The sequence below is a fragment of the Ochotona curzoniae genome, unplaced genomic scaffold (assembly GCF_017591425.1).
Source record: "Ochotona curzoniae isolate NIBS_2020 unplaced genomic scaffold, NIBS_Ocur_1.0 patch124, whole genome shotgun sequence".
Lineage (NCBI taxonomy): Eukaryota > Metazoa > Chordata > Mammalia > Lagomorpha > Ochotonidae > Ochotona > Ochotona curzoniae.
Window position 1 is genome coordinate 301,805 of NW_024466667.1, and position 119,550 is coordinate 421,354.

At 45.1% G+C, this 119,550-nt stretch overlaps 2 protein-coding genes and 1 long non-coding RNA gene across 3 annotated transcripts; 2 read left to right on the forward strand and 1 right to left on the reverse strand.

Annotated features, from left to right (window-relative positions):
- Positions 1–49,001: 49,001 nt before the first annotated feature.
- On the forward strand, positions 49,002–70,812 carry LOC121166323. The gene is made up of 3 exons (XR_005885392.1): positions 49,002–49,014; positions 51,925–51,931; positions 70,616–70,812. It is a non-coding gene; the product is annotated as an uncharacterized LOC121166323 (long non-coding RNA).
- On the forward strand, positions 52,941–72,064 carry LOC121166322 (placenta-specific gene 8 protein-like). The gene is made up of 5 exons (XM_040995467.1): positions 52,941–53,038; positions 59,860–60,002; positions 62,181–62,305; positions 66,519–66,633; positions 71,806–72,064. Exons 2-4 carry the CDS (start codon positions 59,891–59,893, stop codon positions 66,621–66,623), a joined length of 342 nt encoding a protein of 113 aa, XP_040851401.1. The 5' UTR covers positions 52,941–53,038; positions 59,860–59,890; the 3' UTR covers positions 66,624–66,633; positions 71,806–72,064.
- Positions 72,065–80,596: 8,532 nt separating this feature from the next.
- Positions 80,597–112,422, reverse strand: LOC121166324 (COP9 signalosome complex subunit 4). The gene is made up of 10 exons (XM_040995468.1): positions 112,236–112,422; positions 99,477–99,556; positions 97,670–97,821; positions 95,662–95,765; positions 93,188–93,341; positions 92,873–93,023; positions 88,221–88,391; positions 86,785–86,900; positions 84,800–84,884; positions 80,597–81,083 (listed from the first exon to the last, which is right to left on the reverse strand). Exons 1-10 carry the CDS (start codon positions 112,307–112,309, stop codon positions 80,950–80,952), a joined length of 1,221 nt encoding a protein of 406 aa, XP_040851402.1. The 5' UTR covers positions 112,310–112,422; the 3' UTR covers positions 80,597–80,949.
- Positions 112,423–119,550: the final 7,128 nt, after the last annotated feature.

A 119,550-nucleotide genomic window follows, 5' to 3' on the forward strand; every position in this document is an offset into this window, starting at 1 on the left:
TGCCATATGGGTGCCGGTTCTAAACCCGGCAGCCCCGCTTCCCATGTAGCTCCCTGCTTGTGGCCTGGGAAAGCAGTCGAGGACGGCCCAAAGCCTTGGGACTCCGCACCTGTGTGGGAGACCTGGAAGGAAGTTCTAGGCTCCTGGCTACAGATCGGCGTAGCACTGGTGGTTGTGGTCACTTGGGGAGTGAATCATCAGACGGAAGATCTTCTCTTTGTCTGCCCTCCTCTCTGTATATCTGACTTTGTAATAAAGAAAAAATAAATAAATCTTTAAAAAACAGAAGAAAAGAAGCCCAGCTGGTATTCAAAGTCATTCACTTCCATAAGGGATATCCACCCACTCTTGCTGCTTCTTAATGTGTTTGTTCAATGTTTGACTTAAACCATTTATCAGTTGGTTTCTGCAAAGCTAATTTTCTCAAATATTGATGAAACAATGTAAGTGACCTGATGCTCTTGTCATCTCAGAAACTACACCTTACTCTGTGTGCTGCTCCTGAATCAGCCTGTCCTGTCCCACCAACCCAACAAATGACGGGCCCAAGACAATATCAAAGGAGCATTCTGCTCCTTTGGGAGGAAGCCAGATGGACTCCAAGATGGACAATAACTTGGTCAGTGAAAAGGTACACTGAGAGGTAGTGTTGTGAAGCAGCCTATTAAGCAACCACTTACAATGCTGGTATTCCACACTGGAGAGTGGATACTTCATTTTTGCCCCAGCTCCCTACTATTGCACCTGTGAAATTAGCAGATGATGATGGCCCAAGGGCTTGTACCCTGCACCCACGTGGGAGATCCGGATGAAGTTCCAACCTCCTAGCTTTATGCTGGTGCATACATCTGGCTGTTGTGACCATTTGAGGTGTGGGTCAACAGATGGAAGATCTCTGTGTCTGTAACTCTGACTTTCAAATAAATAAAGTGAATCTTAAAAGTGGCGGTGGGGCATCATGATGGCTTAATTGGTTAATCCTCCCCTTGCAAGCCTTGGAATCCCATATAGATGCAGGTTCATGTTAGGTTGCTCCACTTCCCATCCAGCTTCCTGCTTGTGGCCTGAAAAAGTGGCAGAGAATGAACCAGGTCCTTGGGATCCTGTACCCATGTGAGAGACCTGGAAGAAACTGCTGACTGCTGCCTTCGGATCCACTAAGCTCCAACTATTGTGGTCACTTAGGTAGTGAACCAGCAGATGGAAGATCTTTCTCTTTGTCTCTCCTTCTCTCCATAAATCTGCCTTTCCAATAAAAATAAATAAATCTTTTTTAAAAGAAGAAGATAAGTTGAAGCATAATAAAATTTGAAAGAAATTATTTGGTAAGTAGCAGTTTATGAAATGGGAAATGACCATCCTAAGGCCGTTTATTTGGCTCCACTGGGCCATCACAAGAGGAAAGAATTTTCATGGGGTAAATGGATGTGGAAGCAAAGATTTGGTGGGGGAATAGTCACCCAATGCTTTATCTGATCTATCTTAATTATGTAACTGCAAGTCAGTTAGTTATTTTTGGTGTGTGTGCTGTACTTGTTTCGTTTTTGCTTGGGCATAAGCATTTACAAGAAATGGCCCAAGTTAAGTTTCATTTATGTTTACAAATGAAGCAAGGTCAAGGTAACCTCCTTGGCTGACCTGGTCTTATCTGCTTAAGGATTTCTCAAGCCTTCTTTTTCTTTCTTTCTTCTTTCTTTTCTTTCTTCCTTCTTTTCTTTCTTCTACATCATGGCTCCAGTCCCAAATAATTTTTTTTCTAACAAGGTTGAATTAAATAGGTTGCTCTGTTTACTTTTGGAGACTATATTTCAGTAGGCATTGGTCCTTAACAGTCTTGCACAAACTCTTGTGCTTCTTGAGAAAAGTCTATGTTTGCCTTATAAAATGAGGAAGAAAAACTGTCATTTCACTTGCAATAATGTATCATTTTGAAATAGCTAAATCTTTGTAATTATCAAGGCAAAAATTAGAATGAGTTGAATGTCTATTGTGACATACATATGGTCTTGCACCAAAATGTAGATGTTAGTGTTGCTATGCAAAAAAATATCAGGTCAACAGATCAGATGATTGCCATTGATAAGATGGGTTAGTTATACTCATAGATCTTGAAAGAGACACATCAGGGGTGAAGGGTGGATGGGAGGGAACAAGCACTTCAGCTGGTCAGAAGGCAGAGAGGACCAGGGGACACCACCAGCAAGAGCCTTTTGGGTTTCCATAAGACAGGAAAAAGAAAGTAGAGTGAACAGATTAGGAAATAGAAATTCTGTATAATTTTAATTTTAGTGGGTAAAGAAATAACCCACCCTCCTTTGTCTGGTTCCTGCATTCTGGAGTGATTAGAACAGGGGGCAGTGGCCTACTTCTGAGCTTGTTCATGAGGTGGCTGGGAGGCTTCAGTTCTCCATCACGTAGAGTGGCCCCAGGACCACTGGCTGGCTTCCTTGAGTGCAAGAAACCAAGAGGAGACAAAAGAAAGTGCTCTCTAAACCACAGCCCTAGGGTCCAACCTCTTTTATGCCCTACAATGTTCTTTCCCATGCCACAGACAGGGAGTTTAATAGGAAGTAGAGCAGCCAGGACATGAACTGGCACCCATATTGGATCCTGGCACTTGAAGGGGGATTAGCCAATTGAGCCATCATGCCAGGCCCCCTAATAAATGGCCGTTCTTATCAGTACAGAAGATATGATAATGTTCCTGAATGTCATACATGCTTAATTTTAATTGCATAAAAGGACAGAGTCCTGGGCACATGTTTGTAAATGGCTGGATTCTATTCCTTCCCCTTTGTTATAAACCTTAGATATCCTAAAGAGTTAGGGGTGAAGCCCATTGGCAGTCCCTGCTCTGTCACCCAAAGAAGGAGAGTGGTGTCTAGACACGTTAACACAGGTAACATTAGCATCAGGACCAAACGCTGGGCCAGACTGTGCACATGGCAGGACGTATGAGCCAGCATAGCTTCTAGGCCAACAGTCTGCATTATCCACCAGGCAGGCAGAATTTGGGGAAACTTCAGGATGAACTGGACTAGAAAAAGATGTGATCCTTTTCTTGCCAGCCACATGTTTCTGACCAGATGTTCCAGGAGGGGACAGGTGCCTTGGGAAAGATGAGGGTCAGCCTGAGCCTGGCAGCACTGGGACCAGCCGATACCCTCCCACTGTTCTAGTATCAGTGAAGCCCCAAATGCCCAGAGAAAATCTTAACCATTTTGTGAAGTATTTATCTATGTATTTATTTAAGAGGCAAAGACAGAGTATGTGTTCACTTCCCAAATGACCCAACAACCATGGCTGGGCCAGTCCAAAGCCATCCTGGTCAATTATGTGGGTGACAGAAGCCCAGGCACTTTGACCATCATCTTCTGTACTCTCAAGCACCTGAGTTGGAAGATGACTCAGAAGCAGAGCAGCTGGGACTGGAACAGGCATTTGGATATGAAATGCTGGCTTAGCAAGTGGTGGCTTCCCTCTCTGTGCCATAGATGCCTGGCCCCATCTTAACCATTTGTAAATGTACAATGTCATGGCATTAAGTACCAACACATTTCTGTGTCACCATCACCACCATCCATCTCCAGAGCCTTTTCATCTTTCCAACCTGAAACCCCATAAGTGTTAAACTCCTCCTCTGTGTCTTCATTAGTCCTGACAACTACATTCCATTTTCTATTTTTATTTATTTATTTAGATGGTAGCAAGACATAAAGAAACAGACACAGACAGAGAGCTTTCATCTGTTAATCTGCTCCCCAGATGCCCACAGTGTTTGGAATTGGGCCAGGCCAACACTGGGAGCTGGGAATTCCATGCAAGAGTCCTACATAAGTGACAGGAACCCAACCATCAAAGCCATGCTGTTGACTCCCAGGGTACAACCACAGGAAACTGAATTCAGAAGTGGAACCAGGGCCCGAAGACAGGTGCTGCGATGTGGGGTGTTGTCCCAGTGCTGTCTTTATCAGCTATGCCAACACCACCATTTTGCTTCCTGTTTCTAAAAGTTTGACTTTAGCTGCTGCGTAGAAGTGAAACTGTGCTAAACTGATACCTTTAGTGCTAATTTGAGGCCCAGCTGCTCCACTTTAGGGTTCCTGTTATTGTACCTGGGGAAGCAGCGAAGAATGGCCCAAGTCTTTGGGCCTCTGCACCCATGTGGGAGTCCCAGAGGAATCTCCTGGCTCCTGGTTTCAGTCTGGCCCAGCCCCAGTCATTGCGGTCATTTGGGAAGTGAATAGCTGAAAAAACATCTCTCTCCCTGTCTCTCTGTCTCTCTCTAACTCTGCCTCTCAAATAAACAACAAATAAATAAATTGTTTAAAGTCTGAGGGGCAGAGGTGGTGGGGAGTGGATTCCTTCCTATGCCACTGTTGACTTCAGCAGTTGTGTCTCGCAAGTACTTTGTTGTCAACTTCCACTCTTGTGTCAATGCAGGGGAAGAGCCATGTGGTGTCATGGCCTCAAGATCTGCATTAAGTCAACAGAACATTTTTCTCTTGAAGATGGCAATGCTTGTCCGTGCTTGAAGCAGTGCTGGCAAGGGGAGGGGTGGTGGTGCAGGTGCCACTTCTCCACCCATGAGTTAATCTGAGCTTTGTTTGAAACCCAATGCCTCTCATCAGAGACTTTATAGAGCGAGAATGTCAATGCCATAACCAGTTTCAGCCGGTCTGGGCGGGTCCCAGGTTTGATATCCACAATTCATTGATATCCACCTGTGTAGTAACCCAATCTGACCATGAAACAAAGTAAACTTGAATGTGGCTACCAGTAACCCACAGCACAAAAAGGGAAGGGTGTAGCAGCTTTATTTTCAACAGAATTCTCTGCCACACCTCTGCCCCAACACTGAAGGTTAGGTGGTGGGTGATTCTGTTAAAGCCTTCCTTTGCCATCTTGAGGCAATTGGCACTCTGGGGGTTTGTTTGTATGGTCCCTTTCCTTACCACAAGGTCAGCTCAGTAAGGGACGGGAACTCTGGGAACACAGAGTTTTGTGTGTGTGTGTGTTTTTAATAGAATGGTTTATAATTATCAGCAGCTACATTTTTGGAGTCTATAACTTTTGGCTTTTAAACTAAAACTATTGTGTGCAGTAAATACTCCATAAACATGTACACTAAAGACCAGTCAGCAACTTTCTACCTGACAATCATGTATGGGAAGTAAAAACAGCCACTGATTTTAACCAAAACGCCTAATTCCCATCCTGAAGCTGTCCCTTTCTGATTTACTTCAACTTCCCTAAGATTCTGTTTCTTCAGCCAAAAAAATAAATAAATAAAAATAAAGATGAGATGATTCTCTTCAGGTAAGCCAGACCAGTGGAGCAGGTACCTTATTCTGTCGGCCATGTGGCTGTCACTGGGAAAACTCATGCCACACCATGCTTCTTGCTGGGGATCCTAGCTCCCCATCTACTGCTGCTAGGCAAGGGGAGAATCCTGTGCTTGTCCAAGCCCAAGATCCAAAAATTTCCTTCATCCACAGCAATCATGCTAGAGATGGATATCAGATGGCTCTGGGCATTAGCAGGACCAGGTGTCCTGCTGCAGATCCTAGATCCCCATCTATTGCTGCTAGGCGGGGGGAAGGTGCTGGATTTGTGGGCAACCAGAATGCCAAACATCGGGCTCTGCCCGCTGGCTGCCCACCAGCCAGAGCTCTAGGGTTTGGGTGGAATTACTGACTAGAGACACTTCGGGATAAGACTACTGTACATGTAGATGATGAACCAATCTTGAAGAACAGCCAATGACAGGGCTAATGTACTTTGAGTTAAGTGAGGGGAATGAGACATGGTAGTTTGGAGGGGAGAGACCTGAAGATCTTTATGGGTCAGACTGATACACCAGCCCATATGGGAGTCCTGGGTTGGGTTTGTTAGCATGGAACATGGCTGACCACCACATGCCAATCCATGCAAAAGCCAGGGCTGGGCACCTGTCTGGCAGGGCTAGATCCAGGAGCTGACAGTGAGTGGCAGATCAGGGAATGGGCCACATTAGACTGAGACATGACAATAACCAGCATGGAAAAGAACCAGGTCCTGGGTGGATTCTGTGAGGGATATGTGGGCTGAACCCTATGGAACTACAAGTCCTGCTGGTTAGCTTGAGAGTTGGGATGGTGATAGGATGAACTAGGTGTGACCATAGAACTTGTTGATACTCACTGATACTGGGGCTGGGAACAAGTGGGGCAGGTTCAGGCTGTAGCACCTGCATGAGCAACCTAAATGAGGGTGTGGGGCAGGCTGAGCTGTACCATCTCATACAAAGTCCTGGATGGATGGGGCAGGCCATATTGGGTAAAGGCCAAGAACCCACTGACATGTAAGAACTGGGTCTGGGAGTGGCCCAAGTGGGGGAACCTGGGAAACTCCCCTATTAAGTCATAGTTCCCGCTGATGAGCAGGCTGAACAGAGTAGGTCCATCTGTTGGCAAGTGTGTGGGTTGGTTTTGGAAGGGAGAGGACTGGATGAGGCCGAGCAAACCATAGCCCACTGGCAAGTGCAGAAACCAGACTAGAGCACAGGTCATGCCAGGATAGGTTGCTAAAACTACTGGTTTGCATGAGCCAGGGATGGGAGTACACTGAGCAGGACCAGGTTCCAGCAGCCACCAGTGAGAGCTAGCACTGGGGACCATCCAGGTCATGTCAGGCTGCAGCATCCCAAAGCAAAGACCAAGAGAGTGGAAAGACTCTGCCAATCTAGGTCAGAGCAAACACTAGCACATATGAGATCTATGGCTGGGATCAGGCCTGGTCAGGGAGCTAAGAGGATGGGATGCCCTGGCTGGGTTGTGGGTACTACTAGTGAGCACATGGGGCCAGAGTAGGAGCTGCGGTCTGGTCAGGCTATGGCTAGTGCCCCTTGGCACAAGTGTGGACTGGATCTGGGGTTTGCCATACTAAATTAGAGTCCAGCATCCACTGGTGCTCATGAGAACCAGGTTAGGTGTAGGACAGACTAGGTCTCTGCCCCTACTGAGCCATATATGAGCTGTGTCTGGGTATGGACTAGGCTTGGCTGGGCTGTAACACCTAACAACAAGAACCAGAATTGGTGAAGGCCAGTCAGGAAAGATCGTTGTTCCCGCCACGACAGGAGGTTGACTAAGTAGACGAGATCGGGCGTGCTCAGGGTGGTATGGCCGTAGACGGGAGGTTGACTAAGTAGAGCTGGCCCAAGGATCCACCAGCGTGTGAGAGATCTGGAATTCGGAGAGGTCCTGATGGAGGAGCTTGGGAAACACCTCTGTCAGGACACAGTCCCTGTGGGTAAGTGCAAGAACCAAGAAAGGGAACAGCCAAGACCACACCAGGTTATGATACTCATGAGTTTACCTTTGGCTCAGTTTTAGGGCAAGCCAGGCTGGGCCAGTTCATATCACCTGATGGCAAATCTGAGAGCCAGAATAGTGAGTAGGTCATGCCAGATCAAGCCACAATACCAGCTAGTTCACGTGAGGCCCAGAACTAGGAGCTGGCTGGGCTGGCTAGGCTGTAGTTCTCACCAATGTGAGCTGGAAATGGGTATGGGCTGGCCAGGCTACAGCACCCAGTGGCAAATGCTGAGGTGAGGTAGGCCATGTCAGACTGAGCTACAGTGCCCAACCAGCACACATGAGACCTAGGGGAGAGTGGATGAACCCAGTAGGGGGACTGTAGGGAGCTCCCCTGCTGGGCCACCATTTCCACTGGTGAGCATAGCTGGAATGGGGGCAGACCAGGCCAGGCAGGGCTACAACACCTGTTGGTCTGCAGGTAAACTGAATCGGTGATAAGGCAGGCTGGGCCGACTCTACCTATTGCTACATGAGTAAGCCAGAAAGGGTGAGGGTTGGTTGGACTTAGTCGCAGCATCAGCTGGCAGCTGTTGGCATGGAAAGCAAACTCTGTCGAGCTAAACTGCAGTACCACCTGGAGAGTGCAAGATCCAGGAGTGGGAGTTAGCCCATTAGGGAAACAATGGGCACCTCCCTCTTGGGTTGCCACTCCCACTGGTGAGCATGAGAACCAGGACTAGGGAAAGCATGGCTAGAAAGAAAATGGCACCTGCCGGCACATATGTGGGCTGGATAGTGGTGCTGGTTGGCCACTAAGCTAGGCTTCAATGCCCACTGATATGTATGAGAGCTAAATGGAATGTGGGCTAGCCAGGACCAGTGTGCTGTACATACTGGCTGGCACAGGAACCAGGCAGGGCAGGGATTGGGCCTGGTAGGGGTTATTGTGGGTCATTCAGGCTAGGTTACAACTCCCACCGGTTTGCATGGGGGCCGAGTGTATGGTAGGCATTATTGGGCTGGACTCCAATATCTATAGGTTCGTGTAGAAGACAGACCTGGAAGCAACTGACCCAGCAATTGCAACTAACAGTGTGTGCAAAGGCCAATTTGGGCGACAGACTGTGCTGGACCCTGTATTGGCATGCACACACAAGAATCAGGTCTGGGATCACCTCAGATGAAGTTTCTTTGGGAATCCCCCCAACTGAACCACTGGACTCAGAACCCCATCCATGAAGAAAATTGCAGGTTCCATGGTCTGACTGTGGAATGCATGTGTCAGAGCTGGGCCTCCTCAGTGGCTCAGATGGAGCAGTGGACAGCATATCCAGAAGCACATGGAGGATATGGCAGTACACTGGAGCCTGTAGAGGACACCTGGTACCATAACAGAGAATGGAGGACAGAACAAATCAATCAACTACCCCAGCCAAGAGTTGGCAGTGAATACCTGGGCAAACAGAGACTCTAAGGTGGACAATGTCAACCAGTGGGTTCTGGAGAGATTTCATCGTGAGTGGAGTGGCAAGATCAGCAGCAGCAATACAGAACTGTTGAACTATTAGAGCATCTTGAGCAGGACCCTCAGAGCATGCCCCACATCGGGGACCCTGGGATGGTTGGGAACCTGGGTGTGGCTTCTCCCCTTATCTTTCCCCTTCCCCTAGATACAGGAAGGAAAAAAGAGAATGTAGAAATAATGGTCTCACCCACTTTCCTCTAGTCCTTGAGTCTTTTCATCCTGATCAAATATGTAAAGATTATCAAAAATAAAATGTATACAATTTTTTAAAAAAACAAGATTATCTTAGAGATAGTTTTGTGTTATTCCATGTTAGGCCACTATGGCTGATGTCATTGTGCCCCATCAGAGAATCAGTTCTAGTCCCACCTGCTTCACATGCAACCCAGCTCCCTGCTAAGGCTCCTGGCAAAGTGGCAGCAGATGGTCCAAGTAACCATCTTGGATTCTTACCACCCACATGGGAGACCCAGATAGAGTTCCAGGCCCCTGGCTTTGGTCTGGCCCAGCTCAGGCAGTTGCTGCCATCTGGAGAGTGAACTAGTATATGGAAAATCTTTCTCTTTTTTTCTCTCTCTCTCTTTGTCTCTCTCTCTATCATCCTGCCTTTCCAATAAATAAATCTTCAAAACAAGAAGATTCTCCTCTGAGGAGTGAATAAGATGATAGCCTACTGAACACTTAGCAGACATTCAATGTGCATAAACCAGGTTTGTTTAATTGGTGAACATTCTAGTGCTATTGCCATAAAGAATTGTCTGGTTGAAAAGAACAAACAGAAGAAATGCTCAGTCCTCTCTTGTCTTGGCTGGGGCCTTTGCATCTCAGAGGAAAAGGATACTTCTAAATGTGCAGGAGATTTAGAAGATGACCCCTTGTTTACCACCCACTTTGTCTTACAAGCACCCTTAAGTGAGGTATCCTGGTTATTCTTCCCAAATCCTAGCCAGAGCCAACCTACATGTTGGCAATACTTACTTTCTGAATGAACAACCACATGACCTAAATCATTGCTGCATTTCCTGCAACAGCTGAACTACTTGCTTCTTGCAGCACACGGCATTTAACTGATGCCTGGCAATCACATTACTTTGCCTATTTGCAACTCTGTCTTTGGCACCGGTGACTCTCACTGATTATTGTTTTTTAGGTTTTTTCCCGTTATATTGAATCATCGATTTTGTGGATTGGCCGATTTCTTTGGGCTCTGACTTCCCAGGAATGTGTTAAGGTGATCATCCCAGCCACAGCTTCTAGGAAACTGTCCAGTTAAAAAAAAAAAAAACACAGCTTATTAAAATGCTTATTTGTGGCCCTCTACTTGAAAGGCAGAGGGGCACACAGAGACAAATTTCCATCTGCTGGCTCACTTGCTCAATGCCTGCAACAGCCAGAGCTGAGCTAGAACAAAATCAAGAGCTCTACCTTTGCCTCCCATGTGGAGGAGCCCCAGACCTCAAGTCATCTTCTGCTGCCTCCCTGGGTGCATTAGTAGGAACCTGGATTGGAAGCAGAGCTGCTGGAGCCCCCAACTGGCACTCTGCTTGGGAATACAGGCATCCCTAACAGTGGCTTAACCTGATGCATCACAGTACCTGCCTGCCATAGGCCTCGGGGTTAGGAAATGGGAGGCTTTTGCATTACAGATACATAATTTCAGTTTTCCAAGTTAAAAAAGTCCTTGATCTTGGTTGTGCAACAACACAAATATCCTTAACATGACTGAGCTAGCCACTTAACAATGGTGAAGAGCTCATTTTTATGTTGTGTAAGTATCATGTGTATATATATTTTTTATTTATTTATTTATTTATTTATTTATTTATTTATTTACTTTAAGGCTCTATCCCTCCAGTGAAGCAGCAAGGTGAAACCACTGTGGGATGAAGCTACCACGTTTTCTCTCATGATGGGTTATATGGAAAGCTCAGGTTGTTCTCACCAAAACCAGGCATTCTTACAACCAGAAGCACACAATCTGGAAGATCAAACAGAACCAAACTAGCTACTCGATGCTTCCTATGCCAAACTAGCAACCCAGGCTTGGAAAATGAGTGCCTCTGTGGACCTGCAGAAGTTACAAATATTCCCACAGAATACCCCAGCCCGGCCTAACCCTGACTTGCCTTTAGAGGCAAAGCCAAGTGATCAAACCAAGATCTCCTGCTGGCCTTGGGTTTTGAACAAATCCCTAACAGTTGTTAAACTTCTCCAACAACAACAGAGCTGGGCAGGATCTAAACACATGCTTCTCAGCACCTACATTCACGGGGCTCTGCTGAAATGACAAGCCAGTTTGTATACTTGTTTCATGGGGTAAGGCCATCCAGGGGCCAAGGCTTAACAGAAAGAGAATGGGTGTTTTAATATTTACACTTCTCTGCTTTAGAAACCCCGAGGCTGGTTTCCTGGCCCTATGCTGCCATTTGTCATGGTTGAAATGGTTGTTTCGGGCAGTTTCCTCATTCTCTGCTGCTTCTGATGTAACTCCACGTGGCTGGCCCCACAGGAACAGTCTACTACAGTTTTGTCTCCAGCTGTTGTTTTCTGGTTTAATTTCTCCTCCTCTGACCTTGCTTCTTTCTCCTCCGTGCGCTCATTGAACAAGCAGGGGCTTGCAGCATGCCAGGCATTGGCTTCTCTATAGGGAGCAACATGTGTTTCCTGGGGATGCACCAGAGAGCAGAGACAGGCATGGATGTAGTCATCTCGGGCACAGGGGGAAAGTTGACATGACAGCATGCCAGGTGCACTGGGCCAGGGGAAGGTCCAGGACAGCTCCTGAGGCTGAGATAGAAGGCTACATAGGTGTGGACTGCAAAGATGTCAATCAAGGCTACAACGCTAGATTCAGACCTCAGGGAGCCTCATCTTACTTGCCTAGCTAGCTGTGTTATGGTTTGCAGCAAGTCATGCTGATAAATGTGGAGGATGGGAGCAGGGTAGGGACAGGCTTTACTGGTCTTCATAACTGAGGACACAAAGTTCATAGCCTTGAATGACATACAGAAAGTCAGTAGGCAACACCAGCAGCTGTCCTGAGTATCACTTTCTTTTCCTGGGAGACACACCCAGCTTTCCCCTCCACAGGAAACTTTCGGATCCACCAATCCTGACTCTGTCTTTGAACATGTCTACTTGGCCACCTGAACAAAAACTTTCAAAGCATCAGCATTTGCTCTTAAAATTTCTTTTCTTCATTCTAACTTCTCTGCCAGCTGGCTGGGATATTCCTTCTCTGTCTCTTCCCATTTCACTGCGGCCTCTGGATGCCCACCAGCTGCCCTGGCATCCTCCACAAAGAGTTGTACACGCACCTCTCAGCTTCCTGTCTGCCACCATTGCTGTGCTGGGGGTAGTGTTTCAGTACACTTGCTATGCACTTAGCCATTGTCACCCTCTACTCTGTGGAAGATAACAGCTCCCCCTCCAGGAGGGTATGGCTCTAATCCAAGATTCAGCACATCCACAAACACACAGAGATCAGGATCTAAAGACAAATGGGTCTTTAGTGGGTTGTAACACGAATGTTTATTAAGAGCTCACACATAAAAAAATTTTCAAACAAAAAAGAGCTCACACGTGCCAGGCGAGGCACAGGCAGGAAAGAAGACATATGTGACATGCCCAGTGGGCCTTTCCAAGCAGGAGTAGAGAAGGACTGGAGAGGAATCCCCATGAAGGCAGGGACGTTTGTGGGTTTGAGTTCCCGGCTCTCTTGCTCCACCCATTAGAACAGCTCTGAGAACACAGTTAATGCTTGGTCAAGGTTTGTTGAATGAATAAATGAATGAATGAGCACATATGAACAGTTTCTGTGGCTCTACTTGATTTTTTTAAGATTCTTTTTTTCAAAAATATTGATTTTTATTCACAAGGCAGATTTACAAAGAAGAGAAACAGAGAGAGAGCTTCCAACTTGTGACCAAAGTGTCACAATGGCCAGAGATAAACTTATCTGAAGCCAGGAGCTCCTTCCTGGTCTCCCATATGGGGACAGAGGCCCAAGGACTTGAGCCATCCTCTGCTGCTTTCCCAGGCTTTAAGCAGGGAGCTAGATCAGAAATTGAGCAACTGGAACATGGCATTGCAGGCTAAGGATTAACCTGCTACATCAACACGCCAGCCTTTTTAAAAGATGCCCTCCTCGGACTGCAAGGGTGGATAGAGGTTGGACATTAACTTCTACAACAGGCACTGCGTCCTCAGAACTTTTCCTCTCACATTGAACAAGTGTGACGCTTGATCAACGTATAATCCTTGATTCTTTTTTCACATGGGAAGTTCTTTCCCCAGGAGATCCATGGGTCCTAACAGTATTTATAGACTCCTTCAGGACCTCCCATGAAGCCGCCTAAGTGAGTGTGGACTGAACACAGCCAGCACTTTCAGATTGCCTTCTTTCCCACTGTACAAAAGAAACCTCCATGACATCATTTCTTAAAAAGATTTATTTGTTTATTTGAAAGGCAGAGTTACACAGAGAGAGGGAGAAACAAAGAAAAAGAGAGAGATCTTTCATCTGCTGGTTCACTCCCCCAATAGTCAGCAAATGAAACAACCACATTTGCACCATATGAACATCTTACGGGGCCCTATCCCTTGTCCACACGGTGTTGATAACTGCAGCTTTCATTTCTGATTGGCCAAATGTCCTCTTATTAATTTTAATAGTTTTCTTAACTAATATTGGACAATCATTTTTCCCATCAAGTTGTACAATCATTCTGTTGAATCTCCAATGAAAACTTAGTCTTCATTCTAATAAAAACTGTTTTAGCAGAATTGACATTTTCACCTATGAGATTTTTCCCATCAAAAAACATGAATTTAGAGCTGCTTTTTTTTTGTCTCTTTTTTTCCTTATCACTAACTCCAACTTTTATTATTATTCATTATAAACTAGTTTGTTTTTCTAAGAGGTTGAGATAAATCTTTATTTCTTAATCTGATTTTAATTCCTACTGTCTGGGCCCAGCGCGGTGGTTAAGGTCCTCGCCTTGCACGCCTGGGATCCCATATGGGTGTTGGTTCTAATCCCGGCAGCCCCGCTTCCCTTCCAGCTCCCTGCCTGTGGCCTGGGAAAGCAGTCGAGGACAGCCCAAAGCTTTGGGAACCTGCACCCTGTGGGAGACCCAGAAGAGGCTCCTGGCTTCGGATCGGCATAGTATCGGCCGTTGCGGCTCACTTGGGGAGTGAATCATCAGACGGAAGATCTTCCTCTCTGTCTCTCCTCTCTGTATATCCGCCTTTCCAACAAAAAAAAAAATAAAAATAAAATCTTAAAATAATAATAATAATTCCTAATGTCTACTTAGATATAAAACATTGTTAAGGAATGTTCTCCCAGTCCCACCCCAGTATTGTCCTGTGCGTTCAATCAGCCCAGTAGGATGTGGTTCCCTTTCATTGATTTCTACACATGGTGAAAAGTCTCCTTCCTTTTTTTTTTTTTTTTTTGCATAAGTTTTTAAATCTTTTTTTAGGAGAATCATTGAATGGAAGATCTTCCTCTCTGTCTTTCCCTCTGTATTGGCATGCACACACAAGAATCAGGTCTGGGATCACCTCATGTGAAGTTTCTTTGGGAATCCCCCCAACTGAACCACTGGACTCAGAACCCCATCCATGAAGAAAATTGCAGGTTCCATGGTCTGACTGTGGAATGCATGTGTCAGAGCTGGGCCTCCTCAGTGGCTCAGATGGAGCAGTGGACAACATATCCAGAAGCACATGGAGGATATGGCAGTACATTGGAGCCTGTAGAGGACACCTGGTACCATAACAGAGGATGGAGGACAGAACAAATCAATCAACTACCCCAGCCAAGAGTTGGCAGTGAATACCTGGGCAAACAGAGACTCTAAGGTGGACTATGTCAACCAGTGGATTCTGGAGAGATTTCATCGTGATTGGAGTGGCAAGATCAGCAGCAGTCCAGCCCGGTAATGTCTACCACACACTCAGCTCCCAAGCAAACCAGTGGGAGCTGTAACCTAGCCTGAATGACCCACAATAACCCCTACCAGGCCCAACCCCTGCCCTGCCTGGTTCCTATGCCGGCCAGTATGTACAGCACACTGGTCCTGGCTAGCCCACATTCCATTTAGCTCTCATACATATCAGTGGGCATTGCAGCCTGGCTTAACCCAATCAGCACCACTATCCAGCCCACATATGTGCCGGCAGGTGCCATTTTCTTTCTAGCCATGCTTTCCCTAGTCCTGGTTCTCATGCTCACCAGTGGGAGTGGCAACCCAAGAGGGAGGTGCCCATTGTTTCCCTAATGGGCTAACTCCCACTCCTGGATCTTGCACTCTCCAGGTGGTACTGCAGTTTAGCTCGACAGAGTTTGCTCTGCATGCCAACAGCTGCCAGCTGATGCTTCGACTAAGTCCAACCAACCCCTCATCGGGGACCCTGGGATGGTTGGGAGCCTGGGTGTGGCTTCTCCCCTTATCTCTCCCCTTCCCCCAGATACAGGAAGGAAAAAAGAGAATGTGGAATTAATGGTCTCACCCACTTTCCTCTAGTCCTTGAGTCTTTTTATCCTGATCAAATATGTAAAAAATATCAAAAATAAAATATATACAATTAAAATTTTTAATTTTAAAATAGTAAATAAATATATTTTTGAAGGTTTCTTTTGACCAAACATGAAAAACTTTCACACAACTTTGTAGTTTTGTGTAGTTTTCTGGGGTGGATGGGTGGAAAGTAGATTATAAGAATTCTGCTGTTTGTGGAATATAAGAAGTCCTATGCATACTACATTAAGTTGTTTTAATATATTCTCTCTTTCTGTCCTTCTCTTTCTGTCAACTTGATGTTCAAATAAACATAAATAAATCTTTTTCAAAGATTTGATTGTATTTGTTTCAGAGAATCCCAGTTAATGAGAAATGCATTTCAAAGCAGAAAGTGTCACAAGGCCAAAGAAAGAGGACAATTCCAAGATTGCACAAAGTGTCATTAATGGTGGGGACATAAGGTCGGAAGTATGGATTTAGGCTGTCATGAGACAATGAGCCTGTGCCAAAAAAAAGAAGGGGAAATGGCTTCACAGGCCAAATGGACCCATGACTAGCTGAACTTTACCTGTAGTGGCTCAGGACATGTTAACATGCATAAAAGACATTCTAAACATCAGAAGTCTCAGGTAAAAGCAGTCTACTTATCTAGTAGGACTTGGGGTGTCCTCAAGGGTGAGCTAGAGGGCAAGATGGAGGGTAAGGTGGCAGTAATATCCAAGATGGCTATGGTCATGCATTACTGTGAAAATTACACACCGAGATCTGTAAAGACTTAGAACAGGGTCAATGACAGGCGAAGCAACTCTGAGTGTTAACTGCCAAGACTATTTTCTTTGCCAAGGATCAGAGAGGACGAGTCTGGAGCTATTTGATACTACAGAGAACATGGAGCTTAGAAGGAATGAAGTCGGCAGAGCCAAAGGAAAGAGGGCTGAGCCCCTGGGACCAGGGTATCCCTTGACTGGCAATCCCCAGGCCTTAGATGAGCCAACAAGTCCCTGTTTTCCTTTATACTCTGTGACTGGCATCAGAGAAAGTCCTGATAGAGGTGTGGACAAACCCCAGGTAACAAATGCAGGAACTGGTTTCAATTCTTCTGTCTCCTTCACTGTCCACATCTTGTGTGGCAAGTATGTAAATCCTACTTCCCTAGTTTATTTTCACTCTGATTCTGTTTCGCAATGGCGAAATGACCACTCGTTGACTACTTCCTATGTTCTTCCAGGTTATACTAAGCCATGTGGACATGATAGCAACCCCCTGAGGACCCTGAAGCACAGAGATGGTGATTAACTCATCCAAAGCCACACACTGAGCCATCAGCATGGCACTCCCTGAGCCACATGGAGCACCACTCTGCCTTCTGACCAGATGAGCTCCCCCTAAATGACTGACCCCAAGGGTGACCCCTGCAGAACTTGATCCAGTCAGTACCCCTATGAGGTATTGATTCACCTGGCCACTCAGTTCTTTCTGAAAATGGCAATGACCCTGAAGCGGTCTAGCCAGTGTCGGGAGCTAGATACATTCATCCTATTGATTCTTTTTAGGCAATCAGTCATCAACTACTCAATCCCTGGTATTTTCAGCCCACAAACTTGTTTAAGCTTATTCACAAAGAAAGGAGCAACACCTTCTAGGCTTGGTCAGGTCATATTTCCTGGTTACAAAGAGGAAAGTAAATGGCCTGGTGATTTCCCAGCAGGAACACACATCTATGTGCACTCACACATGCAGGCATGATTACTTTAGTGTGCCAACTTGTGGGCTCAAAACTGCACCTCTTCATGGAGTCTTTACCCAACTGCCCTGTGACATGTTTCCACCACCTTTCCTGCCCCTACTCTAACATTATCCCACAGATACTTACTGCCCATCCTATGATATACCCCTTTTTCCTCCAAACTAATGAGCTCGTACTGCGACACAAGCATTCTCCCTTGGTACTGCCAGCGGCCTCCACACGCCAGCACTTGCTCATGCTCTGGGTCTCTGTTTCAGGAAGACCTCTCCTGCTCACCCTACCATGACCCCCACTTTCCTTATTCAGAATCCCAGCCCCTTGGCTGGAATTTCCTCCAAGCTCTTTGAACACTGTTCCACTGCTTCTTCACTTGCTTGCACATTTACTTGGGGGTTGGGTCCAAATAATGCTTTTCTTTTGCTTTTCTACTTTCTTAGAATAACGGCAGTTGGATACTTTGCAAATCAGAAACCTGCAGTAGTCTGTATGCCTGATGCCTTCCCCCCCACACACAGGCACGTCAAGAAGTTCCTAGAAACACTCAGGCCCTTTTACCTGGGACTGCAGTGGGACTGAGAAATCCCAATAGTCTAACCATGCCTTGTTCTTACCTACCACTAGACTCTAGTTTGAAGCTTCGAGCTTCTAGTCAACCCCTTATCAACTCCGAGTATTTCAAGGATTTTACAACTGGCATAGTAGCAACCCAGAACTGGGACAAACACCATAATGTGTGTCTGTGTATTTCACAGTGCAGTGTCTTCTCAGGGCTCAATGTGCTAATCACAGGAATAAGAATGATAACTAGGGTGCTATATCAAATGGTAAAGCTATCTATGAACACGTGCCTCAAAATGAAATTACTACACACATGGCCCCTGCTAAGTGCTCGGTAGGTCATAGGCTGTTTCAACTGAGAAGTCCATGTGGCCTAGCATGTGATGGCCTCCATTTGTCAGACCCTAAGTGGATTTTCCACACATGCTGTCTGGTTTGTCCCAGGCCATGGGCTCTTCCAGGGCAGAGACAATGTCTCCTACCGTTTCTGATTTGATGGGCTATGTGGAGAAGAGTTGTTACCAAGTGGTTACTGCACTAGTCCCAGGAAAGAAGATAGTACTGATTCTACTGATTCTGAGCTCTCCACTCAGTGGCACGTATGAAGGTTTACAGACCAGGCTAACGAGTCTCAGAAGTCAAGTAGCAATGTGTCCATCTCCCATGCATCTGCCAAGATTAGGAGCTTGCACTTTGAAGCAAAGCATGGTTTTTGTGTTGCAAGTTGTTGCGGTTTCATGTCCAGTTCTCATGAAAGGAAAAGACAACCTGTTTGGTTCACACCAGTAGAAGGGAAAGATTCTGTAATCTGTGAAACTCTCAGATTCATAGTCAGAAGCTCAGGGAAGACTGACATTTTCACATATGGTATTATGTATTCTGAATTGCTAGTGATTCAGGAAGTGACTCATTTCTTCTGTTGTTTGTGCTACCAGGCGTGAGAATTATCAGTCTCCCTACCCCCACCCCACCTTCTCTCTGAAGGTGTCCTTGTTTCCTGGGCCTGCCCAGCTGATCTACAATTGCTCCTGCCATCCTTTCGCTATCAGTTTTGCCTTCTGGAACACAGGCTCCACACGGGATCCCATATGGACGCCGGTTCTATCCCGGCAGTCCCGCTTCCCTTCCAGCTCCCTGCCTGTGGCCCGGGAAAGCAGCTGAGGACAGCCCAAAGCTTTGGGACCCTGCACCCGTGTGGGAGACCCGGAAGAGGCTCCTGGCTTCGGATCGGCATAGCATCGGCTGTTGCGCTTACTTGAGGAGTGAATCACCGGACGGAAGATCTTCCTCTCTGTCTCTCCTCTCTGTATATCCGCCTTTCCAACAAAAAAAAATAATAAAAATGAATCTTAAAAAAAAATGTCAACGACAATAGCCCTGCTCTGCCCCAACAACAACCCATTCTTCCACATGTCTGCCCCAGGCCTTCACTCCCTGAGCCTAGAATGCCAGGCCTAATAACCTGATATAGGACACCAAATGCCCAAGTGTGGTACTTTGGCATCCTAGGGGCTTGGAACCAAAGTGATTGGAAGGTCATAGTGAGCAATGTTATTCTATCCTCCTCCTGTCTTCCTCTCCTACACAACTCCTCTTCCCTGACCCAGAAGTAGGTTAGAAACCAGAACCCTAACCCAAGGTCACAGAAGCTGGTAGCTCTCTCCCCAAAAGCCAATCATAAACTTAGAAAGATCCTTCTCTCCTAATTAGGGAGAGAAGAATCCTGGTTCTTTCACATGGGTGCAGGGTCCCAAGACTTTGGGCCATCCTCTACTGCTTTCCCAGGACACAAACAGGGAACTGGATGGGAAACAGAGTAGCTGGGATACAAACCAGCACCCATTTGAGATCCTGGTGCGTTCAAAGAGAGGACTTTTGCCACTAGGATGTCATGCCAGACCCAGAAAATATTTTTAAAAGATGAATTATCTCAAGTTCCGGTAGAGGAGAGGATACCTGAAAACATACCCAGGACCAGAGAGATAGTCTTCTGAGGCTCAAAACAAAATGGAACAGGTAGAGAATGCTACCTTTCCCCACCCTTTTCTTTGGTTACTTTTGCGATTTTGAAATTTTCTTCCTTGAATATAATATTTTCACTTAGTTATTTAAATTATATGTGTTTGTGTCAAATTTTAAATGGTAGGGGAAATTCAATACTGGAAAGAAATATGTTTGTTTTTTATTGTGCAAAAAAAAAAAAACCACTTTGAAATCAGTATCTTCAGTTCTCAAATCATCACTTCATGTAGACTTCGGTTAAAATGGTGATTCTTTTTTTTAAAGATTTATTTTTTATTATTTTTTCATTGGAAAGGCGGATATACAGAGAGGAGAGACAGAGAGGAAGATCTTCCATCCGATGATTCACTCCCCAAGTGAGCACAACGGGCCGATACTATGCCGATCCGAAGCCAGGAGCCTCTTCCGGGTCTCCCACAGGCTGCAGCTTCCCAAAGCTTTGGGCTGTCCTCGACTGCTTTCCCAGGCCACAGGCAGGGAGCTGGAAGGGAAGCGGGGCTGCCGGGATTAGAACCAACACCCATATGGGATCCCGGGCGTGCAAGGCAAGGACCTTAACCACTTGCGCCACCACGCCGGGCCCTAAAATGGTGATTCTTAACCTGGCTGCACATTGGGAAACCTTAAAAACAAAAGTACTGATTCCAGCCATAACTCTCCCATTTCTACCAGCTGGATCAATATCAGATGAGGGCCACGTCACTGGTATCTTTGAAGGCCAGCTCTTTACATTGTCTAAGGTCCCAAAATGCAATTCTCTTGTCTCTATATCAAGGGAAGTAAATTAGTTAAAATTTTACTTCGTGGTGCCTTCCTGGATTCTTTTATTGCCACAAGGAGGGAGTTGGCATCATCAATATCAAAGTTTACCAAGTTGTAAGAAACAGACTGTTGGGACAGTCATCCACCACGTGATCGCCTGCTGAAACTGTCCAGGTTGCTTTCTGAGTTTAACCAGGCTTTCCCACAAGCATGATGCCTTTAGCTCACCAACTTGGTACACCAGGGGGTTGCTATGATTTGAATAGTTTTCACTTTGAAGTTGTACAGGATTTTGGTCCTCAAAGTCATCCATGGTATTAAGATGTGGAAACTGAAACTGAATCAAGCCATGGTGTATAGGGGTGGGGAGGTCTTTAGAAAGTGATTTGATTAAATAAAGCCGAGTGGGGGTACATACAGAGACAGAGAAAGAGAGAGAGAGGAACACTTCCCATTTCTGGCTGTGTAATAATCGATGCCAAGCCCAGACTCTGCCAGCAAGAAGGCCACTGCCAAAGCAGGCTTTTAGACCTGGCCCCTCGGAAGCATAAGCCAAAATAAACCTCTTTTCTTGAGAGTGTTAATCCACCTACTCAGGTATTTCATTACAGTGATGACAAAGCTGACTCACATTAGTAGTCTTCCCTGCACGTACCTCTGCCTGATACACACGCCTGTCTGTCTCCTTGGAGAACTGAATTAGCATTCTTGTTAAAGACTTGCAATTCAGAGCCCCGTGCTGTTCCAAGTCCTCACCTTGCATGTGCTGGGATCCCATATAGGCAGCAGTTCATGTCCCAGCAGCCCTTCTTCCCATCCAGCTTTGCCATCCAGCTCCCTAATTGTGACCTGGAAAAGCAGTCGAGGATAGCCTAAAACCTTGGGACCCTGCACCCACATGGGAAACCAAGAGGAGGTTCCAGGCTCCTGGTTCTTGGCTTCGGATCAGCTCACCTCTGGCTGTTGCCACTTGGGAGTGAATCAGCAGACAGAAGATCTTCCTCACTGTCTCTCCTCCTCTCTGAATATCTGACTTTCCAATAAAAATACATAATTAAAAAAAAAGTGAGACTTGCAACTCAGTCTCACTATGGCCCAACTTTTATCAAAGATGTAACTCATGAGGATTGTCAAAGCATGTGTATTTATATGTTCATAAAAAAAAAGATGGTTTTCTATTTTATTCCAGAAAGGTAAGTATTTAGATAGAATCATTCAAGCTTCTCCATTACCTTCAGTGATTATACTCTGTGAGCCTGCCATGGGGACTCTCTCTTCTATTTATTGTAGACCTACCATTGAAGACTTCAATTTTTCTTTAAGAAATTTCCTTGCGTCTACATTTGCTTTTACATATAGGCATGGCCAACCTATGAAATATCTGTTTTTCCCCTTTGCTTTATCTGATAAGAAGCATAGACTCTAGTTTGCAGCTCATGCCAGCACCACGTGCATGCACTAAATTTGTGTACGCCTTATTTTCTCTACTCCTGATTTCTTCATTTTCATGTTGTGTCCTGTTACAAATGTAAGGATTTTTTTCCAAAATCTTAAGAACACAGTGGGAGCCAGCATTGTGGCATTAGCAGGTTAAGCCACTGCTTGCAGCACCATCAGTTCAAGTCCCAATTGCTCTCCTTCCAATCCAACTCCCTGCTAATGCACCTGAAAAAGCAATGGAAGGTGGCCCAAGTACTTGAGACTCTATTAGCCATGTTGGAGCCTTAGAAGAAGCTCCTGGCTCTCAGCCTGGTTCAATTCCAGCCATTAGGGCCGTGTTGGGCGTGAACCAGGGATAGAAGATCTCTCCCTTCCTCTTCTCTCTTTCTCTCTATCTCTCTCACTCTGCCTTTTAGATAAATAAATCTTTCGTTTGTTTTTCACCAAAAACACAGGATGAAGGTATACATTACAATTTCTAAACCTCGATACTTTGGGGATGAGTAATTTCTGGTGGTCCTTGGGGAAGGCAGGGCTGTCCTCTGCATCCTTGGCCCCTACTCACTCATTGCTCATAGCCAACTGCCAGCTGTACTCAAGTTGTGGCAAATCAGACTGCCACCAGCCATTGCTAAATGTCTCCTGGTGGGACCAAAATCATCCCTGATTGAAGATCCCTGGCAAGGAGGAATAAATAGACTAGTAGTGAGCACTAGCAATTTTTTTTAGTGAGTGTGGGCCACTCTCCTTAGAGGACACCTACTTTTGTTTTTACTGGAGGCTCAGGTGGCACATGACAGTTCATAAAATGGCTTCTGAGGTGAGGGTGGGGTGGAGGGCAGCAAAAAATAAACTGGGGTGGGAAAGAAAAGCAACCCAGAGAGAGGGAAGATCTGGCTGGATCCTTCTCTACCTGACTTAAGGAACAGGGTGTGTGCCTCTGAAGATGGAGATGAACCCCTTCTGCCCGCCCTCACAGGGGGGCTGGAGGCAGGGGGGTATGCACAAGACTGGAGCTTGGCTCCCCTGAGTCTCCAGCAAAAGGGGGAAAAGCCAATGTTTCCATGTCATGAAGTCTGGGGAAGAGGGAGGGGTGCTGGGGAGGGTACAAGTCAGTTGGAAAAACTGGCAGATACCAGATGGTGGCTGGGTGTCCTTTGAGTTGGAATCACTCCAGCATGGTCGGGGGGTGTCCCTACTGTTGATGGAGGCTGAGGTCTCTGGCACTGTGGGCTGCCAAGGACCATGGGGCTGTTGTCCTCAGTAGGAAACATCCTGCAGATAACTCAGCAAGAAAAACATAGGTGTTTAGGGAGTGTACAGCTAGACCTCATGGCTGATGTTAGCACAGCTTCCTGTGGGTTTCTTTGCTTTCTGCTTTTCTTTTTTAGTGATCCTGGGAAGAAGGAAGTAAAGACATTGTTATTGCCATTAGAGAGAGACACGAAGATAGCCAAGTTTCAATGCACTAACGGGGGCCCAGCCTCGTGATCCTCCCATTCAGCGGACTCTCTGCCTCACCTGGAAAGTGTTCAGAAAGTGTAAAGGAGGTGGTGCAAAATTAATCTTAGAGGCTTAGCAAGGGCTTCATGGAGGAGGTGGCACTTGAGATGAGTCTTTAACAGGTGGAAAAGGAGACAGGGAATAGCAGCAGGAAGAATATGAAGGGAACCCTTGCAGAGCAGTGATGGGAAGGAAGTAAGGATGCAGAAATGTAAAGAATGGAAGATTGCAGTAAAGAGCTACAGAGAACAGTCTCAGAGGGTGGGGGTGGTGGAGAGAGGGCAGTCTTCCCCCTAAGTCATGTATGCCTCGCATGTTGGGGACCAGGCTGCTGTAGGACAAACGTAGAACAGAAACATGATGGCTGATTAGCCTAGAGGTCACAATGTCAGTTAACTCACCTGTATCCCTTACGGGAGTCCTTGAGTCCGAACCCTAGCTCCAGCTCATGACTCCAGCTTCCCACCAGTGCAGACTCTGGGAGGCAGCAGTAGTGATGGCTTAAATCACTGGATCTCAGCCTGCCACATGTGAGACTAGAACGAATGCCCAGTTCCCAGGCACTGGGTGGTTGAGTGAGCCAATACAAGGATGCTCCCTGCCTCTGCAAACACTTGGTAGAGTGATCCAATACAAGGGTACTCCCTGCCTCTGTTTCTGTCTCTCAAATATTGGAAGAAAAAGAAGTTAGAGAGGATACCTGGCAAGTTAGCTGGAGTGGCTGGTGATAACGAGATAATGGAGGCATCAAAGAAGCCCAATTTGTCCTGTTTGACTTTTCTCACCTCAAAGCAAATAATTTGTGGGATAAGTCCCTTTCACTTTGTGCTGAAAGATGTCAAAAAAGTTTCTTTCCATGAACTATTAAGAACATGGACAGTGCTTAGGGCAGTGCTGACATCCCATATGGACACCGGTTTGTGTCCCAACTGTTCCAGTTCTCATCCAGCTCCCTGCTTGTGGCCTGGGAAATCAGTGGAGGACAGCCCAAAGCCTTGGAATCCTGAATTTGCATGAGAGACTTGGAAGAAGTTCCTGACTTTGGATCAACTCAGCTCTGGCCTTTGCAGCTATTTGGGGAGTGAGTCAGTGGATGGATGGAAGATTCTCTCTCTCTCTCTTCCTGTAACTTTGCCATTCAAATAAAAAATTTTTAAATAAATCTTGAAAAACAAAGTACTGCCAGGGGTCTCAATTGATGTCTTATCATGGATAAGGATCTTTAATGCAAAAAAAAAAGGTTTGGATACAAGTTTTGCTGGAGCAAGGACAAAAGTCTTCGATTCATTTCAGCCCTCTGACTATGTGACCCTCCTGCCTGAGGGATCCCTTGTAATCTGCCCCCAGTCAGGAGACCAGGACCCATGCAATCTTCCTCAGACAGCAGCTGACTCCAGCAAAGAAGACAACCTCAGCCCCTGCTACCTTCTCCAAATATCCAAAGCTCACCCAGCTTCCTATTTTCCTTCATCCAGCTCAGGTTCTCTTAGGAAAGTGCCTGTATGAGCTGACTCAGAGACCCCCTCCAGCTCTGAGCCCTTAGCTGCTTTAGGCCATGCAAACCCAGCCTGCAACTGAATTTGCGCACTGTCTCGCGTTTGCTCTATGTGCGTGCCAGCAGCCAGCCTCGCTTGGGCATTTTTTCCCCCCTTTGTGATAAACCTGCTTGCTCTGACTATGAATTTGTCTTTTGTCTCCTCTCTCACACTCTTATTTCCTTACAGTTTTGTTTTTAGCAAATGTTTAGCCTAAATCGGGAAACTGAAAAAGACATCTCTAACCCCTTGAGGGTTGATAGTGTCTGCAAACCCCAGCCTAGAGTGAGGCCAGAAACCCAGACCTCAGCACCTTCCCCGACTCCCACCCCATGAGATACTCCTCTCCTCTGCCTTCTCCAAATACTCAAAACTCACCCTCCCCAAGCTTCCTGCCAGCTCAACTTCCCCCAGAAGAAAACAGAAAAAAAGCCCTCAGTGCCTCTTCTGTGGCCCTTAGTTGGTGTATGCTGTGCAAACCTGGCCTGTAAGCTTGCTCTCTGCCACCTATTGCCCTACAACCTTATTGTTCTCTTGATGAATAAATCAGCTTTGGCTGTTGTCAGGATCAGTGCCCTGGCATGGTAGGTGAAGCCTCTGCCCATGACACTGGCATTTCATACAGGCACAGGTTCAAATCCCAAATAGCCAGAGCTGAGCAGAACTGAAGTCAAGAGCCTGGAGCTTCTTCTGGGGCTCCACATGGGTACAGGGTCCCTAGGATTTGGGCCGTCTTCCACTGCTTTCCCAGGCCACAAGCAGGGAGCTGGATGGGAAGTGGAGCAGCCAAATTCAAGCCAGATGTTCTGAATTGGGGGATTGGTGCCCCGAGCAGCACTCAGTAACCACTGAGGAAACTCTCCCCCCAAGATGGACTGTTAATGCTGACGCCCATGTCTAAGGGAATTCTCACCTCTGCAAGCATTCTGATGACCCAAGTCCTGGCTTCTTTGGTTCTGCTGGTCAGAGCCACTACTCTGAATTCCAATTTTCTGCTAAGAGGCATGCTGGGATAGCTCAATCACTCAGGTCCCTATCAGACCGTGAAGGAGTCCCAGGCCTCTGGCTTTTGGCCTGGCCCAGCTCAACCAGTTGCAAGCATTTAGGGAGTAGAAAACCTACGAACGGAAGGTTTTTTTCTGTCTTTCTGTCCTTGACTTTCAAAGAAACCAAATTTTAAAATGCCAATGCAATTAGAACTATAGAACACTCTTAGTATTCAAAAACCCCAATTGGCCTTATGCCATGCTCATGATTTTTCCCAAAACTTCTCTCATGGACCCCTTTCCATAGAGTCCTTTTGCATGCCCACTGTGTGCCAGGCACTATTGTAAGATTCACTGGTCAAACTTCTTACTACCTTCGCCTGTCAGTTGTAGGCTTTCCTGCGATGTTAACTTAGGCATCAATAGCTCCCAATTAATTCAAGAGGAGAAAGATCTTCAGGTTCTAGTTAAATATCTGTTCACACCTTGCAGTTTCAAACACTGTGATCTGACTGTGGTTATACAGCCTTCTTAACCTGAGTTATGTTCCCTTTGTGCCCCAAAGCATGATCTTGGCACAAATGTTAGAGGCAACTTCCCAGTACAATTCAAAGTTCCTTGACTCTGGCTAGCTGTAGAACTTCCACTTTTCTTCATGAGGGCTGAAAATCAACTGAAAACTGCCCCAGGCCTCAGAGTTGACAGGTTGCAGCACTAAAAAGAACAGGGCTAGGTGGCAAACTAAGAAGGCTGATAGGAAAGCCCTGAAACCCACAAGTGGTGAAACATCCCTTAGAATAGTACATTGCCAAGCTGGCTGTGCCACCATCACCTTTTAATACTGTTACACAACTAGCACTCACTCAAGGCTGTTAAATCAGAGTAATGTATCTGGATTCTCTTTTTATTTATTTCCATCTTATTTGCAAGAGAAACAGAGAGATGGAGTGAGATCCTTCATCCACTGATTCATTCTCCAGGTGCCCACAACAGCCAGGACTGGGGCATGCTGAAGCCAGAAGTCCAGAACTCAATCAGGATCTCCCACATGGGGATCTATCCACTCAACCACCCCTGCTGCCTTGCAAAGGGTGCAATGGCAGGAAACCAGAATCAAAAACGGAGCCAGAACCCGAACCAGGCACTCTACTATGGCATACAGGCAGCCCAAGCAGCACTTCTCAATGGCATGCCCCTGTGTCTCTTTTTTTTTTCCAATTTTATTTTTGATGATGTTTACATAGTTGATTTGGGTGGGAAGGGCTAAGGGTTAGGGGAAAGTGAGTGAAACCATCATTTCAAAATTTTCTTTTTCTCCTTCCTGTATCTGGGGGCAAGGGGAAATAAGGGGAGAAGCCACACCCTGCCTCCCAACTGCCTCAGTATACGGGCATGGGGAATGACCACCCAGTATCAACCCAGGGTCCCCAAGGTGGAGCATGCTCTAAAGGTTCTGCTCAAGTGCTTTCAGTGGTTCTGAAATGCTGTTGATCTTGCCACGCCAAGGATGAAGAAACCCTTCTAAGGTTCATTGAGTGACATAGTCCTCCTTAGAGTTTCCATCCACTGTGAAATTTGCTGTCATGCTTGACTGGGGTAGTTGACCAATTTGTTCTGCCTTCCTTCCTCTGCTATTATACCAGATATCTTCTTCAGGCTCAAATGAACTGCCAAATGCTCCATGTGCATCTGGGTATACCGTCCACTGCGCTGTCTAACCCACTTAGGAGGCCCAGTTCTGACACAAGCACTCTGATCATGGACCCTATGATTCTCCCCATAGTTGGAGTTCTAAGTCCAGCAGTTCATTTTGGGATGTCCCCAAAGAAATCTCTTCTGAAGTAATCCCAGACCTGACTTTTGTGTGTTCTTGCCAATGTGGGGTCCATATCTAACTGTCACCCACATCAGCCAACACACACACTGACAGTTGCAATTGTTGGGTCAATTCTGTCCCTAAGCCCATCTCACATAAAGCAAAGGATATTGCGGCCCAGTCTGACCCTGCCCACCATACACTTAGCCTTCACATACTCCAGTGAGAGCTGTAGCCTAGTTGGAGATATCACCAGCAGCCCCGACTAGGCCTACTGCCAGTCTTGGTTCCTGTGCCTGCCAGTATGTGCAGTGGTCTGCTCCAGTCTGTCCCAGATTCCATTCAGCTCTCATATACATCAATGGATGTTGAAGCCTAGCTCAACCCAACCAACCCCACTATCCAGCCCACATTCATGCTAGCAGGTGTCACTGTCTGTCTAGCCAGGCCTGCCCTTAGCCCTAGTTCTTATACTCACTGGTGGGAGCTGTAGCATCAGAGAGATGCCCACAGTTTCCCTTCTGGGCCCACTCCCAGTCCCAAATCTTGCACTTTCTAGGTGGTTCTGTAGTTTTGCTTGATAGGATTTGCCCATTTTCCGAGCACTTGTCAACTGATGCTGTGGCAAAGCCCAACCAGCCTGCACTTACTCTGGCTTATGCATGCACCAGTGAGTACCATCAGTTAGCCCAGCCTGGCTCTCCCCCTACCCAGTGCAGTACCCATCAGTGTCAGAGGGTTCCATAGTTATTTTTAACTCACCATAGTTATTTTTTAACTGACATCACCACCCCCCCTGCTTTTAAGCAAACCAGTGGAAACTGCAGTTCCACAGAGGAGGGGCCCACATAGCCTTCACAGAATCTGCTCCCAGACTAGTTCTCTCTTGTGCTGGTTGGTGTCATGGCCCAGCCTAACATGACCCACTCCTGTTCCAAGTCTCACTGGAGTATACTATGGTCTAGCCTTGCCAGGTAAGTCCCTAACCCTAGCTTTAGTGTAGGCCTGTAAGTGGTGGTCAGCTGTAATCCATGCTAATTAGCCCAGCTCAGGTCTCCCATGCAGCTGGTACACCTGTCTGACCCATAAAAGTCCTGCAGCTTTCCCCCTCCAAACTGCTCTGTCTCAGACCCCTTACTTACCTGCAAGTACTGTGACCTTGTGGATAAGAGTCCCTCAGAAGTCATTCCTCACCTGCAACATACTCCTTCAGCAGTCCTTCCTCCCCCATATCCCCTTTCCCCTTTCCCTGATCAGTCCATAGTCATTACACCCAGAATCTTGTAGGTTCCCCAACCCAGTCCACCAGTCCTCACCCCAGCCTGCAATCCAGGGCTCCGCTCCCAGTTTTCATTATGACAATTTTATAGGAAAATTAAGATCATTGTAATGGTTAGAGTTTTTTCTGCTCTATATTAAACATCTTCCACACTTCTCACCAAACTTACAGAATGACAGCAGTTGGATTTGTATAAAAACATCTGGCTTCAACTTGTGGCATAGTGACACAGCAGACTGAGCCTTCAGCATCCCATATGGGAGCATATGTTCAAGTCCTGGTCCCTGTGCTCTGATCCAGTCCGCTGCTAAAGTGCCTGAGAAGGCAGCAGAAGACAGCTTACTCAGTACTTGGGCTCTTGCCACCCAAATGGGAGTCCTGGATGGAGTTCTGGGCTCCTCCCTTCAGCCTGGCCCAACCCCAGCTATTATAACCATTTGGGAAGTGAATCAGCAGATAAAATATTTCTTTCTAACTCTTTTGACATTTTGCCTTTCAAATAAATAAAAAATAAATGTATGTATCTATTTTACTATTATAAGTAAATTAAATCAATGCATTCAAATTCCAACTCATGTACTAACTGATCTTGAGGATTTATGCGTTTCAATTCTCTTTGTGGGAACAAGCATCTAACCCAGCAGCTAACATGCTAGAACATAAGTAGCTATGTATGTCGCTAATGCTCTCTTCTTTAAATAATTGCAGCTTTATTACTTTTTTTTTTTTTTTTTGACTCGCACAGGTGTCTATAGTTGGGCCATGTAACTGTTTTGATGGAGGGGCACTCACAGCACCCCCAATTGGAAGTTTTTTAAACCGACATAGGTACATACAACTGCGCACACTGGCTGCCCTGGGAGGAAGGATGGTCAGCGAGCTTCCTGGACCACCCCGTCCTGGAGGTTATCAGTGTTTTTTTGTGACCTGCATGGGTGCCTGTAGCCAAGCTGTGTGTCTCCCCACCTAAGAGCACGGGCAGCCTGGGCACCATAGGTGCTTGGCAAAGCCCCTCGGGGTGCCTGGCAGCTCACACACAGTTTGAAGGGCCTTGATTTACAGGGGACTGATGGGCTCTCACAGGTGGCAATGGGAGATGTCCTGTGGTTTTTACGCCCAGGTTAGGAATTACAGCTGAGGGACTTCCACAGACAAGTCCATGACATGTGTATGTAAGTAAAGAGCTGACACCAAATTGATTTGGAGGGGAGAACAAGAGTGAGAGAAGTGGGTCTGATAGCAGAATCTGTGGGGGCAATGTGAGCTCACCCCTGTGGAGCTGCAATCTCTGGTGGCTTGTCCAAGAACTGCAGCTGGAGTCGGGGCTTGCTGGGGAGGTAAGGGGGCACCTCAGCTGGGTTGGGTTTCTCACCAATGAAGACAAGAGTAGGATTGGGAGCAGCAGGCTTGGCTGTACATGGCTACAGCCTGCACTGGCACCAGTGTGCACTGGGACTGTAGAGCATCAGATTACACTGGTCTCCAGCCCTTACTGGTACTCATGAGAGCCAGTTTGGGTGTAGAACAGGCCAGACTAGGTCTTGACTCCCGCTGAATTACATGAAAGCTGTGTCTGGGCACGAACCAGGTAGTACTGGGCTGCAACAACCAAGCACAAGAACCAGAATGGGTGTGGCTGGCTGAGCAAGGCCACTGTTTTTGCCAGGACAGGAGGCAGATAAAATCAACCCGGGCCAATGACCTGCTGATGTGCACGAGAACTGCCACTGAGAAAATTTGAGGGAGGAGCTTGGGAAATTCCTTCACTGGTACGCAGTCCCTGCAGATGAACACAAGAACAAGACAAGGCTCAGCATGGTAGCCTAGCAATTAAAGTCCTCGCCTTGAATGTACCAGGATCCCATATGGGCACCGGTTCTAATCCCAGAAGCCCCACTTCCCATCTAGCTCCTTTCTGTGGCTTGAGAAAGCAGTGGAGGACTGTCCAAAGCTTTGGGACCCTGCACCTGCCTGGGAGAATCTGGGCTCCTGGCTTCAGATCGGCGCAGCTCTGGTCATTGCAGCCACTTGAGGAGTGAATCAGCGGACAGAAGATCTTCCTCTCTGTCTCTCCTTCTCTGTATATCTGACTTTCCAATAAAAACAAATAAAAGTCATTTAAAAAGTAATAATAATAAAAGAAGCAAGGCAAAGAGTAGTCCAGACAACACGAGGTTACAGTACTCACCAGCATACATGTGAGTCAGATCTGGGGACAGACCAGTCTGGGCCAGCGCATAACACCCACTGGCAGATCTAAAAACCAGAGCAGGAAGCATGAGGAGCCAGATCAGGCGGCAACACCAGCCAATTCATATTAGGACCGGGACAGCAATCAGGCTAGATTGGGATAGGTTACAGCACCCACCAGCAGGAGCTGGAACAGGGACAGACTAGAGTAGACCAGGCTGTGCAGTGAGACTGCAGATGCTGAAGTGAGGAGAGTCATGCCAGCCTAGGCCCAGTGGAGCCAGGCACACGAGTCCCAGGGTTGGGGGATCTGACAGAATTTGGGTAATTTGGCTCAGGTCCTGGGGTCCACCTGTGTAAATGGGAGAACTGGTGGGGCTTGGGACATGTGGCCCAGATCTTGGGGCTTGCTTTTTAGGTGGGTGTCGGGTTTGTGACCGGTGGGTGAGGGGGATCAAGGGGGCTTGGTTCTCCTGGCCTGGGTCCTGGGGCCCACCTACTAGGTGGATGTTGGGCCCATGAGCCCCAGTGGTGGGAGAATCCCGTGATGCTTGGGTTACCTGGCTTGGGTTCTTGGACTAGCCTGCAAGAACATGTCCTTTTAATGAAAAAGGTAGAGCAGTGGACACAGGCCCTGTTGTAAAAGCAGAATATGGCAGCGCATTTGGTACTTTAACAGAAGAAGAACAGAACTAACTGGACAACTACCCCAAACAAACGATGACAGCAAAAAATCTCGGTGAATGGAACCAATGGACATTGGCATGACCCTCGGATCACTGAAATCGGCAGCATTTCAGAACCATCCAAACCACTTGGACAGACCCTCGGAATACGTGCACATTGAGACTCTGAGTTGATATGAGGTGGTGGTTCCTCATCCCTGGGTACTGGGACGTGTGGAAAGTCATGAGTGATTTTCCCCTTTGTCTCTGCCCTTCCCCCAGAAGCAACAAGAAAAAAACCAGCAAATTTGGAAGCAATTAATTCAGCCAATTTTCCCTAAACCTTGATCCTTCCCATTATTATCCACCACGTAATCATTACAAAAAAAATTATATAAAAAAGATTTCAAAAAAAAGGAAAGAATTACAGAAAGACATAATAAAAAATTACTTATCCTCTCCTTAAGCTCCATGCTCTAGCCTGTAACTCAGAAGTCACCAACCAGGAGCCCATGCATAGATTCAGTCCTTTCAGACATACTTTGCTTGTCAGGTAGCTAATGAACACTACATATAAGATTCCATATAAAAGTCCAGTTCTGCAACCTAGATTTCACTCTTCTCTTGACAGACTGGGAAATTTGGAAATACAAGACATCCTTCTCCAATGGTGACATGCACCCACACGTTGAGAGGTGACAACCTCATGAGCATGGGGCTCTCTTCCACAGGGTGGCATGTTCACATCCACAAAAGTTCAGTTTGACAGTTTTTCCAACCTACCTCACTTATTTGGTCAGCCAGGTTTTGAGCTTATGCTCCTACTGCAATCTGATCACCTCTTTGCACATTTTACCACCTCTTTTTTTTAAAGATTTATTTTATTTTTATTGGAAAATCACATATGCAGAGAAGGAGAAGGAGAGACAGAGAGGAAGGTCTTCCACACACTGGTTTACTCTCCAAATGGCTGCCAAGGCCAGAGCTGATCCAATCTGAAGCCAGGAGCCAAGAGCTTCTTCCTAGTCTTTTACATGAGTTTAGGGTCCCAAGGCTTTGGGCCGTCCTTGACTGCTTTCCCAGGCCACAAGCAGGGAGCTAGATGAGACACGGAGCTGCCGGGATTAGAACTGGTGCCCATATGATATCAGTACATGCAAGGTGAGAACTTGAGCTGCTAGGCTACCATGTAGGGCCCATTTTACCATCTCTTAATCAGAACATGTTTGTCTTCTATTTGCTTTTGTTTTCCACAGTCCTGACTCTGATTATTTCCTTCTTATGACTTTTGCTGCATTTCAAGAAGCCTTGCATTTTTCAGAAACTTATTTGCAATCCTGTCTTCTTTCCTACTAACCATGCCTTTGTGGACAATTCTGTATTTCAGGTCCTTGTAACCACAAGAGTTGAAAATACTCTGTGACACTGATCCACCAGTTTGAGAAATAATTGCCTTTTGTTTTGGGTACATAATAGAAATTCCAAGTTCATTGGAAAGTGCTTCCTACTTAAAGGCAATCAATGAAGAAAATAAAAAATGAAAAATGTGGAGTTCCATTTCTTATCTAGGGTACAGACAAGAGGCCAGCCTGGTAGCATAGTTGTCTAACCTTCCACCAGGAGTGGTTGCCAATCTGAATCCCAGCTGCTCCACTTCCGAACCAGCTCCCTATTTGTGATCTGAGAAAACAGCAGAGGAAGAGGAGCTGAGCTGATCCAAAGCTAGGAGCCAGGAGCTTCTTCATGGTCTCCCATGTGAGTGCAAGAGCCCAAAGACAGCTTTGGATCAGCTCAGCTCCAGCATCATAGCCACTTGGGGAGTGAACCACTGGACAGAAGATCTTCCTCCCTGTCTCTCTCCCTCTCTGTATATCTGACTTTCCAATAAAAATGAATAAATCCTTAAAAAAAAACAAAGATCTGCCCTCGAGCTTTTTTCAAGAAAATTTGTACTCAGGACAGAGGTGAGAATTTGTTGCTTTCTTCAGTCCCTTTTGATGTCACAGACATCTCCTTTAATTGCAGTGAGCATCGTAAGCCTTGGAGGCTGGTGTCTCTTCCATTTGCTCCCATCTCACAATAGGATTCAATTATTTCCCCCAAATAATCACCAATGGTCGATTGCTTTTCTCACTGTCAGCCCTGATGAGTTCTCCATTTGGCAGTTTCTCACTCTGAAGGAAAAAAATGAAAAACCTTTCCCATAATTAGCAAGAGGCTTCTCTGTCATCTCGGCACTTCCTTCACAGCGTGACCCACAGCAGTAAACAATGGGGAACAGAGTATGGACACAGTGAAATTGTCAAAATGGGACTTTTGCAATTCTACCTGCCTTGCCCCTTTCCCCAACTCCCAAACTACACACAGAATCAAAAGACAACAGTCTTCAGAACGCTCACTTTATTTCCACAAGGAGTATACACACACACAAACACACATATACATATACATATATTTTTAATTTATTTATTTATCTGAAAGGCAGAGTGAAACAGAGAAATTTTCCATTCACTGGTTCACTCCCTGTATGGTCACAACAGCTGGAGCTGGTTCAGGAAATGGTCAAGAGCCAGGAACTCTGCTGGGTCTCCCATGAATGTGACAGGAATCCAAGTATGGGGGGCATCACCTTCCTGCCATAGCAGGACTGGGACTAAAGGAGCCAAGGACTCAATGTGGGAGCCCTAAGAGGCAGCTTAACCCACTGAGCACAGTGCCCACCTCTGTTGAACGCAGTTTGATTTGCTCAAAATGCATGACCATCAATTCCTCTGCATGGTTTCATTACACCCAGGTTTCTTCGGGACCCCTTTTCATTGGGCCTTTGATGTAGGATTGGCTCTGACTTTAGTGAAAACTGCCTGTGTAGACCCAATATGCCTAAAAGATCCTGTATCAGACCTGCTGTGGCTTCCCACTGAGTCATGTAGGCATCTCTGTTTGGGCACAACACAGACACCTGGGATGCCTCCCGTGGCTGATTGGACCTTCCTAAGTGCCCTCCTAGATTTAGTGTTATTCTTTGGGCTGCTAACGTCCTAACATCTTAAAGTGATTCACAGGGTTCGTGTGGCTGCCTGTGAAATGTGAGGGGATCTATGTAATAAAAGCTTTTATTAATTAATTCAGCAGATGTGTCTCTGATGTGAGTAGGTGAGTAGAAGACCAGTGCAGGGCCCTTCAACTTTCCTTGGAGTCAGATGGAGTGACAATTTCCTAGACTGACTTGGGCAAAAACGGGCATGTGGCAGATCACCTCAGAGATGGATCACTCAGAGTTGGCACATTTGCCTTGAAGGTCAGTTTCTCAAGCCAGAACTCTCTTATGCAAGAAGGAGTGTTTGGGTCCATAGAACATGCCAGGGACTCTTCCACATGCCAGATAACAGCAATGAGCAGAGCATGTCCAAATCTCTCTCTTTGTGGAGTTTACATTTTTTCTTTTGCTAAATTTTTACTTTCATTTAACTTCAGATCAAAAGAAAAGTTGCCCAAAATAGGGGGTACAAGAATCCCTGAATACCTTGCACCTGGATTCTCCAAATATTGTAATTTTGCCACATTTGCTATATTTTTTTTCCTCTATATATCTGATCTGTTTTTCCCTTCTGGCTATCTGTTCTATTTTTGTCTAAGTTGCTTAAGAGTAGGTCACAAACTGAATTTGCAGTTAGCCCTAAATACTTCAATGTGTGTATTTCCTAAAAATGAGGACATCCTCTTACATAACCACAATATAAATCTCAAAAACAGAAATCTGGCATTTATGCAGTGCTAGTAGCTGACATTTATAGAATAGATTGAATAGCTATCATTATATTAATGGCATCATATACACGAGAGGAAAATCCACCTGTGATCATAGACTACATCTGACAGATACCTCTTTAATTCCCTATGACACAGATTCATTCTCCATCTTTTCCTTGTCTTTCATGACCTTAAACTTTTTCAGGAATAGAGCTCGATGGTTTTACAGAACTTCCCTCAGTTGGTTTTGTCAACTGTTTCCTCAGGATCAGATTAGGATTACACTTTTTGGGCAGAAACTCCCCAAAAGTGACATTATGACACTATGATTATAGTGTAGATGATAGTGGAGCACACAGGACATCAGCTTGTCCCATCCCAGGTGAAGCACTGTGAGTGAATTTTGATATCCTGGTTTAAGATCTTCTCCACTATAAAGTTGATATCTTCCCATCACAGTAGGGAGTTGTAAACCTTGTATTCCTTATCTCACTTTCTCCGTCTAGCTATCATATCCACTGAGGCAAGATTGGCTTATCAACCTGATGATTGTCAGTGATCTGTAGGCCCTGGAAGGCAAGCACTCCATGAAGGCATAGTGTGTAGGGTAATGGTGAGAACTAGAGCAAAAACAAAGCAAGGAAGAGGAACTAAAACTGCTGAAGTGTCCTAATATAATACAGAGGTAAAGGATGAGTGAGTGACCCCTCTGAGAGGAGTCCAGGGTAGCGGTGGTGGTGGGCCAAGTGCTAGAGCCATGTCAAGGTCTCAAAGCACAGCTTGTGTGGAATGTTCCAGAAATGGCAAGTGATGGAAGATGCAAAACCTGAGTGAGTGGGGGAGGGAAGGTGATAGATGAACATGACAACAGAACACAAATGAGGGTTAGAAACTTTCACACCTCACAGAACACAGAGAGAACTATTTTAGCTTTCACTGTGGGCTGGAAAGCCCTGCTGCCATGTGACAGAGAGCAATTTATCAGCCTTGTTAAGCTGTAGCTCTGGCTGATAACAAGGAAATGATCCTCCCTGCAGTGGTGCAGGAGTCAGAGTTATGTGAGATAATACACAGGGCCTGGCAAGTCATAAATTTCCAATAAATAACTTTTATTATTGTTTGTTCTTAGAAGGTGATTCATCTCTTTTCCCAGGTCAAGGCCAGGGTTAATTAGTCTGGTTTCATTTCTCCTGGGCTTGCTCAGTCAATCACATGGTCTCACAGAATCCCCTGCTTCTCTTAATAAAAGTCCTAACTCTTGTTTTTCAAGATTATTATTTTTTTTTAATTGGAAACTCAGATACACAGAGAGGAGGAGAGACAGAAAGTAAGACCTTCTGTCCACTAATTGACTCTCCAAGTGGCCACAACAGCTGGTGCTGAGCCGATCCAAGACTAGATGCCCAGATTCTTTTCCAGGTTTCTCATGTGGGTGCAGAGTCCTAAAGCTCTGGGCCATCCTCAATTGTTTTCCCACCCCACAAAGCAGGGAGCTGGATGGGATGCGGAGCTGCCAGGACTAGAACCGGCTCCCATATGGAGTCCTGGTGCAGGCAAGACTAGGGCTTCAGCCACTAGGCTACCATGCTGGGCCCCAAAGTTTCTTACTCTTATGTACATAACACACAGGATTCTCAACTTCAAGATTGGCCCACAGACCCACTAAAACTATATGTCAAGTGGTCGTAACTGAGTGCATACCAGTGAGTTTGTGGAAACAGTGGGTGAAAACTTTGTTTTGGTGCAAGTGCAATAACCAAAAGAATTGAAATTCATTCATAATTTTCTATTTCCTAGGAACTTTTTGAAGACTCTTGTATGCCAAGTGTAGTATCCAACGGCCTTTAAAAGTTCATAAAGAGGCTAGTGCTTTGTTGCAGCAAGTTAGGCTACCCTCTGCAGTATTCCATGTGGAACCTGTTCAACTGCTATGTGCTCCATTTCTGACCCAGCTCCCTAGTAATGGCCTGGGAAACACAGAGGATGGTCCAAGTGCTTGGGCCTCTGCATGCACATGGGGGACACAGATGAAACTCCTGGCTCCTGGCTCTTGGCTGTGTCCTGGCCCGACCCCAGCTGTTGTGGCCACTTGGGGAGTAAATCAGCAATAGAAGATATCTCTTTCTCTCTCTCTCTCTCTCTCTCTCTCTCTCTCTCTCTCTCTTTCTCTCCTTTCTGTCTCTTTGTCTTTCATATAAATGAGTATTTAAAAAGTTTCATGAACAATGCAAAACTATGCATTGTTTTACACCAAAAGAAACTTGTCTTTTTATTCCATATTTTTTAAGATGTCTTTTTATTGCAAAATCAGACTTACAGAGAGAAGGAAAGAAAAATCTTCTATTCACTGGCTTACTCTCCAAGTGGCTGCAATGACCACAGATGAGCCCATCTGAAGCCTGGAGGCAGGAGCTTCTTCTAGATCTCCCATGTGGATGCAGGGTCCCAAGGCTTTATTGCTTTTCCAGGCCAGAAGCAGGGAGCTGGAAGGGGAGTGTAGCAGCCGGGACACAAACTGGCTCCCCATATGGGATCCTGGCAGATGTAAGGTGAGGGTTTAGCTACTAGGCTATTGCGCTGGGCCCCTTCCATTCCATTTCTCCATGAACTTCTGAAATGCCCTGACAGTCATATATGTAACAATGTACATAAGGAGTGGGGTGACACTTCATGACTCTAAAATGGTTTAAAGGGAGGGTGCTCAGCTGAACTCTGCTTCTATAAACAGTGTGGTAAATTCCTCACTTGATGACGCTCTAAGAAGTCACTAGACAGTTGGTGGCATCTGTGTTCTCAAGTGTCATAAGGAAGTCATATAAGATGATGTCTGTGGCACATTCCTTGGCATACATTACAGAGGTCTGTTGCTGGAGAGCACGTCTATTCTTCCACCTTCAATCAGCTCTCTAATGCAGCCCATCATAGCAAGCCCTGACGTGTAACTCAGACTGTCTGCCTTGCTTCCCTTTCACATCCAACCAAACGGCATCTTCAATCGGCCTCTCGCTCCATGGAGACAGCCAAGGTTGTGCGGGCCAGGGCCACAGCCTCTGCAGGGGAAAGGAAGGAGAGAGCCGCTGTGACCTTCCTACCGTGTGCTGGGGCATTCGCTGGTCTCCTACTTGCGCATTTTCGGGGTTTGATCTGCTCCCTGTAGTTCCAGATAGCAGGAACCAGAAAGGTTTTAGGGTACAGAACGCATAAATGCTAAAATGTGGGCTCTAATGTATGCTAACTATAGGGTCTTTTGCAGTTGGTCCATGTGCCTTCCTGTGAGCATGTGCTGTCAGCCACAGACCACAGGCAAGCATTTACTCACCCCAGATGCAAATGGTGCTCTTAACAGTTTTTCAACAACTCAAGTATCAATTCCCTTTAATCAAACAGAAGGGTGAACAGAATGGGATCTTTATTTCCAGCATTCATCCTCCTTGAAGCTGTTGCAGTCGCATAATTTGAGTGTTTCATTAACCTAAGCCTGCTACCAGTCTGTAGCTTTTGAAATCCCACTGTGAAACAAGAATGCATTCTCAGGGAGTGGGGCCATAGCATAGCAAGCTAAGCCTCTGCCTCCAACATTGGCATCCCATGTGGGTGCCAGCTTATGTCCTGGCTGCTCCACTTCTATTCAGCTTCCTGTGTATGGCCTGAGAAGGCAGTGGATGATGGTTCAAGTCCTTTGGTTTCTGCTTCTACATGGGGGAGAACCAATGGAGGCTCCTTGCTCCTGGCTTCAGATCAACTCTGCTCCAGCTGTTTCAGCCATTTGGGGAGTGAACCAGTGGATGGAAGTTTCTGTCCCTCCTCTCTGCAACTCTGCCTTGCTGATAAAAATAAATCTTTAAGAAAAGAAAAAAATAAAGAAGAATGTATTTTCATCTCTATATCAAACTAGGAACCAACTTGCATCTGTAGGTTTCCCAGAAACCACCAACAAGTAATACAGAGGGTTTTACCCCTCTGTAAATTATGTGACAAAAAAGACATAGTTAGGAGGTTGGGATTAGCTTGGGTGTGTGAAGGGGCTTATGGGAAGTTCACCAAGGACACAGCCTGGTGTTCTACAGTACAAAGTCCTGCCCAGACTCCAATGACGCTACAGGTGGCCCCAGCCTTTCCTGCCAAGGAACGTTCCCCCAGGAAAATTTCTGCTTAGCACCCGGTGGGTTGCCCAGCCTGCTAACATGCAGGACGCACCCTCCCATCCTGCCCCAAAGAAGGCCTTCCCCTGGGAAGCAACTCTGCCTGGTCAGCCCAGTCCATCTTGATAACCTGAGGAATAAAACCTTAGGAGTCATTTTGCTAGAACCACGCTCAGGCAGTCCGGTTCCTGGAGCCCCGGGTGGAAAGCAGGAGAAATGGTGGCAGATGCTGAGCCCTATCCCCTTCCAGGCCCCAGGACAAACACAGCTCTTGGCTCTTTCCCAAGACACCTGCCTGGCCTGCCAGATTGCTCCCCACGAATGAACCATGGCACCTGGCTTTGCCCAGACTCAGTCACTGGGCACTCTCTCTCTCCAAGTCCACCCAGACAGGTATCCATCTGTTGGATGCTCTACTCGGTTAAACCTTGCTATTTTACATCCCTCCCTGGCTCACATCTGAATTCTTTCCTGTGTAGTAGCCTAGTGGCTAAAAGCCTCGCTTTGCATGTGCTAGGATCCCATATATGGGCACTGTTTTGTTTTGTTTTTCTTTATTTTTGACAATCTTTACATAGTTAATTAGGGCAAAAAGATTCAAGGCTTACAGGAAAGTGGGTAAGACTATTATTTCTACATTTTTTTTTCCTGTATCTGGGGTAAAGAGGGAGATAAAAGGAGAAGCTCCACCCAGTCTCCCACCCATCCCAGGTCCCTGATGTGGGGCATGCTCCGAGGGTCTTGCTCAAGTGGTTTTGATAGAGTAACACTTATGAACTGCTGCCAATCTCGCTGTTCCAAGCACAATGAAGTTGCTGCAGAACCCACTGATTGACATAGTCCACCTTAGAGTCTCCGTTTGATGGACACTGTTTTGTATCCCAACTGCTCCACTTACTGTCCAGCTCCCCACCTGTGGCCTGAGACAGCAGCAGAGGATGGCCCAAAGCCTGATGACCCTGCACTTGCATAGGAGACCTGGAAGAACCACCTGGCTTCTGGCTTTGGATGAGCCCAGCTCCAAACATTGCAGCTACTTGGGGAGTGAACAAGCAGATGGAAGATCTTTCTCTCTGTATCTCCTTTCTCTAAATCTGCCTTTCCAAGAAAAATAAATAAATCTTAAAAAAAAAAAAGAACATTTAGTTCTTCCTCATAGTATATTATGTGTATTCAATAAAAGTTGATTTATTGAAGGTTTAAAAGATAAAGAGGATAAAGAATAGATCATACATTAAGAAGTGGAGAGCAAAAGTACTATGTGAAAGTGTTAAAGGATCGGGGATTATTTATAAGGGAAAAATAGAAAACTAACCATATCCAGTCTGAAGTCCCTTCTTAGATAGGATTTTTAACATTACTGTTTATTTGCTCATTCTTTGCCCCACATGCTTACTCTGTTAGGCTAGGATCAAAACTGCTGTAACAATGGGGAAAAAAGCATTCCGTGAAAGCTATGTCACTCATAATCTCATCATTCAAGAGTTCCTAAGATTACAACCTGATTCTCTCTCTCACTCTCTTCCTCTCTTTCTTTCTCTCCCCCTCTCTCTCAATTGTCTGTCTAATGAAATAGAGAATAAATCTAAATAAATACACTTACATGATGCCACACTAAGTGAATAACCGATGGAAAGTTCAAACCATAATTACATAAACAGATATTATTTGCAGAGTTTTCAGGGCATATTCCGCATTTTACTTGGTAAATATAGGTCTGGTTGCGCTGTAATAAGATACCAACCCCAAACACTAGAGCCTTAAGGCAATGCATCAAGGGCAAGGTAGAGCACTCCCGCTCCAGTAATGGAACACGTTAGCCTAGAAGCGATAAAAGCTAAAAAGTCATGACCCAAAATTACTCACATAAATTTTTCCCTAAGTGAAAGCCACAAGGAAACAAAGGCGGTTAATTTCCTTCAGTAATTGCAGAAGTGAAGATCCATGTAATGAGCATGCATTCCTGTGAACTTTTTGAAAACTCTTCACTGATAAATCATTGTGAAACTTCAGGAACAAACGTATGGGAAAAAAAGGAAATCCTTAAAGCTTCCCAAAGGAATGAAAATTTGATTGACTTCCACCGGCCACATCAGATGGTGGGAGACCATCAAGCAATGTGTTCAAAGAGAAATCTATGGACAATTCCAAATAACATATAAGCAAGACCTTCAAGTGAGACTAAAACAGACGCCCACAAGAGAACAACGTCATTTGCACCTGTGACACAGCTAAAAGTCCAGCCCCAAACTCATCCCCTCCCTGGAAGTAGCTCCTCTTCAGTCCTGCCTGCCCTTTTCCTTTATTTTCTTTACTGTGTCACCATGTGTGCAGGTATTACTGGCCAATATAATTTTATTTTTAAATGTATTATTATATATGTACTCATGATATAAAATTTTTATAATCAAGCTACCTCTATTCATGATTTGCTTTTTCCCACTCATTATTTTGTTGAACTTACTCATGCTGATACAGAGAGCTGAGGTTCATTCACGTCCACTGCACTATATTTTTTATCTAAATGTTTACTTAATCATAATCACCTTACTTTTGGCTAGATGCCTGGGAAAACTTTATCCCGTCTTTGCCTTATAAAGAGTTTGTGTATTATACTCCAACAAGTCTTTTTTAAAAAATATTCATTTATTTTATTGGAAAGTCAGAGTTACAGAGAGGAGGAAAGACAGAAGATCTTCCATCTGCTGGTTCATTTCCCAAGTGGCTACAATGGCCTGAGCTGAACTGATCCAAAGCCAGAAGCCAGGAGCTTCTTTTGTGTGACGTGGTGTAGAGTCCCAAGGCTTTGCGCCGTCCTCCATTGCTCTCCTAGACTACAAGCACGGAGCTGGATGAGAAGTGGAGCAACCAGGACACGAACCAATGACCACATGGGATCTTGGCATGTGCAAGGCAATGACTTGAGCCAGTAAACTACTGCACAAGGCCCCCAGCAAATCTTAATAAGACCTAGAGCTATATCTAATTTTAAAATTTGATATGATCATTTTAATGTGTTAACTGATTTATTTAACGTAAGTACTAGTTGGTTGGAAATCTGTCATCTTGCTGTTTCCTGCTTTTTATCTCCTATTCTATTTCATTCCTCATCCTTTACTTTCTTGATTTCTTTTTTTTAAGATTTATTTATTTTTATTACAAAGTCAGATATACAGAGAAGAGGAGAGATAGAGAGGAAGATCTTCCATCTGATGATTCACTCCCCAAGTGAGCACAACGGCTGGTGCTGTGCCAATCCAGAGCCAGGATCCAGGAGCCAGGAACCTCCTCCAGGTCTCCCATGCGGGTGCAGGGTCCCAAAGCATTGGGCCGTCCTCGACTGCTTTCTCAGGCCACAAGCAGGGAGCTGGATGGGAAGTGGAGCTGCAGGGATTAGAACCGGCGCCCATATGGGATCCTGGCGCGTTCAAGGCGAGGACTTTAGCCACTAGGCCATGCTGCCGGGCCCTACTTTCTTGATTTCTTTAGGATTGAGTCTCTCTTCTGTTTCACCCCTCCTATAGGGAAATTTTGATGTAGATTTATTTATTTAAGGGGCAGAGTAACAAAGACAGGGATTCCACCAACTGGCTCATTCCAGAATATTAGGAATGACTGCATATAGTCCATACACAAACCAGGATCTGGTCTTCCACATGGGAGGCAAGAACCCAACAACTCAAGCCACTACAACTGTCTTCCAGGATCTGCATGGGTAAGAAGCTGGCATCAGGAGCTAGAGCCAGAACTCAAACCCAAGTATTTCAGTATGGAATGAGGATATCTTAACCACTAAATGCCTGCTCCCAAAAATTTCTTTTTAAGCATGCAGTTCAGTATCAAGCTATGAAAGTGAAAGGCAAGAGTGAAAGTAATTTTAGACGTCAGAAGGATGCAAAAAATTGTCCCATATGTCTCTTAGGAAGGCACATTCAAATAGGATCCAGCCAAAATGAGAGAATAAACCTTCAAAGAAGATGGCTTGGAATCTAGAAAACCCCGGAGAGAAATAAAGAACAGCTTCAGGTGGATGGAAGCACAGCTGGTCCCAACCACAGATGTTCCCAAAGGGAGCAGGAGAGCCAGGAGAGCCAGGGAAGACAGCTCCACAGATGTGAAACTAGTGCTGAGGGGACAGTGTGAGTCAGAGAAGATAAAGATTGGCCTGACCTCAGCATTTACTGTTACTTCTTATCAATTCTGTTTTATGAGCAGTTATTCAAGTTGCTTAGGGACACTTAACTACACATAAAATACAACATTTCCTCATAGGTGGCTATGAAGATCCTACTAGTTAATAATTACAGCATGATTTGAAAAGTGTCCAACAATTAGTAAAGCCTACAGAAGCTTTTTGTGTAGATTAAAGAAAGTGAACTTGTCTATGTCCCTAACCATAAACATATGGCCATAATGTTAATATTACCTTTTTTAGTCACTTAATTTAAATCACTAGGCAAAGAACAAGCTACTTAATTGTGGTTACAGAATAGGATGTAAATTTATTAAATTTATTAACTTCAAAGACTTACAAAATATCAAAAATACAGAGGAGGAGGATGTAGCAACACAGGGGGTTAGCCTGCCGCTTGGGATGCCTACATTCCCTATGGGAGTGCAGGGTCCTGGCTGCTCTGCTTCCTGCCCAGGAAAGCAAAAACAATGGCTGCATTACTTGAGCCTCAGCCATGCAAACGGGAGCCCAGGGCGGAGAGCCTGGCTTCTGACTGCACCACCCCAGGCCAACTATTGAAGCCTTTTGCAGCATGAGCCAGTGGGTGGAAGAGCTCGCTCTCTCTCTCTCTCTCTCTCTCTCTTTTCCCCTTTCTCTCTCTTCCCCCAGCCCAGCTTCTTAAAGATTACATTTTCCTGTGATGTGAGCAACAGATTATCACGCTCAGCAATTATTTGCACCTTCAAGATAGAGTCAGTTATTAGTTTTCCTTAGGAGCCTTCAACTATGGCATTTCCCTACTTAGCTGTCAGTTTTTACTTCCCTTGGCGGACATTGGTCACATTTGTGCCATGTTTAAAGCTTTCTGAAGCCTCTGGAAGCTTCCATGAAAGCTAATGCTCTGCCTCTAGCATGCTTTTCCTTACGTTGTTGGTGTGGGGAGGAGACCAAGAAGAATCAGTCTTTGTGGATGCTGGGGAGATTTAAAAATTCTGGAGGTGGCAAGGTTCCTATAATAGAGTTGAGTTCAATAGTACTTGTGGTGTGAAGACAGTGAAACAAGAAACACACACGAGGGGTCAATGCCGTGGTACAGTAGGCTAAGCTTTCACCTAAAGCGCAGACATCTCATACTGGTGCCGGTTCAAGTCTTAACAACGCTACTTCCAATCCAGCTCCTGCTAATATGTTAGGAAAGTAACAGAGACAGGCCCAAGTCTTTGGCCTCAACTCCAAGTGGGAGACCCACAAGAAGCTCCTACCTCCGGGCTTTGGAACAGCCCAACTCTGGCCATTGTGACCATTTAGGAAGTGAACCAGAAGACGAAAGATTCCTGTATTTCAAATAAGAATAAATGAATTTTTTTAAAAAATATAAAGGACATGATGCAGTAGCCTAGTAGCTAAAGTCCTCGGCTTGCATGCACCAGAATCCCATATGAATATCAGTTCCTGTCCTTCTAGCCCCACTTCACTTCCAGCTTTCTGCCTTTGTCCTAGAAAAGCAGTGAAGAAAAGCTCAAAGCGTTGGGACCCTGCACCCACATGGGAAACACGGAAGCTCCAAGCTCCACTAAGATTGGCTCAGCTCCAGCCATTGGGGTCATTTAAGGAGTAAATCAGCAGATAGAAGAGCTCTGTCTCTCCTCCTCTCTGTAGATCTGACTTTCCAATAAAAATAAATAAATTTTGAAAAAGAAGAAAGAAAGGATTCGGCTGTGGGGCTTGGGTGGAGAGAGCCCTCAGCAGTGTGGCAGCTGCTGGGGGTACCTGAGCCAGGTTGGACTCAATGCTTGGGACTCTGGCCATGGCCACTGCTGCCATGTGGTGAGCAAGTCCTGGGCTTTGGGCGGCCAGTATGCCAAGTGGCACCAGGCCCTATCTACTGGCCACCCAGGAGCAAGCTCTATGGTTTTTGGGATATGTAATTGCTGCCTAGGTACATCCATGGATAAGGCCAAATGCATGTAGGTGAGGAATGAATCCTGTGTGACTCCCAGCGATGGGGTCACTGAACTTGCAGGCAAGCATGGGGACTGAGACCTGGTGGTTTAGAGAGGAGAGTCCTTATGATCTGTTTGGGTCAAACTGACTCACCAGCCTACATGGGAATCCTGAGATGGGATGTTAGCATAGAACATTTCTGAGCATCACACGCCAGCCCACACAAAAGCTATGGCTGGGGACCTGTCTGGCAGGGCTAGATCCCAGTACCTGACTGAGTGTCAGAACAGGGGATGGGTCACATTAGGCAGGGTCATGACACTAACCAGCACACAAAAGAACCAGGTCTGGAGGTAGATTCTGCAGGGCAATAGGTGGGCACAACCCTATGGAAATACAAGTCCCACTGGTTAGCTTAAGAGTTGGGGTGGTGATGGGCTGAGCTAGGAGAAACCATGGAACCCACCAACACTCACAGGTGCTGGGACTGGAAACAGGCTGGACAGATCCAAGCTGCAGCACCCACACGTGCATCCTAAAATAGGGTGTGAAGCAGGCTGGACCGCAATGTCCTCCAGCTCATACAAAGGCCAAGATGGAGTGGCAGGCTATGCCGGGCAAGGGCCTAGCACCTGCTGGAGCATGTGAGATCTGGGGGGGAGAGTGGGCCAATGGGGGAACCTGGGAAACTCCCCTATTGGGGTCATAGCTCCTGCTGGTGAGCACATGTTCCAGGCCTGGGTGTTGGGCAGCCTGGGCAGGGTAACTCCACCTGCTGGCTAATGTGTGGGGTAGTTTTAGAGGGGGCTGACCAGGCAGGGCCTAGCCAAACTTACTTCGCCAGCAAGAGCAGAAACCAGGCTGGAGCACAGGTCAAGCTCAGCTAGGCTGTCACACCTCCCAGATTGCATGAGCCTGGGATGGGAGCAGGGCCAGGTTCCAGCACCTACCAGCAAGTGGTGGGACTTGGGGTAGGCTGGGTCAGGCCAGGCTACAGCATCCAAAGGCAAAGGTCATGACAGATGAGGGACTAGGCCAAGCTGGGTCAGAGCAACCACTGCCATGTGCAAGATCTATAGCTGGGAACAGACCTGGTTGGAGAGCTAAGGGGATGCCCTGGCTGGGTTGTGGTTCCCACTGGTAAGCATGGGCTGGAATGGGAGCTGTGTTCTGGTCTGGACATGGCTGCAGTGTACCTTGGCACAAGTGTGGACTGGGGCTGAGTGCACCAGACTGGGCTAGACCCCAGCACCCACTGGTGCTTGTGAGGACCAGGGTAGGCATAAGATGGACTAGGCTAGGTTTTGGCCCCTACAAGTCAGACGTGAGCTGTGTCTGGGTTTGGATCAGGCTGGACTGGGCTGTACCCAACAATAATAACCAGAATGGATTGAGGGCCAGTGAGGAAAAGCCATTGTTCCTGCTAGGTCAGAAGGTGGACTGAGTAGGGCTGGCCCATGGACCCACCTGTGTATGTGAGATCTGACATTGGGAGAGGTTCTGATGGAGGAGCCTGGGAAACTTCTCTGTCAGGGCACAGACCCTGCAAGTGAATGCAAGAATCATGATAGGTATCAACCCAAGGCCAGACCAGAGAAACATATCCACAGGCATGTATTCAGCATAGATTGGGAGCAGACCAGGCTGAACCAGTTCACAGCACACACTGGTGACTAGGAGCACCAGAACAGAGTGTGGGAGGCCAGGTTTGGTTGCAACACATACTAGTACACATTACGGCTGTGATGGGGGACGTGCTGGGCTGAGCTAGGCTGTAACCCCACCAATCTGAGCTGGAATTTGGGCCAGGCCCAGCCAGGCCACAGCACCCACTAGCAAAAGCTGAGGTAAGGCAGGCCATGCCAGACTGAGCCGTGGCACCCAACCAGCACATACAAGATTTGGCAAGAGGGAGCAAAGCTGGTAGGGGGATGTGGAGTGCTCCCCTGCTGGATCACCACTCCCATTGGAGAGCATGAATTAAATGGGTGCAGACCATTCCTGCAATACCTATGGGCCTCATGTGAGCTAGACCAGGGAAAAGCCAGGCTGGGTTGACTGTTCCTATTGGTGCAAGTATAAGTCAGAGTGGGTGTGGGTTGGTTGGGCTCTGCTGCAGCATCAGCTAACAGATGCTGACATGGGGACAAATTCTGTCAAGCCAAACTGCAAAGTCACCTAGAGAATGCATGTTCCGGGAGTAGGAATGGGCCCAGTAGGGAAACAGTGGGCACCTCCCTCCTGGATTGCTACTCCGTCTGGTGAGCATGAGAATCAGGACTGGGGCAGGCATGGCTAAACAGAGAGTGGCACTCATCAGCAGGAGTATGGGCTGGATAGTGGGGCTGATTGGGTTGAACTAGGCATCAATGCCCATTGACATATGTACGTGAGCTAAATGGGATGTGGGACAGACTAGACCAGTCTACTGTACATACTTACAAACATAGGAACCAGGACAGCAGTTGGGCCTAATGGGGTTATTGCAGGTCGCTCTGAGTAGGCTGCAGCTCCCACTGGTTTAATTCGGAGTTGTGTGGTAGGCAGGATTAGGATGGGTTCCAACACCCATTGGTTTGTGTGGAAGACAGGGCTGAAGGCAGAACTGACCCAGCAATGGCAACCACCAGCATATGCATAGGCTGATAGGGGCGATGGACTATGCCAGATTCTGTACTGGCAAGCATACCCAAGAATCTGGTCTGGAATCACCTCAGACAAAGTTTCTTTGGGGATCCCCCCAATCGAACTGCTGAACTCAGAACCCCAACCATGAAGAAAGTTACAGTTTCCATGTTCTGACCATGGAGTGCATGTGTCAAAATTGAGCCACCTGAGTGGCTCAGACAGAGCAGTGGATAGCACATCCAAGCACATGGAGGATATGGTAGTACATTGGAGCCTGCAGAGGACACCTGGTGCCACAACAGAGGAAAGAACAAATTGATCAATTAGCTCAGCCAAGTGTTGGCGGTGAAAAGCTGGGCAAGAGGAGACATTAAGGTGCATTATGTCAGCCAGTGGATTCTGGAGAGATCTCAATGTGCTTGGAATGGCGAGATTAGAAGGAATTCAGAACAACTGAACTATGGAAACCCCTTGAGCAGTGTCCTCAGAGCATGCTCCGCATTGGGGACCCTGGGATGTTTAAGTGAATGAGTGTGGCTTCTCCCTTTGTCTCTCCCCTTCCCCCAGATATAGGAAGGAAAAGAGAATGTGAAAATAATGGTCTTACCCACTTTCCTGTGGCCCTTGACCCTTTGAGCCCTAATCAACTATGTAAAGATCATCAAAATTTTTAAAAAGCTTAAGAAAAAAAAAAAGAAAAAAGAAGGAAAGAGGGGAGGGAGGAAGGGTGGGAGGAGAAAGTAAGGAAGAAGGAAAAACACAGAAAGGAAGGAAGAAAATGACAAGATAAGACATACACACATACAAAACCCCAGGTTCTTGCCAAGCCAATAGACAATGACTGAAGGATACCCAGGGCAAGAGCACCTTCTCCATGGCACTTCCCCTCAAGTGCCAACAAGCCCACGCTGTCACAAGCTGGATCTTCGCAGCTTCTACTCCAGCTTATGAAGAAATGTCCTGTTGTCTTCTGTGGTTTTCTCTACTCAGAGCCCTGTGGTCAAACAAAGCCAGTCAGCAATTTAAAGAACCAGCGTTGGGAAACAAGAGTCCCAGCTTCATCCAAGTTCCTGTTTCTAATTATCTCTAAAAGCTATTTCTTTCCCTGCCCTTGAACTCATGTTTCTTTTCATTTCATTAGTTGGGAGAGGGCCAGGAGCAGGTAAGTGGGGTTTCAGTTTCCATAAGAAAGATCCTATATTTTAGGATAAAATACACCTCCAATGATACGACTTTTGCAATATGTGTCTTCTTTTCCAAGTGAGTTGAAAATCATATGGCCTTTATCTTCCTTCCTTTCCCCTGAGAAAATACTTGGTTAGGGAAATAGGTGCACTTGGCAATATTTGAGGCACACATTCTTTAGCCCTCTATTCTGCTCTGTTTAGGTTTAATTATACATGTTTGATTAGTGTGATTTCACTGAAATATTAGAGAAAGCAAGCTCAAACAACCTTTAGTACCGCCACCCTTCTGGCTAAGCAAAGGGGAGGAAGACTGATTTTCACATGATCTGGTCAAAGTTAGTCAAAGAAGTGAAATGTGTTGCCCTCATTCACATCTGGAAATCTTTAACTTTTCCATGAAAGCATTTATAATAATTACAGTCCATTTTCTGGTCAGAAGGACAATGAGTGATTATCATTTCACAAGAAGTGGGCCCTCATGGTTCCAGGAACTGCAGATGGTGATTAGAAAATTGCATTGAGTGTAAACTTAAAGTCCAGCCACTTGTTTTAAGAATAAGAATTTTTAAAAGCTTTAAATGGCAAATAATTTAAAAATAGAGATAGAATTTACATCCCATAAAGTCATCCCTTTCAAGTACAAACCAGTAGGGATTCATATAGCCCCAGAGTTGTGCCACCACTAATTCCAGAATATTTTCATGGAAGGCCTCAGGGGCATCTTAGGACTATCATTTTGTGGCTGGTGTTTTACTGTATCAGGTCAAACTGCCCCTGCGGTATTAGCATCCCATAAGAGTGATAGTGTTTGAGTTCTGGCTGCTCTGCTTCTGATCCGGCTCCCTGCTAACATACCTGGGGAAGCAGTGGAGGACAGCCCAAGTGTTTGCACCCATGCTTCTAAGTGGGAGATCCAGAAGTGGCTCCTGACTTCTGCCTGGCTCCTTTCTGGCTGTTACAGCATTTAGGGAGCGAAACAGCAGTTGAAGGATCTCTCTCTGTCTCTCCTGATCTCTCTATAACTCTGCCTTTTCAATGAAAAAAATAAGTAAATCATTAAGGGGGGGAAAAAGTTAGTAAATAAGCTAGCTTTTTGAGGCCATTCCTCCCATCATAGGCCCAAAGGCATGAAAGGGCAGATTTGTTCTGTGGGCAGGGTCCATAGGTTTGTCCAAGATGACATTTTGTTCACTCCACAGCTGCAGCCAGGGCACAAGGGTCCCTGGTGCAGCTTGGTTGGCATTGAAACTGCCCATGTGATGCTGGTTTTACAGGTGTGCAGAACACAAGAGTTATAGTGTCCTGGCAGCTTCCACTGAGATTCCGGCCTAAAGCATGGGAGGCTAGACAGAGTTGTAGAGGAGCTGTGGGAACAGAACCTATATGGAACCCAGGAAACAAGAGTGGCCAGCAATCTGCCATGCCAGCCTTGGCGAGCCTGGGGGGCGGGGGGAGGGGGGTCTACATACAGTCCCAGAGAGAAGCCACAAGAGCAGGGTTGTCCCTGTCACTATGTTCCCTGGAGGCAAAACACAGAGCTTTAGGAGCTAATGCTTTCCCTAAAGGGACTCAGACTTTCTTTAGGCCAACTATTTCTCCCAGCTGTTTCTCCATTTTCCCATCTGGGAATGACAATGTGCACCCTATGCCTTTCCCACCATTGCATCTTACAAAAATGTAGCTCTTTTTTTAAATGGGCTTTTAGTTTTAGGTTTTTTAAGTTTTATTAATCATTTTTATTTAAAGGGCAGATTTACAGACAGAATTGGGAGGAGAAAGAAAAGAGAGAGAGAGAGAATCTTCCATCCACTGACTCACTCCAAAAATAGCCACAGTGGCTGGAGCTGAACAAATTCGAAGCCAGGAGCCCGGAGCTCCTTCCAGGTTTCCCACATGAGTACAGGAGACCAAAGACTTCAGCCATCCTCCACTGCTTCCCCAGGCCATAAGCAGGAAGCTGTATCAGAAGTGGGTCAAGCAGGTCATGAATGAGCACCCATAGGAGATGCTGGAATCACAGGCGGAGAATTAGCTTGCAACACCACTGCACCGGCCCCAACCATGTAGCTCTTTTTCTAACAGGTGCTGGCAGTTAAGGGAGTTTGCCTTGAGTTTCATATGGGAGACCCTGTACTTACACATTTAAGCAATTCTGGAACATTAAGATTTGGGGGCTCTTAGGTGAAAGTATTGAAGACATTTTGCATTTTAAGATGGACATGAAACTTCAGGGGAGCCAGAGATAAAGTGCTATAGTTGGGATATTGGTTTGGGCATTGCAGGTTCCCTATGGGCTCCCAAAAGCCTGCTGTCTAGGGTGGTACGGTTGAGAGATGGTAGAATCTGTGACAGATGGGACCCAGCACACGTGCTTGGTTCTTGTGAGAGGCTGTTATAAAAGCCCAAGTTTGGACCCAAGATCTCCGTCTCAGAAGCAGAGCAATTAGTAGTCAAACCAGTGCCCTATGGGAAGCCAGTGTCACAGGTGGCAGCTTAACCACTGCCTCACAACACCAGTCCCTGGGGAAGATTTAATTTATTTATTTTTATTTTAAGAGCCATTCCGAAGCTAGGAACCAGGAGCTTCTTCCAGATCTCCCACGCAGGTACAGGGTCCTAAGGCTTTTGGACATTCTCTATTGCTTTCCCAGGCCACAAGCAGGGAGCTGGACGGGAAGTAGAGCAGCCAGGACATGAACCAGCGCTCATATGGGATTCTAATGCTTGCAAAGTGACCATTTAGGCATTGAACCATCAAGCCAGGCTCAGTTTTAGAAATGAGAACACCAGCTCAGATTGTTGAGTTCACTTTCAAAGGCCGGATAGCCAACATGTCTTTTAGCTAGGCATTGTGGTCATTTGGGCAGCAAACCAGCAAGCAGAAGATATGTCTTTCTTTGTCCTTCCCACTACCCCTAGCCCCCTCATCCCTGCCTGTCTGTCACTCTGCCTTTGAAACAGATTAACTAATGGGAAAAAAAAAAAGTTATTTAATACATTAAAGGAGAAGTACTTGCAAATTAGTAAGCCAAAAGGAAAAAAAATCTGTAAACTCTCCAGGCATGTCAAAACCAGCAAGACCATATGTGAATCAACTCTTGTTTCCTTAGAGGATCTATGAGTGTATTTAAAACAATGTAGGAAAAACAACCTACTCTATTAGCCAAACAATATTGTTATCCTCAAAATCAGAGAAACCACACAGGCCTGGATGGACTGGCCAATGAGAAGCTCCGATCTGCCCTTTGTACTACCCAGAAGTAGAGCTCTTCTTGTACAAGCAAGTAGATTTCATTTCTAGTTAGATTCTCTTCCAGGCCACAAGACTTCCTGAGCTGCAACTCTTGCTTCATTGTAAGTACTCTGAAAATCAGAACTTCAAAACTGTATCATAGAGCTGCTGGTGGGGGGAGGGAATGTTTAGTTTAAAAAGTCATCTAGTTTTCTTGTTTCATTCTTAACATGTCACATTTTGAGGTTCAGCTGAAAACCTGTTTTCTTATCTAATTCTGTTCAATTTAGTCGAGTTCAGCAATATGTGCTAAACATTTTGCTAGTTGTCATGGTTTTCAAAGTCATGGAAGATTTTAGCCTTAACTGCTCACCAAATACTGCTGTTGGCAGAAAATCCATATCATCTATCACATTTACTAACCTGTTGTTTAATTTCACTCCTTATTTTAGCAATCATTTATAGTGTCGAGTTAGTTTCTATGTGTTTGGCAAATATTTTATATATTTAAAATAGTAAGAAGCAACGAGACGGCATTTTGTAAATTTAGCTAATGAATTAAGAAAAGAGTTATTGAATTCTCATTAGGAGCAGAGCAAATTCAGCTGTGGTGTTTTCTATGTTATCTTTCATGGCTCAGGTTTGATCATTTGTACGATAAGAGATTATGAAATGGAAATGTGTCAATTAAAGCAAAAAAAATTAAATGAAACATCAGTAAATAGTAGAAAGAAATATTTGAGAACTAAATCTGGATTAATTGATATTAATAATATTTGTTGATATTAGTATGATGACTATAATACAATATACTGATCACATGAATTGTCATCAGGTAGACAGCTGTCCTAAAGAGTGAAGACATTGTAGGTGGTTCTAATGAAGGTTGATGGACAAAATTAAAATGTGAGCTAAATTCTGCAAAATTTTCTGCCATAGAAGTGATTCCACAGGGGAAAAAAAAAATTCTGAAGTGAGGTATTGGCAAATCTTCCAGTCTTGCATCTTCAGTTTCTACTTCTTGTGCTTTTTGTTCTTCAGTTTGTTTTTTCCCACGGGTCTTGGTGCGGTCACGCAGGGATAGGGTACAACAGCTATCCCCTTAACACTTCCCAAATCTAGCCCAAGACTCCGACACAGTGGGTGCTCCCCAAGCATTTGCTGTGTTGAATTGGGTCTGTAGCTGTTAGTAGCAGCAGTGAAAGGAGAAAGGCTGCAGCTATGGATGATCAAGGGGGCTCTGCGTGGCCTCTGGCTGGAACCCTGCAGGAGGCAGGGCTTGCAGCTGTGTTGGCAGCTAAGGAAGGGTCAGATGGTCCGGAGTGCCTACCCTGACATGGGCAACATCTCCTGGGAGGCAGGGATTCTGTTGATGCAGTTAGCAAGGCAGCCACGTGCTCACCAAGCTGTGCCTCCACAGAAGGACCTTTCAAATAGCACGGTGAGGCTCAGGAGTGGCAGGACTGCAGGTGTTCATGACGGTTTCCAGAAACCAGCTCTCTGGGCCAGACTTCACATCCAGTATGTTTTGGGAACTATTGAACTCAGGAACCAGGCTTATCCACGAGGACCCAGGAAACCTTAGCAGCATCACCCAGCGCTAAAGAGATTTCCACCCCAAATTTTCCCCTTCCACTTTCCATTGACCTTCTACGTTGAAGGGCTCAGGTTCAACCTTACTGGACACTTAATGGTTGAAGCAAAAAGAATAGCAGTAGTAAGGGCTGTTTTGCATTCATTTCTGCTTTCTACTTCGCTGTCATTTAAAGGATTTCTGGAATTGTTTAGTGGCTTTTTTTTTTTTTTCAACTGGAAAAGCAGAGTTACAGAGAAAGAGACACAGATAGATCTATCTTCCTCCTGCTGGTTCACTCCATAAATGGCTGCAACAGCCAAAGCTGGGTCAGTCCGAAACCAGGAGCCAGTTGCGTCTCCAGGAAAGCAGGGGTACCACTGCTTTCTCAGGCCACTAGCAAGAAGCTGGAAGGGAATTAGAGCAGTCGGATACAAGCCGACGATCATATGGGATCCTGGCACATGCAAGGTGAGGACCTTTATCACTAGGCTACTACACTGGGCCCTCTCCTCCAGGGGATCAGGTAGGTGGCTCATCAAGGAATTAGCCTACCATGAGAAGTTACCAATAACCCCCTCCCAGAATCCATCACAGGTGGCACACATAAATCAGTATTCTAGTTCCCTCTAGAAGCATCTATGGGCACAGCAGCCTTCCCCTGAGCTGAGAGTGACTGGTTGCCAGGGGAAGGAACTTGTAACAGCATTCCAAACCTCCAGAGACAGCAGGCTCTCAGCTTCAGTTCCTGGTTGCTAAGGTTCTCAGAAGCACCTGAGCTCTTCCAGATTCCCACATGCAAAGGGGCAAGTCAAAAGTCATGGAAGGAAATAGAAGCACGCAGCTTTGACAGTTAAAAACTGTTGAAGCCGCTGCGCGAAGGGAGCCAACTTTCAAAGAAATTCATGCGTGGGGTATTAGGCAAGCAGCAACTTGTGGGAGAGAGAGAGCAGGTTTTCTTCCTCCAGACTGGATCTCGGAGGCCCTCGGGGGAGGCTCAGGGCTTGTACTTCTGGGAAAGCGAATAGCCCATGGGAAAACACCGACTTGGATGAGCTCTCTTGAGCAGGAAACTGTGGGAAAGAAAACGAGAGTCAGATCACCGCAGGCCAGCTGGTGTGCTCAAATCTCCCCACTGCTGTTATAGTAGGAAGAAACTCAATGTGGGCTTCTCCAAACAACAGCAGGACTTTGGAGAAGGTTGGCACACAAACACACTCATTCAATTGCGGTTGATCAAAAGCCAGGTGCTCCAGGCACTACTGGCTGGAAGCTGAGGTGGGGCGGAATCCAAACAGCCACAGGGTGGCCCAGCTGACCCCTGGACAGAACGGATGAAAAGCTTCTGTGTCTTTTGAGCAGGAATTACACAGACGTGATATTGCACCTTTAATTCACAGTAACAGGTACTTGCACGCCCCTCTACTGGTCACATTGACTTTGGTCATTCAGCTCCGTGTCTGCCAGTCTTCTTCACTGTGAGGTTGCACTTTTTCCATTTATAATCCCTGAGGTTCTTCTAGGAGAAATACTATAACAATGCCATAATGAGAGTTTCTCCAGTACCTATTTCTCATCAGGTTTTCAAAACCTACTAGTTTTACCACCTCTGTGTTAGAAAAGCTCACACTCCACCACCGATCAACTCCAAAGGCTTCCGGAATTGCTCTCCACCAGCGGGCAAAGCGCCCCACACGATCAGCGAGTGGCTTGCACCACCTGTCTAGAAAGGCTCAACATGTGCTATTGAACCTTGGATTTGCATTGCCTCTAAACCCTCTACGGACAGGGCTGGGAAATCTACGTGCACACTCATGTGTATTCATGTGTGAGCTAAATATCTTTGTGTTTGCTTCTACTACAAAATTTAAGTCCTGCCTCCATGGCGCACTGGGTGTTGTACCTGCCCTGCTAATTTTGAGCTTCCCCTCTTTGCCATGCATCTCTGGGGCCCCACATGTGCATCGACATGCTTCACTGAGACTGCCATCCTGCCCATTTCCTCCAACATCTGCTCTCAAAAGCTGCCTAAAGACTCCCATCTCACCCTGTCCATGTTGATGGAGTTACACTCTGATTGCTGAACAAAAACACTTCCTGCATGCCACAAGCCACCTCACCCATGACTCTCAGTTAAAGCCTGCCCTGTGGGTCTTGGCACTTGCTCCCTCCCTGTGTCTTGGCCTCCCTTCAGACTCCTGCAGAACAGTGTGTGGTCCTCTGGGTATGCAGTGCCTCCTGTAAATACATCGGTTCCCCAGGCATCTGGCATGTAGTTCTCACAACCACATCACAGTGGTCCTTGAAGACTCCATAAGGAAACGGATACTTCCTTGTATAAAAGGGGTGTGTGTGTGTGTGTGTGTGTGTGTAACCAGCCATGAGCCCATACCTTGATTCTTATCCTACAGCAATGGTTTTATTCCAGCCTCTGCTTTCCCTCATTGGTAACTTCTTCTGTGGACTGTGGAAAACTTTAAATGCCAGAGGGCATTTAAAAAGTTCATGGAAAACAGGTGATATGAAACAGCTATGCACGGTTTCATAATTTTCATGAAAATAAACTTCTCTTTCGGTTCCTTGTTCTAAAAACTCTTTAAGTACCCTTGTGTTTGTTCAGATGTGTTTCAGAATTGTTAAAATTGTTCAAATGTACTAATGAGAGTGTGACTGTTCCCTCAGTTCAGTTTGTCCTTGGTGTTGTAATAGCCAAAGTTCTCTAAGTTACCTTTCCTTCACTTCCCTCTTCAATGCAATTATAATATTGATTATCATACATTTGGGGTCCCTTGCAACAATTTGCATTTCATTTGGGTTTCTTCCGCATCCTGGTTCACTGTGGTTCTTTGTGTACATGCTGGCTTCATATATGAAACATTAGCATGGTTGGAAGAGTCAAAGCTGTATAAGAAAAGATGTTAGAAGGGTCAGTCCATTCTTATTCATCCATTTCCGTTCTCACTCACTCTGCACATATTTTGTTAGTTTTCTAGTTTATTCTTCCTGCAATTCCTATTGCACAAGTGAGCAGGTACATGTATGTTTCATTTTGTTTAACAATTTCTTATTTGAAATGTAGAATGAGAGAGAGAGAGAGAGAGAGAGAGGAGACCCTCTATTTGCTTGTCTACTGCCCAAAGGGCTGCAGCAGCCAAGTGGGTGGCAGGGGCCCAAGCACCTGGGCCATCAATCTCTGCCTTCACCAGGGAGTTGGACCAGAAGTGGAGGAGCTGGATATTGAACCTACGTTCTGATATGGGATGCTGGCATCGGAAGTGGACACATACCTACTGCACCACAATGCCAGTCCCTGGATATGTTCGCATACCTCTAATATCTTTGGGAGGAGGATCAGTTATCGGCAACGTAGAATCTCTTGTTCTTAACAGCTATATAATGTCCATTTAAAGACGTTACAAAAGAAAACAAAAGGTAAAACCCAATTCTTGATTTAATAGATTTTTTTAAAAGATTTATTTACTTTTATTGCAAAGTCAGATATACAGAGAGAGGAGAGACAAAGAGGAAGATCCTCCATTTGATGATTCACTCCCCAAGTGGCCGCAATGGTTGAACCTAAGCTGATCCTAAGCTGAAGCCAGGAGCTTCTTCTGGGTCTCCCATGCAGGTGCAGGGTCCTAAGGCCTTGGGTCGTCCTCAACTGCTTTCCCAGGCCACAAGCAGGGAGCTAGATGGGAAGCGGGGCCACTGGGACTAGAATCGCGCCCATATGGGATCCCAGCACATGCAAGGCAAGGACTTCATCCACTAGGCTACTGCACTAGGCCCTGATTTAATAGGTTTTAGAGGACATTTTATATAATATCAGTAACTAGAAGATTTACAAACATCTTTTTCCCAGGTATTGGACTGATTCATAATTTACTCAAAATTTCCCTGTTCCAAACAATTCAGAAAATATATCACCTAGGACTAAACTGGGGTAACACCTCAAAGTTGACAGTTTTTATTTCTTAAATGGATCTTGGCTTTGATACCTCATAATCTTTCAGTATATCTTTAACCTTTACTTGTTATTTTTAATTTGGTTTTGTTAGTAAGACATAGGAGTTCCAATTTGCTTCATGCTTTACACAAGAAAAGCTACACTGTCCTTCTCTATACAACACCCACAATTAAAGCAGACTCTATCTCTCCCCCTCTCTGTAACTCTTTCAAGCAAATAAAGAAATAAATTTTCAAAAAGAAATTTTAAAGGGCTCAGTGTTGTGGTAGAGAAAGTAAAGCCATAGTTTGTGACAACAGTGTCCCACATGCAAACCAGGAGTCTTCATTTTTTTTAAAGATTTATTTTTATTTTTGTTGGAAAGTCAGATAGACAGAGAAGAGGAGAGACAGGAAGATCTTCCATGCAATGATTCACTCCTAAGTGACCGCAACAGCCAGAACTGTGCCAATCCGAAGCCAGGAGCCAGGAACTTCTCTTGGGTCTCCCATACTGCACACGAGGATCCGGGTCCCTGCTGCAGCTGTGGGAGAGACCCAAATGTAGTTCCCAGCTCCTGGCTTCAAACTGACCTTGTCCTTGCTGTTACGGAATGAATCAACCAATGGAAGATCTCTTGACTTCCTCTGTATCTCTACCTTTCAAGTAAATTAAAATAAATGTTAAAAAGAAATGAGTATAAGGGCCCAGGGTGATGGCTCAGGACTAAATCTTTATTTGCCTTGCAAGCACTTGGACACCAAATGGATGCCGGTTCATGTCCTGACAGCTCCGCTGCCCATCCAGCTCCCTGCCTGTGGCTTGGGAAAGCAGTCAAGGACAATCCAAAGCCAAGGGACCCTGCACCTACATGGGAGACCTGGAAGAAGCTCTAGGCTCCTGGCTTCAGATCAGCTCAGTTCCAGCCACTGTGGCCACCTGAGTAGTGAACCAGCTAATAGAAGATATCTATCTCTCTCTCTCTGTAAATCTACCTTTCCAATTAAAACAAATCTTTAAGAGAAAAGAAATAAGTCTAGGACAAGAGAAAATGTAGCAACAGGGCCAGTTTGGGGAGGTTAATGTAGACAGAAAGTTTCAGTAAGGCACACAGCTGTACAGAACATTCCATCCAGCCAGTATCTCAGCTTAACCATTGATTTGCCTGTCTCAAGAGAATTCAAGGTGTCTGTCTAAAAATAGTTGGTGAGCAACCTGGCTCCACCCCATTACCCAGTGTAAAGCACCTGTTCACCTTTACCAATCCAGTGAATTCCCTCCCCTCCGGCCCCTGGGGAGCTTCTGTCCTCCCAGGGCTGGGGTTGAGGAGCTGGACTAACCTCCTGAGCCAACATCATCCAGAACTTCCAAAGAGGGCCTCTGAGGAGGACCCCCGTTACTGACAGCCACTTGTTCCTTGACAGAGCCGATAACGTGGGACACTGCCTGGAGGAGATGCAGCCTCAGGGTCCGCCCGTGGTCGTGGTAACCCAGCAACCTGTGCGAGCTTTGCAGAATTCCAACTGGCAGACCGGCATGTGCGACTGCTTTAGCGACTGCGGAGTGTGTAAGTGCGGGGAAAGACCAGCCCTGGGTAGGACGTGCAGATGGATCGCCCCAGGACAACTCCTCCCTGGCTTACTCTGCTACCGTATGCTAAACGTCCCTCCTACTACCGCAGGGACTTAAGGAGTGGAAATGCCTTCTTCCCAGCATAAACACAGCAGGAAAAGGGTTCTGATTCCAGCAAGAGGCCTGGCCTCTTGATTTGCAAATAGGCTTTCTATTACTATAGATACATTTCAGCTTTCATTTGATTTCTATATATATATATATTTTTTTTTAAAGTAGTTCCTAGGGCATATGACTTAAACTCAGCTTTCAATTTGGTGATTGCACAATGTCCTGTCTACATGGGATCATTTGCTTCCATGGATTTCAGTGCCAGCTCAGAACAGAACTAATTTGCATGCTCCCAGGCCAGTTTTCCGCACACTGAGGGTAAAAAGGGGCCTCTCTAACTGGGCTTGAGTTCTTTTTGGGAAACTTGCTGAGTGCAATCTAAGTAAACTCGGGGCAAAGGATGCTCAGGGTAACAGGGGGGATGCAGGGAGGATGCAGGGAGGATGCAGGGAGGATGCAGGGAGGATGCAGGGAGGATGCAGGGGGGGATGCAGGGAGGATGCAGGGAGGATGCAGGGAGGATGCAGGTGCAGAGTTCCTCCATTGCCCAGAAAGCAAACCCACTCACCTGCGACAAAGGTGAAGACTCCTTACATAGCTCAAGTCACTGTATTCTTAGACCAGGAGAGTAAACTGCATGAACCTTTTGTTTACCTGTGCACTGAACTTTTAACTGAACCCCATTAAAGTCATCTAGTAAATGAGGTTTGTTGATTGGTGCTCATTGTCTCAGTAAGTGATCCAGGCTGATTATGAGACATTAATTAACATCTGAGCATCAAGATAACAATTAGGCGACACCAGGAAAAATCCCGATAAGCACTAATGGTCCCACACCTAATTTTGTCACCTAGTTCAATGAACAGATGCCTGTGACCTATGAGCTTAATTGGTTCACAGCAGACTTTCTTAAATGCAAAGCTGCCTACCTCATTCTCCCGATCTTGAATTATGTCTAGGGTCCCATTGGATTTCCACCCCAAACTCAGATCATTTTCGATCTTTTGTCATCTATCCCCAATCTGCCACATCCCCTTCCTGTCCCAGGGCTCCAGCAACTGGATGAACCTTGACCTCAGCCAAGTTATCTCAAAGAGACTCTTTTGAAAGGGAGAGAGGGAGGGAGCAAGGAGGAGGAGGAGAAAAAGAGAGAGAGAGAGATGGTAAGAAGGAAAGTATTATATTCTTGCCAGCATCCACGTGGATGCTGATTCAATCCCCAGCTGCTCCAGTTTCAATCCAGTTCCTTGCTAACGGCCTGGGAAAGGCAGCAAAAGATGAACCAAGTATTTGGGCCCCTGCACCTCATGGGCGATCTGAAGGAGGTACCTGGCTGCTAGCTTCTGGCTTCATTCTGTCCCAGCTCTGACCATTTCAGCCATTTGAGAAGTGAGCCAACTGATAGCTGATAGATTTCTCTCTCTCTCTCTCTCTCACGCACACACACGTTGCCATTCAAATAAATAAAAACAAGTCCATTTTTTTTTTAAATTACAAACTACATGGAATATGTTCTTTTTGTGATGTCATTTGAACAGAAGAGTTGATAAGAATTGTGTTGTAACTATTGTGCATTTGCTGTGACCCTGAGAATCTAATGTATCAACAAAGTCCTTGGGCAGAGGGAGCTCCTTTCCCTCTTTCCACCTTGAAAATGCCTATTCATCCTTCAATATTCAGTTCAATCAGCATTTTCTACCCAGGGTCCTGCAGGTGGCCCCTGGCCTCCCTACGCAGATTTCTGTCTGAGAACTTTTCTTATTGGCTCCACAGTGCACACAGTAGGGTCATAAAGGATCATGTCTGGAACATGGGTTCAGTGAATTGGTGGACACATGGAGGGCGGCAGCGCCGTGAGAAGCATGACATATTCTCCAAGGTGCATTCATTCCAGAAGTGACTAGGGAGTCAGTAGGGAGAAGCCGATGCAAGAACCAATAGGAGCGCTGGAGATGGATGGGTAAGGGGCTGAGGCCATGACAGGACTGCATGGATGTGGCATAGCCTTCAACTGCAGTGAGACAGAGTTGAGTCACCTGTATCCCTGGTTTTGTGTGTCCAGGTCTGTGTGGCACATTTTGTTACCCGTGCCTGGGCTGTCAAGTCGCATCTGACATGAATGAGTGCTGCCTTTGTGGAACCTCTGTGGCCATGAGGACCCTCTTCCGGACCCGATACGGCATCCCTGTAAGTCTCTTAGGATGGCACATCACTCACATACGTGCATCCATCTTCCCAACTGCTGTTATCCCTACGGAGGCCACTTGGCATAGGCACCATTGTGCAATCCTATATTCAATTCCTGTAGCATTAGATTCTCTGGTTCTGTGACTTTTGTGTATGTTTTTGTCATTTTTGTTGTTGTCTGCTTGTTTGTTAAAAGCCCTCGACAATAAGCAGCTCCTATGTCTGCACGTGCATCACACAATGGAAGAGGAATCGGTAGAACCTGCCCATGAACATGACCCTCTCTTGGTCATACTGTATAGGAAATAGATCTGCAACAGGTTAAAGATGAGGACTTCCAGCTTTTAAGAGGGACAGTCATTTGTCCCAAGATGCATTAGTAGTAGAGAGACAGAGTGCAAGGATTTGATTCAGACACTTTCCATTACACCTGCTTCTGTTTGTGTAACAGAACAGTATAGGAGTTTGAGTCTGCAAAAAAAAAAAAACCCAGAGCCAATAGGATGGGTGGATATGTGTGTGTTCCCATACACATGCAGACACAACACATATGTACCTGTATATATACACGACAAGTGTATGTCTACGCATATATTTGTCTGTGAATATACATGTATGTCTTTAAGTATGTCCATACGCACAGAAAGATCCAAAGACTTGTGCAAAATGGAATTAAAAGGTAAGCTAGGGAAGGCATTGTGGCTCAGCCAGTTAAGCCACTAAGTGGAAAAAAGAAAAAGGTTTATTTCAGTGCAAAAGTTGGGAAATCATCTATGAGTGAGGACAGAAACAGTCAGGGAGCTGGCTATGCAGTCGTGGAGGCCAGCAAATACAAAGCTTGCCTGGTAGGCCAGCTCGCCCAGACTATCGACAAGCAGAATTTCTTCTTGCTCAGGGGAAGTCAGTTTTTCTTTATTAAGGGTCTCCACAGTGTGCAGAAGAACTACTCACATGGTGAAAGATAATCCTATTTCCTCAAAATCTAAAATACATCTTCACAGAAACATGTAGAACAATGATAAGCAAATACCTGGTTACATAGCTTAGCCAAGCTGGCTCATAAAATTAGCCATCACAGGGAACAAATGAATACATAGAATGTTTTAAGAACTTATTTATTTGAATTATTTCATTTTTTTCATTTCAGAGGTTTGTCATTTTTAACTATAAAAATAGTTATAGTTTTATAACATCCAAACTTTAAAAAGTTTGTAAAATGAAAATCTAATCCCTTTATATGCAATTCCACTACCCGGTGATAAATTGCAATAAGAATTTGACAACTTATTTTAAGTTTTCTTCTATGCCTATAACATGTAAATATCTATCATAGGTGGCCAAAGTGATAGGAATATCAACAATATAGCTATAGGGTTAGGGAGCTCATTTTCTCCCCATTTTTAAAAATGGGATTATCGATGCTGTACTTATTATTTCCATGTACCTCTATGTCTGAATGCTGATTTTCTAAAAATCTGTGTAGTATTCTAAGACATAATTTACTTAATCACTTCCTCCTTGATGGAAGCTTAAATAATGTTTGTTTCAATAGTTGTATACTTATGATTGTGTCTATGTACACCGATATTTTTATAGAAATAATGTCCTGAATTTTAGAATAATGGATTCCAAGTTATGCACATTCAAAATTTGGAAAGATACTACCATATATCCCTCCAAAAAGCTTGTAACAACACAAAATCCATTATGTAAATTTGCCAATAAAGGGAAATATTTTTCTTTTCATCTTTGCAGGCAAAAATGGCATTTCATTATTGCTTTACTTTCATTTTTATTGGTCAGATTAAAACAGAATTACAGAGATGGTGGAAGAAGAGGAGGAGAAAGAGCTCGATCTTTCATCCTTAGTTCACTCCACAAGTGGCCATAACAGCTGGGGTTGGACCAAGTCTCCCACATGATAACAGGAGCCCAAGTATTTGCACCATCATTTACTGCCTTCTCAGGGGCATGAGCAGGGAGTTAGATTGGAAGCAGAGCAACAGGAACTCAGATTGACCCTCTGCTAGGGGATGCCAGAGTTGCAAATGGCACCTTAACCTACTGTTCTCCAAGGCTAGCCCCTATTATAAAATTACTAGTAAATATAAAAGTGATGACATTTTTAAAGGCCCGACACAATCCTGTTTTTCAAATGCTCTGAGAGGCTTGAAAAATTAATAACCGTCTGAAACTAAAGCTTCAGCTGATTGTCACAAAGTGTGGGAAACTAAAAGAAAAGATTGGTAGTATTCTAAAGAACTCTCTGATTGACATTGCTAGGATAAGAGCATACATTTTGGATAGAAAAACGTAAAAGTAATCAAAATCAGATAAGAACAGTGAAACATCTAAAAGGGAACAAAACAAACTAGGAAAGATCTAGTCAACACAAAGCAGAGGAAAATTCCCCAGTGATTAGCAAGTGTGAACCAAGGAAGCCTTCCCCATGGATGAAAGTAATTTAGGTTTCCTTGCTACGATGAAACAACTTGACCTGTCAGCCATTTTCCTCCGGGTTTGTGATGCGCCTTAGGGAGTCTGAAGGCCTTACACATAGGGGAACAGCTCTGACCACAGCCCTCTTTCCACATGAGCCTCTCTCTTGAGTGTGGGCTGAACCCTAGGAGCAAAGCCATAAGCCCTGCTCTGGGCTAGCCCTGCTCCTCCAGCAGTGTTATAGGACCTCCCATACCTCCACAGGTGCTCCCCCTGCCTGAGCCCAGGGTTGACCTGGTGCCCTGCCCCTGATTGGTTCAGTTTGTTTGCTTGGTTCCCCTTGTCATCTGTTTTGCGTCCCAACCCGCCCCCTAATTTTTCAAAATGTCTGGCCTATTACACCACCGGTGCGTGTTCTCTACATCAGCTTTCATTTGTTAAATGCATCAATGCCCTGAAGTAAATACTTCTTTATGGTAATCTCTTTACACAAGGTTTGTTAAGGAAGTCCCTGAACTTCTCTTGCTGGCTGGTTCCCCAGAGCGGAGTCCTTGGGCATGTTCTTCTACATCCTCCAATTTCTATTTTTCTGCTGCTCTCCCAGCATGTAAGAGGAGACTTTAGCTCTGGTTTCTTCCCTTCTGAACTACCTACCTAGCTACCTACTCAAGCATACACACATACATACACACACACGCACACCCTCCTCCCACCCACTCCTTCCAGTATTATATGTGTTTGGCTAATTACATACTCAGTGTTTGCTTATATATTTTTTTTTAAGATTTATTTATTTATTGGAAAGTCAGATATACAGAGAGGAGGAGAGATAGAAAGGAAGATCTTCCGTCTGATGATTCACTCCCCAAGTGAGCACAACAGCCGATGCTATGCCGATCCGAAGCCAGGATCCAGGAACTTCTTCCGGGTATCCCACACGGGTGCAGGGTTCCAAGGCTTTGGGCCGTCCTCGACTGCTTTCCCAGGCCACAAGCAGGGAGCTGGATGGGAAGTGGAGCTGCCAGGATTAGAACCAGCGCCCATATGGGATCCCGGGGTGTTCAAGGCGAGGACTTTAGCCGCTAGGCCACGCCACTGGGCCCTTGCTTATATTTATTATATCCAAGTCCAGGGTTGAATCACATAGCAAATACAATTGCTTTTCCTCCTAATCTTTGTTTATCCTGTTATTAATAGCTACCAGTCATTTTCCATAATCTACCTCCACTTACTTATGAGTACTTTACCCCAGATTCTTGGCTGGTTTCTAAATCATTTGCCAAAGGATTCCACCTAGCAGAGGTCTTCCTCATGTAATCTCTTCGGATCTCCTGCCCTTTTGAACTAATTGTCCTTCACTTCTGGAGCCTACCTTTCACCCTAGGACTGTGGCCACCAAGACCAGGGAACTTCCAGACACCACTCTTACGTGAAACTGAAGAAAGCTCTGCCTTCCTCTTTTTTCTACTTACACATTTTGATGAAACACCTCCTCTAATAGCTCCCTCGGATAAGGAGGGTCTGGAAGAAAAGAACTCTGAAATTCCTCAAATTGTCAACCTCACTTTAATAGTAGGGCTGAACCTCATGGCACATTTTCAGACTTAGAGAGTCCGGGGACTTATTAAGTCATTAAAAAGGGCACTTCTCTCGATGCACCCACCCATCCAAACGAAAGACAATGCCTTGTGCTTCTCTTCGAGATGTCTGAAAATTCAAATCTAAATTCCAGACAAGCGAATTTCACATCTCTACTTCTCTGTTTTTCAAACAGGGGTCTATTTGTGATGACTACATGGTGACCCTCTGCTGTCCTTACTGCTCTGTTTGCCAAATCAAGAGAGACATCAACCGAAGGAGAGCCATGAACGCCTTCTGAAGAGCTGGTGGTGAGTCCGTACCAACGTTGTGTCCAGAATCGGAATTTCTAGGAAGATAACAAAGCACTTGATTCCTTACTCTTGTTTGAATAATAATTCGATAAAATAACTTAAGTCTTCCAATGTGATATTTTAGTATAAGGATTGATTTTGATTTCTTAGTATGAGAAACAAAGCTCTAGGATTTAAAGCCATATTTTGATGGGCAAAGAAAAGATGGTTTTCCTGTTCCTCAGATTTCTGCTAGCCTGTTAATGAAGCCGTTACCCCTTACAAAATACCAGAGTATGGTGAAAGACAGAAGTAGAAAATATGCTCTCTGGTAAGACAAGCAAACCAATTTAAACACTGAACAAAGAAAAGGTAATATTGGACTTGGTTGTAGCATAAAACATCTACCACAGTGAGGTTGGCTTAATCAGAGAAGTGCTGGAAAGTGACTTTCAAAAGAGAATAGACGTAAGACTTAGAATATTTGTAAGGATTACATTGAATTTCACTATCTAAAAACAAATTTAAAGGATTTATTTATTTATTTGAAAGAGTTATAGAGAAAGAGGAAAAAGACAGAGAGAGAGAGAGAGATCTTCCAACCACTGGTTTGCTGCCTAGATGGCTGCGACATCCAGGGATGAGCCAAGCTGAAGCCAGGAACTTCTTCCAGGTCTCCCAGTGGGTGCAGCGGCCCAAATCCTTGGATGATCTTCCACTGCTTTCTCAGGCACAAGGGCAGGGAGTTGGATTGCAAATGGAGCAGCTGGGACAACAACTGGAACCCATACAGAATGTTAGCCACATAGGAGGAGGCTTTACCCACTACACCATAATAACAGCTCCCATGAACTGAAATGTAACCAAATCATTTAAACTACTTGCTCTCAGAATTAGCCACTTGAAGAAGTAGTTAAGTAGAACTTGACATGATTTTATCAGTTATCTAAAGTATGGGACAAGAACATTCATTTTTCCACATTTTGCAATATCACACTTCCCTTCTTCCCAATTGACAACTCTTCATGGTTCACAAATAATGCTTTGGAGGTCATCTTTTTCAAGTGGTCACTTACTTCCAAAATAATGTATCCTGCACCTACTGCCATGTAAGACTCTACTGGCGACCAAAGAAGACAAAAAGTCAAGAGGCTGCTTCCCCTGTCTTTGTGGTCTCCATATACTCACAAAAAGGGGGCTAGATACCCCCCACCCAATAAAAGGCAGTGCTTGTCAAATGCCTCCAGACCAAGCGCAATGTTGTGTTCAAAGGAGAAAGATTCCATCTTGTGAGAAAGCCAAGTGACGTTTTCTTGGGAGAAGTAGTTTCTAATTCTAAAAAGGAAATGGGCATCCACTTATAGCAGGAATTTGGTGAAACTCCAACTGAGATCATCAAAGAATTTTCTGAAGGCTGCTTGCCAAGGAGTCAGGAGGGCATAGGGAAATAAATGGCAGGGGCATTGACAGAACCATGCCAGCAAGGGCCATGTGGCAGGGCCCCTGGGGCCCCCCACCCCCAGTGGGGAGGTGCTGCTACCTGAATTGCAGACTGAAGCCCCAGGCAGAGAACTGCACAAAGGACGCCTAACAAGAAGAGAATCCGACCTGGCGCAACCCCCAGCACCAAGACCAGAGAAATGTCCCCCAGCATCATTTTCTGATGTCCTCCTGGGATTGCCTTTGACAGAGGGCAGAAAAGTTATTGCTCTGGACGCATGGGCCAAGCTTCCAAGGGCCGACGAGGTAGACAGAGGGCAGACGCAGAACGTGCATGGTGGATCCCATGGGGCACACGGAGGGCCCCTGACCCCAGATGTGATGTCCGTGACTAGACGCGGAATGTCACTTCTGATCAGCAGTAGCGTTAGCGACACCTGCCAGAGATAGGGACCACAATAATGTCTTCCTGGGCGCTGGGCCAACTGGACTAGAGTGTATGGTCCGAGAGAACAATGAGTGAAGTAAGAAATCGTTGATGAGTTGGGGCCGTGGCATGCCACAGGATGAGGCTTTGAGCACGTGAAGAGGGTCCTCTTTGGAGACAGTTCGTCTGTTCATCTGTTCATGGGACACAGAATGGGCTCACGGGATGAGGAAACAAGGTAGAGCTCCACGGTCCAACACTGTTTACTCACACACAGGAAACAGTCTGGCAGATGTATCTGTATCATCAGGAGTCCTGGCATCACACCTCCTTGGCTTCTTGCAAACCCCAGGGCAATGATCTCACCGAGTCTTTGATTTGCTTTGAAGTAAAAAATGCTCTGGTGGTTGTCCTTCGTGTTCACCAACCAGGACACCGTGTGACTCCTTGCCAGTAAATCCTGAAACGTGAATGTATCTGAAATGAGATCAAGGGAGCAATGATTTATATTCAAGCAGATGGAGACAAAGGGACAGAGGACCTGGCGTGAAGACCATCCCAGGATCAAACTGAACAATTTGAGGCAGAAAAAGATGCTGAATTGAATAATAATCCAAAGTGTCAATGGATCGTGTATGAGGCCATACCAATGAATGTGATTGCATAAAATGTGAAGGTTTTTTGTTTTGTTTTGTTTTTTAAGGATATGTGTTGCTGCCAGTGTTATGGCTAAACAGGCTAATACTCTGCCTGCAAGCACTAGTATTCCATATGGGCACTGGTTCATGTCCTGGTTGCTCCACTTCTGATCCAGCTCCCTGCTTATGGCCTGGGAAGATGGCTCAGGTCCATGGGCTCCAACAGCCACATGGGAGACCTGGAAAAGCTTCCAGCTCCCTTCATCAGAGAAGAGGCCTGGGAGGCAGCAGGGGATGGCTAAGCTTTCAGATTCCTGCCATGATGTGAAAGACCTGGGTTAAGTTCCTGGCTCACAACTTCTGCCTCCTCCTCCTGGCCCCAGCCACTGCAGGCATCTGGGGCGGAAACCAGCACACAGGAGCTGTGTGTGTGTGTGTGTCCCAAAAAAGAAAACAAAAACTAAGTAAATTTATTGGTCCAAAATTATTTGAAATCTATGCATAGTTTTCAGAATATTCATATCCATTAATTTCTTAAAGTTTTTTTTTTTTAAAGGCAGATTTACAGAGAAAAGGAGAGACAAAGAAAAAGGTTTGCATCTGCTGGTTCACTCCCCAAGTGGCCACGATGTTGAGCTGAGCTGATCCAAAGTCAGGCACAAGAAACTTCTTCTGGGTTTCCCACGCAGCTGCAGGGCCCCCAAAGCCTGGGACCATCCTCTACTGCTTTCCCAGGCTACAAGCAAGGAGCAGGATGGGAAATAGAGCAGCCAGGATACAGACCAACTCTCATATGGGATCCTGGCAGATCCTTACAAGGTGAGGATTTCGCCACTAGGCTATTGTGACTGGCCCCATGAACTTTTCTTGAAGACCCTTCATATACATGAGTTTCAAAACATTAATCCATTAAAAAAAATAAATGCGTCCTTTTTAAAATGTTTATTTTATTTGTTTTCATCTGCTTGAGAGGCAGAGAAAGAAAGACATTCCTTTTTCTGGCTTACTCCCAGAATGCCCGCAACATCCCAGGCTGGGTGGGTCAAGTGGAATCCAGAAACCAGGAAACCCATCTGTGTCTCCCACATGGTTGCCCCCAGAGTGTGTATTAGCAGGAAGCTGGGTCAGAAGTCAAGCATCAAATATAGGATGTGGCTCACTGAGCAGCAGCTTAGTCCACATCCACTCCTACAACTAGCTTCTGATTCTATCACCCTAACCATTTTTTAAAAATATTCCTCTACAATGGAGCAATCTCAAAAACTCTTCCAGTCAGATGACCCTTTCTCTTCTCGGTCACGTTCCCCAAATCCCATGGATCCTGTCCAGTCACAACAGAGGCCAACAGAGCCACGGTCCACAAAACACCACCCAATTCCCCTCAGAATGTGGGAACACTCTGCCAAGGTGTTCAAAAACAAAGAAACTTTTTGCTGGAAAAAAAAAAAAAACCATTTCACAGTACAGCAAAGTCCAACAAAATGTCAGGACCAAGTGACCTCAGCCAAAGACACACGAATGTGAATGAATCAACCTTGATTCATCCCATGTGACAAAACCTACAGTAAGAAACTAACTAGGGGTCTGGTGTCATGGCATAAGCACACTAAGATTCTATATACGTGCCAGTTCATGTCCCAGTTGCTCCACTTCCCCTCCAGTTCCCTGCTTATGGCCTGAGAAAGGCAACAGAATCCCAAGTGTTTGGGCTCCTGCAGCCACATGAAAGACTTGAAGGAAGATCCTGCCTCCTGGCTTCTGATCAGCTCAGCTCCAGCCATTGCAGCATTTGTGGAATGAACCAATGGGTGGAAAACTTTCTATTTTTCTCTGAAATTCTATGTTTTCAATAAAAATAATATAAATATTTTAAAAGAGACAGAGATGTTAACTAACAAGGAGACTGGGTGCATGGCATATGGGAACTCTGGGAGATAACTTTGCAGCTTTCCCATGAATCCAAATGAAGTTGACATCCTGGCACAGTAGCATAGCGCTAAAGTCCTCTCCTTGCATGTGCCAGGACCCCATATGGATGCTGTTTCTAATCCCTGCCATGCTGTTTCCCATCCAGCGTCCTGCTTGTGACCTGGGAAAGCAGTCGAGGGAAAGCCTTGGGACCTCCACCCATGTGGGAGACCCAGAAGAGGTTCCTGGCTCCTGGCTTTGGATTGGCATGATTCCAACCGATGCGGCTGCTTGGAGAGTGAATTGACAGATGGAGAATCTTCCTCTCCTCCTCTCTGTATCTGACTTTCTAATAAATTTTTTAAAATCTTTTTAAAAACTAAATAAAAATAAAAAGTAGGATCTGGCACAATGGCTCATTGGTTAATCCTCCACCCACAATTGATAGCATATGGGCACCGATTCACATTCTGGCTCCTATACTTTCCATCCAGTTTGCCTGTGGCCTGGGAAAGCAATAGAGGATGGCCCAAAGCCTTGGGACCCTGCATCTGCATGGAGACCCAGAAGCACCTGGCTCCTAGCTTCAGATCAGCTGAAGTGTGGCCATTGCAGCCACTTGGGGATTGAACCCAGCAGATGCAGGATCATTCCCTCTGTCTCTCCTCCTCTCTGTAAATCTGTTTTTCCAATAAAAATACATAAATCTTTTTTTTTTTTTTAAATTTAAACTAGATTGAAAAAACTTAACTTTATTCTTTTGGCTGTCTCTTTTAGGTCAAGAGCTCCTACTGAAGCAGCTGAAATCTGCAAATATCTTCAGCATGGACAATGTGCCTTTTAACATCTGAAATAGCATGAATTCACTGAACATAGTAATGTTGTGAAAACCAAGTTTTGAATTATTTTGAATGAGATTGTCTCTGAGTTTTGCCAAATGGTCCAGCCTAGTTTGTTCTAGGTTTCATATTATCACATTTTCTGGCTTCAATTTTTTAACAACATTTAAACTATAAACCTCTGCTTCTTGGCCTAAGATCCAGTGCAAAACTGTAAGCCAAATTGCATTTTACTAACAAGATTTCTGATGCTTCCCTCTTCTTCCCAGAATATCCTTGTCGTTATTTCTCCTACTTCAGTACCTTAGCAGTACTTCTAGCCCACACCAACTCAATTCTTTCATTTAAGAACTTTCAGAGTTGTGGCACAGCCAGTTAAGCCACCACTTGCAATGGTGCCAACATCTCATTTTGGAACACCAGTTCACATCCTGGCTGCTCCACTTCTGATCCAGCTCCCTGCCAATGTGCCTGGGAAAGCAGTGGAAGATGGTTCAAGCACTTGGATCCCTGCTGCCCAAGTGAGAGACCAGGATGAGTTCCTAGCTCCTAGCTTTGGCCTGGTCCAGCCTAAGCTGTTGTGGGCATTTGGAGCGTGAACTCATGGATCGAAGATCTCTCTCCTTCCTGCTCATACCTTTCTATCGCACTGCTTCTCAAAGGATTTTCTTTTAAAAAAGAAAGAAACAAATAACTATTCCCGGGTAAATATGGTACATTTAGATAACCCTTTTGCACTTGTTCCTCTTCCTATTGCAACTTCATACAAAAAGTGCACTGTAGCTTGCTTCCCAGCTGCGCATCTGGGGGTTGTGTTGTTTCCTTCCCTTTCAAATGTGAATTATCAAAGCAAGCAGTAAAAATCCAATGATCAAATCAAGTCTGATTCAATCTGGGTTAAAGTTGGAATGTGTGAAATAACTTTTCATGTTTCGTGTCCTTTTTCTTTGTCCAGCTGCAACATCTTGTCCTGGTGAAACCTCACTTCCTAATTCTGGGTTCTCTTCCAGTGCTTGAAGAGTCCATTTCCTTTTTTCTTGGAGGGGGGTGGAGATAGGGGAAGGCACAACTACAGACTTTCTAGATGTGTTGTGAAAGCTCAGTGAGATCAAGTATCGAAGCACCCAGAACCTGGCACGCTGCGAGCCTGAATGCTAGACAGCACACCACCAGCTTGAATACTCCATCCCTTCCTTCACTTGTCCTATACACGTGAGAAGTGTGTGGGGTTCTCCCCCAGGGTCACCCCTACCACATCCAGGTTTCATGAAATAACATCGTCTACTTCCGGGGTTCAACTGCCTTCTCTATGCCAAAGAGACCTCTGAAATCAGAATTTCCGTTTCCCCCTTCCTACTGATCCTCAATAGATCTTTGACTACTAAATAAATCCATGTGAAGGTCCCCTGATCTTCTCTACACACCAGATCCACCATCACCTGCTCACTTGTTCAAGTGAGAGATTTAGATGTTACTGAGGCCTCCGTGATCTCTTCACACCCATCTCCTTTTCCTCACACTCAAATATCAACTTTTTTTTTCTTTTTCTTTTTTAAAAAATTTGTCCCGACCTACAGGACATGAGGGTGGACCGGGAATGCCCGGCTGCTAGCCCCCCAGGCTGCTGGCCCAAGAAACACAAGGACACATGGACACACGTACTTGGTGGAAAAGAGTGCCCAATGCTCTTTATTTTACTCCTCATATATATACCTTCTTCTCTAGGGGAGGAGGGGAAGGGGAGAGGTTTCCTGGAACTAATTATCTTCATTGAAACAGGGAAGGAACTAATTATCTATTGAAACAGGAGGAACTAATTATCTACATTGAAACAGGGGAGGAACTAATTATTTGAACAGGAACAAAGGAGGAGATTCTATTCCGCTGCTTTACACAGGATGTTCTGGCCTAAGATCCTGCTTACTGTGGTCCTGCTTGCCCAAGGCAGGCTTTGCAATGCAACAGGCTGTCAGGCATGCCAAATCTAAGGCCCATAAGTCTGTGGCTCCTAACATCTATTTATTTTTATTGGAAGGTCAAACATACAGAGAGGAGAGGCAAAGAAAAAGTCTTCCATATGCTGATTCACTCCTCCAGTGGCCAAAACGGCCAAAGCTGAACCGATTCGTAGCTAGGAGCTTCTTCCAGGTCTCCCATGTGGGTACAGGGTCCCAAGGCTTTGGGGCGGCCTCAACTGCTTTCCCAGGCCACAGGGAGGGAGCTGGATGGGAAGCAGAGCCGCCAAGATTAGAACCAACATTCATGTGGGATCCTGACACATGCAAGACAAGGGCTTTAGCCACTAGGTTACCATGCCATGCCCAGACACCAACTTCTGTTACCTAAACACCACCCGAATCCTCCAATAAGTAACCCATTTTATATTTTTTGCATTTTCAGTACCACAGACAATGTCTGATATCAGGTACTAGCCTGGTCCAGCCCCAGCCATTTAACCATTTGTAGAGTGAACCAGCCAATGGAGGATATCCATCTCTTCTTTCTGTCTCTTTCAAATAAAATGATTTTTTTAATTTTTATTTTTGAAATGTTTACATAGTTGATCAGAGTGAGATGGGTCAAAGATCAGGGGAAGGTATGTGAGACCACTGTTACACATTTTGTTTTTCTTCTTCTTGTATTTGGGGGAGGGAGGGATACGAGCGGAGAAACCACACCGAACCTCCCTGTTGCTGCAGTAACCAAAGGTGTGGAGCAGCCACCTGATGTTATCCCAGCATCTCTGTTCTGGAGCATGTTCTAAGGGCTCGGTTCAGGTGGTTTTGATAGTTCTGAGATGCTATTGATATCACCACTCCAAAGATGAGGAAATCCTTCCAAGGTCAATTGGCTGACATAATCCACCTCAGCTTCCATTCACCTAGAAATTTGCTGTCAAGCTTCACTGGGGGTAGTTGATCAATTTATTCTGCCCTCCTTCCTCTGCAAACCAATGGATGCTGTGGCCCAGCCCAGCCCTGCCCACTGCACACTTGCCCCTCACACACACCAGGGGGAGCTGCAGCCCAGTCACAGTGATTCCCTGTAACCCACTGGGCCAGCCCCCAGCTCTGTTCCTGTGCCTGCCAGCATATTCAGTGGTGTGCTCTGGTGTGTCCCACATCTCATTCAGATCTCATATATATTTTTGGGCATTAAAGCCTAACTCAACCCAACTAACTCCACCTTACAGCTTACACTCATACCAGCAGGTGCCACCATCTATCCAGCCAGGCCCACCCCCATGCTCGCTAGAAGGAGTTGCAGCCCATTAGAGGTGCCCACAGCCTCCCCCGCTGCACCCACTCCCTGCCCCAGATCTTGCACTCTCCAAGTGGCTCTACAGTCTAGCTTGATAGGACTTGCCCCAGTCTCAGCACGTGCCAGATAATGCTGCAGCAAAACTCAACCCACCTACACTTACTCCGGCTCATGCCCGTACCGGTGGATACAACCTGTTAGCCCAACTTGGCTGTCTCCCTAACCCAGTTCACATGTGGCTACAGGTGTCGCAGCCCCCTGCCCAGCCTGGTCTGCTCCCAGTCCCAGCTCTCATGCTCACCAGCAGAAGCAGTGACCCAGCACTACTTCTCCCCTACGGGGCTCACACTAATACTCCCTGTTGCTCCCATCCCCAGAATCGTGTGTGCTCGTCGGGGCTGTGGCCCAGTCTGGCATAGCCCTTCTCATCTTGGCATTTGCTGGTGGGTACTGCCACTCAACCTAGCACAGTCAGCCCCAGTCCCATCCCTAATGTGAACTGGCTGGTGCTTCAGCCTGTCCTGCACCCCATCCTGGTTCTCAGATCTGCCAGTGGGTATTGTGAACTGGCCCAGCCTGGCCCACCCCCAGACCTGAGCCCCAAATACTGTGTCCTGGCCTGGGCTGGGCTATTCCTTGCTTTGGTTCTTTCACTCACCTGCAGGGACTATACCCTAACAAAGGAGTTCCCCAAGCTCCACTGTCAGGTCTCCTCCCAGTGGCAGATCTTAAGCACACCAGTGGGTCATTGGCCCAGGCTGACTTAGTCCACCTCCTGTCATGGCAATAACAGAGGCCTTGCCCAACTGGCCCACAGCCAATCTGGTTCTTACTGTTGAGTGTTACAACCCAGCCCTGCCTAGCCCATGCCCTGATGCAGCTCTCACATGGCTCAGTAGGAGCCAAGAACTTGCCAAGCCCATTCTGTACCCATTCTGACTTTCACGAGCACCAGTGGGTGCTGGAGCCTAGCCCAATCTGGCACCCTCCAGACCCAGTCCAGACTCGTACTGAGGACACTGCAGCCATGTCCAACCCAGACCATCGCCCCCATTCTGGCTCTCATGCTCACCAGTGGAAACCACAACCTAGCCAGGGTGTCCCCTTAGCTCCCCAACCAGACCTGTTCCCAACCCCAGATCTTGAGCATGCCAGTGGTTGCTCTGACTCAGCTCAGCATAGCCCATCCCCCATCTTGACCTTTGCCACTGGATGCTGGGACCTGGCCTGACCTGCCCCCTTCCCCAACCCCAGTCCTAACCTTTGCTGGTGAGTGCTGCAGCCTGACCCTGCCCAGTCAGCTCCCAAGCCTGACTCATGCAAACTAGTAGGTTTGATAACCTAACTCAACATGCCATTGAAAGAAAATCAAAGACCTTCCTGAAGCAAATGATGTTATTGTGTGACCTGTGAGTCAGTGAGGAAATTAATAAGAAAAACAAAAACTTTTTTTGAATGAATGAAAATAAAAACAAAAATATCAAACCCCCTGAGACATAGCAAAAACAGTATTGAGTAGCATTGAAAGATAATTTTGCTGGATATGAGCGCCTCCTTGTGGACTTCTGTACTTGGTGCAACTTGAAGAACTAAACTTAGGGTTACTTGGTTCTGGGAATCTGAATGCCTAGAGAACAGGCATGATGACTTACCTTCAGAATTCTAGCCCTTGGTGTAAATCAAGGCCTGCAGAATGGAAGGAGAAAGTATCAATACATTAATTTAAAACGAAGTACTGGAGTCTGAGTAGCGTTCAGTCGTGGGGCTGGGGCGAAAGGAGCCCTCTGCAATGTGGTGGCTGCAGGGGATAGGTTGTCTGAGCCAGGCCAGACCCAATGCTGGGGACTCAGGCCATGGTCACTGCTGCCATGCAGTGAACAAGTCCTGGGTTTTGGGTGGCCAGCATGCCAAGTGGTACCAGGCCCTGCCTGCTGGCTGCCCAGCGGTGAGCTCTAGGGTTTCTAGGGTATGTAATTGTTGCCTAGGGACATCCATGTATAAGGCCAGTGTGAGTGTAGGTGAGGGATGAACCCTGTGTGACTCCCAGTGACAGAGTCATGGAACTTGCTGGCAAGCGTGGGGACTGAGACCTGGTGGTTTGGAGGAGAGAGTCCATAAGATCTATTTGGGCCAGACTGATTCACCAGCTTACGTGGGAGTCCTGAGATGGGATGTTAGCATAGAGCATCTCTGACTGCCACATGAAAGGTATGGCTGGGAGCCTGTAAGGCAGGGTCACGACACTAACCAGCATGTAAGATAACCAGGTCTGTGGGTATATTCTGAGGGCGATAAGTGGGCTCAACCCTGTGGAAATACAAGTCCCGCTGGTTAGCTCAAGAGTTGGGGTGGTGATGGGCTGAGCTAGGTGTGACCATGAAACCTGCCATCACTCACGGGTAAAGGAACCAACAACAGTCTGGGCAGGTCAAGGCAGCAGCACCCAAATGTGCATCCTAAAACAGGGTGTGAAGTGAGCCAGGCTGCAACACTCACCAGTTCATAGAAGGCCAAAATGGAAGGGCACTGCATGTGTGAGATCTGGGTCTGGCAGTGGGTCAAGTAGGGTCAAGCAGGGGAACTTGGGAAACTCCCCTAGTGTAGGAGGACATTGTGAGCCTGGAAGGTCAGCGAGCACAGGTTTGCAGTTCATTGGACAGTATTTGCATGACAACAACCAAATGGCTACCTTTGGTATAAACAGCATGTAAATGAGAACACCTGGTGGAATATACAAAACAAAAGGAATTCCAATCAAGAGTAGGGAAACAGTATGGACTCTCAGTGTATAAAGTCTGATGCCCCTAATAAACTTCGGCTTTGACCATCACTCCGTGCACCAAGTCCATCGCTGTGGGACAGCGACACCCTAGTGAGTCACAACTCTCACTGATGATCACATGGTCCAGGTCTGGGGATCGATCGGGCAAGCTAGGCAGAGTAGTTCCAATGGCTGGCTAATGTGTGGGCTGGTTATGGAAGGGGGCAAACCGGGCAGGGCCGAACAAACCTTAGCTCACCAGCAAAAACAGAAATCAGGCTGGAGCACAGGTCATGCCGAGCTGGGCTCTTACACCTACTGGTCTGGATGAGCCAGGGATGCTAGACCACAAAATCCAATGGCCAAGACAGATGAGGAGCTATGCCAAGCTGGGTCAGAGCAACCACTGGCATGAGCGTGATCTATGGCTGGGAACAGGCCTGGTTGGGGAGCTAAGAGGACACCCTGGCTGGGTTGGGGTTCCCACTGGTGAGTGCAGGGGCCAGAGTGGGGGCTGCATTCTGGTCTGGACATGGGTCTGGACATAGTCTGGACATAGTCTCCCTTGGTGCACGTGTGGACTGGGGCTGGGTGTACCAAGCCAGGCTAGACTCCAGCACCAACTGGTGCTTGTGAAAACCAAGGTAGGTGTAGGGTGGATTAGTCTAAGTCTCTGCCCCTACTGAACCATGTGTGAGCTGTGTCTAGGTATGGACAAGCCTTAGCTGGGCTGAAACATCCAACAGTAAGAACTGGAATGGATTAAAATTTAAAAAAAAAAAAACTGGAATGGATTGAAGGCCAGCAAGGAAAGGCCACTGTTACTGCCAGGACAGGAGGTGGACTAAGTAGGGCTGGCCCATGGACCCACCGGTATGCACAAGATCTGACACTGGGAGAGGTTCTGATGGAGGAGCTTGGGAAACTCCTCTGTCAGGACACAGTCCCTGCAGGTGAGCGCAAGAACCAAGACAGTGAGCAGCCCAGACCAGACCAGGGAAAGATACCCACATTTGGCATAGACCGGGGGCAGACCACGTTGAACCAGTTCACATCACCCACTGGCAAATAGGAACATCAGAACAGAGTGTGGGAGGCCAGGTTTGGTTGCAACACATACCAGTACACATTATGGCTGGGACGGGGGACCTGCTGGGCTGGGCTAGACTGTAACCCCCACCAGCATCAGCTGGAATTGGAGGGGTGGGGGAGAGGCCATGCTGGGCAAGGTGAGCCATGCCAGACTAGGCCTCAGCACCAAACCAGCCACATGAGAACCAGGCGGGGAGAAGGCAAAGTAGTTAGAGGGAAGGTGGAGGGCTGCCCTGCTGGATCACCACTCCCACTGGAGAGTGAGCTGGAATGGGGACAGACCAGACCAGGCAGGGCTACAACACCTGTGAGCCTCATGTGAGCTAGATCAGGGAAAAGCCAGGCTGGGTTGATTGTTCCTACTGGTACAAGCATAAATCAGAGTGGGTGAGGGTTGGTTGGACTTTGCCGTAGCATCAGCTGGCAGAGGCTGGCACTGGGGGCTAATTCTGTCAAATTAAACTGCAGAACCACCTAGAGTGCATGATCTGGGAATGTCCCAGTAGGAAAATAGTGAACACCTCCCTCTTGGGTTACCAAGGTTACCACTCCCATTGGTGAACATGAAAATTAGGACTGCGGCAGGGGTGGCTACACAGAACTGCACCAGCAAGCATGTGTGTGGGCTGGAAAGTAGGGCTGATTGGGTTGAACTAGGCTTCAATGCCCATTGACATGTATAAGAGTTAAATGGGATGTGGGACAGACTGGACAAGTCTGCTGTACATACTGGCAAGCACGGGAACCAGGGTAAGGGGCAGGCCTGGTGGGGGTTATTGGGAGTTGCCCCAACTAGGCTGCAGCTCCCACTGGTTTGTGTGAGGGCCAAGTGTGAGGTGGGCAGAATCAGGCTTGACTGCAACACCCATTGGTTCGTGTGGAAGACAGGGCTGGAAACAGAACTGACCCAGCAATTGCAACCACCAGCATGTGCATAAGCTGATTGGGGCGACGGACTGTGCTGGACCCTGTACTGGCATGCACACACAAGAATCAGGTCTGGGATCACCTCAGACAAAGTTTCTTTGGGGATCCCTCCAACTGAACTGCTGATCTCAGAACCCCAACCATGAAGAGAATTGCAGGTTCCATGGTCTGACCATGGAGTCCATGTGTCAAAGCTGAGCCTCCTCAGTGGCTCAGACGGAGCAGTGGACAGCATATCCAGGTGCACATGGAGGATATGGCAGTCCACTGGAGCCTGTAGAGGATACCTGGTACAACAGAGGACAGAACAAATTGATCATCTACCCCAGCCAAGTGTTGGCAGTGAAAATCTGGGCAAACAGAGTCTAAGATGGACTATGTCTACCAGTGGATTCTGAATAGATTTCATCATGCTTGGCATGGTGAGATTGGAAGCAATTCAGATTTGTTGAACTATCCAAATCACTTGAGCAGTGTCCTCAGAGCATGCCCCATATCAGGGACCCTAGGATGGGTGGGAGGTTGGATGGGGCTTCTCCCTTTATCTCCCTCCTTACCCCAGATACACAAAAAATGTGGAAACAATGATCTTACCCACTTTCCTGTAACCCTTGACCCTTTGTGCCCTAATCAACTATGTAAAGATTATCAAAATAATAAATTTTAAAAAGTACTACTTTTATTTGGCTCATCTCTCGATTTATTAGAATAATCACATTTGGAGAGGCACAAAGCACTTAAATTTTACATGACTACAAAGTTATCACAAAGCCCAAACTTTCTAGCCACAGGCATTTCACCCACTCCATTAAAAAAAAAAACCTTCAAAACATCCGTTTTTAATGCACAGAGACCCAGAATACATGGAAACTATGTTGTTTTCAATGCTTGTACATCCTGTTCTAATACCATCTGGAAAGGGAATCCAGCATAAAAGGGGTTGAAATGTCTAAGGTCGCGATGCAAATGCTTTGGAGAGAGAAATGAAACGGCCCTGCGTGAAGAGGAACGTGTAGTGTGCAATGCAGACACTCCGCGGGGTCACTGGGCCATCTGCGCCTCCATGGCCTGCGCTGTCCACTCCGGGGCTGTCTGGCTGATCTTCTCCAAGAGGTTATTCACCTGGAAACACAGGGACTGGATCTGTTTGTCCCAGGTTGGCAGGGCTTCCCGGGCTGAAGAAAAAAGAAAAGAATGCACAAAATTGAAATTGCTTCTTTGTATTCCTAAGAAAATACGAGTTAAAAGCAAAATACAGCAGTTGTATTTTTTTTAAATTACAGTTTATTATGAAACCCTTAGCTAAAAAAGCTAAATTAATTTTTTCATTTCATTTCATGAAAGACATACAGAGAGAAGGAGAGACAGAGAAAGATTTTCCATCTGCTGGCCTACTTCCCAAGCAGCTGCAACAGCCAGAGCTGAGCTGATCTGAAGCCAGGAGCCAGGAGCTCCTCCATGGTCTCCCACGTGGGTTGAGGGCCTTGCATCCTCTATTGGAAGGGAAGTGGAGAAGCCGGGACACAGAGCGGCACCCTTGGATGCAAGGCAAGGATTCAGCTACTAGGTCATCGTGCCAAGCCCAAGCTAACCTAAGAAAAGGACTCAAAAAACTGAAAAAACAATGTGACACAAAAACTAAAAACATACACACACCAAGATATGTGTTTCTATTATTAACAGAAAGAACTAATCAGCCAACTTCAACCACCACAACAAAAAGACAGCCTCATGGCAGGGGTCTCCTTTGCATCAATACTGATGCATCAGCCATTGCCACCCACTTGGCAAGACCAGTTACATATTCAAGGTTGTCTCTACTTGACTCTCAAGGATAAATCTAACAGTTAATTATAAAAGAACAAAAACAGAACACATCTTGGACCCTCTATTTTTTTTTTTCCTTATGCCAGTAATATGTGATTAGAGAAGAAAAACTGGGAAACGATTGTGGTGTAGCACATAAAGCTACTTCCTGCAACAGCGGCATCCCACATGGACACCAGTTTGTGTCTGGCTGCTCCACTTCTCATTCAGTTCCCTACTAAAGTTCCTGGGAAAAACAACAGAAGATTGCCCAACCACCTGGAAAGTGCAAGATGCAGGGCCTAGTAGGGAAATTGTGGGCACCTCTCTTAATGGACTACAGCTCCCACCCATCAACATGCAAACCAGGGCTGGGGAAAACCCGGCTGGACAGGCAGTGGCACCCGCTGGCATGAATGTGGGATGGACAGCGGGGTTGGGCAGACTGAGCTAGGCTCCAACATCACTGATGTATACGAGAGCCGAACGGGATGCAGGATGGACTGTACCATCATGCACAGGAAACAGGGTTGAAGTGGGCCTGCTGGGGGTCAATGAGGGCCGCCCCAAACTAGACTGGAGTTCCCTGCTTATGTGTATGAAGGCCAAGTGTGTGGTAGGCAGGGATTGGCTGGGCCATGGCACCCACTGGTTTATGTATAAAATGAGGCTGGAGACAGAAATGACCAGGTGACAGCAACTACTAGTGTGTGTGTAAGCTGATGTGAGTAACAGAGCTGGACCTTGCATCGGCTGGCACACAGGAATCAAGTCCTGGGTCACTTCTGGTGAGGTTTCTTTGAAAAAAGAAGACAGCCCAAGTTCTTAGGCCAGTACCCATGCAGGAGAAGCAGGCAAAGTTCCTTGCTTCAACTGGGAACAGGAGCAGCCATTGCAGGCATCTGCAGAGTGAGCCAGTAATGCTCTTAAGAAATGCTCTTGAAACTCTTGTCTTGCCCTCTCTAACTAAATGTTTCAAAGTAAACAAAGAAAAAAAAAAAGGAAAACTCATCAATTTTCTGAATATATAAAAACACTATTAAAATATCAGTCCTTGCCTCCTAATATAAAGAAATTGCAAGGGTCAATGTCGTGACATAGCAATGTAGAGCCAGGGCCTACACCTGTGGTCTCCTATATGGGCACTGCTTTGAGTGTCAGATGTCCCACTGCTGAACTAGTTGTTAGTGGCTTAGGGAAAGCAGCAGATGATGGCCTAGGTACTTGGGATCCTGCCACCCGCAAGAGAAATATGGATGGAGTTCCTGACTTAGTCTGGCCCAGCCTCAGCCACTGTAGCCATCTGGGGAGTGAACCAGAGTCTCTCTCTCACTCTCATTCTCTCTCTCTTGAAAGAAAGGGAGAGGGAACAAGAGATCTCCATGTGCGACTCACCAGCCCAAATGATGACAACGGCCAGGACTGGGCTGATCCAAAGGTGGGAGGTTTCTCCTGGGCACAGGGCCCAAGAACCTGAGCTACATTCTGCTGCTTTCCCACACTGCAAGCAGGGAGCTGGACCAGAAGTGAACAGCTGGAACTAGTAGTTCCCATATGGAATTAGCCTTAGCCTGGTATACCATCGTGCTGGCCTCTATAACTCTCAAATAAATAAATACAACTTATTTTTTTTTTAGAAAAATAAATTCTAAAGAAAATCTCTCTTTATTTTTGTTTTCTAATCAGAACAAAACTATTAAGGCTAGGGACTGGTGCTGTGGAGTAGCACACTAAACCTCTGCTTATGATGCTGGAATCCCAAATGGACACTGGATCAAGTCCTGGCTATTCTACTTCTAATCCAACTCCCTGCTTGTGGACAGCGCAAGACGGCTCAAGTACTTGGCCCCTGCAGTCTCAAAGGAGACACAGAAATTCCTTGTTCCTGGATTTGGATTGGCTCAGCTCTGGCCATTTGCAGCCACCTGGGGAGTGGTGGAAGATCTTTCTCTCTGTCTCTCTTTCTCTCAGTAAATCTACCTTTCCAATAAAAATAAATCTTTTTTAAAAATTATGTTTTTGGTGAGGGTGATGAGACAGGGATTAGAGAATCAAGTTCAAGGACTGCAGAGAGAGATGGAAATTAACTCCCTCATAAAAAGAAGAAATAAAAACATATCTTATATTTAGAGGCTTATTCGTGTGAGGAAGTTGAAAACATTTTACACTGATAAACGATTTTTTTTTCTGGTGTTGTTAAACAGAAAATAAGACTCTCTGCAGAAGGAACAGTCAGAAACAAAATCTGACATGACACTGTCATTGCAAAAGGAAGGAAACGAGCATATTAGAGGACTATGTCAACAACTCTATTGCACACAGTGCTGAGCAGCTAGGAGCTGGGACTCGCAGCAGTAGTCGGCCTGTGTCTTCCCTTCTCCAACACTACTCAACAGAGCACAGGTTCACTCAAGGTGAAGTTCTGTGAGTAGCTGGAACAAAGTCAACAGGCAGCTAAGTGTTTGTGGGGTATCCGTAACAAAAGGAACTGAAGGGTTGGCTGATAAGAAGGATGTCAAAGAATCAAGAGAGCACATCTCCAATGCGATCAAGGAAAAGCACTGAAATGGTATAACTGAGACAGAGTGCTGAAGGACCGGGAAAAGATGGTGGCCAGAGTGAGATGTTTCAAAGTGAAACTTGCAAGTGGGACAGTCCTAGACACAACAAGGTCCAGGGTGTGCAGGTAGCGGGAATAAGGAGCTGAGATGACACTGGACCAAGAGAGAGTCAAGAAAACCACTGACCTGCGTGACTTCATGAGTTTAACGAACTGCTGTGAGGAGGCAGTAAACCATCCATTGCACATGCCCAGTATGTGATAAGGGATCAATGAATGTTTGCCAAGCAAATGAATGAACTGATGCAACAATCTGAATTTCAAAACTTTCTTAGCAAAGAAAATGCAGCATTAAGTTAGCTGAGGAATGAACTTAAAAATTATTTCAAACTATTCCTTTTGGAAAAAAAAAATTGTATTCCAGTTATTTTTAAGACTGCATCAAAATACTTTATCAATTCATATTTCAACCATAAACATAATAACTCACTAACCATTACAACAGAAACACACAAAACGTCTTACTTTCAAAGTGAACTATTCCATCAATCTGATCAATAAATCCATTCATGCGTCCTTCTGTTATCATTTGAGATGCTATTTTTTCTGCCTAAAAAAAAATGTTTTTCAGAAATTTTAAGTATTGTAGAACAATTATTCACATTTGATAAGAGAATTCACTTTAACTTACAATTGTCTTCATTTGACATTCATTACAAGAATCCATCTTATTTGAAGTTAACTGGGACTTGCTGATTTTATTGTGAGGCTGTGGATGAGAATCCAGCCCTGGGGCTGATGTTGTAACAGGTGAGACCACCCTCTGCAATGCAGCATCCCATGTGAAGCACTAGTTCAAGTCCCAGTTGGTCCAGTAATGATCCAGCTCCCTGGCCTGGGACAGTAATGCACGATGGCCAAAACTTGGGCTGCTCTATCTGCACGGTAGACGGGGATGAAGTTCTTGGCTCCCAGCTTTGGTCTGGCCCAGCTCCGTCCATTCAGTGGCCATCTGGGGAGTGATCCAGTGAGCGGAAGATCTCTGTCTCTATCTCCACATTCCTCAACTCTACTTTTCAAATCAATAAAATAGGGTCGGGTGGCGTGGCCTGATGGCTGGGGTCCTCGCCTTGAACACGCTGGGATCTCATGTGGGTGCCGGTTCTAATCCTGGCAGCTCCACTTCCCATCCAGCTCCCTGCTTGTGGCCTGAGAAAGCAGTCGAGGATGGCCCAGAACCTTGGGACCCTGTACCCGTGTGGGAGACCTGAAGGAAGTTCCTAGCTCCTGGCTCCAGATTAGCTCAGCACCAGCCGTTGTGCTCACTTGGGGAATGAATCATCAGAGGATCTTCCTCTCTCTTTCCTCCTCTCTGTATATATGACTTTGTAATAAAAATAAATAAATCTTTTAAAAAAATCAGTAAAAGAATTTTTTTAATCTAGCTCTTTTATCAAGTTTCTGCTCTGTTCAGAATGAAACAATTCTTTTTTTTGGATCCATATCTCCAAAAGAAAAACTGTATTAAAAAAACCTTTAGTTTTTCCTATTGTATTTCATTTCATGGTCTGCATTATTAAACACTTCAGAGAACTCTTTTAAGTAATATTTTTAAGAAAATATGAAAATGTGACTTGGTCATTCATTAGTTCTAGTCATCTTCACCGTCCATCTTTTCTTTTTTAATATTTTTTAAAGATTTATTTATTTTTATTGAAAGTCAGATATACAGAGAGGAGGAAAGACAGAGAAAGATCTTCCATCCGATGATTTACTCCCCAAGTGACTGCAACAGCCGGTATTGCGCCGACCCGAAGCTGGGAGCCAGAGCACTTCAGGTCTCCCACGCGAGTGCAGGGTCCCAAGGCTTTGGGTTGACCTCGACTGCTTTCCCAGGCCACAGGCAGGGAGCTGAATGGAAACCGGCAACTTAATGGGATCCCGGCACATGCAAGGTGAGGATTTCAGCCAATAGGCCTCTGCGCCAGGCCCTTTAGCATCAATGATAAACTACTTCTAAATAAACTGTGACTAGCATTTATTGTTAAAAAATATGTTCACTAAAAATATATTAATTTAATTTCTGTGCCGATCATACCTCAAAGCCTAAAAAGAAAGAATCTTTTAACTGTAACTTAAGCTGTAGTCCCCAAAGTGCTCTACCTCTTTCAAGGTGCAGTGGATCTGTACATATAGAAGAACTGTTAGAAGATGTTAAATTAAAATTTCAGTATCAGAAAAATACAGTGTGACTACAATGAGTTTAAGGTTTGCTAGTTAGGAAAAAGTAAGACTGAGTACTTATTTTGAGGCTCTTACACGTAATTTTTGCTATCGCTGCCAACATCTAGCAATTACGTAATCCTCAGTTTTCTCTTTATTTTGTCTCTTAACTTTCCTTTTACTGATACATATATAAAAAGAAAAAAAAAATCCTTAGCATGAGTTCACAGGGCTAAGAAGTAAAACATGTTTAATAAATAACTTTTTTGTTTACAGAAAGAAAATACCTTAGCTGCAGGGATCTCCAAAAGAGCTCCGAGTTCCTCAAAGGTAATGTTATTGTATAACTTGCTTGCAGACAGCAAATTGTGCTCAATAACAGCTCTGTCCAAGATGCTAGAACCTTCGTAGTACAAATAAAACAGTTTCAAGTTTGAAACTAGTTTTACACGCAACAAGATGCACCTTTTTCCTGAAAATATCTAGGTATGTCATCTCATATTCATGTTTATTCCCATGATCAAAATCTTAAAGCATATCTAGAAGATGAGTGCTTGGCAAGGGCCTGCCAGGGGAAAGGTCTGACCTCAGAGATGGGTTTTGCCTCGGTGGACTGTCTCCTTCCCACCTTCCCTCTTCCTGCTCCCAGCACAGACATTCAGCAGCAGCACAGTTACCACAGAGCTTCTTCCAGCAGCTTGATCAAGTTCCTGTTCTTCCGGACACTCCACAAGCACCTTACTCTAATCCCGCCCAGCTAGCTCCGTTATCGCTCCTAGAGGACAGTGCAGTGCAAACACCAGAGTCCCTCAGACCACACGGGGACCGAGATGAAGCTCTTGGTTCCTGGCTTCGGAATGGCCAAGCAGGGCAGCTGCAGCCATTTGGGGAGTGAACCAATAGGTTGAAGATCTCTCTCTCTCTCTGTAATTATGCCTTTCAAATAAATAAGACAAACCTTTAAGAAGGGGTGCTGGAGGGGCTACAAGAGTACCGTTTTTGCTAGGCATTGCTGTGATTTGCATTTATTACTATTGCTGTGACTCTTAGGACTCAAATCTTTGTAACTTAATCCCTCAAAGATCTCTGGTAACAGTATTTGAGAGGTAGGACCTTTGGATGAAGACCGCTTTGTCTCTGTGGGCAGATTAATCCATTCCCGAGTCAAGAGTTACCAAGGGGAGTGGCTTTGTTCTAAGTGTAAGCTCAGAAACTGACATGTTAATCCCGTCAGGTCATGAGATGCCTTCAATCAATGTGTGACGTAACTAGAAGGCCCCCACCAGATGCTGAGCAGCTTTGAGCACCATGCTTTTGGATTTCCTTCTTGACAGAACTTGTTTTGTTATTGGCAACACTTTACACTCAGAAACCCAGGACAGATGATTATGGCAAATTTTGCTCTATCTAAAATAGAGTTGAACAATTACAAGCTATAATCTGATGCTTAACATTTAGTAAATCGTAATGTGTTTGAATTTTGAAAAAAGGATATTATAAGTATAGTATATATATTTTTCCCTTAGTCTCCAAAAAAATCCATTCTTTCACAAACGTTGTCTGATAGAACTATTTTTATGCTGCACATCACTTCAGTGAGCATTTCTTTTTTCATCAGAGAGTGTTACACAGAAATAAAGACACCAATACATTTCCAATGTAACCTGCTTTCCAATAGTCTGTACCTAAATGTTCGGAACCACCTGTAAGACCTGGGTATTACCATCAGCTGTGGTTGCTTTCTGGTGAGGCATCAGCATAGCAGCAAACTCCTGAAGTTGATTTCCTCTGATGATCCTATCCAGGTACATTTTCTCTAGAATTCCGTAAGCAGCAAGTTGCTGGCACCTTTCATCCTTAAAAAGAGTAGCGAGCATTCGAGAACGTTGCTGTCCTAGGGGAAACAAATGAGCACCCAATATCTTTAATGTTCCTTCAATGGAAAATGATCTATCAGATGGCATCAATTCTGCCTTACACCGTAGTCCGTACATGTTATTCACAGTAACTGTGACTTGCTGTCCCTGTGTATGTCTGCAAACAGCCGGTGGAAGCCCTGCAAGTGCTGCCTGAAGGACTACTGAGGGGTTCTCAGGCAGGTACACCCAAAGGCAGGAGCTGCACGTAACAGGAGTCAAGCCGAAGCCCTATGTGAGAGCCAGCAACAACTCCCAAATGCTCAACTGGATGGAAGTACCTGTGGTTTCTATCTTGACCTTATTTGTATTTCTACAATGATTATACATTTCACTTGAATAATATAAAAATTATTAATGATAAATATTGCTCTCATAGGAACTTAATTAGTTTTAGTTTATACTTTCAACAGCCTTTACAGGAAAATGGATGGCATTTCAAAAACTGAAATAACAGAGTACTAGCAACAAACTCTCCCTTTTAAAACAGTTTAAGTTCTGTATGTTGGGGGCGGGGGGAGCCTATTGTAGTGACACCCAGCAGTAACAAGAGCATCTACCATTCCTTCTTGGTATGCCATTCAAATGGACTTAAGGAATTCTTGAAAAGTAGACGATTTCAAGCACGGGGCAGTGAAAACATAAGACGAGCCTAGACATCCTCTCAAGCAGGAATGCAGGGAGATTTTCAAAGATTAACTGATTCTAACACGGGATAAATAAGATAACTCATTCTGGCCATGTGAATAGCAATTTAAGCCACTGCCCCCAGCCCCGACATCCATATAGGGGCTGATTTGAGTTCCAATCCATTTTCCTGCTACATAACTGGGAAAGTGGAGAATGTTAGCCCCTGTGTTGGTGCCCTTGCAGCCACATGGGAGACCCAGAAAAAGATCCTGGTTCCTGGCCTTGGTGTGACCCAGCTCTGGCCTTTGTTGTCAGCTGGGGAGTAAACCAGTGGATTGAAGATTGCTCTCCTTCTGTCTAACTCTACCTTTCAAATAAATAAATACTTAACTACACAAGAATATTTGTAACAGTATTATTACCCAAAGGTGATAGGGTAGTTTATTACATAATGAATCCTATATAACAGTCAAAATGAAGGGAATACAATCACAGATAACAATACTGATAAATTTAAAAAGTTGAGCAAAAACAATCAAGTAGCCAGCAGTAGGGCATAGCATGTTTTCATCACCAGCATCCCATATCGGCATTGGTGCAAGTCCTAGCTGCTCTACTTTGATTTAGTTCCCTGCTAATGTACGTGGGAAAAGCAGCGGAGGATGCCCCAGGTGCCTGTGCCCCTGCACGTCCATGGGAGGCCCAGCATAAACCTCTGGTTCCAGCCATGGCCGCTGTGGCCACCTGAGGAATGAACTAGTGGATGGAAGATCTCTCTCCAATTCTCCCTCTCTGCAACACTGACTTTCAAATGAACAAATCTTTAAAGAGAAATACACTATCTGGTTTCATTTATATGAAAATAAGAAGCAGGTCAAACCAATCTATCAGTAATTATCCTTGAGAAGGTTGAGGAGCGGAGACTAATATCCAAGAAAAAACATGAATGGGGCCATTGCCACTGCATAACACATTGAACCTCCAACTGAAGTCCCATGTGAGCACCAGTTCAAGTCTCGGCTGCTCCACTTGCAATCCAACTCCCTGCTGCTGTGCCTGGAAAGCAGTGAAAGATGGCCCAAATTTTTGGATCCCGGCACCCACATGGAAGACCCAGAGGAAACTCTAGCATCCTGGCTTTGAATTGGGAGAGCTCCTGCCATTACAAACATTTGCAGAGTGAAACAGCAGACAAAAGAGCTCTTTATTTCTCTGTCTCCTCTTCTCTCAATAAAAATCTGCCCTTCAAATAAAAATTTTAAAATCTTTCAAAAAAAATAACAAAACAAGGAGGGCTTCGGGTGGCAGTAATACATTGCTTCTTGTTCTGGATGCTTGTTCTACAGAGGTCTTCATCAAGTTTTGGTATGTGTGCAGAAAAATCATAGAAAAGAGTACATAGGGCCCAGCGGCGTGGCCTAGCGGCTAAAGTCCTCGCCTTGAACACTCCGGGATCTCATATGGGCGCTGGTTCTAATCCTAGCAGCTCCACTTCCCATCCAGCTCCCTGCTTACGGCCTGGGAAACCAGTCGAGGACGGCCCAAAGCCTTGGGACCCTGCACCCGTGTGGGAGACCCGGAAGAGGTTCCTGCATCCTGGCTTCAGCTCGGAATAGCATCAGCCGTTGTGCTCAATTGGGGAATGAATCATCCGATGGAAGATGTTCCTCTCTGTCTCTCCTCCTCTCTGTATATCTGACTTTCCAATAAAAATAAATAAATCTTAAAAAAAAAGAAAAGAAAAGAGTACATAGTGATACCAAGAAAAAAAGGAGAGAAAAGAGCAGCTCATGCACTAGGTCAAAATTACTAATCACCATTCTGCAACTTACAAGGCAATGAATGATTCAGACAAGTAACACAAAAGAGGTGGAAAGCAAGATTCCTACAGAGTATCAAGCAGCACCCCATAAATTACTACTAAATGCCAAAAGAAAATGTCCCCTTTCCATGGAGTCTATCACAACCAATGATCAGACTGCATCACTACTGTGCTCACATCTCTGCTGTGATGCGCTCCAAGTACATGGCTTCATTATGAAATATTCAGAAAATATTCGGAAAATTTTTATTTTCTGGGGTCAGTGTTGTGGCATGGTGAGTGTGCCACCAACATCCTAAACGGACACTATCTTACGTCCCATCTGTTCCAATTATGATCCTACCTGTTTGCTGTTAATAGTCTGGAAAATGGCTTAAACATTTGGATCCCTGCACTCACATGAAGGCCCAGATGAAACTCCTGGCTCCTGGCACTGACCCTAGCAGCCATTCACTTCCTAAGTAAGCCAACAGACGAAAGATCTATCTTTCCCAATCTTACCACATAACTCCACCACACAAATAAACATTTAGATCTTAAAAAAAAAATCACATTGACTCAACTAGCTGATCCTCCACCCTGCAAGTGCCAGCATCTCACACATATGGGTGCTGGTTCATGTCCCAGGTGCTCCACCTCCCATTCAGCTCCCTGCTTGTGGCCTGGAAAAGCAGTAAAGGACAGCTCAATGCCTTGAGACTCTGTGCCCATGTGGGAGACCTGGAAGAAGCTCCTGGCTCCTGACTTCAGATTGGTTCAGCTCTGGCCACTGCAGTCATTTAAAGAGTGAATCAGTAGATGTAACATCTTTCTGTATCTTCTTCTATTGGTATAATGTGCCTTTCTAATAAAAATAAATAAATCTTAAAAAAAAAAAAGGAAGGAAGGAAAGAAAGAAAAATCATATCCTGAATCTAATCTAACCTTTGGGTAATTTCCAATTCACCAGAAATGCATGATTAAGAGATAAGCAAACAATATATATCAAATAAATTTGGAATAAAGGGTCTTTAACACAATTTCTTGAACTATCTAAAAAGTGGCAGTATTATTTTAAAAGCCAGAAATCTATGCTAGACTCTTTCTAAATAGATATTCTAAATGCCATGCAAAACTGGTTCTCCTTGTTCAGCAGACAACTACAAGCATACTGCTGGGGACTGGCATTTGTACTACAGCAGGCTCAGCACCACCCTGATGCTGTTTCCCCATATATGTGCCAGTTCAGGGTCCAGCTGCTGCACTACCAATTCAGTTCTCTGCTCTAGTGCCTGGGAAAGCAGCAGAAGATGGTCCAAATGTGTGGACTCCTGCCATCCACATGGGAAAGCTAAAAGAAACTCCCGGCTCCAGCCTGGAAGCTTTTTTTTTTTCAAAGATTTATTTTTTATTGGAAAAGCAGATATATAAAAAGAAGAGAAAGACAGATTTCCATCTGCTGGTTCACTTCCCAAGCGGCTACAGCTGCCAGAGCTGAGCTGATCCTAAGTCAGGATCTAGGAGCCTCTTCTGGGTCTCCCACGCGGGTGCAGTGTTCCAAGGCTTTGGGTCATCCTCAACTGCTTTCCCAGGCAGCAAGCAGGGATCTGGATGGGAAGTGGGGGCCTCTGGGATGAGAACCAAAGTTCATACAGGATGTCGGCACATGCAAGGTGGGGCCTTTAGCCACTAGTCTATGGTGTCAGCCCCAATAAATATCTTCTTAAAAAGTAAAGATTTATAAGTAAATTTAAGCAAGCAATAGACAAAACTTCTCACCCCGTTTCTTGTGGGAGGCGCAGGTTAGAGACAATAACTAGAAGGAAACAGGTGGTTGAAAAATTAAACTCTAATACAACAATTCTTCAAAGAGGCCCCTACGATCTTTCCAAGGAACCAGAGCAGTCAACACTATTTTATATCAACACCCCTTGAAAGACAGTTTCTTGCTAGATTTTCTAATATTAGCCAACATGAAGTTATTAAACCAAAGATCACTGTTGGTTTAAGCCTAAACGACAGGCTTACCTGCTGAAGCAAGGATGGTACAGTGCAGAGCATGCTTTAAGGCCTCTAGTCTTTCACTTTCATGGACTATTGTCTTGTAAGAGAGCTCATTGTACCTTTGTGCAGCTTCTATGAACTTTCTTCTATAATCAAGAACTCGTGCATAGCATACCTAAAGGGAGAACATGTTTTAATTAAGGAGAAAATAGAAAAGAAAAATAAAATACGCAAATTCCAAATCACTTGTATGACAGCATTTAGCAGATGTTTCGGGTTATCTAAAGAATTGTATGATTCTCCAATAAACAATGAGTTCCAAGGCAGCCACGCCGGTACCTTATAATGTATCTGTAGCTGTTCATTGGTTGACTCATTCTGCAGCAGCGATGCTCGATTTATGTAGGCCTCGGCCTGCACGGGGTCATCGTCCTCCAGGTACAGTCGTGCAATCTTCAGGTAGGTCTCCAGTTTATAATCCACATTGTACTGTCTAGAGTATAACAAACAATACAGAATCAGTAAAAATGACGAAAATTATATATTTTGCTCACGTACATTCTCTTAACACAAGGAAATCAAATGTGCCCAGCATTATATTATAGAAAAACTAACAAAATAAGTTTCTTAGACTTTTTCTCATTTGATCATTAACCACATCCCGATTTAGCCATTTCTACTCTTCAGCCTGGCCACTGTGGCCACGGAGAGCATATCAGCAGACTGAAGATCTCTCCCACCATATCCTTCTCCATCTCTGTCTGTTACCCTAAAAACAGGGTACATAAATATGTCTTAAATGTAAACATGTTTTATATCTATAAATATGACATAAAAAACAATAAATATATCTTTTTTAAAAAGAGCCTTTTCAAATTACCACCATAAAAATATAAAAAGAATTGTCAATTGCCTAGGAATACAAAATTCAACACCTACAGATAAAGGCTTTTTTTATAAATTGGTTGCTTTTTGAAGGACTTTCACTATATAATAATTTAAAAAATAATGCACAAATGGCAAGATGACTGAAGAAATATCTGCCTCGTCACAATTACTAACAAATATGGACAAGAATCCCTCATTCACCTGGTGAGAGTTATAATGCACATAAAACTATTTTTAAGTCATTCATTCATGCTTGTCTTTCTTGCTGTCACTCAAAAGCACAACTCTTACTAACCCTAACTATTTGTCTAATTCTTTTCTGCAATTCATGTAGCTGAATTCTGATGGAGGAAAACACCCACCAAACTTGATTGATCTCATTTTAAAGCAATTATTTTTATTGGAAAGGCAGATTTACAGAGAGAAGGAGAGACAGAGAAAGATGTTCCAGCCACTGGTTGGTTCACTCCCCAAATGGCTGCCGCGGCTGGAGTTGAGCCGATCTGAAGTCAGAAGCTTCTTCTAGTTTCACACATGGGTGCAAGGTCCTAAGGCTTTGGGTATCCTCTACCGCTTTTCCAGGCCTCAACCAGGGAGCTAAAAAGGAAGTGGAACAGCTGGGACATAAACTGGCACCCATATGGGATCCCAGCACTTAAAGGGGGAGGCTTAACCAATTGAGCCATCATGCCAGGCCCCTACATACAATTTTGACTGTCACAGAAGGCATGGATGTATTACTGGTATTTAGGGAGCAGAGGACCTGGATGCTACTTAACATTTGACAGTGAGCAGGAGATATGACAAGAATTAACCCATCTAGGAACCAGTGTGGTGTAGTGGCACTGCATCACAAACGGACATGTGTTTGAGTCCCAGCTTTCCCACTTCTGATCCAGCTCCCTGTTAATGACCTGGGAAAAGCAGAGGAAAATGGCCCTAGTGCTTGGGCAACTTTGGCCATGTGGCAGATCCAGATGAAGCTTCTAGATCCTGGCTTCAGTCTTGACCAGTCCTGGCCATTGCAGCCAATTTAAGAATGAACCAGCAGATGGAAGAACTCTCTCTCCCTTTTTTTTTAAATTTCCCTCTCCCTCCCTGCCTCCCTCTCTTTTTCCCCATAGCTCTACCTTTTACATATATAAATAAAACTTAAAAAAAAAAGTAGTGGGTAGGCCTGGCGTAGTAGCCCAGCCAGTAAAGTCCTTGCCTTGAACGTGCCCGGGATCCCATATGAGCACCAGTTCCAATCCCAGCGACCCTGCTTCCCATCCAGCTTGTGGCCTGAGAAAGCAGTCAAGGATGGCTCAAAGCCTTGGGACCCTGAATCCACTTAGGAGACCCCAAAGAAGCTCCTGGCTCCTGGCTTCAGATTGGCTCAGCTCCAGCCACTGCGGCTACTTGGAGAGTGAACCAGTAAATGGAAGATCTTTCTCCCTCTCCTTCTCTCTGTAACTCTGACTTTCCAATAAAAATAAATAAATTTTACAAAAAAAAAAAAAAAAAAAAAACCACATTCCAAGCATGTCCCCATCTCAAGGCCTTTGTACTAACCACCCCTCTAAGAACCTGGTGAGACACTTCCCTCAAACAGCTCTCAGCCACTCCCTTTCCCCCCCAACCTACCCCCTGCTGTCAAGTCTTTGGGGAAGTGACATCAGTTTAATGATATACACCACTCTCCTCTTTTTTTCCCCTTACTTTACTGTCACACTTATCACCTTCTATCATATTACAAAATTTATTCATTAATGTCTTTATCTGTTTCTTGCATTACCATGTAAGAAAAATAGGGGTAAGATATAATATAATATAATATAATATAATATAATATAATATAATATAATATAATATAATATATATGTGTGTATATGCATATAAATCCTATTTTTATATATTCATCCAATATTCACTATTTAGTATACTTTTGTCCTGTTTCCAAAGGAATTCCCACCAACACTTGGGCTGCGTTTCTCCAATCTTCTTCTTTCTCATATATAGACGCAAGATGCTGCCTTATGGAAGCAACCTGCAATAGGAGGCACACGTGTTAAAGTATCTCAACAAGAACTCCCTAATTAAAATAGAGAACAAATTAGTCCATTGTGACAATGTTCTCTTCTAACAGACTACCAAATAAAAGTTTATCAGGAACCAAACTTTCCTATGAATTTTGCATTCATATGGCATCAAAGTAGTAAACAAATAACATATTTCTGCAATGTGAGTTATGGCAATATTTAAGTTTAAATGTTTCAAAATGTTTAAAAATTCTGGTTTTATGTTTCTACAAACATGATGCTGTAGTTTCCTAGTTTCTAGTCTAACAATTTTTATGTTGATTTTTTTTTTAAGATTTACCTATTTGAAAGGCAGATTTTACAGAGCAAAGGAGAGACAGAGAGAAGTCCTGGCTCATACCCCAAAGGGCCACATTGGCTGAAACTGAACTGATACAAAGCTGGGAGCCAGGAGTCTTTACTTAGTCTCCCACGTTGGCGCAGGAGCCCAGTGACTTGGGCCATCGTCATCCTACGCAGCCTTCCCAGACCATGAGCAAAGGGCAGCCAAGACACAAACCAGCACCCATATCAGATGCCAATGCCACAGGGCAGAGATAGCCTGCTGTACCACTATGTTGCCACTATACTCACTTTATACAACTTTTTAGAATATTTGATTCGTAAAATAAAATTTTAATATATGAGCAAATGTCAGATGGAGCTACTAACATCCTCCTGTTTAACAGATTTTACACTGTCAAATGACGATTAACACACTGTGTTAGGCTAAGCTGCCACCTATGACACGGCATCTCGTATGGCCTCTGGTTTGTGTCCCACTGCCAATTTGGCTGCTTACTAATGTGTTCGGGAAACAAGTGGAAGATGGCCTAAGTGCTAGGACCCCTGCACTTACATGGAAGACCCAGATGAAGCTCCTGGCTCCTGGCCTCTCCCAGGCCTAAGCACTGCCATTACTGCCACTTGGGGAATAAGTCAGCAAATGGAAAATCTCTTTCTGTTTCGCCCTCATCTCTATGTAATTCTACTGCTCAAAAAAACAAAATAGGGCCCGGCGCAGTGGCACAGTGGTTAAGGTCCTCGCCTTGCACGCCCGGGATCCCATATGGGTGCCGGTTCTATTCCGGCAGCCCCACTTCCCTTCCAGCTCCCTGCTTGTGGCCCGGGAAAAGCAGTCGAGGACGGCCCAAAGCTTTGGGACCCTGCACCCGCGTGGGAGACCTGGAAGAGGCTCCTGGCTTCAGATCGGCACAACTCCAGCCATTGCGCTCACTTGGGGAGTGAATCATCGGACGGAAGATCTTCCTCTCTGTCTCTCCTCTCTGTATATCCGCCTTTCCAATTAAAAAATAATAAAATAAATAAATAAATAAATAAAATCAATATTTTTTTAAAATTCTAGTTGCCATATTCATAAAAAATGAAACTGAACTATTATCTCCATTAAGAATTTAAAATTATCAGATTCTCCAAGCAACTGCTGTTATCCCAAGTACATTTTCTGATATTAAACCAACCTCCATGCAAAATACAAAAGAAATAGACATACTGGTAAACAAGTATATACACATATTCTCATGGATGAACTGTATAATGGAGACAAGCACACTAGGAATTGAAGATATGTTGTAGCATGCATCTCCACCCCACCCCCAAATAAAAGGAGGACTCCCAATGAAACTGTTAAATATGCCTTGACACTAGATTTTCTACTACAGCTTACACCTGCAATACCATGACACTCTTAAACAGCAGAATGTTAAACTAAATAACTATTACTAAAGGGCTATCTATTGCAATAGAACAGAGGGAAATGGTGGGAGGAAGGAAGAGCAAGGGAGAATCCATAACCTACAAAATGGTATCATGGAAATAACAACAAAAAATCTACACAGTTATAGATTGTTACCTGCTCCTCAAATGAAATGACTCTGGGCTGGATCTTTTCCAAGGTAAAGTGATAGATTTCTTTGGCTGTGCCATCAGGCAGGCTAGGCAGATGTGTGCAGAAATCTGTCAGCAACTGTCGTGAAATCACAAGGCTCACGTTCTCATTTACCACTTGTTTCATAGAAAGAGACAGAAAACATAAGCAAGTCATAAACTGCATGAAGCAATCAATCCTCACCTAAAAACTAACACTAGAAACAACCTGGATTAGCATAATCTTCAACGCAACATCCCAGGAATTCCATACCCCAATCATTTTACACTGTCACACAATTTTCCTTATGTTGAGCTACTTGATTACATTTTGACTGCACCAAAACAGCAAAAATGCCATGACTTCTCTAAGCAAAAGAAATGTCAGGGAAAAGTTTGTGTTCACTAGCTGACATTTTTATACTGTTCCTTTCTTTTATTTTTCCACAACTTGAAGGCATGGAAACACTGGATTCTTATTTATATACTTACATCCAACCGAGCTCCAGAAAAGTAAAAGAAGAAAATAGTGATATAATTTTCATGAAATTTAAATAAAGCAAGCAGTGCCGGCACACTTGGTGCCATCTGCACTTTCCTAATGATAAACAAAGGGCAGACGTGCAGCACCGCAGTTAAGTTGCTGGTTGGGAAACCTGTGTCTCATGTCAAGCAACTGGTTTGATTCCCAGCAACTACATTTCTAATTCACACCCTGGGAGGGAGGTAGAAGATGACAGCTCGAGGACTTGTGTCTCCATCAGCCACGTGGGAGAGCTGAACTGAATCTCAGGCTCCTGATCTCTGTCTAGGCCAGCCCTTGCTGTTCTAGATAATTAAGCAGTCAACCAGTCTATCTCTACCTTTCAAATAAATGAACATAAATAAATAAGCACATTTGAAAAACATGAACTTGAATCAATACTAGATATGTTATTATATTATTATAGACACCTATGAGGTATTAACTGTATTTGGTTAACAAAGAAACCACCAATGTCATGCAGTCCACTTCCAATTACAGCTTAAGAAACTTGGGACCAGCAATGTGGTGGGAGGATTAAGCCATGACAGCATCCCATGTGCGTGCTAATTTGTGTCCCAGCATCTCTGCTTCTGATCTAGCTCCCTGCTAAGATCCCTGGAAGATGACCAAAGTACTTGGGCCACTCATGTGAGAGACTCAGAGGAAGCTCCTGGCTATTAAATTTGGGCAGCGCCAGTGTTGGTGTTTTGGTCTTTTAGGGAGTGAGCCAGCAAGCAGAAGGAAGATATTTCCCCCTCTCTTGTATGCAATAGTACTTCAAATAAATAAATCTTTTTAAACAGGGGAAGGAGGCCTGGTGTTGTGGCAAGCATATAAACCCACTACCTGCAACACCAGCACCCAAACATGGGTGCCAGTTTGTGTCCTTGTTGTCCCACTTCTGATGCAACACCTAGTGCACCTAGGAAAAAACAAGAGAAGATGCCCAAGTGTTTGGGCCCAAGCTAGCCCTGTGAGAGCAGGATGAAGCACCTGGCTCCAGTGCTGGCCATAGCAGCCATGTGGGGAGTGAACTAGCAGATGAAAGCTCTTTCTCTGTCTCTCCAAGTCCATCAAAATATATAAAGGAATCTTTAAAAAAAAAAAAAGACATAATTTTCTCTGTTCTTCAGTTTCCTCAACTGTAAAATTAAAATACCACTTATTTCACAAGGCTATTTAAACCTTAAATGCAGTAAAATTACATAAAGCACTTTAGACAGTAGCTGGCATGTAGCAAAAAATAAGGAATTTCCATCCTACTTACTTGCTTCCACAAACGCTTTCAAGGCTTCTAGCTGTTCTGCCCCAGATAACTGAATTGCTTTTTCCAGGATCTGACGATACCTAAAACAATACCAAATAAAAAATGTTCAGTGTAGTTATCTGGTACGGTGACTGAGACTTCACCTGGGTTACGCACATCCCATACCGGAGTAGCTGAGTTTGAGTTGGTTCCATTTGATTCCAGTTTCCTGCTAATGTGCACCTTAGGAAGCATCAGGTAATAGTCCAAGTGCTTGGGTTCCCCCCACCAATACAGGAAACCTCAACTGAGTATGCTTGGCTTCGGCTGGCCTAGCCCTGAGCTGTTGCAAACACTTGGAGAGTGGAACAGAGAATCTAACATCTCTCTCTCCCCCTTACAAAGAAAATGAAAACACCCAGATACAGGAAAAAAACAATGTGGAAATAATAGTCTTACCCACTTTCCTGTAGCCCTTGAACCTTTTTGCCCTAACTATGTAAAGATTGTCAAAAATAAAGAAAAAAAAAAAAAGAAAAGAAAAACAAATAAAATTCTTGAAAAAGAATGTTCAGAGGGCACTATATTTTCCAATGCAAACACTGAGGTTCACTTACTCATTTTCAACCCTAACTTTGATTGTATTTATTCAAGTCTATTTATCCTGATCCATTATATATATGTAATACACACATTATACATACATATATTAATTCCCAGTCCATCATAAGAACCACTAAATTTATAATTTTAAGATGTTATTTCATCTATATTTCAGTTATGTTTACCAAATTTTAAGTATTCAAATCCATCATAAAAAGGAATGGATCAAACTCTAAGTTGTAAAACATAAGGTATCATTTTTTTCTTTAAACTTTCAGTGTTGCACTTAAAGTAAAATGTAAATTTCCTTTCCACTGTCTTATAAAACTATAATCCTTCAACTTTTTATTATACAAACACAGAAAACCACTACCTAACATGACCCATGCCTTTTCCTCTTGTGAACCTAATGAATATAGAGTTACCAACAATAGCACAATGTTGACTAGGCAATAAACCAAACACTAGAGAATGAACAAAATCAAATATTAGATATTGAATGTGTACATGCATACAAAATAAACTCCAGCAAAGCATTTGCATGAATAGGGCACCCCTTACGCTATCAGCCTACTTATTCTTTATTTACATTCAGTTCTAAGCAGTATCCGACCTAATACCCATGACCACATGAGATTTAAAATAGCTGGGCTGACGCTGTACAGTGGTATCTTAAACCTCCGCCTTAAGTGCCAGCATCCCATATGCATGCCATTTCAAGTCTCGGCTACTCCACTGCTGACCCAACTCTCTGCTAATGTTCCCGGGAAAGCAAAACATGGCACAAGGTCTTGGGTCCCTGCTCTCATGTGGGAGACCTAGAAGAAGCTCCTGGCTCCCAGCTTCAGATTAGAACAGCTTTGGCTACAGCAACCATTTGGAGAGTAAACTAGTAGATGCAAGATTTCTGTCTCCATTTCTCCCTTTCGGTAACTCTCAAATAAAAATAATATTAAAAAAAAAAAAGACTCAAAACAACAAACTAAAAAGCATAGGGTAGGGGATAAATTTCATTATAAATCACCTTACATTTGTATTCATTTAGCATCAATAAATTATTGAGCATCTAGTATGTCTATGAGCAAAGGTTCAATTCCTGGTTTCTTGGTAAATAAAATAGCAAAATTTCATGTGATACACAAAAAATACACCACATTCCTTAATTAGAGTTAAAATGAGGGATACAACCACACATTAAAGGATCTTCCACTTACAGCATAGGTGACTAGATGAACTCTCCCTTCCCCACCCCCATAAAAAAAAAAAGAAAAAAATTTTAAGGCCCCCACAGTGGCACAGCACACTAATCTTTCACATGCTAGCGCCTGCATCCCATATTGACACCAGTCTGTGTCCCAACCACTCCACTTCAATCCAGCTCCCTACTTATGGCCTGGAAAAGCAGCAGTGATGGCCAAGGCCTTGGGACCCTGCACCCACATGGGAGACCCAGAATAAGCTTCTAGTTTCTGGCTTCAAATACCAGCTCAGCCCTGGTCATTGTGGCCATTTGGGGAGTAAACCAACAGCTGGAAGACGTCTCCTCTGTCTTTCCTCTCTGTAAAATCTAGCTTTCAATAAAAATAAATAACTATGAAAAAAAAAAAAAGAATTTTTAAAATAACTAACATAAAAAGCTGAAATCAACGCAACAAAAACCCAATAGCATAAAATTGTAGCACAGTATTGTGGCACACACAATAGGTTAAGCCACCAGATGTAAAGCTGGTAACCCCTTGAGCATGGTTCAAGTCTCAGCTGCTCCATTTCCAATGTGTCAAAAAGCAGTAGAAGGTGGCCCAAGTGCGTGGGCCCTGCCATCGACTTTGAAGACATGAACGGAGTTCCAGAATCCTGACTTTAGCACAGCCTAGCTCTGGCCATTGCAGTCACTTAGGGAGTAACCAGCAAATGACAGATTTCTCTTTCTGCCTCTCCCTCTCGTTCTAACTCTGCCTTTCAAACAAAAATAAAGGGCCTGGCGCAATGGCTCAGCAGCTAAATCTTCTCCTTGCAAGTGCCAGGATCCCATATGGGCACAGGTTCACATTCCAGCTGCTCCATTTCCCATCCAGCTCCCTGCTTGTGGCTTGGGAAAACAGTAGAGGAAGGCCCAAAGCCTTGGGACGCGGCAACTGGGTGGGAGACCCGGAAGAAGCTTCTGGCTCCTGGCTTCAGATTAGCTCAGTTCTGGCCATTGCGGCCACTGGGGAGTGAAATAGCGGACAGGATATCTTCCTCTGTCTCTCTTTCTCTCTGTAAAAATCTGCCTTTCTAATAAGAATAAATTTTTTAAAAGGTGTTGGGACTTGAATATGAAATGTGGGTGGTTCCAAACCTGCCTTACACATCAAACACAAATAAATAAGTTTTTTTTTATAAACAGTACAAAACCCCAACAAGAAAGTGAAACGGTGAAGGGCATAGCAGAGTGAATCACGGCTTCCAACTACACAGGCAGGTGAGGCACGGGGACTCAGGGAAGGAAGAGCAGTGAGCTCTGGCTGAGCATTGGAGCATCTCTTCCAATCTGCCAGAAACACTGACAGGCAAGTTGCAGCTTCTCACCAACACAGCTGGTCTAAGGAGAGTCGAGTTTCTCGCCTGCCAAAGGAGGGAACACGCTGGAGGTAAGGTTATAGATTCTGTTCTACGGATCACCTGGCCAAACCAAACCCTCTGGGAGCCTGGTCCCAGACCACTTGTGGTACTGGTAGAAGGAAATGAAAACCCTCTCTGAGAGAACAACATCCTAGATCTCCACTGGGTTTTAAATACATAGTTCAAATTATTTACCTCACAAACTAGTAAGGCACATGACAATATGAGCTAGCATCACCAAAAGCAACAGATGACAGCATTGATCTGAGACCTCAGATACTGGAGTTACAAGATTATGGTACAATTATGATTTGTATGTTCACAGAGATAGACACACTTTAAGATTTGGCAAAAACTAGAAACCATAAAAAAAATCCAATTTGAAAAACAGAACCAAGCTGACATGTTGCCTTCCCATATGTGTACCAGTTCTAGTCCCAGCTGCTCCACTTCCCATCTAGCTCCCTGCTTATGAACTTGAAAAGCAGCAAAGGAAGGCTCAAATCCTTGTGCCCCTGCATCCGTATGGGATATTTAGAAGAAGCTCCTGACTGACAGCTTTGATCAGCTCACTTCTGGCCAATGCACCTATTTGGGGAGTGAACCAATGGATAGAAGATCTCTCTGTCTTTCCTTACCTCTATAAATGTGCCAAATCTGCCTTTCAAAAAAAAAACAAATCTTGGGCCCTGCGCAGTGGCGCAGTGGTTAAGGTCCTCGCCTTGCATGCCCGGGATCCCATATGGGCGCCGGTTCTATCCCGGCAGCCCCGCTTCCCTTCCAGCTCCCTGCCTGTGGCCTGGGAAAGCAGTTGAGGATGGCCCAAAGCTTTGGGACCCTGCACCCGCGTGGGAGACCCGGAAGAGGCTCCTGGCTTCGGATCGGCATAGTATCGGCCGTTGTGCTCACTTGGGGAGTGAATCACTGGATGGAAGATCTTCCTCTCTGTCTCTCCTCTCTGTATATCCGCCTTTCCAATAAAAAAATAATAAAAATAAATCTTAAAAAAAAAAAACAAATCTCTAAAAAAGACAAAAAAAGAACTACTACAATTATAGAAATATAAAATACTAAGACCAAACATCAACAGAGGTGTTGGCATTGTGGCACAGCAGGTTAAGCTAGCATTCCAAACTGGAGTCCTGTCTGTTCCACTTCCAATCCAGGTTTCTAACAACGCATGTGAGAAGGCAGTAGATGGTGGCACAAGTACTTGGGCCTCTGTCATCCAAGTAAGAAACCACAATGGAGTTTCTAACTCCTGGTTTTGGCCTGGACCAGACCTGGCTTGTTATGGTCATATGAGGAGTAAGCCAGTGGATGGAAGAGTTGTCATTCTGCCTTTCAAATAAATAAATAAATAAATAAAAATTAAAATAAAGATAAACTGCTGAAAACTTCCTGTGAGAGATGAAAGAATCCAACCCATTAATACAAGAAACTAAGGGAGCTCATTCAGGATAATGTGATGGGGTATTTATAAGAAATGGACACAGTAGTCTCACTGCCTGACTCCAGTACCTTTGAAACATGACATGACAGCTTTTCACATCAAGAAGTAGAGTTTAGGGGCCATCATTTTGGCACAGCAAGTTAGGCTGCCGCTTGCAATGCTAGCATCCCAAATGAAACTATCAGTTCAGGTCCTGGCTGCCGCAATTTTAAATCAGCATCCCTGCTAATATACCTGGGAAAGTAGCAAAGATGCACCAAGTGCCTGGTCCTTTACCACTTGTGCGGGAAATCAGGATAAAGTTCTTATTTCTGGATCTAACCTGATACAAACTTGGTGTTGTGGCCATTTGGGGAGTGAACCAGTAAATGGGAGGTCTTTCTGCATCTCTTTGTCTTTCAAATAAGCAAATCTTAAAAAAAAAAAAAAAAAGGTAGATTTTAGGGGTATATGTTTGGTACAGCAGGTAAGGTCATTGACAAGCCACAGGAGAGGTGCCAAGGTTTGAGTACCTCCTCCGCTCTCAACTGCCACATCCTGCCAATGCAGATCATAAGAGACAACAGGCGATGCCTCAAGTATTTGGGACCCAAACCAAACTGTGGACTCTAGACTTTGTCTTCGTCCTGTCCTGACTTGCAGGTACTTGCAAGTGCATCAGTGAATGAGATCTCTCTGCCTTGCAAATAAATAAAATTTAAGAATTAAAATTGGGGCTGGCGCAGTGGCGAGCACATTAAGCCTCTACCTGCAGTGCTAGCACCCTATATAGGTGCCAGTCTGAGTCCTGGCTGCTCCACTGCTGATCCAACTTTCTTCTGTAAAAGCAGCAAAGGATGGCCCAACCATCCTGAACCCATGTGGGAGACCCAAAGGCAGCTCACGGTCCCTGGATTCAGGCTGGTTCAGTGCCAGTCACTGTGGTCATTTGGGGAGGGAACCTGCAGGTGGAAAATATCTCTCTGGAGCCAGCACAGTGGGATGAACTTACTGGCCAGACTAACCTGCTGGCCAATAAGCTATGTAGCCAAATTACCTGCACTGCCCCAGCCAACAGGCCAGCCAAACCACAGAGGCCAAGCTGCCTACCTCTTCTGAAGGCAACTGCAGAGATACGTATGAGTTCATTTGGAGTCAAGACCATGTGGAATAGAAAAGAATCATCGGCGGTAGCTGCTGTGACACAGTAGGTGAAATTTCTGCTTGGGATGCCCACATGCCATACTGGAGTGTCCATTAAAATACTAGTTACCACATACTTCTTCCTGCTAATGTGCCTGGGAGGCAGCAGGTGATGGCTCAAGTGCTTGGTCCCCTGCCACTCACATGGGAGACCCAGATGGAGTTTCTGATTCCTGGTTTTCACCTGGGGTATCCCCAGATACTGTGGGCATCTCAAGAGTGAAGCAACAGATGGAATAAATCTCTTCTTTCTGTCACTCTTTCAAATAAAATAAATCAATCAACCTTTTTTAAAAAGATAAAAAGAACTCAGAATTTCATTTAAATAAAAAAACTATTGTTATAAGTCACTAGGTTTTTAAATAGTTTAATTCTCAGAGCTAACATAGATAAGTAAAAACACATCCACACATAAAGCTACAAAAAATTAAGGACAAAAATCGTAAAAATTATGGAAGTCCTAACAAAATTTTGGGGAGAAAAACACATCTTTTACCCCCAGCTGTAGGCAACTGCCTAGGTTACCTTATACCTAGGCAAGTGTTACACTGCTGGGAGAAAAGCAGCTAGTAGCTGGCAGGCATCCTGGGCCTGGTTAATGCCAAATTTGTGTTAACTATACTAGTGTGCCAACATAGTTGCCTTTTTTTCTTCCTTTTTAAAGACATGTGAGGGCAGACACAGGCACATCAGCAGACAGGGTCTGGACCACTGGACTCAAAACTCCATCTACAGGGAAAATTACGGGATCTGTGGTCTAACCATGGAGTGCATGTGTCAGAACTGGGCCTACTTGGTTGTTGAAGCTTATACAACAGCATGCCCAGATGCACATGGAGGACATGACAACTAGTTCACTGAGGCTTGCAGAGGACATCTAGTACCATGGAGGGCAGGACAAACTGGACAGCTCTCCCAGAAGCTTTGACAGCAAATGTCTGGGCAAGTGGAAACTCTCAGGTGGACTGTGTCAGCCAACAGACCTTGGAAGGATTTCCTCAACCTTGGAGCAACAAAATCAACAGCATCTCAGAACTATCAAAACCACTTAAGCAGTACCCTCAGAACATGCTCCATATCAGGGACCCTGGGATGACATCAAGTTGCCTTCCCCATCTCAGTGTAGTGACATGTTTGGGCTGCTGAGATTGGCCCTCTCCCCTTTCCTCCCCATTTTCTCCAAATGCAGGAAGAAAAACAGAGATTGGAGGCAGAAGTCTCATCCACTTTCCTCCATTCCTTGACCCTCCCCACCCTAATCAGTGGTCCACATGGGCATGCATCCTTAACTATGTAAACATCATCAAAAATAAATTTATAATAATTAAAAAAAACCACAAGAGTGAAGTTACTCTTTCTAAACATTTAAATTTTGTGATAATGGGAAAGAGTGGAAGAGGAAAACTGGCAGTCTAGATAAAAAATTACGAGCTGAAAAGCGGTACAGGTCGCTGCCAAGACAGATATGCTTACAGAGTGAGGGACGCTGAGACAACAGGCCACAGGCTGTATTCTGGCTTTACCACCAACTGCAAGCTCACCTCTGTCCTTCCTTCCCTCATGTAATGCAACTAATATCATCTACTTCTTAAAGGGTTTAAAACTGTAAGTATCGGTGTGCTAGCTTTGAGTCTGGAGGTGAGACCAACTAACATTGGTGGTGGTGGTGGAGCAAGACTAACACAGAACCAGAAAATCTGATTAGGAAAGGGTCTTTGAACTTACACAGTCTATCTCCCATTGTGTCTACATTTATTCTCCATTTTACAATTCTATTATTAAAAAGCTCTTATCTAGGTCTGACACAGTGGCACACACAGCAAGCTAATGCTTTGCTTGCAGCACCAGCATCCCCAGTGCACATCAGCTCATGTCCCTGATGCTTCACTTCCATCCAGCTCCCTGCTAATGGCCTGGGAAAAGAGTGGAAAATGTACCAACGCCTTGGGCTCTTGCACCAACATGGGATTCTTGGAAGAAGCTCCTGGATCCCAGTTTTGGATCAGCTCTGCTCTGGCTGTTGTGGCCCCCTCTGAAGTTTTATATGGGACAATCAACACTATGCATAATAGGCACAAGCAGCAGCCTATAGGAAAGCCAATTTGAGTCCTGGCTACTCTGTATCCAATCTAGTTTCCAGTTGATGCTTCCTGGGAGGCAAATGACTCAAAAGTAGGTGGGATTTTGTCAACCACATGGGAGAATCAGAGAATTATTGGCTCCTGGCCTCGTGGATGGAAGACAACACTCTCTCTCCATCCTTCCCTCTCTCCCAACTGTCACTCCATTAAAAGAGAACAAAAAGTGGCTGGCACCATGGCTTAACAAGATTGGGTGCCACCTGTGATGCCAGCACTCCATATGGGTCCTGTTTCTATTGAGCTTCTTGTTAATGCACCTGGGAAAATACGGGGTATAGTCGAAGTGCTGAGCTCCAGCACCCACATGCGAGACCCAGAAGTTCCTGGCTCCAATCTGGCCCCAACCTGGCCCAGCCTCTAACTGCTGCAGCCATTCAGGAAGAGAGCCAGAAGATGAGAGATGTCTGTCTTGCCATATCTTCTTGGAGCTCTTTCAAGTAAATAAATAAATCTTTTCTACAAATTTAAAAATTGAAAAAATAAAGAAAAAGCATCCTATAAATCTGCAAAAATTCTTCTCATATGGCTAATTTTTTAAAGATTTATTTAATGGGGGGTCAGGAAGACAGATGTACAGAGAGGAGAGACAGAAAGATCTTATACCCTCTGGTTCACTCCCCAAATGGCCACAACGCTTGGAAATGAGCTGATCTAAAGCCAGGAGCTTCTTCCAGGTCTCCCATGCAGGTGCAGGCTACCACAAGGCATTGGGCCATCCTCCACTGCTTTCTTTCCCAGGCCACAAACAGGGAACTGGATCAGATGTGGAGCAGCCAGGACCTGAACTGGCACCATTATAGAATCCCAGCACTCACATTGATTGTTGGTTTATTGATTACATCACAATATCTTACTGCGTGTAAGGTTGTTAGAGGTTGAAATAATATTACAATTTACAGGTACTATTTTTCAGATTGAACTCATTTCATCTTAAATTAAGGCAAACATGTGGTATCTAACCTTTTGGGATTGGCTCATTTCCCTTAGCATAATGGTTTCCAGTTGGGCCCATTTGGCCACAAAGAACTGCATTTCATTTTTTTTAATAGCTGAGTAGTATTCCATGGAGTAAATGAACCATAGCTTTCTTATCCAGTCTTCTGTTGATGGGCATTTTGGTTGCTTCCAAGTTTTTGCAGTTTCTCATGTAACAGGTGTTTTGGATATTTCTAGGAGTACTATTGCTGGATTATATGGTATGCAGATTTTCAGTTGTTTGAGTGTTCTCCATACTGATTTCACTTGCAGGGAGCAGTTGAGCCAATCTGGACCAGCTAATTTCTTTTATCAACTTTAGGCAGTTGTGTTGATTCTATAGAAAAGCATTTGTAACACAGACAAAAAAGCAACCCTAGGTTCAAAACCAAACTCTGCTCCTTTCTATTCACTAACACCGAATGACTGTTACAGATATCTGGCCAACCCCTAGGAACATACGGTATCAATATTTTGGGAAACTAGTGTACTCCACCATTTTTTAATACAGGAGCCTTTGTCACCCAGCTCTGAAACCCTATAATCACTGATACAATCCAAAAGTATTTCTTTCATAAAACATACGGCTGGCAGAACTATTCTGTTCTGAGGATAAACATCCTGACACCTTTTTACCCAGCCAAGCACAGATATAGCTAAGGGCAAGGCCAAGACTATTTTCAGAAAGTAGCTCTAACTACTTCTGAAAATTGCTGCTACTTAAGGTGGCACTGGCTCTCAGTCACCCATAAGCCCAAACGGTAGAATGTTAAAGTGATGGCATCACACCTTTCTCTGTCCATGGCCCTTTACACTGCTAACTTTTGTTCTCAAAAAGGTGGCAGCATGGGATAGCTATTCGACCCGGCAGCTGAGGTGACAGCTTGGGCAGCCCTCACCCGGTTCCCAGAGGGCCTGGCGTGAGCTCAGTCCCTGCTACTCCACTTCTGATGAAGATTTCTCTTCACTGGCATCTAGAAAGGCAGTGCTTGATTATGATGGCCCAAGAATGTGAGTCCTGGCCACCCAGTCCTCAGTCCAGTGGGAAACCTGGATGGAATTTTTTTTTAATTTATTTATTTATTGGAAAGTCAGATATACACAGAGGAGCAGAGACAGAAGGGAAGATCTTCCATCCAGTGATTCACTCCCCAATTGAGCACAACGGCCGATACTATGCCGATCCGAAGCCAGGAGCCTCTTCCGGGTCTCCCACACCCGTGCAGGGTCCCAAAGCTTTGGGCCATCTTCGACTGCTTTCCCAGGCCACAAGCAGGGAGCTGGATGGGAAGTGGAGCTGCCAGGATTAGAACCGGCGCCCATATGCGATCCCGGTGAGGACTTTAGCCACTGGGCCACGCCGCCGGGCCCAACCTGGATGGAATTCTGAACTTCTGGCTGCAGCCTACAGCTGGCCCAGCCCTAGTTACTGCATGCGTCTGGAGAGTGAATAAACAGACAAGCAAAAGATCTTGGGCCTGACACAATGGCTCAAAGGCTAAATTATCACCTTGCGAACACTAGGAATCCACAGGAGTGTCAATTCATGTCTTGACTGCTCCACTTCCCATCCTAATCCCTGCTTGTAGCTTGGGAAAGCAGTAGAGGATGGTCCAAAGCCTTGGGACCCTGTACCTGCACAGGAGACCTGGAAGAGGATCCTGGCTCCTGGCTTTAGATCAGCTCAGCTCCAGCCACTGCAGCCACTTGGGGAGTGAACCAGCAGATGGAAGATCTTTCTGACTTTCCTTCTCTCTCTACATGTGTCTTTCCAATAAAAATAAATCTTTAACACAAACAAAATACAAATGAAAGATATTTGTCTGTCTCTGTCCTTCAAATAAGATGAAAATAAATCCATTAATTAATGAAAAAAAAATGTAGTTGCAGACTCATTTTCCTCCTCGAGAAGACAGACCAGCACAGAATAAATGTGAGACTACCCAGGAACCCTAGGAGTTCACAGTTTTTACTCAAAGCCATAAAAGAAAGCCTTAGTTAAGTATTTGAATGAGAGGTGTGCAGAAAGGAAAATTCCAACAACAGCCAGATATGTGGGGCCAGATATGTGGGGTGGCCGCAGAGCTGCCAGCTGACTGTCCGTATACAAGCCCAGGACAGCCAAACAGCCTCATCGGTACATAGAATCCTGAGTAGTAGTAAGTTGATGAACAACGCTTTCTCTCATTACACAGTGACAGGCGACAGAAGCACCTTACAAGATAGGCATTGCTGGTTATCTCCAGTTCTAAACCAAGGAAGTAACATGGAAGTTCCAGAATAAAACAAGTACTTAGAAAGTTCTGTCTTCTAATAACGAATATACTTACTTTTTATTCAACAAAATCAAAACTAAAGCAAGCACAGGGAGAAATAGCTCTGTGACTTTCAGCCAAATGAAAAAAGGAATTAGCCAGGAAGCTGTCTTCCACTTATTTCCAACCCTTGGGGAAGTCAGGGCCTACTCAGTGACTGCTTAACACACTAACAACAATGCTAGGACAGTCCTTGGGTCAAGTACTGTCCCAAGCGATAACAGTAAAGATGCAAAGGTACTTCAAAAAGCTCATGAAAAATGGAGTTAAAAGTATGAGTCTATCTGAGTGCAAAATATTTTTGAAGTCCATGCAGTCTTCACAGCATACATTTTCTACATATTATGAACAAAAATCATTCCCCACCCAAAAACTTTTGCACCAAAATAAATTCATACTTTAATTCCATGTTTCCATAAAATCCATTTTCCCTCCTATACAAACATACTCATTTTTGTCCTGGGCCACTTCAGAGGGAAGTCCTACCATTATGTCCATTTTCCCAGGTAAGAAAATGCGGCACATACGGGATAAACGTGATACATACAGCTGCCTTTATATTTGCCAGAGAAAAGACAGTACAGCCTACACTTTTAAAAACAGAAGAAAATTCAGTGTTAGGCCAGGGATATCCCATTGATGCAGTTTAAAGTGTCAAGATGTAAATATTAGGACCATTTTCAGAAGCATACTCTATAAACGAAAGCATGCTTCCCACCAAAGACCAGTGCTGGTAAATCTACAAGGAAAACATGGGCGGCAGACACCTGCTTTGCTCCCCACATGTAACTAACACTGCTGAGCAATGACCTGCCGGTCAAGCACAGGTGTCAAATTTTAACCAGGGACGCCACCTACGTATTCTACAAAAACTTGGACCACATCCCTAAACAATTCAGCTCCCTGAAAAGATTGCACTATTCTGCACACAGACATCGTGCCTTTTTTTCGGAGTTGGCGTCAGGGAAAGCAGCCAAGACACATGCATCCACCGAGGATGGTCTGGAGTGGCTCTGGCCCACAAGAGCGAGGCCATACCTCCTCCGTCCCTCCCCGTCTCCCCGGACAATTCTGGATCAGCTCATCGAGGTCCCAGCATATAAATCTCCCCCCTCAATCATAAGTGGAGAAGAGCCCCAGAGAGCGGCCAGCGTGGGTGGAGGACGCCAGGCCGCTAGAGGAAGGGACACCGATGCGGAGGCCCAGGGAGCAGTGGTCTCGTTGGCTGCATTTCCAGAATTTTCAAAGCAGCCACTTAAGGATGCCACGGAGGACTGAACAAGCCGACAGCCATCCCCGACCCCTAGCAAGCTTAGGCAGCCCCAGCACAAGGTCTCCTCCAGTATTCCGCGGCTCGCAACCTTCGCCTCGCCGGCTGACTTCAGGCCCGCCCCCTTGGCGGTCAGGCCCGCTGCCTGCCTCACACACGAGCGCCGCGGTCAACCCAAGAACAAGTCTGTGACTTCATTCCCGCCAGCCCTCTACTCTCGTGCTCCCGGGAAATACTCACTTGCCAGCCAAATCTTTATGAGAGCCGCTGGAATTCATGAGCTGAGCCAAATCCTGGCGCACGGCTGCCGCCATCTTTCCTCCACCTCAACCGGGGCTGCCGGGAGCCCCTTACAGCCTGAAAAGTAAACGAGTACAGTCCTCCAGGCAAGGCCAGAGAGAACCCGACACACCACAGAGTGGCGCCTCTGTGGGCCAGAGCGTCCGTGGGGCGGGGCCTGGACTGTCTCCGCCCTCGAGATTGAGTGACACAGACACCCGAGGCCCCTCCCTCGGGCCTGGCTCTCACGCTCCGACTTGGGATTGGCTGATGAACTTGAAGGCAGAGCGTGGCTTGTGCATCTCCACTGAGGGCTCGGTGCGTGGAACGAGTATTTCTTCGCTCTGCTCCGGGTTGTGTTCTTGAAAGCCACGAGTTGTTTCTATTTCCCACTTCATCACAAACAGATGCTTGTCTTGAAGAATACAATTAAGAGCGTCCGCGTTCCCACTCTTACCCTCTTTTCCCTTTTAGTGCTTGTTCGTGCAGTCTAGTGTGGCCAGAACGATGCCACTTCAGTCTGATGTGCCGCGGTACTTACACCCCCCTTCGATCTGTACGTAGTTCCACCTGAGTGACTGATAAAATGTTCACTCGCCCTTTGTAGGTGATGGTATTTCATGGCCCTTGTATCCGTATAATGTTTGTGCAAATACAAGCGAATAAATGGGAAATTGTGTGCCTCCGTCTCACAGAAAATAACGTTTTCATTGTTCTATTCTTGCTTGTGTGTTGCATTTCGTTCTTGCTTGCTTTTTCGTATTGTTTTGTTTTATTTTTTACTTTTTCTGAAGATCTTGCCATGTTAGTCCAATCTAAAAAGTCATTCATTGTACAGCTTGGAAAGTAATACATACTGAAGGTATGGCAAAATTGGTTTATTAATTACAATAGGACACTTAAGTTGGGGGAATGGGATATTATTGTTGTTTTCAAGAAAAGGAGAGAGGACAGAGTGAGCTCCAATCTCTTAGTTCACTCCTTGGATGTCTGCAACAGCTCCCATCTGGAACCAAAGTCAGGTTCAAAACCAGAGCCAGGAACACAACCCAGGTCTTCCCCACGTGAGAAGCAGAACCCTAATTACACGAGATACCCTGCTGCCTCCCAGAGTCTGCTGGAGTCAGGAGCAGGGACCCCAAAATCAAACCCAGGAGCTCCAAAAGCAGTTGTGAGGGTCTTAGCTGCTAGAACACTTACTTTTCTTTACTTTTGATCAGTCATTGCTGTAATGAATAACCTTTCTCATGCGTCATTTTATATACATTAATGTACAGGCCAAACACATTCCCAGAAAGACACTGAAAGGAGACATGCTTAGAATTTTGGTAGAACTTACAAAATTGTTATTGCAGAAATAGCTATTCTTATCATTTTGCTCTCCTAATAGAAAGACCTAAGAATGCAATTTCTCTTTATTTCTTTTATTTAATTTGAAAGGTAGAATTAGAGAGAGAGAGAGAGAGAGAGAGAGAGAGAGAGAGGACTTCCTTGGGCTGGCTTACTCCTCAAATGTCCACAATTACCAGAACTAAGCTGATCTGAAACCAGGAGCCAGGAGCTTCCTCTGTATCTCCCACGTGGGTGCAGGGGCCCAAGAACTTGGGCAATCCTACACTGCTTTCCTACGGCATGCGCATGGTGCTAGATTGGAAGTGGAACAACCAGACATGATGCCCATATGGGATGCTGGCACTGAAGGCAGAGGCTCAGCCATGGCACATTCCCTAACAATGCAATTTCTTACAGTCTTGGCTGCAAAGGCCGTCTTGAGATGTGATAAATGGTATGTTTCCTCTGTTACAAAGGAGAGATGTAAAATACAGAAAAAGAAATTTCTTTTAAGAAAATGAGGTAGGGCCCAGAAAGGTAGCCTAGTGGCTAACGTACTCGCTTTACACACCCAGGATCCCATATGGGTGCTGGTTTATACCCTGGTTGCTCTGCTTCCCTTCCAGCTCCGTGCTTTTGGCCTGGAAAAAGCAGTAGAGGACGGCCCAAAGCCTTGGGACCCTGCACCCACCTAGGAAACCGAGAAGACGCTCCTAGCTCCTGACTTTGAATCAGCTCAGCTCTGGCAGTTGAGGCTACTTGGGGAGTGAACCAACGGATGGAGAATCTTTATCTCTACTTCACTCTGTAAATCCGACTTTCCAACAAAAATAAATAAATCTTAAAAAAAAAAAGAAGAAAGAAAAGAAGTTAGAGGGGCTATTATGTTAGCCTAATAAGCTAATCCTCCATCTGCTGGCACCAGCATCCTATATGGGCATCTGTTCATGTCCTGGTTACTCCACTTCCTATCCAGCTCCCTGCTGATAGCTTGAGAAAACAGCAGAGGACATGAAAGGCCCGGAGGAAGCGCCTGGCTCCCAGTTTTGGACCAGATCAACTCTGACCATGGCAGCCATTGGGGAGTGAATCAGAAAATGCAAGCTCTCTCTCTGCCTGTCTCCTTCTGTCCATATCTCTGGCTTTCCAACATACATAAAATAATATGTTTTTTTTTCTTTGAAAAGGAAAAGGAGGTAGAAATCGCCTACATCAAATCAGAGCTCATTCCATTGGCAAAAAAAAAAAAAAAAGAAGGCTTAATAATAGCCAGTTTGGAATTTTGTGCTCTTTGCAGAACAGTATACTCCCTCCCTAAGAAAAAGAGTTCAGTTGTGTCTGAGGACAAAATTAGAAAAACCTAGCTTAATGATTAAACTAGATTTATTTGGCTTTATTTTCAATTCCAGAATGAGCAGCACTGTATTTTATAAAACAAAATACATCTTCAATTAGCTGAGGAAAACAGATAGGTTTTATAATCATAAAATAGGACTAAATGAGGCAAAAACAAGAAAACAAAATGCAGTCATTTCAAAGGAGAGACAGAAAAATCAAAAAATGAATTATTGGTTAACGTTAAGTTGCTTTAGCTTTTTCATCAAAGTTTAAAGCAGAGAAAATTTCTTCATGTCAATGGAAACTGACCTCTTTGTGAAGTTTGGTTATTATCTAAATCTGATTTCTCAGAAGGTCAGATAAATGGCTTAGTGTCAGTTTAGTGACATGGAAATTTAGCGTGAGTGACTCTATTATTTTGGCTGGATCATTTGGGGCTGAGTCCCAAACAATGACCTCCTGCAATTTTAATTTAAATGTTCTACATCAGCTCAAATCCAGGATGTCTGGTAATGCACAGTCCTGTCACATTAGGATGTGGCTTTTCATGGTCCAGGAACATAAAACAAATGCTATCCTCCGTGTCTGTACATATAAGACAAAACAACAGTGGAACAACCACAATAAAACTCAGAAAAGGAAGACCGGGAAATATACAGCAGTGATTATTCCATAGCAATGGCACGATCCTAGGCAATAGTTGAAAATACCCACTGTGCCCTGCCCTGTTGATAGAATACAATTTCAGGGATAGACCTTGATTCTGCTCTCTGAGATGGTTTCCTGTGTTCATTGTATTCTCTGGGTCCAAATGTGGCCCTCTCAGCAGGGTGTCCAAGATGACTGAAATCACCAAAGGTAACTAACCCCATGGACCTGTATATTATGTTCTTTTCCTGGCATACATATCTATCTATAACAACTTATTCATTACACACAGTAATAATTGATCACAATGCCTAATAATGGAGTAGACCAACTGTATGTACTGTAATAAAAATGAGGTGGTCTCTCTCAAAATATTATTATGTAGGGCCTGGCCGTGTAGCCTAGCGGCTAAAGTTCTCGCCTTGAATGCGCCAGGATCCTATATAGGCGCCAGTTCTAGTCCCAGCAGCTCCACTTCCCATCCAACTCCCTGCTTGTGGCCTGGGAAACCGGTCGAGGACTGCACCCGTGTGGGATACCCGGAAGAAGTTCCTGGATCCTGGCTTTGGATCGGCATAGCATCGGCCATTGCGGTCACTTGGGGAGTAAATCATCAGACGGAAGATCTTCCTCTCTGTCTCTCCTCCTCTCTGTATATCTGACTTTCCAATAAATAAATAAATCTTTAAAAATATATATTATTATGTAGCTCTTAGCATCTTTACTCTATTACTTTAAATGTAGACCCAGTTCTGACACATGCACTCTATAATCCTGTGATTTTCCCCATGATTAGAGTTCTGAGTCCAGTGATCCAGTTGGGAAATCCTCAAAGAAACTTCACCAGAGGTGAACCCAGACCTGACCTGACTGCTGTGTGTCAGCCAGTGTGGGGTCCGGCTTAGTTCATCACCCACCGTCAGCCTCTACACAAACTAGTGGCTATAGTTACTTAGCCAGTTCTGTCCCTAGCCCCATCTCATGGATTCTGTGGTCCAGTGCTCAACACATGCTTGGCCCTCACACATGCCAGCAGGAACTGCAGCCCTGTTTCTCATGCTCGCTGGTGAGTTATAGCCCATCAGAGAGGTGCCCACAATTTTCCTGCTAGGCCCACTCCCAGCCTCAGATCTTGCACTTTCCAGGTGGTTCTGTGGTCTAGCCTGACAGGACTTGGTCCCAGTCCCAGCACCTGCCAGCTGATGATGAGGCAAAGTGCAACCAGCCTACACCTACTCTGGCTCATGTCTGCACTAGTGGATATGATTGCTTAGCTCAGCCTGGCTCTCCCCCTAACCCAGCTCACATGCAGGCCATGGGCTTTGTAGCTCTGCCCAGCCTGGTCTGCCTCCAGTCCCAGCTCTCGTGTCACCAGCTCTCATGGCCCAGCAGTGGGATCCTCGGAGCCCTCCTCTTGGGCTCGTTGTTCTCCCTCACCACTGGATCTTACAAGTGTTGGTGGATGCTGTGGTCAAGTCTGGCACGACCTACCTTTCCTCAACGTCCCCCAACGAGTGTTGCAGCCTGGCTCTGCCTCAAGTTCCAGCTCATGATGGTGGGTACTACAACCTAGTCCAGCCCCAGTCCTGGTCCTAAAGTGAACTGTATGGCCAAAAAAAAAGATGTACTTACCCTGTGGGGATTCTTCACAAACCTCTACTGTCTGCCTGCAACAGCATCCTGCAATAGCACCCTGACATGTCTGCACAAAAACCTCTCCTTAACTTACTTTGACAATGATCAATGGGCAAGAACGTTGTGTATGTGGAGCTGATGTTTCATCAGGCCTCATGGTGAAGCATGACTGCGCTGGGCTGGGATGTACAAAGGGCCGAATAATGAATGCTTTAGATTTTTAGTTCACATACGGCCTCTGTACGCTGCTGCTGCTTAACTTCTATGGTCCATTTTAGAGGTATTTTATTTGTTTATTTACTTATTTGAAAGAGTTATAGAGAGACAGAGAGATCTTCCATCTGCTGGCTTACTCGTTAAATGCCCGCCATGGCTTGTGTAGCTGGAGATGTGCTGGGCTGCAATCACAAGCAAAGAGCTTCTACCAGGTCTCCCAGGTGGAGGCAAGGACCCAGGCACTTGGGCCCCCTTTTAGTGTTTTACAAGCCTTTAGTTGGGAGTCAGAAATGGAGCAGCTGGGACTCAAAAGCCCTTATGAAATATTGGCATCACGTTGACGTTGGCAGCTTATCTACTATTCCATAACACCAGTCCCTACAGTACTTTTAAAATGTTAAAAAAAAAAAAAAAAGACACTAAAATATTCCTAGCTCCTGGGATGAATAGGATCAGGCCATTGGGTGGATTTGAAAAGCCCTAAGTGGCTGACCCTGCTCTAGGCTATCTTGTTTTGTGGTTAATCATTTAAGAAGATTTATCTGATCAGGTGATATCAGTACATCATGATGGGACGTTTCCTGAAGACAAGTTTAACTTGTTGATGAAAAGAGACACAAAGAAAAAAATATTTTCCTTAGCAGCTGGTATGTGTCCAGTCTGTGTCTTATCATCCTTGGTGACAACCATGAGAAGCAAACCCAAGAATAGTTAACAAGTTAAGGAGAGCGGCTTGGAAAGGAGGAATTAGTCAAAGTCATTTTTAAAAATTTGGTGTTTGTTGGGCCCAGTGCAATAATCTAGTGGTTAAATCCCAGTCTTGCATATGCCAGGACCATATAAGGGTGCTGGTTCATATCCCAGTTGCTCCACTTTCCTTCCAGCTCCCAGCTTGTGGCCTGGGAAAGTAGTCAAGGACCTTGTACCCGCATGGGAGATCCAGAGGAAGTTCCTGGCTCCTGGCTTCAGACTGGCCCAGCTCCAGCTGTTGTGGCCACTTGGGGAGTGAACCAGTGGGCAGAAGATCTTTCTCTCTGTTTCTTCTTCTCTCTGTATATCAGTCTGTCCAATAAATAATTTTTTTAAAGTTTTGTGTATTTATTTTTTATTTATATATGTATGCATTTATTTGTATTTGCTTGAGAGGCAGACCTAGAGAGAGATATTCCATCCATATATTTACTCCCTAAAATGCCTCCAATGGCTGGGGTCGTGCCAGGCTGAAGCCAGGAGCCAGGAATTTCTTCTGAATCTCCCACATGGGTGGCAGGGCCACATAACCCACCTGAGCCATTATCTGCTGCTTCCTAGGGCGTGTACTACCAGACTCAAACCCAAGGGTTCCCATATAAGATAAAGGCATCCCAAGCAGCATTTTAATCATGAAATGCTGAGCCCTTATGAGTATCTGTCTTTGAAGACACCTTTTTCTCTGCAGAATTACTCTAGGAAAGAGCTATTTACCATTTATAAGATATAAAGGTAGTTATGCGATGTATAAGCTATTTGACTTGAGTTCTTTGAGACTTAAAGCTAAAAGCAATCTAATTACTATTGACAATAATTTGGGCCTGGTGTGATGGCTGAGTTAGCTAATCCTTTTGCAGCAGCCAGGATCCCATATGAGTGCTGTTTTATGTTCTGGCTTCTCCACTTTCCATCCAGCTCCCTGCTTGTGGCCTGGGAAAGCAACAGAGGATGGCCTAAAGTCTTAGGACCCTGCACCTGTGTGGGAGACCAGGAATTAGCTCCTGGCTCCTGGCTTCAGATTGGCTCATCTCCAGTCATTGTGGCCATTTGGGAAGTGAAACAGCAGATAGAAGGTCTTTCACACTGTCTCTCCTTCTCTCTGCAAATCTGCCTTTCCAATAAAATGAAATTAATTTTTAAAAATAAATAAAGAATTTAAAAGTATGTGGCACATGGATTTGTGAGTTCACAGGCTCCGTCTCATTGATGGTGGGTTTGCCCACATGATCCATTTTGTTCAATGGGATGTAGGCAGAAGTGACAGCGTGCCAGTTGGTTCTGGGTAGGGTAATCTTATAAAAAGGATATCACAAGTGTTTCTGGAATTCCCAAGCATCTAATGCCTGATGAACTTAGG

Coding starts and splice junctions, on each gene's coding strand:
- LOC121166322 (XM_040995467.1), top strand. CDS start 59,891: ATGCAGCCTCAGGGTCCGCCCGTGGTCGTGGTAACCCAGCAACCTGTG. Junction 60,003..62,180: donor CTTTAGCGACTGCGGAGTGT/GTAAGTGCGGGG, acceptor TTGTGTGTCCAG/GTCTGTGTGGCACATTTTGT. Junction 62,306..66,518: donor GGACCCGATACGGCATCCCT/GTAAGTCTCTTA, acceptor TTTTTCAAACAG/GGGTCTATTTGTGATGACTA.
- LOC121166324 (XM_040995468.1), bottom strand. CDS start 112,309: ATGGCGGCAGCCGTGCGCCAGGATTTGGCTCAGCTCATGAATTCCAGC. Junction 93,024..93,187: donor AGCTACAGATACATTATAAG/GTACCGGCGTGG, acceptor TTCTCCCTTTAG/GTATGCTATGCACGAGTTCT. Junction 84,885..86,784: donor TGGAGATCCCTGCAGCTAAG/GTATTTTCTTTC, acceptor ATTTTTTTTTAG/GCAGAAAAAATAGCATCTCA.